This window comes from Sceloporus occidentalis, unplaced genomic scaffold (genome assembly GCF_023333645.1).
Source record: "Sceloporus occidentalis isolate IW3139 unplaced genomic scaffold, rSceOcc1.0.p SCAF_51, whole genome shotgun sequence".
Classification (NCBI taxonomy): Eukaryota; Metazoa; Chordata; class Lepidosauria; order Squamata; family Phrynosomatidae; genus Sceloporus; species Sceloporus occidentalis.
Genome location: NW_028317031.1, coordinates 6,193,900 through 6,338,078, shown reverse-complemented (window position 1 = coordinate 6,338,078; position 144,179 = coordinate 6,193,900). Strand labels below are relative to the sequence as shown.

Here is a 144,179-nt window from a genome sequence, read left to right as displayed (position 1 = left end):
GCATATGTGTCCTGCACACATCGCAGCCTACAGCCATAGCGTAATGTGGACAGAAAAATGAAAAGACATCGTTTAGCCAGATTAACAAGTAATTTGTGGTGTGTGAAAGAGAGTGACAAGCTTTCAATTGAGAATATTAATCACCCACATACATCAGTAAATAAAACTCATTAAGCCACAATCATCAATCACTATGTAGGAGTGACAGGCATCATCTTATAAGCCATCTGCCGTGAACTGCAATTCCCATCATGCTTTAAAAAAAGTCAACACCAAATTAGTTTGCGCAAGTGGAATCCATGCTCTGATATAAACAGACTCTGTCATTCCAACGCCCACTAATGATGAGCTTCAGTGCATGAATGGGTAGTGTTTAAAGGTGCAGTGCCATTGGAACAGATACTATAGCTCCTGTGCAAGGTTTACTAGCAAGCATTGGCTACTTAAAGCTGTGTTCTTTGGGAAGCAGGCACATATATATATATATATATATATATATATATATATATATATATATATATATATATATATATATATAGGCGTTTGTTCTGTTGTTTCATGTCAAAATTATAATCTTGACACATCTTCTTATGGCAAACGTGGAGGAATTCTCCTTTGCCTGGCTCTTGTATACTTCTCGAAATACCCACAGATCTCCCTGTCCCTTACATTTCGGGAAATAGATTGCAATCTGTCTCACTCTATGAGCACTCGTATGACACTCTATTAAGTGTGGTGTGAAGACTGAAGGCCATTTTACTTAACAGGAATAAATCATGCATTCATCGTTTCTACATGTTTTGATTTAAGACTTGCCATCCCTGGTAGGAATGAATAAAAAGCCCCCTGCCCCCCCATTATTTTTACTGGTGCAAAGGGAAAGAACCTGGCTGTGATATCGGCCATTGCTGGAAATAAGACTAGAAAGTGTATGTTCTTACCAACCTCTTTTAACTAAACTTTAAATTTAAATGATTTAAATGATTTTTATATAATCTGTCAACGATTGCCCCAAAGGACTGACACTTGCTTCTTCCAATTGTTGTAATTTTTACCCAAATGAATTGCATTAGCCTCAGTAACAGAACTTGAACTGATGCAAGACTCTCTCACCATGCCAAAAGTGTCTGTAATTTAGTTTGAAGAAAAAAGATGCATGCAGTCCAGCCCTGCTCAACATCCAGAAGAAGACAAAAAAGTGCAAATCTCAAAAAAAGCCCCCAAATTCCTGTTTTAGGTGGAAACACTCATTTCCTATTGTGTTAGTACTTTAATATACATTCTTCAACCTTTTAAAAAAAAAATACTAAAAAACACTGAAGTTGCTTCACTTTATTAGTCTTGTTTTTGCACCACTGATTGGCTGCTTAAAGCCCCACCCCAGGAAACGGGACTGTCCCAGGAAATCTAGGACTGTTGGCAGGTATGTGCGGGTGGGATTCTGCAGGATCCCTCCACATACTTGCAAAAGGAACCACATGAAAATGTAAAGGAAAAAGTCCATTTCATATGCATGACAGCATTACAGCGCTCCTGTTCCTTTAAGCCTAAAGAGATATTTCAAAAATCTATTAGACTTTTGCTTTAAATGCCATGCAAGTTGTTAAGTAAATTATATATATCTAGTTTATTTTATTGAACAATATAACAGTGATATTTCAACAGAGGAAAAATTGCAAAATAATTTATAATGCGCATTATACAGTATGGGGTGTAAAAAGCTCCAATGGGCATAAATATATATATATATATATATAGGCTTACAGACTTACGATCTAGGTGTATAAATCCCTTTGTAAAAAATATCTGGTCAGAATATTATAACCGTTACATGTGATCTTATTAATCTTATGTGAAAATGGCCTTACTCATCATCCGTGTCCCTTCGCTCTTTTGGTAAATAGAGCCTTTTTACACTATTAAAGCAGATATTCTGTATTAAACACAGTCTGCTAAAGTCGGGTTAAGATCCCCGTACATTATCTCAGCTTTACACAGCCCTCTAGCGATCACTTGCAGCATGTGGGTCGGCTTTCTGTCTGCTCCACATTGCTACACGGGGAGAGATCGACAGACAAAGAGAACAGCGACGAGCCCATCCTCCCGCTTTTCAGTCCCGCATCTTATTTTCTTTTGTACGGGAGATGAGCATATAAGCAAATGGATCTCGCGCAGGTGACTGCATTAGCCAGCTCTGAAACGGATGAATTCAATTAAATATAATGGGAAATAGCTGCTTAACGGAGACACAGTATTAGACGATGGGCTAATATTCTGCTTGTTCGGCTACTCATTCACAGATAATTATTGTGACTTCAGTGCACACAATCCGGGATAATCACGGCGGACAGAAATGTGATCTACCACTTGCATATCTCCCAAGTGTCCCTGTTTTCGTGGGGCAGTCTCAATTCTTTAGCGCTGCATTTCTGCCCTGAGTAGTTGCCCCCCCTGTCTTGTTTTGGCTGTTTGCAGGGGTCCTCTGATCTCCCCGACAAGCCCAGAGAGTTGTAAAATCAAAGGGCGCCCGTGCTATACTGTTCTGCTACAACAATGTAGTCTGGTCATGTAAGGTCATGTTTTTACAATAACTACTTTTAAATAGAGCTATAGAAATATAAATTATTATTTATAGGAATAGTTTAGTCCCCAAAAATGTATATTTTTTCTAATTACTTTAATGCATATTGGAGTCTATTTCGCATTGTACTTCACTGCCTTTTATTACATGCAAATCTGTGTCTGCTTCCTCCAATCAGGGAAGACGACTTGACCAACTTTTTTGGCGAAGTCCTCTTCCCCAATTGGACGATCAGGGAGGGAACGCCATTGCAAGCGCTGTCTTTTTGGCAGAAGTTCCACTGGGTTATGTCTGCCGAGAAGCAGGCGAAGAACAAAGATAGGAGATTGAAGACAGACGAGAGAGGAGAAGGGAGAGGATGAAGAAGAAAGTACAGAGGCGGAAGTGGTTGTCAAAAGCAGAAGTGGCCGGCAGAGAAACATTTAGAAAGCATGAGAGAGAGAGTGACGAGAATGCGAGTGTCAGAGAGTGAGTGAGGGTGCGACTGAATGTGGGCTTACGAATTTCAGATTAAAATTCCAATTATTTTACTTCATTTTTGTCCTATACATGATTAGTTTTAAAAGATCTTATACATGAACAAACCCTGCATTTTATAGCAAGCCTTTCCAGTTGAATATCGCGTTCTGCATGAAGAAAGATGTCCCTCTGCATTACAGTGGAAGTATGATGCCAAGACCAAGAATATATGCCAGGGTGTTTAATTACTGCACAGATTCATTGCTGTGTGTATCTCTTGTGTGTCCCTGTTATTACTAAGTGATGAGATGCAATTAGGAGCCAAACCAAATAGGGTACAGGGGATATGGTTGGGACTAGACGTGCATTATCAAAAAATTAAGAAATCCAGTGGGCTTTAGCCATGTGTTTTCCTAAAGCGGCTGCCTGCCAATCACATCTAGATACTATATCAATAGTTCATTTCACAGTTAAATAGCAGGTTCACCACTCCACTCAACTCCTAACACTCATGTTTGCAGGGGTCACAACTGCGACCGGGCCCTCCACTCTAGGGGGCTCCTTTAAAAACAGCCAGCTACAGTTAACACCTGCAGTTAGAGGCAAAGAGACAAAGGCAAGATGTTTGGAGGCTAAGATGGCTCAGGCAAGCAGTTTGGGGGGCTAAGATGGCACAGACAGGCTGTTTGGGGGCTAAAATGGGACACAAAAGCAGTTTGGGTACGAAATTGGCACAGACAGGCTGTTTTGGGACAACGTTGGCACTAACAAACTGTTTTGTGCAAAGCTGGCACTGTTGGATGTGTTGCTTGGCAAATTTGGGAGGGTGCATTTTTTGCACTGGGGCCTGTGGTTTCAGAGTGTGATTGTTAGAGTGAGTTTATAAGTGAGTATGTGCACGTGGTTTAGTTATGGAGGATGCCAAATAAATATTGCACCCAGGTGCTACTTACCCTAGGCTCACCCCTGTGGGAAAGAGGTAAGAAGGAGAATTAAGACATACAGTGTTCTCCTGGCAGATATAGCGGGGCAGGCATAGAACCTGTACAAGGTTTAGTAATAAAACAGTTTTATTCAGCTGAGTAGTTGGAACAGGACTTTTAAATCGGGAAAAAACAACCCTAGGAGAGTGGAAGCACCAGAGCGTGTGCACAGGGGGAATTGCAAGGATATTATTTTTACAAAGTAAGTTTTATCATCGCCTGAGTGCCACTTTAAAGTGATGCATTGCTTTTATCTGGAACTCTAGTGATATATTTAATAGGAACGCAGCTGGTCCTCTGTGTGCTTACTGACTGATTGCATTTCATAAAATCTTGTGTGAAGTATGTTTCCGTGCAGAGCCATAATCAGCTGAACGAGGGCTCCCAGGTACAGCCTGCGTTATGGCTTTGACCCTTGTACTGTTCGCAGAGGTGTGAGAAATATTGTTCTACAGCTGGAGGGAAAGCGTTCCTCGTGGGATTAATGAAGGGAACCAATTACCCACCCTGTGGGGGAAGAACTGAAGGTTTTAGTAACGGCTGGCAATCACCTTAGGCAAATAGTGCAATCTGAGACAGTGTCATTTGTTCAATGATGTGTGTCAGATTATCACACCTTTCCACTGTATATCTCAAATATTTATAGTACAGAGACAGGAGGCCTCTTGAACTTCTGCTGATATCTGAGGGCCATGGAAGTTGGTTTCCACAAGATAAGAAACAATTAAGGTTGTCTATTTGGTGAGTGCCCTGCGGAGTTGACCCATCGGGGATCATGGGCCGGTGAGGGAAATCCTATGACTATTTTTCAGACGTATTTGTCTTGCAACTGGCACAACTTTAAATATGAGGGGTTTTACTTCAAGTTTAATGAAATCTGACAATCTTAATTGCTGTTTTTTATTGCAAGATCGCAATTGAAAGTTAATATAGAATATCTTTACCTTCTAATTGTTTATGATTTTCATAAGGACTCATAAGTACTCTCCGCAACATCATAAACTATTGGCTGGTTAAAGGGACATTCTGCCCATCATACGCACGTCAACAATGAATTGCGGGTATGGTTAAGAAAGTGAAACATGCAGATAAAATATGTTTTTAACTATATATATATTCAAGAACATCTGTAATGGTGTGGAATGTCCAAATTTCTGTCAAAGTGAAATTTGTGCTGGCGACAAGTGGTAAGAATTCATTCTGACAGAATTAGCAGGTTAGCTAATGCACTTGATAACCACAGCGCTGCCGAGCTATACAAAATGTCAGAAAACTGTCAGAAAAAATATGCCAAAAAAATATGACCAATTCTCACCTGTCATGAAGGTAGGTGCCTTAGTGCATTTCAGTCTGACAGTAGCACTGATGTGCGGTACTGAGGGCAGTGTGTGACTGTCCTTGCTTTATTCATCAGTCCTAAAATGCCCTAATTTTTTTTTAAAAACCCTACATATTCTAATTACAGGGACTTATCTATACTGCTGATACCGGATACCTGTGCTCAAGGTGGTTGTTTGAAGTGCCTTCACCATGCGGTGTGATGGGCCAAACCCTGTGACCTTTTTCTGCCAGAAGACCTAGGTTGGGGGTTCATAATGCATAGTTATATTATGGTCCCTTTTTATAATTATGTAATCTGTAAATTGCAAATTTAATTGCAGGATTTTTTCCATACATCTAATGTGCATTCCGTCCCATTATTTTAGCTACAATGACATCCAGCTGAATTACTTCTGTACAGAAAAATGGTTGCGTAGAAAAATTAATTATTCGATTTACCGTCTGGTCACCCTAACACTTATTATAAAGGCAGACATTCTAATTACTTTGCTATGAAATACTTAGTATTCTCCTCAGCGATTCTGGTCTTTTAAAACAAAGCACAATACTGGTACTTGAAATAATAAATATATTTTAAAGTCTATAGGAATGTAAGTTCTGCTCCCTTGAATCAACAACCTCAAGCAATACGCTAGGTGCACCAAACCAAAAACATATTCTGGCCTAGGGTGACAGCCCCGCAACATAAAAGCGGAGGGCAAATTGCCCTCTTGGGGAAAGGAGATCTATGCGATGGCCAATACACGTACTGTATATAATGGTGACTACACAAGCTTTACACTGACCTCCATAGTCTAACTTGGGCAGCAACACACCAGGATTGCCCTGATCGCCAAACAAAATGATCTGCCCGTGGCAGAGGAATTTCCAACTCTTGGACCTTCTGCTCTAGACAGAAGATACCAAAACGTGCGAGGGCCAAGCTCATCAACTCAAACACAAGCCAAGTGGGAAATTCTTCCACCCAGAACAAAATACAGACGATGACTGTCCTGTTTTAGCTGGCTGTGTGCTGGCGTTCACTTCTCTTTTAAAGAACCAAGGCCAAGTCAGGTGTTGGGTTCAAGCCCAGTGTGACCTTAATGCAGACTCGCCAACCACAGAGCTGCTGTCATTTCAATAAAGGCATTAAAGATCAAAATCTGTAGCTAGGTATTAGCCTGTTCCTTTAAATTTCAATAAACAGCCACAATGCATTTGTTGATAATAAGCACTTTATTTCATCGGCTTAACGCTTGAATACATAATAATACAATCTGACGGAGAATTAAATGGAAGCAAATTTATGTAACTGAAAGGGGCTTTCTGTTATTATGTGTCTGCGCACAATGTACTTATCCATTGAAAGGAAAGTGAGAAGGGAGAGGATTTGTAATGTTACAGCAAAGCATTATACCAGAACACATGAGCGTATGCGAATACCACAGCTTAATATGTTCTAGCGTGTGTAAAAGAACAGTAGTAACATACGCTAGTTCAGGGTTAGGCACCCTACCGCTCTCCATTACACCATAAACTATTGGCCGGTTAAAGGGACACTTCAGCCATCATCCGCACGTTAATGCATATGATGGTCGAGCGGTCCTTTTTAACCTTTGTGGGGTCCCCCTTGAAAATGCGGAATCCCCCCCATAAGCATTTGCTCATTCCACTGCCCCTCCCACATTTTGCTGTGAAAGAGATGTATTCAGCCATATTCTGCCATGCAATATTCTTACAGTCAGCTCCAAAACTGGCTTGGCAAGCATTCCAGGGGGGGTGAAGGGGACCCCCTCCATAATGCACTCCCCTTAATTTCAAAGGGAGCACCTCCCTGCCACTGAGCTTTAATCAGACAAACCGTGGCACGAATATGTTAGGTCATGCAGGAGATGTGCTGCAGCTTCTCCCAAAGAAGTTTTTTTTGGGGGGGTAGGTTTAAAGAATGCATATCAAAGTATTTATGAAGAACATTATGAGCAAAATATACTGTTGGAAGGCAGTTTGAAAATAGGAGTGACATAGACAAAATAATCCCATTATCTGGTAAAAATCTATCAACTATCTATAGTCCCACCTTGATGCACCTAATACCATAAAAGTGCTGTTTAGGTGGAGCTGTCGCCGAAAAAGTATAATAAAAACCTCAACCTAATCAATAGTGCATAAAATTCCGCCTGTAGTTTACAATTTATTAAAGGCGTTCAGCAGTTTTTAAAAGACATTCTTGGTAATAAATCTTTCCCTACTTGCTATAAAACACGTCAAAACCGGGCAAAAAAAAATGTAAAACAGACGAAGGCCAAGAAAGAAACTCTTCAAAACGCGGTGTCAGATCTAAGGAATAAATCTTGTGGGTCCTGATTTGCATGTCCCAGAAAAGAGCCTTTAAATCAAATTGCAAAAGGCAGAATTTAGATTGTGCGAAGGGAAAAATGTTTGCACACCCCAAACATTTTAGGAGTCCAAATCGAGACATCTGTGTTGTTTTTGGGTGCTTAAAACTAATCGAGACATCTGTGTTGTTTTTGGGTACATAAAACCAATCAAGACATCTGTGTTATTTTTAGGTACATAAAACCGATAGAGACATCCGCGTTAGGGGCAGGATAATGGGGTGTGGAGAGTAATGTGAGACAGTCAAGCTGTCTAAAATGCCTTCTCCTCTTTGTTCTTTCCCCCCCCCAAGATCATCCATACGAGCATTTACAAGGACTTCCAATATGTGGCTGGCAAGTCACAGACAATTCACTCACCTCTGGAAAGGAAGGATCAGGCTAAATAATCTGAGAAGATTTTAAAAGTGTGTTTTATACTTAAATCCTCTAAGAGAAGAATTAAAAGAATCTACAGCTCTAATGAAAAAAAATTTTTTTAACGAAAGGGCCCATTTAAAGGGTCATTGAGGCCGCGTGGCCAATGAACCAAATAATCAATGTAATGTTGGTGAACAAATGCACTCTTATGCACAACTATTGAAATAAACAAAACCTTTGTAGAGAGGAAGGATCATGCAAATCTTAAGAACAGGAAGTTAAGATGGCGTACAAATAAGGTAAGTTTAAAAACATATATTGCTCATAAAAATGTACTAAGTGTCACATTTGGGAAAGTGGCAGAATAGGACCATGTAATTCTAGTGTGAAGTCATGTGAAAGAGTTCTGAAAAAGCCATTGTTTCCATGGCAACAAACGATCTTAAAAAGTGTGTTGGGCCACTGGGCCACACGGCAGCTCCGGGCGCCGGGCGGGTGTTTATCTTTTTCATTTAGCCCTTCTGCGGGCAAACAGCAGGGTGAGGATCCAGATCGGACCTGGATCCTCCTCTCCGGGAGCCGTGGATGTCTGTGTGATGCAGACAGCCCGGCTGCTGCCAGCACTTCCCCCGGGGCTTCTATGAAGGGGCGACAGTATTTCATTACCTTTCGGTGCTCCACCATAGAAGCCCCGGCAGCAGGGGAGGTTGTCTGAGCGCATCGCACAGACTTCCCCCGGCTGCCAGAGATGAGGATCCCCCTACAGGGGACCTGTATCCTCCTCTCTGGCACCCGGGGAAGGTCTGCACGATACGCACAGACAACTTCCGCTGCTGCCAGCACTTCCGCGGGGGTTTCTATGACGGAGCGCCGGCATAGAAGCCCCGGCGGATGTGACGAGCAGCAGCAAAGGTTGTCTACGGGCATCGCGCAGACGTACATCGGCTGCCTCACTAGGCACCAGGGAGTCTGGGGGTGCATTGGTAAGTCCGGAGGGGTCAGAGTGGCATATATAGTGGGGCATAAAGCATATCTAGGGGTGCAGAGTGGCATATCAGGAGGCAGAGTGGCATATCTAGGGGGTCATAAAGCATATCTAGGGGTGCAGAGTGGCATATCAGGTGCAAAGTGGCATATCTAGTGGAGCATAAAGCATATCAGGGGGGCAGAGTGGCATATCAGGGGTCAGAGTGGCATATCTAGGGCTGCAGAGTGGCATATTAGGGGGACAGAGTGGCATATCTGGGGGCAGAGTGACATATCTAGGGCTGCAGAGTTGCATATCAGGGGGATAGAGTGGCATATCAGGGGACAGAGTGGCATACCTAGGGGGATAGAGTGTCATATCTGGGGGGCATAAAGCATATCTAGGGGAGCAGAGTGTAATATCAGGGGAGCATGAAGCATATCTGGGGGGCCCTAAAGCATATCAGGAGGCAGAGTGTCATATCAGGAGGCAGAGTGTCATATCAGGGGAGCAGAGTGTCATATCTAGGGGGCATGAAGCATATCTAGGGGGCAGAGTGGCACAATTGTATGTGCTTTTTATGGATACAAAGACAACCAGAGAAGTTGCAAATATATTTCATTATATTTTACATTTAATAATAATAGAAGTAAAATGCACAATAAAATTAATGCACTTGAATCAAACCCAAAACACATCATGGAAATGAATGCATATGTTTCTGTTTTATGCGAGTTAGAAAATGAGTCTTGCATGTCCGGCAGTTTACATATATGTATTTTTTTTCACATGATAAATTGTTCCTATCTAAATTATGCACAATATTTTACACTATTTTAATGAAAATAATACATTTTGGATGACAATGTTCATCCTTTTTATTACATGTTAATTGTAGAAATCCATAATGTAACAATGTAACATGATCATGCCCAAAGAAGAGTTTGGACACATAACTTGAAATAAGTAACTTTTTAAAACTGTAGTTATTTTGTATGTGTCTTGCCATTGTACCATTTTCCCCAAAAAAATCTGTTGTCATGGGTTAATTTTGTTGCCTTAGAAACATCTCCATGGAGAACATACCTGCTTTCCCCAAATAACCTTATCATGGAATAAGAATATCTGCAGACCAGGCCGACTGCCACACAAATGATTGTAACTCCCATTTACCAAAAAAGATTAATATCACAAAATTATATAAATACAAGAGGTACAAGCATAATGGAAAACTTAACATCTTGTCGTTCTCAGGAAGTCAAGGCACAGATATTAATTATGCAGGTTATTCATAAAAAATATAGTTCTGGTGGAAAGTTGACCACCGTAGCATTCAATAGAATGTTCATGTTTTGGTAGACTGTATCGCCTGCTCCTTTATCAAAAACATAATGTTCTAATGACGTCTTATCAACAATATTGTAACAAGGGTGCAGACACAATATGTCCACCACATCTTAAAACAGGATCCAAGGTGAGTAATGAGATCTTTATCAAGCCTCTCTTGCAGGAATTGGTTATTTAAGAAGCACGGGATTTAATGATACATAGAAAAATAAAATGGAGATCTAGCTTCTCTGTAAAGGAAGGCTGGACGTGCCTCAAATATAAATAACAAGTAAAAAAAAAAACTCGAAAGCTGGAAACATCTTTCAGTATCCGAACAGAGGTTCCATGGGGTATTTAGCAGGTACCCTAAATAAGAAATTATTTCAATTATATACGTTTTCAATTATGTTATATTATTATATAATGTAAGGGTTTTTTTTGAGAATAATGAACTGTAAATTGTAGAATGGAGGTAAAGGTCTATTGTAATGGCCTAGCAGCCACACTTACGTGATTATTACTCAAGGTACACAGAAATTACTGGATAAACTTTTCAAAGACAAACATCTCGCCTTGAGACACAATTTAAAAATATTAATCTCTGTAAATCATTAGGCCATCAAGACCCATTTGGTCTCATACATCTTAAATACATATTGACATATGATTAAACGACAGTTTATTGAAACCCTAGTAATGCCCTTCAGTCAGGTATGGGGGAAAAGGGAACAGAAAGTAGGGTAACACTATCTTCCACTCAATGTACGCCATAGAGATCCCATGAAATGTTGACACGTGTGATGAATACGTTAATTTTATTGCGACTCAATAAAACAAAGGCAGCATTTACCCTTGCCTGCATGCACTCTCTGAAAGAGTTGTTATGGGTATGTTGCCTGCTACAGATTATACAGTTACATAATAAACATAAGAGTTAAAATATTACTGTACTCACCTCCTTCTTGGATTGAAGCCATCGGTGTAGGAGGTACTTGCCATGTTTTCGGCTTTGAATCCACCAGCACACATTGGACTGGTCCAACAAACTCCACGTAGCTGCTTGGAAAATTCCCCTTCTCCTTAGTTCGTTCATTTACTCCATTCAGCCATCCCTTGGGGCAGATTTCATCCCCTTCTTGGTAGTCTGGAGTGGACAGGAGCACCTTGCTCACCGTTAGAAGGTCCCCAGGTAACAAGGATATTTCATCCTCCTTGCCATTTTTATACCTATACAGAGCACGGTACTGGAGGCGATCAGAAGTCATTGCAAGCAAATGTCTAGGTGCAAAAATACTTAGCACTACTAGAAAAAAAACAGGTGGGAGAAGAAATGTAGCCCTTTGAATTTAGCCCTTAAACAGTGTCGATGTCTGGAAAAAACTTAAATAAATATTAAAAAAGTCCTGAAACAAGTTAGGTCGTGAAGGAGCATATCAGTGTATAGTGTACTGTATCAGATGAGACTGCAGATTTTTACAAAGGGCAACACCCTGTCTTAGGCCAGTGAGACAGTCCCCTCTATGGCCTATAGACAGTGTTTACAATATTTCTTCGAGGCTGGATGGCAACAATGCCCTTTTTTACCTGGAATATTTAAAATCTTTACGTGGACAAAGACATCTTCTGTGTTGTTGATATAAAGGTGGCGGTGACACTAAAGGTCCAGAAAGATGTGCAGCTCCCACTTTTACTTAAAAACTGAACTCTACTGTCGGACATTAACATATCTTATGTTTAAATGCCAATATTCTGTATTTATATGTCCTTTATCTACACTAGTTCAAAGGTGTCCTTTGTATCTTCATACTGATGTCATCAGAGTTTTGGTTTCTTCATCATATCCCTTTTGAAAACAAAAACCAAAATATTTGCAATGAAATATTTTATTATTTAATCTCACCAAAATAACTATTTTAACTCTTACATGTTACATAAAGGGTAGTTTCCTCCTGACAAGCTTGGAAGGAAATATAGGATCCATCACATGTATTCCTGCGCAGAGGCAAACCAGAGGCACATGAAAAAGTTCTAACATATATGTGTGAGCCAACCTGAAAATGACACGGCCAGACACATCAAGAAGTTTCCTGTAACTCCTTAATGCCGCGATTGCCATTTCTTAACAATACCCACCCATCCAGACAAAGAGAACGTAAGGGATTATCTTAAAATGCCAACCAGTTGTGGAAAATATCAAAAGTTTTATCACAAGGAAGCAAAGGGTTAAAATTAAGAGCTTCCTTGCTGCTCAAACTATGTATTTTGCAGATTATAATTTTAAGAAGGGGAAAATCTACCGAAACATAAGAAAAATACAGAAAAGAGAACATATCAGTGCCTTGGACATCTGGTTACATAGAGACGTCTGCCAAGGCTTGCAGCACTTAAACAGTGTAGATGGGTTAAACAAGAACGAAAGCATTCCTGTTTACAAGACAATTACAACAAAATTGATTTCTACGTCTGCAGTTAGCTTTTCTTCCTAGACATGCTTTCGTTATCTTCTTAAGCCACCAAATATATAACCCTCCAACAAGTTAATGCACACTTTGACCGCAAGGTCCACCTGTGCTGCGTGCATTCCCACCCAACATAAAGACGCAGACGTTTACTATAAACCGTCTGACTTCAGAGACAATCAAAATCAATAGAGCTGCCTCAATGATGAATTGTTCTAAGCAAGTTAGACTTATGCAGATAGAAACTTCTGACTTACCACTCCGCGCAGCGAGAGAGTAACTAGGGAGGGGTACCAGACCCTGGGGTCTTTTGTTCGTCCCACCAGGTGAAACACAAGAGCGAGGAGCATATGTATAATTTGGTGGCTTCCCCAATGCGAGCATCAAGATGCAGAGGACACGGAATATGGTCCAAAAAAAAAAAAAAAAGAAATAGGAGTGCAGCTTTTACCCAGCCCAAATTTCCTGCACTGCTGTCTGATATTTAGAGAATGATGTCAGAGCTGCAGACACACCTCCTCCTATGCCAATGATGTATGTCTCGTGAACAAACAGTGCTGCAGGAGTACTCGGGGAGAGGATCTTTTGAATAAGCGGCAGACAGATGAACCGAGATGAGTTCAGAGAGGGGAATAGGAAGGAGTTTAAACAACGCAGGGAGGCATGTGCCAGGGGAAGGCTATTTGCAAGCAAAAAGGATGAGCGGTACAGCCAATACTCTTTCAAAGTCTCAGGTTGATCAGAAGCAGAATACATGAGATGCTTTTTTTTTCTTATGTGTTTGCAGGGTGTCCCGCACCTGGGCAATGATAAAGCTCTAACATTAAGGAGCTATAACCAGTAACATTGTAACATATTCCATTATCGGTCCCAATAGTAATCAGCGCCAAAGGTCTCCCACAAATACTGATACAGTCCTATCCTGAGACCCCCCCCCTTTACCCAGAAAGAAGGAGAATTGACTCTTTTTGACCGGTCATGATCTATTATATATAAAGCCAAACTACAGTACGTTGTGACTCTAACAACATGCTTACTCAGACTTTAGATGAGATACAGCCTCCAGCGGTGTTATATTTCAACACAGCAAGATACTATATCTTTTGTAGGGGTTCATAAACCACAGAAAGTGTCCTAAATGGGACTATTTATTTAATTCCATAAAAACCTTATTTCTGTGTGGCTCTGATACAACGAATAAACTTGAAATGTATCATGAGAACATAGACAAGTTGTGTACAGTATATGTTTTTCACATGTGGGTGTTTTTTAAGATTTGCATCAAACGTTCCTGTCTCTCATGCTGAGATACTCTATCCCATCTTGCAGATTAGGTGTCAATGAAATATCTTTTTAGATATTTTTAGGTTGTTTTATACCTCTTGTAAAAGAAAAGGAAAAAAAACCCAAAAACCGAAGGAGGTATAAATAAGTGCCCACTGTAGCCAAAAGCTCACAACTGCTAGGCTGAAATCTATAATTACAAATACTTTAAAATTGCCTTATTGAGTATTAACAGGATCTTGTTGATTTTAGTCAAGCATTTATCGTTATAGACCCCCTGTTAAAACACCAAGTAACAGATATATTTGTCAATTTGCCCCTACCCTTCATGGCTCTTTTGCTAAGAGCGGCTGGCATACCGCAGCATGCAACTGACCGTTCTTTCCTGATTGACTTGAGTTGGGTGAGTGCCAAAAGTGTCCAAAGCCTCAGCCATAGCAGCATTACGTGTCGCAGATCTTTCCTCCAGCCTTCAGAAACCCACGACTTTGACAGTTTCCTATTTTGCTGATCGTAGGAGACGGTTGTGTCTGGCACCTGGGTTTACATTTGGCTTCAAATGTTTGAAGACCTACAAGGAGTCTGGAGACGTTGCAAGCAAACTGGAACAGATGTAAAGGAATGAAGCCAACCAACAAACAAAGCATTTGACAGAACGTCCTACTAGCTACAGAAGAACAACACAATCAAATTTAACCCCATAGGCAGAAAAAATAACTAGCAATTACATTAACTTTAGAACCAGTCAAGGTCAAAGTTAAACAGTCCCCAGAAGTTTTACGGAAACAGTAAGAGATTTGGGCTTTTAGAGTTTTTTAATTATGAAACATGTTGAGAAATGATAAGATTGCATTGGAAAAAAACACACTTAGAATTTTACTTATCGATAAAGGCAATATTATTATCCTTATTGTCTGTAGGGGGTACACCATATAAATATATATGTGGCTAAAGAGGGACTAATAAAAGGAGTTATTGGTGATGCAATCAAGAATTCATTCATTCTTGTTATCAATAAGCAAAACATCTTAGTTCTCGCATGTCCTTCTTTCATTCTTTCTCACATTCCGTTTGCTACCGTCATCTTTTCTGAGCTCCCCAGAAGAAACCAGACACAGAACAGTCATCAATCTAGGACATCTCCCCCTAACGGCTGGAGGTGTAACTATAATTCTCTGCAAGGCACATGTATACAATTTGGTACTTTACTCAAAGCAAGTATATGGTGTCACAAGTCAAACAGTTTTTCACAGTGCTAGGACTACAGGAAGGCAATTTAGTTAAAGTGAAACTGATTTTGAGCTTCCCTCATTGAAGCATCAACACTATATATACCTTATACCTGGTATTTTGTCTTGACGTTTGTATTATTTTTCAATTTCAGACTGTTTATGGAGGTTATAGGAGCTGCTGCGTCTTATACCAGTTTTTGACATTACCTACAGGGTGATAAATGGTGCCAGTTTGGTACCCACTGTGCTGTCAATCCGCTTTTTACAGGTGATTGAAGGACGATCTGCATGCAGTTCTCATGTAATACTTCATATTTTTGATGCATGGATACTGTGTAGCACAAAAGCCTAGACCCTTGAGTAGAGGGTGGAAAGCAAGCTGCCTGAGTGTGCAATATAGAGAAAACAGGTGCAAACATTACACTGTGAAGATACAAGTAGCAATACTGGCGGACACCAAATAAAAATATATATACTTAACCACTCATATTACAAAACGGATATCATCGTGTGATTCCAGAGAAAATAGTCTACAGAGGTTTACGCTGGTGTATAGTCAACTAATGTTTTTATATTAGGATGTAGAGTTCAATGATTTTTCATGACTTTCGAAGTCCCCTCTGTTTACATAAACATGTTACCTTGCTTTATAACTAAAGGAGACCATCCAAGCTTGGGTGACTCTCGATCTAACGCCATAACTTTTGGTTCACTTAAAGGTATCAGAGACTTCTTTAGACTAATCGTGTGTTTGTGGTAAAATGTAGTCCTATGAAATTATATAAATATATATATATAGATATATATACATATAGATATCCCTGTATATATATATATATATATATATATATATATATATATATATATATACATACAAGGTTACCTGGGTACTCTCCAGGTTTGGCTTGTAGTCTCCAAGTGAAGCCCTACTTTTCCGGATGTCTGGATCAGCATCTTCCCATCGCTTGCCCATGTTCCATCTACTCATTGGCCACTTTTCCCTGATCTCTGCCTACTTTTCCTCCCTCAAAAAGAACATTAAAATAAAACCTAGCCACACCCCTTGTGTAGCCCCCACATGTGGTTAGCCAGGCCCTCCAGGTAGCCTGCCCTGAGTTCCCAGGCTTATACAGGTATAGAATTGTACACATAACGTATACTTTTCTCCTTCCCTGGAGAATTTAGGTTCTCTTGAAAAAGGATTTTTGTGCTGTTTTCCCTTTGAATCTGATAGATGATGAGTGTGACACTTAACAAAAAGGGCATTTTGCAATTATATATCACACATCCTATGTGTGAACAATAAAACAGAAAAGATGAACTATGAGCCAGATGGATGGTAACGTTATTTGAAGACGTGCATTAAATAAATTAGACTTGACTTACATGTTATTGTTAATTTGTAGTATTTTGGATTTTGATGTTAGTTTTGAAGTCACATGTCATTGTAATTGAAGTACAGAATCTGCAAGGGTTCTATATAAAATATAATAACAATAATATTACTAACAAACTTACCCAGAATCCCTTGTGCTTACCCAGAATCCATTGTGGTCGTGGCAGCACCATGAGATTTCTGGCTTGTCTGGTGTCTGTAGATGAGTGGTTAATAATGCTTCTACTACCCCCTTCATTTTAAGTGCAAGGGTTTTCCCATCACCTTTACCCACCATAACTTATGTAATGGTATTTCTCGTACTACCCCAAGCCTCAAGTGTTAAGTCCGTATCATAGCCTCATGCTGACAAGACCCATTAAGGACCAAACAGCTGTCCATGAGCAGTGATCTGGCTATTGCATCTCTCACCCGAGTTTTGTCTAAAGGCTGTCCTGTACAGCGGGCAATTACTTTAAAGTGGATATGGAGGCAAAAGGTGATTGTTGTTGACTTTATTTGCATGTGCTTACCCAGAATCCCTTGTGGTTGTGCCAGAGATTTCTGTAGATGAGTGTTTAATAATGCTTCTACTACCACCTTAGTTTTAAGTGGAAGGGTTTTCCATCACCTTTACCCACCATAAATTATGTAATCGTATTTTTTGTGCTGCCTCAAATATTAAGCCAGTATTACAACCTCATGCTGATGAGTTCAATTAAGAACAAAACAGCTGTCCATGAGTGTTGATCTGGCTACTGCATCTCTTACCTGAGTTTAGTCTAAAGGAGCGGGCAATTACTTTCAAGGGATCCATGTGTAAAGTGGATATAGAGGCAAAAGGTGATCATTGTTGACCTTATTTGCATGTGCCTACCCAGAATCCCTTGTGATTGTGGCAGCACCATGAGATTTCTGAGATAAAAACAAGCCTTCTGGCTTGTCTGGCGTCTGTAGATGAGTGTTTAATAATACTTCTACTACCCCCTTAATTTTACGTGGAAGGGTTTTCCATCACCTTTACCTACGATAACTTATGTAATGGTATTCCTTTAACCTCAAAAATATTTGAATTGCAATACATGTTGAATGAATCAAGACATAAATTGGACAGTATTCAGTTTGTATTGACCTCTGCATATAGAAGCCACATAGTCGTTTTTGGGCGTATTTGAATACTACGTATGGTTCCGGGACACTCAGGGTCAGAATTGGGCAATACATCGTCAACAGAATGAAAGTCCACAAGGGTTCTAAACCAAGGTCCTGTCCTGCTTCTGATATCTAAAGCAATAAAGACCTCACCACTGAGTAGTAGTGGAACTGGGTTACACTTATTTTTACAAACAACTGTCATGGATCGTCCAAGTGTTTTTGAGTAAAACTGACTTCATTTGAAATTTTTTTTATATTGTTAGTGTCAGGGTCCTGCTTCCGGCAGGCAAATAGCAGCTAGCCGGAGTGTGGTTTCTGTTCCACCTACCCCACGGCTGCCAGGGCAGGCTGCTGAGCCGTCTGTGATGTGCAATAGGGGGTACGCTGGGGACGCAGCACCGGATTTAAAAACCTCCAACTGCTATTCTGCTTCATCCTAGCGTGGTCTGTTTTACCTATTTGGCAAATTGATTCCCGAATGTTATATTTAGACTCCTGGCTTGTCTGACCATTCTCTGCCTCGGGATTCTTGCTGACCTGATCTGTGTGCCATACTTGTCTTGTCTAACTACATGTTTAGTGTACCGAACCCAGCTGTGGCCGAAATCTGCATTTCTACCTCCCCTCTGTTGTTACCTACCCTGGGTATATACCTGCAGTTGTGCTGTAGGGGGCTTTTAGGTTTTAGCATGCCACAGGGTAAAGTATTTATGGGGCCTTTGTCCAACCCAAGTGTTGAATTTAATTATACACAAGCCCCAGAAAGCTGGTTCCTGAACTCATATGCATCCGTTTAACACAGTAACTATTTTGCCAGGGGTTATTTAACCTTTGTTGCCTTTTAGAATATAAAGTGTTATGTATAAAACATGATTCTGGTGCAATATGGTTATCTTAGCAACCAATAGAATTCCCCAATTAGTTGAATTAAATTGATTGCTAACGAATTTATAATACCACATTTTTTTGTATTATTTTTTTATTACCGTATTTGCTCGATTACAAGACGACCCCCCAAAATCTGAATATTAACTTAGGAAAAAAAAAAAAAAGCCTGAATATAAGACGACCCTAAAGGAAAAAAGTTTTACCAGTAAATGTTAATTCATATAAACTATTTTTTTAAATAAAAGCTATGATTGAGAAAAATATTTTTTTTGTTTTTATTTCCTTGTATTTTCCAACCTGTCCCCCAGTTACGCACATCTGCCCCCAGGCTTGCCACACCAATATGGCACTGTGGCCCATGATATGCCTTTTAAACCTCTATATGCCACTGTGCCCCATGGTATGCCTTTTGACCCCCTATGTGCCACTCTGCCTCCAGAAATGCCTTATACCCCTATATCCCATTCTGGCATTTAGGGGGTTAAAATGCATATTATGGGGCAGAGTGGCATATAGGGAGGTATAAGGCATTTCAGGAGGCAGAGTGCTCTATTAAATGCCCCCTTAACGCCAGAGTGGCATATAGGGGTATAAGGCATTCCAGAAATGCCCTATGCCCCCATTTAACACACACACGCGCACACACGCGCATACACACACGCACACACACACACTTACCGGTGCTTCCAATTTCCTGCTGTATTGCCGGGGCAGCGGGTTGACGTCTCCTTCCGCTGCAGCCGGAAGGAGATGGAGTTGGTAGTGGGGGTTTGTCTGCGTCCGTCGCTCATACCTTCCCCGGCTGTCAGAGATCAGAGTTCCCCGCACCGGTGCCGGAACTCTGATCTCTGACAGTCGGGGAAGGTATGCGCGACGGACGCAGACAGCCCCCGCTGCTAGCCACACCTCCTTCCGGCTGCAGCGGACGTTGTCTACGCGGATTGCGTAGACGTCAACCCGCTGCCCCGGCAATACAGCATGAAGCACCGGTAAGTGTGTGTGGGAGGGGGTGTTAAATGGGAGGGGGGGGGAGACAGGAGGATCCAGGTCCCCTGCAGCGGTGCGGGGGATCTGGATCTTAGTCTCCTAATCAGACTCTATTTGAGGTCTGATTAGAAGACGACCCCGATTAGAAGACGAGGGGTATTTTTCAGAGCATTTGCTCTGAAAAAACCTTGTCTTATAATCGAGCAAATACGGTATTATTATTTTTTACATTTTTTTACATTTATACACATTCTTGATATTTTTTTGTTTGGTCCTCATTCAGTTGCTCTTCCTCACAGTCCATAAACAGTCTGAGGTGTGAAATATTCACCTTTAACCAACATCAATATTATTAAAGACTAACTCACTGGACTAAGGTCTGAATTTATGCAGCTAAAATGTACTGGATTGTAGATTATCTCTTCCACGTGGATCTTATAACTAAACACAATGATTGTTTATCTGTATACCATAAAACATTAAAGCATGGGCATTATTAAGTTTCTTAAAAATATATAACTTGTTAAACATGACATGGCCATATCAGTGGTGCACAGCTGGTAGACACAAGCAGGCATGGAGGTCCATGAAGGTACGTATGGGATTTTTGGTTCCCTCCCAAGACAATTTGCCTTGTGTTTTGGTTCTAGGCTACCAGTGGAGATTTTGCCTCTGTAATGGCACAAGTGAGCTAACACCTGGGACACTCCTAAGCTAGTAAACATTATAGGGCAGGGCTGCCATCAGGGGGGTATGTCCAGTTCTGGTGTACCGGGCCCGGCTAGGCAGGAATGAGGGGAGAGAGCAGGGAGAGCAGGGATTCTGGGTAAGTGCATGCAAATAAGGTCAACAATGATCACCTTTTTCCTCTATATCCACTTTATACATGGATCCCTTGAAGGTAATTGCCCGCTGTACAAGACAGCCTTTGGACAAAACTCGGGTAATAGATGCAATAGCCAGATCACCACTCAGGGACAGCTTTTTCTTTTTATGTTTTTTGGAAGCCTGAGGTATCATGCTTCTCAGTGCGTGTGTCTGTGCATAAAAGCAGCAGAAGCCTGATACTTTTTCATGTCTTCATCTGGCATTCCAGATATGTCAGACCCAATTCACTACCTGGCCATAAGACCTGCAGGAGGACCACTGTACGGAAGACGTAGGGAGCCACAAGGCATCACACTACCTCTACCTGCCAGGACAAAAAGTCCAGTTCCACTGCAGGGGAGTGCTCATCCGAAGTGCTAAGTCCGTGATCAAAAAACAAAATCAAATCCTCGCCGTGTTCAAAAAGCCGAGATTCAGAAACCCAATTGATTGGCACACATGCACATATCAGTGCAAATCGTGACAATAAATAAATAAGGTGCTCAGCCATCCTTCCTTGGCCAAATTTAACGGTCAAGGAAAGGGAGGTGGTCCAGTAGCAAATCACCTTCACAGCGGGAGGTGCAGGCTGTGGAAAGTGAAAGCTGTGGCTCAAGAGCACACCTTGGGCTCCATGCTACCTCGGCCCTATGGCCAGAATATCAACACCCATTGCACAGCACCTAGACCAAGTACTGGGGACCTTAAAACAGCCTTGGGGCTTCATGCATTCCCACAGAGGACCAAGTATTCCCTTGACCTTGACCTTGAGGCTGAGATGCTATTTCATTCTTAATAGGACTCATCAGCATGAGGTTGTAATAAAGGCCTGATAATTGAGGCTTGGGGTAGCCAAGAAATACCATTACATAAGTTATGGTGGGTAAAGGTGATGGGAAAACCCTTCCACGTAAAATTAAGGGGTAGTAGAAGCATTATTAAACACTCATCTACAGACACCAGACAAGCCAGAAGGCTTGCTTTTCCCTCAGAAATCTCATGGTGCTGCCACAACCACAAGGGATTCTGGGTAGGCACATGCAAATAAGGTCAACAATTATCACCATTATCACCCAAAAGTTTGGTTTTTGAGTAAATGTCTTTAATGGCCCAGAAACCAATGTTTTTTTCTCCGCGGTCTAAATGATTTACGCTGTATACCGCTTTTCATATGGAGCTGTAAGGTCGCATTATTAAGGTGACCGTGCCATCACATTAAAAACCTCTTTTTTATCTAGGTATTGAATATAAAGATTATATTTATGGTCTAAACCGTGCATACTGTTTAGGTGCAGGTCATATATTGTTAACATAATGTAATACACAAAATGATGCATCACAAAAGTGTAGGATTTACAGGTGTCCCATAGAATGGGAAGATTTTTAGGTATGGCTCATGGAAAGCGATGTAATATATCATTCTTCACTCAAATCGGAAGCAGATGAAAGAATGAAGAGAATATATCAGAAAGGGCACTGATTGCATCCCACTGTCAAGTCACCCATTATTGCATTGGTGATAATGCATTGGACGATGATGGCTGATGTTGCAATACTTTCCATCGAGCGTTAATTTGATGGGATAAGAGGCATGGGTCAGCGTGCACCATTATGATGAGATAATGTGGTCACATTACTGGAAGCCAGGCAGACAGTTCTTGAAATATTTTAGATTTACGGCTGGATCAATGCGGTAAACACCAATCATCTTGAGTGCCAAATGACATTTACTCTGCATTAGCCTCTTATCCTGTTATGTCAAGTGATTCCTGCTTTTACTTAGGGCTGTACGGAATTCCAACATTCCCTCTACCAGAATGATGTGCTATTAGTCTGTCTGCAGCCGATACACAATAATGGGAATATGTTAAGTGATTCCGGTGAAAATTTCGAAATGTGTTTTTTTTTACCATAGCAACCAATGGAATGGTCCAATCACCAGGAAGCAGGGCCGATGACGAGGCCAAGCTGCAGATATGGCCCACGTGGAGCAATTTCTGTCAATGGCCGATCGGGAAATTGCCAGGTGTGCCCGACGGGCCTGACAGGAACATTCCATTCCATGTTATAGTTAAAAAACACTTGTTGAACTTTGAGACGGAATCCAGAACTGTGGCTGTGTCACCTAAAAGTGATGACTGTAGTGTTGAACTCCAAAGAATTGTCGTTAGTTTTGAGTGTTTTTGACAGATGGAGTGACCTGATGTTCCTACCTGCTGTGCTGAGACACCGGTTTGTACGCACGCAATGCGTTAGGTGAGAGCCGCTTATTCCGTGTGAACTTCCATCAAACCTGTAGATGCAATTGTGCATGTCAAAAAAAAATGTAAAAATATTACTTAACACATCACCCACGTAGCTCATTGCTTATTCTCATGAAATAGAGAGGAAAGTGTTGTTACTGTCTATTCTTTTGGGACCTTTCCTCCGCTTGCTGATCTGGAAATCACTAAGCCAGTAATAAGATGAGTCCTGACCCCAGCATCCTCCTCGTCCGTCACAAGCACTGGGATTTTGTATTTAGGGGACAACAAATTCTATCTGTAATATTAATTTCTGAATAGTAATAGCTGCGACAGGCATTAAGGTGAACCGAGTTTCTTAATTTCCAAATTCATTCTCTAAAGCTCTGTAAAGTTGTTCTGGTGCAAAGAATGAAAAGTGGCCTTATCACCATAGCAACCATTGGAATGATCCTGCTGCTAGGAAAATTACATTGGTTGCTATGGTGATAAATCACTTTTCCAAATGTGCACAAAAATCACTTTTTTATACTCTTTGAATACTTAAATATGAAGTCTTCTAAAACAAAAAAAATAAATAAATAGAAATTAGAGCCATTACAGGACACAGAAGACGCAGTCCTGCTGCAGCAGCTGCCCTCCGCCTCCATGGTCCGATATTGCTTGTCACCGATTGCCTGCTTGAAGCAGCCAATCACCAGCAGGAAAGTGTTCCTATTGAATTCAATGGCACAGACGCACAGAGGGGTCCCTAGGTCAGCGCTGGAGTTGAAGGTGAGTATCTGATGTGTAGAGAGATGTGTTCAGCCGAAGAACAGATCTTAATAACTAGAACAGAGAATGACATTGATTACATACCACAGTCTGCTCTGTGAGCTTGCAATCTAAGCTGGGGAAAGCATATAAACGTATTGCGGGCACATTAAATTCAAGGCAGGAAAGTAGATTTGCAGACGCAAAAAAATATTGTGTTTCTCATCGTTTCTTCGTGACAATATGACCCAGACACTTCATTATTATGCACGGCGAGGATCCAGCCAAAATAGCATGTCGTTTTGAGTCGAAAGCAAAGACATAAATAAGCAAGTAACTTGGGAAACGTGCAGCTGTGTATTAGGCAAGGGAACAGCATGCTCAAAGGAAAGAAATCTCTCACAGAGCCACTGGTGCGTTACAAGAAGCCCTGCCACTGCCACGGAATATGTCCTTTGCTGTCTTACAAAATCAAGTACAAACATGCATGACCGGGCTTTAAAGTGTACTCTCTGTATTAAATGGTCTTAGTCAAAGAGTTAACTTTCAAGACCAGTGTATCTATCATCAGGACTGGAAGCATCAAAACATATTTAGTAGACATTGTTACTGTCCCCATTTAATATACATATGTATATTTTACACTAAAATGCTAACATTCCAATTTTATGCATGCATTTGATACAGTTTTTGAATTTTCTATACTGTGATTTGCATACAGGGACATTTATTTGCATTCTGCTTACGCATCAACTACTGCAAACTGTGTTACATTCAATTATCTAACCAATTGACTTCTTGTTGAAAGAAAAGTATTTAAATATCTCTTAAAATCCAAATTTTATTGACTTCATCAAATTTACATTCTGCGACATGACATAGCTTCTCAAAATCAGACTCCAAAAGGATCAATTTCTTGCCACAACAATATGGCGGAAATTCATTACTACATTTTACATTCCATTTTATTTATAGAGCACCACTGGATTCCATAGCATTATAAATATTTGCCAACGTTTTGTCTGTATTATGAAACTATTTTTTTTTTGTTATAATATTTGCGTACATCGAAGACCTCAGCATTGCTTAGAAAGTTATTACCACAAAACACAAGTTAAGGGCTGTAAGTTCCATGGGGTAAGATGCGTGCCACAAGCAGGGGTCATGTCCAGCATTGCTCATGGTGGACATTTACTGTGGTCTGTGGTGGACAATTTAATGATGTTCTATGGACCTTTACAAACCTTGCCACAGTTTGCCTATCCCTGGCCACAACAAGGTAAGGGGCGTACTTGAGTTGCCCAGAAGATTTTATGATGTCAGCACATGACAGGACCTCGGACCCTGACCAAGGCACCAAGATCCTTGGTTATGGCTTTGTACGGGTTACCCGTATGCATTATGATAAAAGACAGGGTAGTTAAGGCAATCATTGAAACTTCTGCTTCTCTGTAAGTGGTGGTCTATTGAGATACCAGACAAATCCTTCTTCTGTTGCTCTAAGTCAGTCCACACCTTTATAGATAGTCAGGGCAACGAGGTCCAACGTCAAAACCATATGTAGGAACTCAACTGATCCAGGTATGGCAGCTGACCCAACAGATGAGTTCCATACCAAATCGTGTGCAGGCAAGCAGATGGCCATAGAGGTTTGTGAGAAATAAATGTAAGCGAGACTGCTCAATGAAAAATGGTCTTTTTTTTCAAATTTGCCTATTCTTTAGAAAATAACAAAAGTTGGGCAAATTCTTCACATAACAGAGATGGTGCACGTCTCCGTACCAACATGATTAGAAAAGAAGTCTTTCTTGTTATGAGGCTCTACTATCACTTTAAGAGTAAAGCAAAAAGTAATAAAAGTTTTGTGCAGTAAGTGCGAGGTCAGACGAGCTCGAGTTCCATGATCATTTCCTCCCATTAGAAAGTGTCATGAGCACAATATAGAACTGTCACCTTATCATCTATATCCGTGGAACAGGAGATAATAATAGAGTGATTATGGTATTTGTGCACCTGATGGCTGAATAGAACTGCTTGGCAGACATAGCCATTAAAATGATAGCAGGTCTATTTGAAGACTTCAAGTGCCACGGTTGTAACATCTTTCAACTTTTTCCAACATTTATCATTAAGAACAAGCCCGTGTTTCCAGCTTCTAGGGATGTTACACATTTTTCTGGCTATAAAATGTGTCTCCTACACAAAAATTATAGTTGCTCATGATTGACACTAATTGTTGAGGTCAATGTGTATTAGAAGTGCTGTGGGAATATCTGGAAGATTTATTTCTCTGTAAGATTTTTTTTTAAAAACAATGGCGGTTACAGCAACATAAGAGCTAAACCTATTGTACAGAGCTGCGGAATATTATGGTGCTATATAAATCAATAAATAATGTTATAAAGCCGGGGGGTACACAACTCCAGTCCGCGAGGGCCACAAACAGGCCACAACTTTTGTTTACAAAAGAATATTCCAAACCTTTTTTGGGACCGTATATTTTAGAGTTAGTATTTGTCCTCTGACCATGTACATTGTAGACACATGGACCCTTAAGATGCGATCTAAGTTTTATCAGCATGTGGCGAGATCTTAGAAAACTGTATAGTTACGTACTCTTAGGAAAGACATCTTTGGATGGAATCATCTTCAAATAGAAGGCCCTCTTTTTCCATTGTCAAGTCCTCCATTTAAATTTAAATTCCAAATTTAACAAACCATCAAAAATACCGGACGCTATTAATTAGAAAGCAGGTACTGGGTCAGATGTAAAATATCAAATTAAGTATATATCAGGGTTCAATTGATGTTTTTTTTTGTTCATTTATCTAGACTGGTTCCATGTCTCAGAACTGCTTGGATAAATGTTTCCCATTGCGTCCGAGTGTAACCTGCTTACACGGGCTATACATGACAGGCTAAAACAATTTATGTGTGATTTTGACCAGCTGCACGCAAAGCTTTCAGAATTACCTTATCCCGTCATGTTGCCAGGAGGTTATTTCAGCTGTTAAGCTGAGCATGCAACACCCATGACACATGTGAACTTAAGTGAATGTGACAGCAGTCCTTGTATCTGTCAGAGAGTTCCAATACAATGGGTTCAACAGAGGGAGGCTTCTTATAGTGAAAAGTGTGTGGAACAGTGACTACCAAATGTCAGTCTATCTTTCCAAATAGTGTTGGAAAAGAAATAGAGGGTTCACATGAACCTTTAAAAAAAGCAAAAGATTTATTCAGTCTGAAAAGAGACCAGAACCTTAAAAAAAAAACCCCCCAAAAAAAAAACAAAACAAAAAACTGCTAAATCTTGCACGCACACATGTGTGTTATACAGGCTTGGGGTAGCACAAGAAATACCATTACATAAGTTATGGTGGGTAAAGGTGATGGAAAACCCTTCCACTTAAAATTAAGGGGGTAGTAGAAGCATTATTACACACTCATCTACAGACACCAGACAAGCCAGAAGGATTGTTTTCCCTCAGATATCTCATGGCGCTGCCACAACCACAAGGGATTCTGGGTAGGCGCATGCAAATAATAAACTCAGGTAAGAGGTGCAGATTTTCCCACTGGAGCTGCAGATTGGGTAAACATGGATCACTGTATGCGAGCGGTCCACCGGGTATTTGCCCAGTGCGCCAAATGCCCAATCTGGGCCGGTTCCTCAATGGCCCCTGTGATTTATTCTGATGTCCTTTTTTTCAAATGATTTTTTTTTATTACTGGTTAATTTTAATATTAAGTTATAAAGATGTAATGTTTCCATATTTAATTAAAACTCATATATGTATGCCAAACATTTGTTAGATGCACATGATGATAATGTGTTTAACTGTTTATGTAAAGATAATATTTGTCTATTGTATGAGTGTAAGTTTGTATCAAGGGGATCTTGACCCTTTTTTTTACTAGTTTAGATTAATTTAGCCGAATCAGGGAACTGAATTTGCTGTCCAGAGTATATGCTTAGGCAAGTGATGATTGATTAATAGCATTCGTTGTGACTTCCGTTCACATGTTGTGTTTAACATGTAAGCAATGTTGAGTGATTAGTGCATGTTACTTGACTGTGCTCTGGGAGTTGATTCCTTTAATCTTATTACCACTTTTATTTTTAGGATTTTCTTTTGGTAATTTACGTTTAGCTGGGTTGTTAAAAGGAAATAAATGTGTTGCACATCCAACATACTAAAACTGCAGTTAATCTAGACTTATCATCATGTCAATAATTGGTGCAGCTTTATCTAGATCCCCTTTTAGTGTGTGTACTCCTTTTACTAATCTGCATACCTGGGAACTCCCCGGGTTTCAACCGGACATGCAAATAAGGTCAACAATGATCACCTTTTGCCTCTATATCTACTTCTTACATGGATCCCTTGAAAGTAATTGCCCCGCTGTACAAAACAGCCTTTAGACAAAACTCAGGTAAGAGGTGCAGTAGCCAGATCACCACTCATGGACAGCTGCTTCATCCTGTTTCAGCATGAGGTTGTGATACTGGCTTAATACTTGAGGCTTGGGGTAGCACGAGAAATACCATTACATAAGTTATGATGGGTAAAGGTGATAGAAAACCCAATGCAGAAGTATAATAATAGCTAACTTTGCTGAAATGGTGAAAACTTATGTTTTTAACTACAACCTATAAATGTAGGTGTGCATCTTCAATGGGCATATACTTTATGTAAACAGCCACATAATTATTTTCTGCTACAGAGTTCAGGTTAATAATTAACCAACACCTTTTAGCTGATTATTTCCTTCCCAATTGTAGAGAGAGATGAAGTTCCCAGAATCGCACGGATAAGAAGACCTCTTATACCATTAAGAATGTGAAAGCATCAAGCCAACAACAAAAATTATGGGGAAAATTGCTAAAATGCAATTTAGAGGCATGTGCCGCATTTTTAAACACTATTAAAAAGTGAGGTATAACTGACCAGTACGTGGCAAGCACCTGGTGTATCACAAGCAAATATATTCTCGTTTACAAAAGGTAAGATTATTTGCTGCCACTTAATTGCTCACCTGATCCATTATCTATACCGCAAAGCTTCTCAGGGACATTTTGTGTGCACAGTGAAAATGTAACCCTACAATGATGTGTTATTGTTCCTGAAGGTTCCAAATCTGATGTTACTGTATTCTGTTACAAATTGAATAAAAAGATGGAAAAATGTGTACCACATACTAATGATAGTTTACTTGATCTGGAGTTGGAGAACCATCTCTTTTTTTTTCTGCTTGCATCAACTCCACTCTCCGTCTGGTTTAAACACGTATTGAGAGTGATTTTTCTGTGTGTGCGGATGTTGACATGCGTGAATTTGCAAGCAGGACTTTTGTCCAATTTCTGCAAATTTTCTGCCAAAAATTGCCCTTTTTGCCAACTCACCAGACATTCACAGCTTAGCAAACAGATCACTCAGACACAAAGTGCCATAGTGCTTCTAACCCAGCTGCCCATGCTAAAGTTGAGGAAAGTGTGGTACACACGTGCTGCTTGTTCTGGGTATCCATATATTTGAGTGTGTTACCAGATGGTGTTAGCATGTAAGCATATGGTGCTAGTATGTGTGTTACCATATGGTGTTAGAGTATGTGCTGGTGTTGGTATGAGTGTGTTACTGTATCGGGTTAGCATGTGTTTGTCAGCGTATGGTGTTAACGTGTGTATGCATGTTATTGTGGTGTTAGTGAGCGTGTAAGCATGTGGTGTTAGCATGTGTGTCTGTTACTGTATAATGCTAGTGATTTTATTGTGTATGGTGTTAATATGAGTGTGTGTGATAGTATGTGGTGTTAGCATATGGTTGTGAGTGCTAGTGTTTTTAGCATGAGTGATTATGAGAATTTAGGAGTCTTGGTCAGGTCTAGAGCTATGATTTTGTTACTGTTCTGTTTGCAGCTTTCAAAGAAAACAATTGTAGCTATTAAATTAAATCATGAAACCTATAATTATATTTTCTTTTCCATTGAGAGAATGGAAAAGAAACTCAAGTGTGGGGTGGAATCGTCTGTTATGGAAGCTTTTTCTGAACTGTGTATTGCAGCTGACAGTTTGTTAAATTCACAGCTGGGAGCAAAATGATCTTTACCCTGGTGCAATCAAAATGTGGCAATTTCACTTACAGCGATTTAATCTCAAACTGATTTTGCTAACTTCAGACCAACATTCAATGCGAGAAAAGAAAAACCCTTGGAGAGAATGAGGACTCCAAGAATCCCAAAACTTATATTTTCTGAGGAAGTTTATAAAGTTCTCATTAGTAACATACTGTGTGATGAACACAACCTTTCTAACGGGGCTGATGCTGAAACGGGTACAAAAACCCTAAGAGTTCTCGAGTATTGTGATGATACAGACTAACTGAATAATTAAAGGATGATAATAATGAGAATCTAGGCACTCTTTTATGATTATTATTTAATGAACTTCTGGAACAACTAGTTATACAACAAGAAAATAAGAAAAAGAGAGATTAATTGTAGCAGAAAGAGAAGTCGTAACGACATCGTCATCCACAAAGTATCTGGCTCTAGATCAGTTTTAGGATTTAAGGTAAATTAAAATAAAGCTCGGGTTGTTAAAATAGTGCTATTCCACCCACTGCGTTGACCGTAACACTAAATAAAACTAACCCATATTACTTATGAACCCCCAAATATTGAATCCTACTATGCCAACCATACAATTCTATAAATACAGATCTTCAGATGTTATAAAAGTTCGAAAGTGACCGATATGCATATACAACATACACTGTGGTTCTAGATTATGGTCTCTTGTTCTAAGACTTCTCCTTCCTCCTGTACTTTGCTAAATCCCTTTGCACTTAAATGTTTCATATCTCCCCTTTCACTTCGTCCCTTCAAACTATAAATATTGAGATCCTTTAGATCCTATCTTAACGCTAATATGCGTATATTGCTTACAATGAATCAGTGATAACCCAACGAGACCACTGATTTAGCGCCACAATATGCATTGCAATATAAGTAATTTAGCATATCGTTACATTTTACCTGATTTTAGTGATAAAATATTTGGATGGGAGTTCACCTTTAAATAGGGGTCCCCAGGTACTTTTGCTCTCTGCCAAATTAAAGTTGGCCTGTTAAGAAAATTTATGGAATAATAAATACATCTGCAATATGTTTTTCTACCTGCAGCGCAGATTAGAATCTTAATTTTGTCACTTAAAGAATGAATATGTCAGCCGCTTCAGGTGGCAGATATTACAGAATATCCATAAAAAATGCTGCTTTTTTTCCAGCAGATGAAGGAAACTGAAGCAATTTCTAGAGTCCTTTGGATTATGTTATCAATCATTTCTGAGACATTTAATGAGTATCCACAAGAAACATTTTCCACTAATGCATCTCATGGTGTGATCGGAATGAGCAGAGAAGCGGAAGGCAGTCTAGAAAATAGGGGAAAATATACAAGGGGGGGGGGGACAGAAATGCTAATTTTAAAAGCATTTACCACGAAGATCTATGTTGGGTTTGAAAGACAACAAAAATAGATAATAACCATTATTTGAAGCATTGCCAGGTTACTATTTAATTAGTAATAAGATATATGGACCTTTGGAAATTAAAGGGGGGATGAGTGGGGGGATTTATTGCTAAAATACCCTGTATGTCTTCACGCAGAGAGCCTGTTAGTATGCATCAGACAGCATGGATAATAAAACTCAACAATTACATAGATCCAGGACAGCGCTCTATCACATCTCCCCTGCCTGAGTGAAGTCTTATTATCAGACACTCGAGTGGGCTCCGTTCTGCCCTATTGGGAGATGTAGAGAGGGGTGTGCTAGGCAAAAGCCATTAAGGGCATATTCTTTCTCATACCCACGGGTTTGATTCTAAGACGTGATGTACACCTGTATTCAAGAATGCAAAGAAGAAGAAAAAAACCAACATATTCAAATATCCTCCAATTCCAATAACCATTGCGTTTGTTTTATTTATTTTGATGATCAGTTTTCCGTCAGGCTGGTAGCAATCTGTCGGGTTGCCCTTTTACCCGTCAGCTTGCAATTTGCATGCAGTTGGGTGCTTTTGTGTTTTTTTTTTTATGAAATGTATTCAGTTTTAGGATCTCTCGTTTAAGGCCCAAAAACAATTGGGCTGCATTAACATTTAGAGATGAGTGTGGGATGTATAATTGAGTAACTGATTCCCATGAGTTTATACATTAGACATACAGCAGGGGGAATCACTTTACATACTAAGTAAGTACTGCATCAATATGGTTAAATATCTTTTAACACAACTCAAGGCTTCTTACTAGCCTTATTCTTAGCTAATGCTTCTTATCACTGTCCTTAGGAGGACCTGCTGCCCTCTCGTTGACGACACCTGAGTCTCCAGTCCTCCTCATTACAAAATAGAGGAGTTGGAGGACTTATATCCTGTACATAAAAAGACAGAAGGCTTTCTAGGCGCTCGCTCATTCAGAGAGGCACTTCTCTCCCTCCTTCACGATGGGACACAGTAGCCTCCGTCGTGTGCCTCTAGGAGAACGCAGCACGTGACGCTAGGTTGACCACTTACTTACTTACTTTCACAAGTGCATTACCATAAGACGAGAAAAACATTGTGGGAGCCTTTTCTCAGACCAAGAATGGAGAGTGCCCTATAGGACCTCTCCATTTGCCTATTGGACTCCAGTAGATCTGAGCTCAAGGCTTTGCCGATAGGAAGTGCTGGCCCTGTCTGCCACTCCAACGGCACGCATAGAAACATAGAGTAGAAACATAGAAACGTAGCGTACAATAGTTCATATCCTGCCGTCTGCCGCACTTACGTCATCAGGGGACCGCTGGCCTTAAAGTGCTCATATGCTGTGGTCTGGGAGAAACAAATGAGCTAAAAGTGGATGAACCTTGATTAGGTTATAGCCTTTATAATATGAAAAAAAGAAGAAAGTCACTAAGTCCACCTATTCTAACAGCCTAGTTCCTTTTTGTAATATCTAAAGGTTAATAACGTTTGTTAATTTGCAACTATTATATTCCCAAACTCCTCTTTAGTATATCAGTTTCAATTTTGGGAAATTTAGCAGAGCAGAACAGCTCCGTAGATTTATTATTTGTGAGACGTTGAATGTAATATTCAGTCCAAGTGGGAACACGTCCACATTAAGGTTTTCGTAGCCGGGAGGCTTTGATACATGCTGCTGAAATAAAAATGATGGGGTGTTCTACAAGATAGACAAAGAATTCTCATACCTACTCCCAGAGCATCAACCTCTTTTGCTACGATACAGGAAAAGACCTTTAAAATCCGCCTTATTTGCAGCTGAGCTTTGAGATATAAAGAAGCTGAGGTCTCTGGAGAAGATTATAATATATCTTGGCAAGAAGTTCTCATAAAGTCTGCACACATCTTGGCTTCTTTCCGCAGGACCAACAGAGACTTTTTCAATTGCGGCCTGCATAAAAAAGAGTTGGCTTGTTGTTTTTCCTGTATCTGGAGAGAGCGAAATGACATAGCCCATCCATAAAGAAAGGTTCGGATCCTCAACTAGGATCATTAGCCCTTGTCTTGAAGCTGAGACAACTGCTCATAGTTGGGGGCACTCCAAGAAACTGAGAAATGCATAGTAACAATTGATCCCCAAATTCTGTGGATTAAGGGTAAACATCATATCGGATCGCTCTTTTTTAAAAAAAAAAAAAATTGATATCATGTTTTGTGTTGATGGAACCTGAGTCTGACCCTAAAAGATAAGGCATGCATTTGAAAATTTTATTTTCTATAGAGGAGTAAAAAAATGAATTCTTGGTAAACAGAATATATATCTTTGGTGTGTACCTTGATATGGCTAGTGATATAAGAGACCCAAGACTCAGCAGTCAGGATTCAGGACCGAGGTAGGCACCAACATCGATCATGGTGGACATTTATGGGGGTCTATGGTGGACAATTTAATGATGTTCTTTGTACCTTCACAAACCTTTCCACAGATTGAGCATTTATCTTTTGCTTCGCACTCTCCCTGTTAAATAACATATTATCACATGACCTTTAAAAGGACATTCTACGCACTAATTCGTGCTGAACCTCAGTGTTCCAATAAAAGTGCAACTGAGCAGATGAAAGAAGTGTACTTAAGTATGCTTCCTGATTTCAGTATCACATTGCTTATAGAAGTCAAATTAGCTTTCTAGGCCTTAGTGGTATTTTTTCTCTGCCTTTTACCGTGTGCCGTATGATCATAATCAGAATAAGACTTGGTTCAGATTGATTTCTTTTTTTTTTTCTTTTTTTTTTTCAGGGGGAGCATTTTGTTGTTTTTTTTCTGCAGAATATAATTAGTTGTCTTGTTAGTGTGCATGTTTACAATGTCTGAATAAATTATAGACATGGTCCGTTAGCTCCAAGGAACACGGTTTTCAGATCTCCCTATGCATGTGTATGCTGCTTTATCACTAAATAGTTTTATTCAAAAATAGATTTATCTTTCAGGATTCAGCATTCATCTCGCATAATGTCTATGAAGATATCATTATACATTTATGAAACGATAACTTACTTATGTGCAGTTAAATTATGAAGCAGGACAAGACTGGGGAAGAAAATTGGCACTGGCACTTTAAGGCCAAAGGCCCCTAAATGACACACGCGGCCTCCTTCTGGATACATGTGCCGCACGCTATGGTGTTACACTTGTGTAGCATGCAGGCACTTACATGCAGCCCTCAGGACTCGCAGCAGCAAAGGCAAATGGCCCTGTCATCTGGCACCAGTCCACCGGGTATCTGCCCGGTTTGTGAGATGGGCAGTCTAGGCCTGTTACAAAGTAAACAACTGCAAGATGTCTAACTTGCACAATACCTAGGCCAGTGTGATAACACACACCCAGTAAATGCCTTATAAAATTATTCTAGAAGTCATTAGCAGTAGATACAATATCATTAGTGTTGGCTCAAAGAGCCCACTTGTGCACCAAGAAGCCTCGGGGTGCCCCTCAAACACAAACCCCCAAAAAGCAATCTGTAGGAATATTCTATACACACCAGCCTATACCATTGGTTCATATTTCTGGGACTATGTCCCCTGCCTAAGCAAAGAAACCCCCCAGTGGAGTAGTTTGGATAACAGATGAAATCCTTCCTAATCCCATTAGGTATTTGTGCTACCAAATAAACTCAATTGGTCTGTTGACCAGGTAGTTGTCTACAAAAAAGCCATTTGCAGTCTCCGCTTAGACAAAGGGTTAAAAGCCCAGCATCTAACATGATGTATGAATGTATGTCAGGGTGGAACGTTCACAATCCATATTTCAAATAAATGTTTTTCAGTATCCTGCATAAAAAAAAATCAATCACTTAGATTGGAACAGCTGTCTCTGAATTGTGACTTCTTCTCTGTGTAAATTTGGAACCACTTAGAAATGATGTATGGAGCTTAGTAACTGTATTTGTGCCATTTTTACATCTGCCAACTGTCCAGGAAATCCCAGGCACAGTCCTAAATTTACCTACAAAGAAATAAATGTGCCAAAAAGCAGATTATGGCCAATCCTGTTAAATATATAAGAAATGTTCACAGCTCATCACAGCAGAAACCACATCACAGAGTTGCAATCCCCAGCCAGCCGGGATATGATTATTATATAATCTATATCTTAATTTATTAAAAAATACATAACACCATACAACGTATATGGATGAAATCACTCCACGGGATGTGCAGAACTCTATGTGACCTTATGTCCACAGCTGGACCTTATCCAGAAGAAATTGCTAGGAATTAGGTTCAGACCAGTTTTGGGGGTTCACTGTAGTTCTGCTCTTTGTGCTATATAATGACCCAGCTATATAAATGAAAATTCCATTTGGTGGCATCAAATGTGTTGTTTTTATCTGCAAGTCATCGGCAAGACTACTAAAATCTAAGCATCGGACCTGCCTGGAGCAAGACAAATGCTTTCTCTTAAGGAACGGTGGCAAAACATTTCTGTGATGTGTCATTCTGGCATTTTGAACCCGTGCTGGGACTCAGTGCTTTCGAAGCACTAACTCATCATAAGTTTCTTTTGACGTTTCCCTGTGCAGAGATTTATTACTACTCGCTCCAAAACATAAAAAATACACTAGTTGTGTCTCCAGTTGTGTGGGGTAGAGCTGACAGACAACTAGGGCTTTCATTTTGGTTATTTTTTGCCATCTAATTCTTTCATGTTGCTGACCATCGCCTATAAAATATTTCCTTGCATTATGGGAAATGTATCAACCAGGTCAATAAATGAATTTCCTCCTTTTAGTTTATACATTCCATATGTTCAGGACTTCATAGGTGGGCGTCAGCAACTGTAAAAATTAGATGTGTCTATGTGTCTTCTACAACATGCTTCGAAATACTGCATGAAGCCTCCGGTGGCCATATGCGGAATTGCAAAAAAAAGAAAAGAAAAAAGGCTTTAAAAGCATTGCTCAGAAGCTTTAAATTATAGCAGCACAGGGGGCCCTTATACTCAGCTAATCAGAAGTTGTCAAAATTTGTCCCGTCGTACACTTTTTATTATTAAATAAAAATGCAACCTATTGATAACTAAGAACACACCCAAGCCTAGAGCGGATTGGGTGCTGCAAAATCAAACCCCGGAGAGTTCACAGCTATGGTTGGGGTTGATAAAAAGGGATAAAAGGGAAAAACCCTTCATGTGACCTGCTTGTCATTTTTTATTTATTGAATATTTTTTTTCTATTTGCATTAAGTTTTTGAGACAGTTCCAACTGTATTTTTTGTAAAAAAAAAACCTCTTACAATGTATTTTAAATCATCAATAATACTACATAATTGTATTAATAATTACTCCTGATCCTAATATATTGAAGTGTTTGTATGTTTTCCTTTAGGCTACCGTAATGTGCTCACATGTAAAAGATTTTTAATTGCATTTAAAAAATAACCTGTAAAATTTTAGTGATTTATGATAAAATCGCATGTATTTTTTCTGTTGTAAAATAGCCAAGTGTCTGCTTAACATGTTATGTTCTTGAATTATACTATTAATGCTGCCTATAGGTACTGATCTGTAGGGAAACAACCGAATCCAAGAATGATTTTCCATATAATAAATTTCGAAGGTACGTCAAGCATCAAACCTGCCATAGGCACTACGTAGATTCTACTCTTTCTTTAGTTTGGAGAGTTTGTGGCTATTTAGATTTATGGCATTTATGGAAATGTGACTATGAATAATAATAACACATTCCTTACCTATGCTATGATATTGAATAAAACCACAATTTGATCGTCGTATTGTGTAAAATGTGAATTGATTTTCAGTATCTGTTCAAGGTGCAGACATTGCTCCCAGATGCGAAGAAACCTTCCCGAAGCCACAGGAATTTAATAATTTACCATCCTTGATGTGATGGAAGTTGTGTTGTACTGATGATGTCTGATTTTAATATAAAGTATTATAACCCCCTATCATTTTCCAGAACACAGCAGAGAGTTTCCATTACCCTTCTGATATTAACATTCCATCCTTTCTTGCAGGGGTCCGGGTCAGTGGCATGGGATCGGCACCACAGCCTTCATTATTCCAACCCCTCTACATGCCCTTCAAGCAGTTCATTCATGTACACATCCACCGCACTACTCGCTGACTGTCAGGGCCACACCGGCACTTTAAGGCCAGTGGCCGCCAGGTAACATAGCTGCTGTTAGCGAGCAGTCCACTGGGCATTTGCCTGTGCCAGATGGGCAGTCTGGGCCTTCTGTCTGGTGCCAGTAGGGCAAAATACGGTACTGCTTTTTTGCAAGAGAAGCCCTCTGGTATTAGCTTTCCATAAAGCATAGTCTGTGAGTTTAAATGTTCTATTAAACTACGGTTTACTCGAAAAATATATATCCCAGACCATGAATGACTGCGTTCTCCTTTGATGGTAACTGGGACAGAGACCTTGGCAGTCTTTTTGTCCTTTTATTAATGCACCCACAAGTTTCTAGATAATATTTGTGCTACACAATTTCAATTGTTTTATGGCAGGTTAACTACAGAAATCCTAAATCTCGGTCAAGACTCCAACACCTCAAGGACAACTTTGGATGTCCCCGCTATACACTTCCAAGATAAAATACAGCTATGAAAACTAACAAGGACTCAACTCATATATCCAATTGGAAAGAAGGTTCCATTGAGCTGGGACAAATCAAAACTAAATCACATTACGAGATCCAGAGCCCATATATGAATTGTAGGAATGGGTAGACATGGATGGATGGATGAGACCTGGTGAACAAGTGGAAAGCCTAGGAAAAAAAATGTTGAATATAAATTTTTTTAGAGATACATAAGATTAATGAGAGGATACGGGGAATGGGATACAGGTGACAAAAGACGGATGCTTGGATTGGTAACAGATATTGTGTGAAGGAGGTCAGGAGGTAGCAAAATAAAATAAAGAGATGCACAAATGGGATAGAAAGCATGAGAGGGACGATGAATGAATGAGGTCAGGACAGGCATAGAAACACAATGAATGGGTTATCCCATAAGACAAGGAAAAAAGATAAAATACATTGGATGGATAGGCAGTGGTGTAAGAGAGCCATAAATCAGATAGTGATAGCTAAACTAATACACAGAAGGAAAAAACGCCAGGAAGGTTGATAGATGTATTTCAGGCCACACAGATACAAAGATCGAGACACTGAAGAATTAAGAAGCTTACATTATAGAATATGTAACAACCATTGTAATTGTGAAATGATGTTCTAATTATCTAGGTAGGGAATTTGCATCTAGAAACCAGAAAATATATTCAGCTTATACCGACTACAAACCCAAAACAATAACATTAATATAGAATTCAAATTGAATATACATAAACAAAGAATAGAGAAGTTCGTAGCTGGTGCCATGAATGTTTGAGGCAGTGGGTTTATTCTGTAAAAAGAAAAAAAAAGAAGTTTATAGGAGAGCTGAATTTTCGGAGCATTACGGAGGGTCTGTATAATGCATAGGCGCTGTATAATGCATAGTTCAATTATAGGTAAATTGTTCTTGCAAGAAAAGCTCACGGGGGCTGGTGCTAAATTATTATCAGAATCATTTCCAACATTTTGCCAAGAAAGATGTTGCTCATCACAAGACCATCAGGGCAACAAGGCAACCGGCTACAGTAGCTGGGGTACTGGTAGATTTTTCCTTAGCAGGCAGGGACCCCCAAAGCTCAGGGGGCCATAGACAAATATCTTGTGTGCCTAATGGATAATCTGCCACCGTCACTACACACATTGCCAATAATAAGTGAATATGTACAGTTCTTCTGTTTGGTTTAGGTCAAAGGGAAAAATCTGTTGCCTTCAAGAGAAAAAAAAACATTAATAATGCAATTTAAATTATCTCGCAGTGAGCTCCTTTTGGCAGAAGGGATTTTGGAATATTTTGGGTTAATCCATTCTCAGATTTCGTTATCCTACTGTAAGGCATTGTTTCAAATGCTTCCCATGATCAGCGCTTATTAATGATGCATGGCGAGACCTTTAAGGAATTAACTCTGTGTATCGATGTTTCAGAGAAAAATAGGTCTTCCCACCCTTGAACGCCCATGGGAGAACAGGTCACATTCTAAAATCCATCCGTACATAGCTTAACATTCACAGCATGGCTGAAACTACAAGAGCAGCTCGGCGCTTTCATGTTTCTGCAATTTCCTCGCTAATATTTATTCCACTAATTAGACATCTTTCTCTATCTTTCCATGTTCTTTGCCAGGAGGATGGGGTGCAGGGGCATGGGGAGAATGCAATTAAAACAAGTCTCAAGCAATGTCCTGGTTTAGATGTTGTTAATTAATATAATAACAAAATTTGGAAGAAATGTCCATTTCCTGAGGGATAAAACCTAGTCACAGTGTTGTGACTACCAAAAGTATATGCAAATTGTCTCATTTCCAATGCAAATTAGAGGGCCATTTGCCTATTAATAAGAATCGCATTATGCAAATGTGATTTAGACTTCTGGGAAAGTCAAGGATGTGCGTAGCCAACAGTAATCATCGCTATCAGCAATCTGTTATACCGCCAAACTTGTAAGCAAGTGGGATAGTAGAATTTTCAAATACATTGTGTCCATGAAAACATACTCATACATACACAAACTAATAAACTCTTACTCAATAGTAAATACAAACACAGCAAAGGAATGATAAAAATAACACAAATTAACCAGTTTAAACTCCCCCAGTATTGACCCTGGCAAGTCCCTCCAGTACGAAGGGCTGAGCTGGCCCAGTATGGTATATCATTCAAGATAAATATATTTTGGAAAAAAAAACGTAATTAATATAATTATGCTTTATACAGGACCAGCCAACCCATTCTTGGCACAGAAGCTCATTGGGGTCGCACTTTCATAATGCATAGTAAAGTCAAGATGCCACCACAACTCTCCCGTCCATTGTCCCTTTGGTTGATAGATCCCTAATGCTTACAATATAGAGAAGTAGAGGGCCCTGATCTTGCAAGCTTACAACCTATTAGACAAAATAGATATCGAAATAGATACCATATTGGCTCGAATATAGGCCGCACTTTTTCCCCCCAACTTTAAGTCTTTATATTCGTCAGGCAGCGGGGTTAGGATACAGATCCCCCGCAACGGGGCAGGGGACCTGCATCCTACTCTCCGATACAGTGGCAGCATATCTTGGGGGGGGGGGCAGTGGCAGCATATCTCGGGGGGGGGAGACAGAGTGGCAGCATGTTTTTTTGGTGCTTTTTTTAAAGAAAAAAACTTTTTCTTTAAAAAAGCACCAAGCTTTTAGGGTGCGGCCTATATACGGGGGCAGCCTATATCCGAGCCAATACGGTAATAGTTTTTACTTGCATTGTATTGGAAAATGTCTCCCCAAATGGTGTAATATATTATTCTGCATTCAGCAATCGTTAATAAGCAACACTATTCATTCTAAAATGTATCACGTGACGTCTTAACCTTAAAGGCTCATTCAGAGAGGCAGCACAGTGTCTTGGCGCTCGGAGAGATGCAGGAACATAGAAAGGGTCAGTAAAGTGGAGTCAATCTCATCGTTCAGCTCAACAGCAAGATAATAATTGGCCGGAGAGACCTCCTGTGGCGGAGACATGTATTTCATTTCAGTATCTACGCCACAGGAACACAAAACTAACAAGAATCTAGAACCGCGGCCACCTTCAGACGCCTGCTGGAAAATCTATTAAAACCTACTTGGCAAGACAGCAGGAGACTGAGAAAGGTGTTATCACAGTGTTTTCTACACAATACCGTTAACACTTCGATGCTGCGCTTTCGTTGTCTGTTTTAAGACTCTTACAGAACACAGTGGGATACTGCTTGTATGAAAAGGGGATCCATATCAGATAGAACCAATTCATGCCTACGAATTTTAACTTTTCACATACTTGCCTAAAATTTTATAACAAATAAAAAAACAGTTCCAGGGACCGCTGGGTAGAAACATCTGAACGTTAGTTTGTGTTAGTTTGTATTAATATGATAAACAATTTTGGGCGACAGATCAGAAATTCAGCTTGCCTGTAAACGTGATCATCACAAGTTCTTGAGTAACTTTAAGAAAAAGAATTCCTCACAATTTTTACACAAGGGTGTACCGAGGGGGTGAATGTTATTCGTCTCTCCTCGGATAGGGTCGTAGAAGACCCTCCCTTAGGCATATCCCCATGTGGAGAGTGCAGCCCCAGTGGAAGATTGGGGATCCGGTTTCCATGATGAGAAAGGGGAAGCATAAGATACATTGTGTGTCAAAGAAATTGAAAAAATCTCTCTTTTGATTAATGTCAACTGTAGTATCAGTGATAGAGGAAAAAAACACCTGGTCCACTGGCCTTAAAGCTAAGGTGGCTATGAAACCTGAGCTTTACTCAGAGACCCCGAGATTGAGTCACTGAAAATGCCACAGTAGACCCAGGTCCCAGGCTGTTGGTTTACCCTTGATGACAGCAATGGTGTCCCTCTTTGGAGGGGGGGTCTAGAAGATCCAGCCCTCCATTAGACTTTGGCTAGGGAGGGAAGAAAGTGGCTCAATACACCCATGTGCGAGAGTTCAGCCATAATAATGCTCCATAGCCATAGGATGGATTGTAATATCTCTATTTATCACTTTGAAACAATTTTTCTTAGAATATATTCCTCAAAAAAACTTTTAAATAACTCCTATTACAGCAGCATGAATCCTAATATCTCTACTTATAACTTTGGAAGACTTTTCCTTAACTATATTCCTTAAAAAATTTAAAATATTTCCTATTACAGTGGCATGCAGACATTTAGGAAAAATAAACACTTCTGTGTCATACCGAATTAACCATTTCTACCGTTTAAATGTAATTCACCATTTTCTGGAACCTTTGCTTTTTTCATCTTACTTGTTACTGCAGATGTGGGTTGAAATGCATTACGAACCAACGAGAAAAAAATCTTTTCTGAAAGGAAGCATTTAAAAAAAAAAAATTGATTTTCCTGTGAAAACCTACACAACCCACATTATTCCCCTAAATTGCATTTTCAATAACGTCTGTGTCACCTATGGCTATTATCAAGGAAATGTAAAGGCCACCAAACAAATAGGCTATATTTCATGCAGATTTACTTGACAAATAGCTCACTGTAATACCGTCGGATATCCCCTATTGTTTGCAGGAGGAGAAAGCCCTGCTGGTATCTGGTCCCACCACTGAAACATTCCATGCTCTCTATTGTCTACTAACCAGTGATTGACAGCTCTGTGCTAAATTAATCTTGAATACCTTAAGGACACAGACTAAGATTAACCTCGTTGAACTGAAATGCACAGTATTGACACCTTTTTTCACCACTGACTCGGAGACGCGGATGTTTTATTTATCTATAAAACCATTATTAGACCTCTCTTCATTGGGACTTAGCCACAATCAACTTGGATCATTCCATGCATAATAACAATGTATCCTTAGAGCTAACTTCACCGAAATCCGAAGGTATCGACAAAACCATTTAGTGTGCCATGACCATATTTCCCTGAAATAATGGCACGGGCCATGTATCTCATGAACAAATGCACTATAAAGATATTTTATAGAGATATAGGAGTTGTAGTTTAACAATAAGCAGAATTCCCACCAATGTGTTAAATTTGTTTTTGCATGCAAGACGTGTTTTCAATTCAAAGCAAGTCTGGCACTCAAATAGTTAAAGAGATTATTTTATGCATTCAGTTTAAGAGTGGTATTTAATATAAATAAAAAAATAAAGGCGTTTAAACCCAAGATTAATGTCATCCATTAATTGGCACAGTGCAATAATTCCATCATTACTGTGGATACAACTGCTCATTTCATTTTCTAAGTGACATCCTACATTATGTATGTCAATGGCGTGTTCGGATGCAAACACGGCAATTAGCAGCAGAGAGCATCAGCGTGTCACCTGTTAGCCCAACGTGCCATATTCACACAAAAGCCTTCAAATAGTCTTTGTGTTTGAACAGATAAAAAAAAATATATATACATTTTTTTTTTTAAATCTTTGTCAAAATAAAGAACTCAAAATTTAAAATTTAAACACCTGTTAATTTTTTATTTATTCCACTCTTAACGTCAAGTATCAAACAGCGATCTACAGTTATATGCATCAACAATAGGGGACGAATTGTGTTTTTTGGAATTACATTTACCTTTTTTCTGCATATTTTTATAAGATTAAAAATCGAGTATGTTAAAAATAAAATGACACAAAAATATAAAATGTTACATTTTTCATCTGTGAAACAGAACTAGAGGAATAAGCCCATCCTCCTGGCATATCAAAGGGTTAATCTACTATCTAGTTATCTCAGATGGAACATTTCTTATTTGCTGCCCATAATAACTTAAACTGAGTCAAGGCATTCAATGTACAAAGATGTCAAGGACAAAGGTCCGTGTACACGGCTGAAATCTTGTTAATAATTCTATATTTTCGCCGAACACCTCTCGGATGAGGCTCTTTTCTGTGATTTATCACTCAGAAGAGGCTGTGATATTACGGTGTAAAAGCTTATCGAGAAGAGGCTGCTGACTGCAGATTTGATTCATTAGCGCTGGAAGGTGATAAAGGGAGGATAAAGTCGAGAGTCTAAGAAAGTCTTCGGACAAAGCAGGCTGGCTTTTGTGAAGAACATTTTGGTAAGATGAGATTTACAACTCCATGTAGTATCCTTTTAATGACTTAAATAGGGCAAGTCTTAGATAAATCAGGACACCTGTCTTTGGATGGATATGACCGTACTCAAAAATGGTTCACAAATATAAAGTATGTTCTACCACTATTAGGGCTTCATTATGATCACCGGCTTCTGTGATCTCATGGCCACTCATTATGGAGTGACCATGAGATCACAGAAAGTTCTGAACAAAGTATAAAAAAAACAGGTTACCTGGCCTAATAGAGTGAAATACCAATCTAGATCAATAATACGATCTATTAGGAGTCAATACACTTATTAAAAGAGATTAGTGAACACCCTATCCAGTGTCATACTAGTGTCTAGATATTTGGTGTTGGTGCCAAGATATGGATCTTCTTTGATAGGTATAAGTTTCCATCAAGTTCCAGAAGGCTAAGGACAACACTTTGGGCAACACTTTGCTTTCTTGTATATGAATCTTTGATTGCCTTTTGAGAAACAAATCTTTTGCAAAATAAATTCTATTCCAGACACCAAAGGGCAATTACATGCCAAGGAGCCCACTTACCAGGATGGTATTCATTTCCAAAGGGCATTTGAAGACCATCTGGGTAAGGGGCTGGGAGGAACAAGGATGAGAATATGAAAATGCTTCTTAAAGAGGAGGCCTAATCATGATTATGATCCATCCCCTTTCTGTATTTAATTCATCTTTTAGAGTTGTTGCAGTGGAATAAGATCCTTTTTGTCCCGTAGAGAAAATATGTCCGTAGTTAAAATGGAAGGGACATTATCCTAAACTAATTAAACCAATTAATTATTGTTATTGTTGTTATTGTTCCAAGCACCCTTTTTTATGTTAATTCTGCATTTTAGTCTTCTGCTTCAAGGAGATTAAATTACTGAAACAAAAAAAATGAAATGTCGCGTTTTTTACGTAGCTGTGGCAGATGGAGCGGTATCAAGCCTTCTAACCCATACCAGCTGTTTCTACACATTTGCTTCATTTGACTATACATCACATAGAGTCGGAGACAACGTGATTCATTAACACTATGCAGATTTGCGTACTCGCTGTTATTGCAATTGTTTGTATCGTAATGATGCAGGTTAATTGGAGTTTGCAACTCCAGCATAATTCCACCACAAATCAACATATTTGAGACCATCGCTCCCCATTTATTATCCTTTAAAAAATGCCTAGAACACTCTGTTTTTTAAAGTAATTATGGTTTGGATATGTGTATCGTCTGCCGAGTTAGCTGCATTGTCAAGTTGGAGATATCCACCTTAAAGGACCACCCCAGCCCGGCATGGATCCCAATGAACTTACTGCATGCACATTGACCCAATCCTTCTTTAGTTAGAAAATGAGAATTCTGTCTTATTTTCCTCTTCCCTTCTACTGAAAGCAAGAAGGTTGCTTGAGTATACTTTTCACACAAGTGGGAAAGTATACATAAAGCAAATTTACACTATGGATGTGTACCAGAATTCTGTACTGTAGTTCTCCACGTCACACATTTTATGAGATGTCATTAAAGTGGTTATTTAAAGCAGAGGTCATTGTGTTTCTGAGTAGAAACTAATTAGAAAAAATGGATATTGCCTATTAGCTCAAAACAAAAATGGAGTCCTTAGCTGAAGTTCATAATTTGTATTGGGCCAACAAACCATACCAACCATACTGAAGTTGTCATCTTGAGTGGGAGGTACAATTCTTCCATGCATCAAAACACTAATTCTATTTCTATTGTTCCATTTTATAATTTATGTGTAAAGTGGAAATCCCATTTAAACAGAAAATGGGTCAATGGCCCTAAAATATGACACAATCATCAGGCTTGGACTGACCATTGGGCACAATGGGCACATGCCAGATGGGTTGGTAACTTGGTACCCTTCATGCCTCCTATGCACTACTCACACTGTGATTAATTGCCTGCTTGCCTTAAAGTGTCTATTACAATATTTATCTTCAGACCATTCCTGACAAGAAGCCAACTGATACATCTTGAAGTCACTTCAGCGTTTCTTCATGAAAAACCTACTTTGAAAGGAGATTTAAGTAGCATGCCTGACACATCAGTTTAGCCTGAAAAAAACATAGCATTGTTTTACCCATTTTCAGTAAAATAAATGTGAACCCAGAAGCGATACAATTTACCCTTTTCAAACAATCGCCAACCCGAAATGCAAGTTCATTACTTGAAGCTGTCAGAGTTTCCACCAGAACAATGAGATCTCAAATGACTAATTTAATGACCGCTTTAACCTCTTCCTAGATTCTTTGCAAACGTATTAGCGGAATATGCAAATTGCTTTATTTACATATTTAAATCAATCATAGTTTTCCGGCTTGGCTATGTTTCATTGACTCCTAGCGCTCTATTAATGTACGTCTAACCAAGAGCTTCAGGCTTGCGCTTCATATATGTGCTGTGTGATTTCAATGGAATCCCCATGACACAGGTCATTACCAAGGCTTACCAGTGTATCCATCAGTGTCTGAGAATCTCAGCCAATAACCTGCTTGAATTTTTCATTCATTAGCCCGACAAATGATTGTGAACGAATTGTCAGTTAATAGTAATGCATATGTTCTAGAAACTTGACACTAATCATAACTTTCCTGAGCACCCAAGGTCACTTTCCCCTTTAAAACTAACAAAAGTCCGGCTCTATGTATTCATGTTTTGTGTAGAACCACATGTTTCAATAGCAATAACTTTGAATTCCTATTTGCTGACATTATAACTATTATAACTATAAAAAAAACTGAGCAAAAAACATTGCTTTCTCTGCGCAAGTTTTCATTTTCCTCCTTTTCTAGAATATGGGTGGAAAGTTCTACATACTGCACTGGGGATCACTTTTTGATATGTCTTATGTGGGCTTTCCTGGGATTTAGCCCAACTTCTTACTTGACCAAGCTTATATATCACGGAGCAGCGCAAGCCAGAACTGAGCCGACTCGAAATTATCCTATTATTCAGTTTTTTGGCTCTTATGTGAACCTTTGGGGACACCCATGAGGACCTTCTTTATGTAGGGGATGAGTCCAGGTGACACACGGCTTGTGGATCATCTACTATTTACATATGGTTCTCTGAAAGATCATCAATGGGTTTAAATAACACAATTGCAATTCAATTTTTTTTTTTTTTTTAATCTACAAACCCTTACACCCCTAGGAAGGAAATGCTATGTTAAGGAGAAAAAAAAACCTATACAAATAATTTCAAGCAGAAGCATTTTTTTTTACAATTTTTAATACGTTCTACACATTTATTACATTAAATGTTTTATAGACTGGATTCCTACAAAATGTGTTGTTCCATTAAGCAAAGATAAAGGCTTAAACGAATTAAACCTAATAACAAAGGAACATTATCAATGTGTGTTCCTAAATATTGTGTAGCCTGAAGTAGTATAGTGTTGTTTATTTAACACACACATATATATATAATTATATATATATGTGTATATATATATAGATAGATATACTTGCCTATATATACTTGCCTAATCATGTGCTTTGTGTCTGCTCTTCTTTGCTAAGATTACAGCTTGATGATAGTTTACGGCTCCATTTCTGCAGAGGTCAGTAAGCGGGTAGATAAATAACCGCAGAGATACCGCCGGTTACAGCCCGGCTTTCTGTTGTTTATGTAGCAGGACTAGAAGTGATAAAGATATCTAAACATAAGCAATTGGTAGGGAAAGCAGCATTTAGCAAGCAAGATGGAATCAACGGTTAACTCTATATCATTACAGGACTATATGACTATAATTTAAGATGTGCTTATTTTCATGATTACAGTCCTTTTGGATTAAAATGCACTGACTCTCCCTTAAAAGTGGATCTTCCATTTCCCCAAGTCCTACATTTCACAATTCTGTACACTAAAACATCGTAAGTAACACCATTTACAGCTTGAAATATATACGTTTTTGCTAATTTGTATTGCGCCTTAACAGCCGTTTTAACTTAGTGCTTTCCGATTTTTTGGGTTCCCCAATAATTTGTCTTTACTGTTTATTCCCCCCTTCCCATCCTCTTTGGTGGAAGGCTTTAAAAGCACGAATAGAAATGAGAGGGGTTTGTACAAAAAAATAATAATAGCCAATATGCTAGTTTTTCCACCTTTTGCCACGAGATTGGCGGCCTTGCACAGGCCCTTATGTTTAAACGTAATATCTGATATAACACAAATAGCACAAGCGTTAAGCAGCTGTAATATATTTAGCATTAAGCGATGGTAAAAGCTGTTAAGTAGACGGTCCCCCTTTTGGCCAGATGCCAAGCAGAGTCATTAGGAAAATCTGGTGCTCCCAAGGTTGGCAAACTCTGAATTTCCGAAGGTGACGGGTTCTAATATGTTACATGTACGCATGTCGGTTTTATATTGATTCACATGAACTATGTTGTCCCGTTTCGTTTACGAGACTTGTACATATTCATTTTTATCTGTTATGTTACCCTGTCAGATAGAATTTTCGGTGTCTATGGAGTCTATAGAAGTTAGGCTGACATTTTGCCAAAGACACACAATAACCTTTCACCAGCTCCAACTGTATTATCTCTGAAGGAAAAGTCCCATAGGGGAAAGACTTTTTCTCGTGCCTTAGTTATTATATAGTAACATTGAAGAATATTTTTCTCTTATCGCTACGTTATATATACTATAATACTTTTTGTTCCTGATGTAAGGACACAAACCCCAATCAGTCCATGGTATGGTCGCATAGTCAGGATAGCTTTAGGCCTACCCATGGCATGTTTAAATTGAGTCACTGTATAAGCCTTCCCCAATTCTGCTGGGAGACTGTTCCATTTATCTACCACTCTCTCAGTAAAGAAGAACTTCTCACATTACATCTCAGCCCCTGACCCGCTAGTTTTAGACTATGACCTCTTGTTCTAACATTTCTCCTTCATTCAAATAAGCTTTACACCTGTACTTTGTTGAATCCCTTTAAGTATTTAAATGTTTCTATTGCATCCCCCGTTGCTCTCTTATTTTTTTTTTGATGAGAGAGCTTATTCGGTACTCTCCATGTGCAGCATTGTTTGACCTCTGGTGCGCGTAACCTCTGGGGTACTCCTGATCTGCTATGAGGGTATTTCATATATAAATAGGAGTACTTAAAGAAAGGTTTCATATCATGGTAATTTGGTAGCAAGACAAACACTTCTCTGAATCCACCTCTAGAATTCTAGAATTACTAACAGCGATGTGGTAAAGAGGAATGTCTAGTCCAAGACAATGAAGGTGGCAACCCAGACAGAGTTTTAGAGATCTCTATTTATCAGTAATTATCAAGCAACATTCTATCAAGGTATCCTTCTGACCATCTGCTGTGGCTGTACTTCCCTAAAACCTGTAATTGGACATCTCTGTGTTATGTGTTTTATTAACCAAGTTCAGATAGGATTAGGATTTATTTTATTTGCTGGTTTACATATACACGGAATTTTCATTTGGTACTTGTCGATGAGCATCGTGGTAGAAAATAAAATAAACTGAAAATATAGCGGAACCTTTTGTTTCATTGGTATGGGAAAGAGCCAGAACCTGCTCAGAAACATTATCTAAGGCTGAAGATCACCAGGGACCGTTTCCTATTCTAGCTAATAAAACAAAATGTCAAAAAGTGACATGAAAAATATATTGACGGCGAGGCAATTATACTAATGGCAGCTCGCAGTATTTCACAAATGCCTAATTGAGCCAGCGAGATATATTCTAGAAATCTGATTCTGATCCTGCAAAGATCTATTTCTCATGTTGAATTAACGGGTAATTAGATGATTGGGTTAGACTTATGACTGGCAACTTCGAAACCATGAAGGCTTCTCCGCTTGCTATCAATCTCCTCTTGACCTTGTTGCTGGGACTAATGGGATCTGAACAAGAATTGAATATGTTTGTATTTATGTTCACCCCCCCCCCCCCATTAAAGATTTAGTTTAACAGCGGTGACACGTGCTCCTCACTTTCGGCTTCCCAATTACTCATTAATAATATGATTAGAGAAATAATAACCCAATTCATTTAGTCATTTAGTGCTGTAGTAGTTAGGCGATGCAATCATAAATAATTAAATTATTAGGCTGTGAGAGGAGAGCGTCTGATCTCCCTGATGAGATAAGATGAGGATTTGTTTTTATAATCCTTAATACCTTTAATCAGCCTGAAACTTTGTGATACATATTTCTGAAAAAATAAATAAATATATATATATATATATATATATATATATGCATACCTTTATCTGATGATACATTGTACCTACAGGGATACCCCACAGGTCTCCTTTGCCCTGGGAAACCAGTCTCTTGCTGTGTGTGCTGGGGCGCAGTCATGCTGAAACAAGGGGTGCCCTCGAACTGGTGCCATGTATGCCATGTTGTAAGCATACAATTGTCTAAAATGTCTTTGTACGTTGTAGCATTAACATTACCCTTCACTGGAAGTAAGCAGCCCAAAATCTGAAAACCAGGCCCAGACCATGAAGCCTTCAGCACTCAGCAGCTCTGCTCTGTGAGTTTGCGTGGTCTACCGCTCAGCGGCGGAGTTATTACTTCTCGATGCTTCATGATAATAGCACTTACAGCGGGCAGGGGCAGGTCTGGCAGGGCAGAAATTTCACAAACTGACTTGTGGTAAAGGTGGCATCCTATGACAGTGCCATGTCAATACGTTCTTCTGTATGACCCATTCTACTGCCAATGTTTGTCTATGGCGATAGCTGGCCATATACTTATGACCATATAGTATATTTTGTTTTTGTGTTTTTTATTAAAAAAATATATATACATATATTCATATATATATAATAAAAGGCACATTTTATATAGTGAGCCACAATATCTTGTCATGCAGTTGACGTCTGCACAGCTTCTTCCCCATCTTCCACTCTTTTGCGGAAGTAATCCAAGAATTGGATTGAGATTGGCGGAGAAAGGGAGGTGCAGAAACGCTTCTCTTTCTCTGTGAATTCAGAAAGAGAAGGGGACGAAGAAAGAAGACAGAAGAACAAGAACAGAAGAAGTGGAGCTTCAGAAAAGAAGACAGGGACACTGAGAAAGTAGGAAGACATTAACAGAGAGTAATTAAGAGTGTGAGAGTGAGTGAGCGGGAGTTTCCCTCCTCGGTTTCAGATGTTCGTGTGAATTTACAAAATTTTTAGGTTTTGTTAAAATTAAAATTCCTACAAATCTGGATGTACAAGTCTATTGAACTTCACTAGACCTGATGCCAAACCATGTTCCACTCGAAATGCACCTTGTGTAACCATGATGAATATATTTGTACGTAATTGTTGAAACCTGTTCTCAAGAATAAACAAATCAATCAGAAATGTCTCTTGTCATACATAGGACTCTTTCATCCCTTTCAATACATTAAATATTCCAACACAAAGAAGGAATCTTCTCCCCAAACCACTTGGACTTGGAGGTCTGTTTTAGTTATTGCAATATTTTCGATTCCATTATTAAGTTTTCAAGTTATATTAAAACAATACAAATATGTAGAATCACTCTCAGAAACAATAACATGAATGAAGCACAGTGAACTTGGAGCTTAGATTTTGTAATTCATCTACTTGTACAAGTAGAAGCACTTGTCCCTAAACCACCAACAGTCCGTGTAAAATTGAATTCATAATAAGCACATTTTGTAATTTATAGCACGCATGGAGGAACATACGGTATTAATGCAGTAATTTAGTTGCATTCCCACTCTGCAATTAATATCATGTATCATCTTTATTTAATTTTTGGGTCATAATTAGATTACAAACCATATGACGATATGATGGAAGAGACATATCACCATACTGAAGTGTCAGAAGTAACGTCAGACAGGTTGACCATTGATACACCAAAAATTAGACTAAAGAGCTTGCAATCTATTTTAATGTTGGGTTCTCCAACAGAGGATCACCGAAAACCCTTTTATCTTTGGAGATTTTCTTACGCAGTCCTTTTTTTTGGCTTATGCCACTGACTCGCAAGGGTATTAAGTGGAAAAATGAAAATCATACCCTTTAAATTTTCCAGACATTCTGCTTTCACGTAAGCAGGAATAAATAACAGAACATCTGGAAGAATTATGAAGGCAAATTATATTTGCTTAACCCATTAAAGACAGGACGCGTGTGAGGGTCTGAAACAAAGCCAGCAGGGAGATGCGTGGAATACTTGTACACTCCTCTAGTTCTGATATATAAATTTAATGTTATGGGACTACAAGTATTAACCGAATACATTTTTCATGCACCAAGGCTTTAAATATACCATTCCCCACGGTGTGCTGATTTATATCCTATCCTAATATATTCACAATTGCCTTACAGGGGCTCTGCTAATTCACTTTGACTGGCAGGTGAAATAAGGTAATATATTAAGTGCCTGCTCCGTCAAGCAGTGAAAACTGGAGTGTAAAGTAGATGAGACAAGTTGGTTTCATTCTTTCAAACAAAGAGAAAAAAACATTCCAGGTATAAAGAGAATATAAGAGAGAGAAAGGAAGAAAGGAAAAATAAAAAGACAAGTTGACATGGATTCTACGGTGTGCAAAAAAGATTTGCACCTACGAAGCAAGGTTGCTTTGAAGCCATTTCCAACTTCCTGAGATTCTGAGATGTCATTCACATATCTGCAACCTGAAACAAAACTTCTTGTAAAAAAACCTATCATTCTGTCTAAATCTAATAATGGTGGAGTTTGACAATAGCTCGAGCAAGTGTATAATGTGGATACAAATATTTTCTTCATTCTTAAACAGTTTGTTATGTTCATCATCAACGGCCAGAGACAAGTGATACATAACTATGAATTGGCTAATTTCACGTAGAATTATGTCCATTAAGGACTGATTTTGGGGTCAGGTGACCTCTTTCACCACCTTAATGTCAATAACATGTCAATGAAATATTTTAATTCATTTAATTTTTACAATAAATATTTTATTTCAATAAAATATTTTTCTTTATATTGTGGGGATTCAACCCTCTTTGATGGCCCTTAAATATTACTTGCTTCTATTGGATCATAGGCTTTCCTTTCTTGTCAATTTAAATTACACATTATTATTACTATTATTATTATTATTTATTACTATTATTACAGACAAAGTGACCACTGTGCATTTTCTGTTTCCCCAAATTCCAACCTTAAAGGTTGTACCAGGTAAAAGATCAATAAAAGGAACCACCTAGGACCCAAATTAAAGAGATCTATTGACCGAAGGCAGAGTTTGCTGGAGAGTTCTGGTTTTAGCTCTCTCACTACATAATTCATCATGAAGGACTAACATCAGCAGGTTTCTCCAGCTAGAATGGCTGTGCTTGCCCTGCATAGTGTATAATGGGTGAGGAGACCTAGGAAAACTCTCAGTGATTTGACTTTTACATTGTACAGGGCAAGCCAAGTTTTTCTGCAGCAGAAGCTCAGAGGGATAGGCCTTCATAACATATAGGAGCTGAAACAATAGACCTCGTTGTCATCTCTCAGAACAACATGGCTATCATTTTTCCCTATGTAGAAATAATCTCCTATCTATACATTCTTTGCATGCATTGAGGGAGCTGCAATTGTTCTACGTGGCCACTAGTGGCCGTGCTAAGAACGTATCTGTGAAACGTGGTACTTCACTGCCACCTTGAGGTTCAAACAGAAGCCCTAACTTACAGCAGTGGTGTAATTACAAAGCATTGATGAAAAATAACATTTACTTGAAAAATCTGATTTATTGTATGTTTTACATTGAAAGGTAGCAGACAGCATGAGGCGTCTGATATTTGTGTGGACCTGCAGGTGATTGTTCTTGTTCCCGTGTCTACTTGTCTGTGGACATACTCAGTTTGTAGAGACCTGAACTTTTAAGCCGATCTGATTTGCTTTTGTTCACCTCTGCTGAGGACACAAAATGAACTGCATATAAAGATATAATTTTAATATAATACATATTAAATATAAGAAAGATATAAACTATATATAAAGATAACATTTAAGCATGGATTGGTTTATGAGCTATTAATTAACCAATTTTAGTTCAGTGCTTTCAGATATGAACATGTATGGCATTAAATGTGGAGGTAAATAAAGTCATTTCACCTATCTAGTCTGCCGATTGTGTCTACCATATATAAATCCTGAAGCTTTATTTGGTCCGTGTCCCATCAGGGTAGCCTGATGACCATTCCACGCAGTCTTATATTCTTGTATTGTATTTACCTATACAGCTTTTGTTAAAAGGCTGTTCCACTTATCCACTACCCTTTAAGTAGGGGTGGCTGCACGTTACACCACCCGATCTGCATATCTGGGAACTTCTGGGCTCCGGCTACCCGGAGCCTTCTCTTGCGGGACCCGGCCAGGACTGCCCACTGATGTCAGCGGGCGGTCCTGTGATGTCGGTGGGAGTTCCCGCTGACGTCAGGGGCGTTCACGGTGACGGCAGTGGGAAACACCCCCATTTAAAGGGAAAATGAGACGGGCGGGTCAAGACCCCAAGACCCAGAGAATTTGGGTCTTGACCCAGAGAACCCAGGTATGCCGATCTGCCTCTGGAGCAGTGGCTCACTGGGAATTCCTGGGGGCCAGATGGCCACTGCAGGTCTGCTCTTGCCCATTCTCCTAAAACTGTATATCTAAGTCATTTGATATTTGGTTGATTCCCTCAACACTATCTACCCATTTCTGCGGATCAGATGATATCATATTCCACCCAGGGATAAGGTCTCCCTTCTATTAGATCTTCTGGAACTCTGGTGCCCAGACATAGACCTCTGCTCATGTAAAGGTGTGTAGCAGAATGATATATGTGGTGGCAGGAATTCCGGTAAAAACAAAAGCATGGGGAACTCGTTGGCCTCTTCCACTAATGTATAAAAATCCATTGAAAAAGACAAATTTACAAAACTGTTAATTGCTGATAGCACCTGCTGTCTCCCCCAAACCAAAGCACCTTTAACAATTATTGCACTACCTAATGGTAACTACTTCCTTAATATAGAGGCATGCGACCTGACAGGAAGCATGCGTATTTAAACACCAACAGAAAGGCTATGAGGTCATCTCATTCAGAATCCAGTGATGTCACTGAGAAATCCAGTGCCACACCCTGATAGAATACTTGTGTACTTTCCATTTTATTGCACACTTGCTGCAAAAGGCAAATAACGTAACTTTATTACTCTTTTCTTTTCTGTGTATCCTATTTAGTACTAAAAAACGTCATTGCATAAATCTTATCCACCACCCAGTGAACTACTGACTATAGCTAAATAGAAATAAATAAAGTAAAAAATACAGTAAACAACTTTAATCTTAAAATATACTTTGCAAATGTACTTTGTTTAACCCCGTATATATATATATATATATATCTATATATAGATATAGATATAGATAGATAGATATATATATATATATATATATAAATACAGCATCAGGCTTGAGCCTTATCATTATCCCTGATACTTTAAGGCTAGCAGTTGACAAATTGTAGTTTTTAGCAACCAATGGTGTAGCTGCTTAAATGTTCTGGACATGTTCTGCTTTTTAATAACCCATTTAGATTAGCTTTATAGACTTAATATATTATTTTGTTTGTTTGAACCTGAAAAATAAGTGCTGAAAACATCAAGCAAGCTTCGCCAATTTGGATAGCGTCTCATTTTGTGACTTTTTAGGCAAATTTGGAAATGGCTTCCATATAGTTGAAGTCGTACCATAATATAAGAGGATTAAGCCCCTAACCTAAGGGACCTCATATTTGTCTAAAGGGCCCCATCAGAAGCATAGCGTGTCTTAAAAAGTATTCCATTCTTTAGTTTACAAAAGGGGCAGGGGGTTAGATTATTTTTGCTTTTTTAACCTAAGCTGGGAGGAAAGTCGTTGTAATTACAGTTTACGTCACCCCTAATTTTCTGGATACTTAACCCTTTCTGTTTTTTGGGTTTTTTTTAAAGGAAAGTCACATAGAAAACTAATCTCCTTAAACCCCAGTGCTGTATACAGTAATATAGGTCGGTATTGCCAACAGGGCCGGCCCGACAATGGAGCCGAGTGGGGCAACCGCTCCAGGCGGCACTTTTGAAGGGGCGGCACTTTGCCGCCCCAAGCCCTTTTTTTTTTTTTTTTAAAAGCGAAAGAGAGAGAAAGGGGTTTTTCGCTTACCAAGCTGTCAGTACCCGCTCGGCGCCCCTCTCTTCCTCCTCTGCGGCGAGTCTTCCTGTTCGGTCTCGGTGCCGGCTTGTAATGCTGAGTACCGGAAGATTTCCGGCGCTCAGCATTACAAGCCGGCACCGAGACCGAACAGGGAGACTCGCCGCAGGACTGCTGAAAGGTAAGTACAAGGGGGGGGGGCGGCAGGGACGGAGGGAGAGGAAGGGTAGATAAGGGGGGGGGGCGGCATTTTAAAATTCGCCCCAGGCGGCATTTTGCCTTGGGCCGGCCCTGATTGCCAAAAACCTGATTTTATCTGTTTTTTGTTTTCCAATAAACTTCCTTTATCTAGAGACCTGGAGGACGCCATTGCATGCTTTTTCGAGCTTGTTTTGTGCACATGTGATGTTCACTTCTATATACTGATTTTGTTTTCATACCACGGTGGAGTCAGGTCCCTCAAGACTCCGTTTTTGGCCACCACCACCTCCTTGAAGACCACCTCCTTCAGTGGGTAACCTTCTCAGGGGGCTTTAGAAGAACCGGCTTCAGAATAATAAAAAAACCTGGAGGCCATTGTTGTCATTCATGTGAAATTCTGGGTGACTTTGTTTGTTCAAACACCACACTGAGCTGATTCTTTATGGCAACGCTTATGAAGTTTGATCCTCTATAGATCTTCATTAGTCAAAGTGTCCAGCTGGTTGATTAAGACATATCCATTGTATTGTTTACCAGGTATAGTCAAGGTTTGTCTAGTAGATAACACAAGACAGCAGAGCTAGAACACATAAAAATGACTAACATGTAGATTGCTTACATTCATTAATGCTGGTCATTTGACAAATTGACCTATATCGGGTATTGCAACCCCTGAAGCAGCAATACCAGCGGACGCTAGTGGTAAATTTGTGTCCCAACTGGTCATGTGCTCAAAGATTGATCACATGCTCTAAGATCCTTAGTAAGTTGAGTAACTGGCTCTAATTTCGTTTTACCTTCAGAGCCCCAAACCATATCATGCTACTCCCTGAAAGTGTTCCCGAATTGCAAAATATGTGGTTGGGAATGGCTACGCATGAAACTCACAGAAACTGCAGTGTAGAGATCATTAAATGGTTCTATCACCAAATAATAAGGACATAAATAATGTCCTACAAAATTGGACAAAAGAATAGAGTCTTCTGTGAATGCTCCTCTGGGTTGTTTACAGATATATTTGTAGCTTCAGCTGTGCACCCCCTTTTAAAAGCCAGTTGGGCATCTCGCCACTATATTAACGTGCACCCAAAAGTACGCTGGTACTGTGAAGATGTTGCTCCAACAAACTGTTGTGCCCCTTTATAGTTAGAAGCTCTAAACAATGGCTGCTGCAGTTCTCTGCATGCCAGCGGCACGGGCGTGCGTTAATGTTCACTTCTCTGGCAATCAAGGATTTTATTCCCTTTTGAGCATTTTTGTGGCCGGAACAAAAGCTCATTGAAACTTGTAATGGGTTGTATTGAATAACTTCTAAATAATAAAAAAACAAAACAAAAAACAAACAAACAAAAATACATTGTTGTAACAACTCATTATAACAATGAATGGGAAGCTGGCCCTGGGGACTGTCTCCAGACTGTAGTTAGCTATGCTTTATTGCCATGAAAACTTTGGGGGCTTCTCTGATTGTGGTTCCCTTCATGTAAATGTGGCTACTACATGATTGTGTCTTGTGACTAGATTCCCCCCCCCAGGTCGGAATTTAGGGAGTATTTTTGGAAGGGCCAGCCATGCCCTGTGGACTTTAGCCTAAGACTTATAAGCGGCTGTTTGGCCACTTTGTTAAGTTATAAACATGGGACAATAAAACTTGGACATAAAATAAAACAAATAAAATTTGGACATATCATGCTCTCGTTTTACGTGACTCCAAATAGAAAAGTCACTTTCTGTGTTACATTGTGTGGGTAGAAGGCAAGGTGTAGCTGGTTATTGTGGATATATATATAGTTTTCAGGTTACGCAACTACGTACAGCCGATCTGTTCACATCACATGTTTATGCTCATGTGATGTTTAAAGCAAGAATGAAAAATTATGTGAGATACTGAAAACACAACCGGGCAATTCCCATGTTATAGTCAGCAGATCCAGCTCTGCCAATTCACTGTTTAATAGTAAGTTGAATTACAGCGAACCTCAATAAAATTCAGTTCGTAGTTCTTCAAAGACTTAACATATTTCCTACAAAGTCCAGTCCAAGGGGATTATCAGATTTTCATAGGAAAGTTACCTCCTAAGTGTCTCTTTTTAGGTTAGGCAGTCCCTCAGGGACTCAGGGAATTTGGGTAAACACTTTAAAAATGATAGTCAACCCCCTAGAATTCTCTGGAATAAACCTACAAAAACGCACACACATTTCAGTACAAGAAACATATCCTATTATATATAGGTGTAAATGATGAATTAATGTCGCGATTTGGTCAGGGTGAACAAAAAAATACAACCCTCCCTTGTTTGACCTCCTCTGTCTCCTGTACATAGAGCTGTGACATCAGGGAGAAGTTGTGTGTAAATGCTGAGTCAACGTCACGAGATGTGGATGAGATAAACGGCCGACCAATTATGTTGCCTATCCTTATCTGTGAACTTTTCTGGAACTACTAAAACCTCCGCTGCAAAAATAGTACAATGGCGGCTCGGTGCGTTAACTAAACTACATCGTCTCAAACGCAACAAAAAAAATTCCGTCTTGAGTTATATCAGGAAGACAAATCTATTTATTTATTTATTATATTTTGAGTTCTTTTTAATGACTAGTTTTGTAACATAAAGTATTATTTATGAAGAATAGCGCTGAGGTCCAAACTATACTTCTGAATTTTCCCCAAGGATCTGACCAAAGGACATGAAATTATACGGCTGTAACAAACACAGTAAAACCTTGATACTTACGATGTAGGCTCACATCTTGGAAGCAAAACTTACCCTAACCTGGTTTATAACTAGCTTTTATTCAGATGCAGGCCCGGACTGGCCACCTGGCACAATTTGCACGGTGGACCGCTGGCCAACAGCACTCCTTATTCACCCAAATTGTTGCTTCAGCCGCAGATCAGGTGCTGTCGTGTGCGGCCAACGGCTGGATATGCCGGCCACATGCTACCTAGCGTGTATGTGCAACCTGTCATATCCTAAAGTCGGCAGAACTTATGTCAGCAGGGGGCCGCTGGCCTTTAAGTGCCAGGGTAGCCCCAATATTGCCCCATCCGACCGTGTCTTAAAAATCCCTTTAATAATCAGGTGTCCCGATACTTTTGTCCATATAGTGTACATGACAATTACGATTCACTTCGAAACTCCTACCTCGCTTGCAAAACGGTGTTGAAATACATTAGGAGTGGTTAATTTACATTGTGTTAAAAAACGCTTCCTTGTTACCAGGAAAGTGTTTGATAGCAACTGAAGAGCGATTGGTCCAATTTATTTACCTGTTTTAACCTTTCGCAAAACATGCAGAGGTTATTCATGATATGCATTTGGCTAAACTTGCTAGTCTGGTTTGGAATACTGGGAAATTTCACGTAGTACTGAAATATTTATTGATAGGAAAAACATAAAAGTATTAGTCAATGACAAATGACTAAGTACAATGACAAACTTTTTTTTGTATCTGTCTTTTTAAAATAATTTATCAATTTAATGGCATGTGGAGGGTTAGACAGTGTCCCAGATATTAGTGACAGCCGTGATCTGAATTATGCTCACCTGGATGTTATTTGCTGTACCCAAGGTCAGACACCTGTCAGGGGAGCAATGGATGCCTTTGGTAAATGTGATGGAGAGATGTAGAGTCCTTAAATCTAATGCGACTACATCTTTTTTATGTTGGTCCAGTAAAAAGGACCACTCTCAGTTATGAAGACTCTCTTCTTCTTCTTTTGGTCCGATACAGTTATATCCAATTTCCTTATAAAGATGGGATGTAAAAGAGGTATTATGTTAAAAGTTCCAGATCTATAGTTATTAGGAAATAGGGAAAAATGAGAAACAAAATATTTTCAATCTTTTGACATGAAATAGGTTATAAAAGACACAACTTCAAGTTTAACCTTGATGTTCTACTTCCTTGGGTCTTACCCTCAACTTTCTCCAGGCTCGTTTGCACTCCACTCGCTAGGGGGGCTAGCTCTACTTCCACGCCGCTCCACACGTGGTTAGCCCCATTCCTTCGTAAAGTGACTCCTCCAGAAGAGGGAGAGCTTCAAGCAGCCTTCCTTGTGAAGTTCCCAGGCATTCTGATCCATAGGGTGATCTACTCCTATTAAGGTGACCCACGGGTTGCTGCCCTCTTGGACCTGTCGCTTCAGGCCTAGCCAGCATAGTCCAAAATGTGAGACTGTTGAACACTTATTTAAGTAAAACAGAGCCTAAAAGCTTTTGTAAAAACATATGATTCTTGTTGGTTTTTTGATTATACAGCCTGAAAAAATGAACCCAGTAGTTTTAGTTGGGAATGGGAAAAATACCTAAAACAATAGAAATAAACATTTAAGGGTATTATACGTTCTCCTCACAGGCATCTTGAAAATCTGTGGGATGGATTTTTTTCTGGATTTCAGTAGTTTTTAAAAATATATTTTTATTAATAAAATCAGTCTGGAATTTTGATTGTCTCTTTAGGCACTTTTTTTTTCATTTGAAAAACTATGTAATGGTTACCTTCACATCTATCACTTGAGTCTCTTATAAAGGTAGTGTGCTATGTCACTAAACAAACAAAAAAAATCCGTACTGTCTAAAGCTTTGAATTTACTTGTAAAAAACAGACAAAAAAGGTGAGCTATTTTTGGAACCTCAGCATTTTTTCCCTGAGGTGTGTTCAGCTGTGATCACCAGGAAGTATGTTGGGTAGTTTAACACTTATTATTATTTTAGTTTCTATAAAACTCATAGATGGTTTTCCACTGAGGAATGGAAATTTTGGAGTAAGATGCCATTAAATATTTCATCCTGTGACTGGGCTCCTAACTGTACCTTTTAGTATACTCTACATGGCTAACAGAGCCTTGGCTATAAGGCATGGACCGCTGGGTAACATAAGTTACTGGCTATTGTTTTGAAAAGTTGAGGGCTGCCGCTGGACGTAGTAACCCATTAATAGCTGTGCTCATCTTCACTGGGAATGCGGTGTGTGGACCCCTAATTTGATTCCTGCCTGAAATTTAATACCACAACAATATAGTGGGTGGCATTTCACTCCTTGGCGCTTACTCATAAGCATACCTGGGAACTCTCCGGGCTTTCCCCAGAGAACTCAGGGAGAAGCGCTGCTTCTCCGAGTCATTACCATAATTCTCCAGGTCACAGGAACGGGAAAATAGCGTATCCCCTTACAAAATTAAAAAAAATAAAAATAAAAATTTGGAAATAAATAAAATGTAAATGAAATAAAAAAAAAAATAAAGTCAAAATAATTAAATTGTATATATATTTTTTTTTAACAATTGCCACTTTAAGTAAAAAAAAATCACTACACCTAAAATATGTTAACAAAGTATTAAAAATAAATATTTAATATGGGGTAATATTTAAAGCATGGATGTGGCCCTCATGGAACAAATATGTATGTGGGGTACGGCTGTAATCAGGAGATGTTGCTGAAGATAAATTGGGTCATTGTTCAGCCTTGGCACCTACAGTAAAGTAGAAAATTCAAGCAATTTTTTTATTTTAGTATAGTTTTTTATCTATTATTATAAATTATTATCTAAATTATTATGTTTTATGTATTTCAACTTTTTTCTTAAAGTAGACCCTACTTCTCCTGAACAAAATCATGTATAATCTGTGTGGGTTCGTCAAATATGGAAAAGAGGAAGCATGGTTTAACAAACATATGGTAAAAAAAACGACAAAAAAAATTCTTGGTCCTTTGGTTATGAAAAGCCTCGCGACTGAAAGGGTTAAAAGCGTGAAAGAATCTTAGTTTCACCAATTCCAAGCAATCATTGAATAAATAAATAATAATGCAATGACCCAGTTAATTAAAGCCAACAACCTTAGTATGATACATTATTGTAGCTGCTGGCATTCTTCTAGCTTTTGCTTACACCCTGTGTGTTTAACCAGAAGAGGGGGTAGGGTGGGGATTTTTCCAGGTACAGAGACAACCTGTAACAAATTGCTGCTACCTGATTGGCTGAATCCCTATTGGGACTACCTGCTGGGCGCATCACCTATTAAAAGCTCTGAGTTTCTGTAGGTGCAGCATATAGAATCCGGATTGCTTTGGGTTTTTCTTTTTTGGATTTTCCTTTTGGAGATCAGGTTTTAAAGTAAGTCTATAGGTTATTTAAAGTTTGGTTAAAACGTATGGTAGCAACATTTAAGTGGGTTTTACATGGTATAATTGTGCTTTCTGTATATGTTCGCATTGTGTTAACCCCTTTGTGTGTCAAAGGTGAGTTTGCCGATAGTTAATCCTAAAGGGCTTGAGGTTTTTGGGGTTTTTTGAATTTGTTTATATATATATTTATAATATAATGGATTAAAACAACATTGTAAAGTAACAAGCATAAGAGTGGTGAAACTGATCTCTTGGGAATTAACTGTTTGGATGCCAGAGAGGGGCTGAATTGTGTTGCTTGTTAACATTTGGTGTGAAATCCATTGTGATTTAAATAAATATTTTATTAGTGACTCCCTAGGGTCACATCCCTATAATGCCTAACTGTAGAAGTTTGTCTGAAGGTGCTGTATAACCTGGAACAGCCCTTAAGTCAGAATGTGGAAGTTTATTACTCCTAATAACCTTAAGCTTCTTAGGATTTGGTGTATGGTTTTTTTTTTGTTCTTTTTCGACAGGAAAAGGGTTATAGGTAAATAGACTTAATTTAAGCTTTGTGACTCTTGTCAATAGATCAGGATGTGATCTTTGAAGCCTGTGTAATAAGTAGCCATAAAAACTTTTTGCTACTCGGCACCCACATTGCTCTTTATCCATATGTTGCCTAAAAATCTAAATCATTGGTTGTTGAGGTGTGTGTGTGCTTCTGTCTTTTTTATGAAAACCATTTAATACTTTATTTCATTAACTGATATAAACTATTTCAACATTAGTGGGGTTTTAATCTCTGATGTTTGGTTGTTTTTAAGGCATTCTATTAAAAAAAAATAATCAAAAAAAACATTTCACTTGGCATTTACAGGGTTAACTGCAGAATATTTTTTTAAAATGGTACCAAGGCTGGGTTTTTTCCCCCCATTTTGTAATTCCTCTACAGTTGTATATATGTGAGCCCCCAGCCATTTAGCAGGTGTGTGTAAAGTCTTATGGAATGTTCAAATAATATTTAGAGGGTTCTCTACCCACCCAAAAGAGCGAGCCTATGGTGGTGTAATTTAGACTGGTGTCGTAAAGTCTGTTTTTAATATCCTATTCCTGTGTTGCACACAAACAAGAATTCTTGTCTAAAATTTAACTTCACCAGCTGGTCATGTGCTGCTTGCCACCTATTCTCCACCTTGTTGTAGTATAAATTCAACTGGCGGGACCTTCAACTCCCATCACATTCTTGTAGCTAGTTTAAATTCCTGCTAATCTTTGGAGCACTACATCTCTGGGCACTAATTAATTCACTCATTTGTGTGTGTTTTTATTAAAGCTGGTTTACACCCTGTGTAAAATCGCACAGGTGGATTTTCAGCGTATATCATGATCTGAGGATTGAGAAATATTTACCAACAAATGTGTTTAAAAATAAAAAAAAAATAAAAAAAAAAAATTTAATGAAATAAACTTGTGTGTGTGTTTTTTGGTTTGGCTACGATAGGTTCTTGCTTTAGAATGCAGGAGGAAAAAATTCTGAAGTATGTTTGTATATGAGTAGACCTTTAGTGAGAACACAATGAAAGATCTGTTAAGGTTTATTTACTTTACATTTTACAACAATATTAATGTGTTGTCAAATTGGAACAGCACTTTGCTTTCTTTACAATTGACTTATTCCTGTGAGATATGTTTAAGTTCTATGTAGTTAAAGCAATGAGATTAAACCCACTTTTCTGCAGCTGGTGGGTATGATAAGCATGTTGGGGAGACTGCTGTTGGGTTGCCCACTCACACCAAAAGACGGGCAAGTTGGCACAGCCTCCATGTTTTATGTAAAGGGTAGAGAAATTGTCCTGTCTTGCTGCTCAGTGGTGAGCAATATGGCATGGTGGAGACTGCTGGTGGCACCGTTCTGTATTAGGCCTAATGCCGCAAAAGATAAATATGCCCCTCACTACACCTGTGCCCCCTCAACAGTGCTTTCCTAGTTTGGATACATGACCGTTTGACACGAGACGTCTGAAGGTGTGCCGTAGTATCTGCACCAAGACATTAGCAGCAGATCCTTTAAGTTGAGAGATGTGGCCTCCATGGATGCATCCTGGTGCCATGTGTTCTCCAGTTAAGCGACGCACACTGGCCATCCACGTGATGTTGCATTACACATCAGACCAGGCCATCTTCCATTAGTCCGTAGTCCGGTTCCTATGCTCATGTGCCTATTGTAGGCGCTTTTGGCAGTAGACGGAGGTTGGCATGGGCACCCTGACTTGCTTGTGGCTACACCCCATACACAACAAGATGCGAAGTACTGTGTTCTGAAGTCTTTCTATCAGAACCAGCATTAACTTTTCAGCAATTTAAGCTACGGGAGCCTGTCTATTGGATTTGACCACACGGACCAGCCTTCACCCCCATGTACATCAATGAGCCTCTGCCGCCCATGACCCTGTCGCCTCTTTTCTTGGATCCACGACAGACTGGGAACACCCCACAGGAGCTGCAGTTTTGGAGATGCTCTGGCCAACTTGATCATCTTGCCATCAGTTTGGCCTCTGTCAGTCGCCCGGATCCTTACACTTGGCCATTTTTGGGGACACATGAACTTTGGGGACAAAATGTTCACTTGCTGCCTAATATATCCCACCCACTGACACATGCCACCATAACAAGATTATCTGTGTTTGACCAACGTCAGACAAGGTGAATGTTTGTGTTGCTTGTGGATCATACCATTAAAGAAGTTGCTATTTGTGATTTTGTGGAATATGTTTCATACATATTCCTTACAACCCTAGGACAATAACAAGAGGGTATAAAAGGTGGAAATGCCCCTTTAAGGACCTAGTATTTGAATGAGGGTTTCCGGTTGACTACCCCGAGTTTGGAAATAAAACCTTTTTTATAGAGTACTATAAAAGGATGCATTCAATAAAGTGAAAACATCTGAAACTGGTTTGTTATGTTAATACTGCTAACTTTTTTTTATCGGCTGCTGAAATCTGTATTGAAATATCCATTAACCGTGTCTCTTCTCTGTCCAATTTTCATTGTAGACAAAACAATGGGGTGCTTCACGTTTCTGAAAGTAATGATGATTCTATTCAACCTGGCCATATTTGTAAGTAAATGAGGAGTTTTTTTGTTTTATTATATTCCTAGTGAAAAGCCATTTTATTGAAATGGTTATTACATGTTACAGCCAAATATACTCTGCTTCCTAAACGCATTACGTTAATATTTTAAGTGGAATTGTATATCTGCATGGCAGCGTGGCAAGAATGGATGTATTGCATCTATCTTTTGGATGCCGATCTGCCTCTGGGTGGGTGTATTCTTGGTGGGATGAGAGGCTGATCTGTCTCCTTCCACATTCTTGCTTTATACCAAACCCTTCCCCGAGGACTGAGCTTAGTGTTTTGGGGGCATCCATTATCTATAGCCAGCTCCCAATCGGTGATACAATTCAGGTCTTGACTTAGAAAAACAACGTGTAGATGCTACAATAAAAATCCCCTTTTTATTCGAACAAGTGGCGATCATATAATATATAGATCATTGTGAGCAGGCGCACGGTTTAGTTCATTTTAGCATTTGTTTGCTACAGTTCAAGGTCTTTACACAATAGAAATAGGTGTGGTGCTGTCTGAAATGACTGGTATCTGTATCGATGAAAATGGTATCGTATTTCTTCCATATAAATTATTATACCATGCAATTTAGGGACTTTAGGGCTACAGTGCAGGAGATTTGTTTGGCCAAATTCATCTCTTACATCCCTGGGGTAGAGAAAGTGATAAAAGCATGGAGAGGGATTTTTGTGGATGTGAGTTTGCGAGTGGGGGGGGGGGATACTCTGCTGTCATGTCTTATAGTTATGGAAGCTATAAACTACCAACATGCAGTATGGCCATTTACACTTTTTACCGTATCTGGTAACTTTGTTTGAAGAGCAAATTGTACACCTTTTTTTACTATCTTATATTCCCCCCCCCCCCCCTTAGCTTGGAGGAGGAACGCTGTTGGGTGTTGGAATCTGGGTGAGCGTGGACAGTAATTCCTTTCTAAAGATATTTGGATCAATCTCAACAAGTACAGCTCTACAGTTTGTAAATGTTGGGTACTTCCTCATCGCCATTGGTGCCATACTGGTTCTACTTGGCTTCCTGGGATGCTGTGGAGCTCAGAAAGAGAGCAAGTGCCTCCTTATTACAGTAAGTGCTGTGAACCTCGTTTGTTGAGTCCATTGTGTGACTGTTAATGGGGACCAACTAAATCACTGTCGCTTTTAGTGCATATGGCACAATTTACTGACAAGGAAGTTAAAAACTTACTGTAGCTAATGTGCTCAGAACTTGGCCATGAGTTCATCCATCCTGCTTTGGTGGGAACCGAGCTCTGAATCTAAGACGGGTTCCTTCATTTTCAGCCACCTCAGGATTTCCCTAAAAGACCAAATTTTATACTTAACCCTTTAATTTCAGTATGTTGATTTACTGCCTAGCCCGGCCTCTGCCAAGTTTTCCAGAGTCTCTACTTGCAGGTTAATAGCGTTTTGGCAGTTTGAGATATACGTGGAATATAGAATAGCTTTAGTTGTTTGCGTAGATGTACAACTTCACATATAGAAGACTTGAAGTAAACACTCAAGTAATGGACAACCCGCGGATAAGACTGGTGGAACGATAATTGCCCCCTTAAGTACACATGAATAAGTCATTCATGTTCTATAAGATTCTGTTTCAAACTGGATGTTTTTCTTTTAGTTCTTCTCCATTATCCTGATTATCTTCATCGCGGAGGTAGCTGGAGCTGTGGTTGCCTTGGTGTATTCCTCTGTGGTAAGTTTTGGTTTGGTTTTGTTTTGTTTTTTTAATTTGTATAAACGGTGGTATTTCCTTCAGGATTTTAATTTTCTCCTTAATAGGAAAGGAGTCTATGTTCTGACTGTAAACGGGTCATGTAACTACCAGTTCTCTGGTATTCTGAAGAAAAGAATGAAATATTCTAACCACCTTTTTGTAGAAATGTATGAGCATGCCTTGGGGAAACATTTTGTTCTTGTGATTCAATGAACACCTACTTGCCAAACCAGTTTGGCTCTTATATTTAGTTTTGTCGTCCTGTTTTTAATGGCACCTTTTGTTTGGCATTGTGTGTGTGTGTGTGTGTCTATAAGATAGAGATACACATACATATTTATATTATATTACACACAATCTCTCTCCAATCACCAAATGCCAGTTTTACACTTTGGAATAGTGTGGTTTTTTTTTTTGTTTGTTTTTTTTTTTTTCTCTGAATCTATATAGTTTTATTTGGTAAACAACTTGATTGACGAATGTAAAAAAAACAAAACAAAATGCACTTTTTTGTGGCTGGATGGATTTACCCTAAAGCCAAACATGGCTTACAGCATTTTAATGTTTACTTCTTCTAATCATTAGGCAGAAAGCTTTTTGCAGTCTGTACTGACTCCTGTTTTACAAAAGGATTATGGCAAAAACCAGGAAGTGACAAAAGTTTGGAATACAACCATGTCTGATGTAAGTGGACCGCAGTCTCTATTTCCACTGGACACTGCCTTACCTCTGTTATGCTGTCTAAATATACATACTATTTTTAATCCTAAAGCCATTAATATATCATAAATACACCCGAGGTGCAGCCATCTCATCGCTTGATCTCAGGGCCTGTGTGGTTATTCTCCCTGCTTTTTGACATTGATCGGTTTCCTTGTGTTAAAAATTGTTCTGTTTGGCTAAAGTAAACTATCCCCAGAATGACGGTGCTTGAAGCATATACAATGAATTGTTTTATTTTACAATCTGTGACGAGTTACCCTTCTTAATTTGATCCCAATTTTATCTTTTCAGTTAAAGTGCTGTGGTGTCACTGGCTATGAAAACTTTCATAATTCTACCTTTGTGAAAGACAACAATGTCTATCCTTCCTACTGCTGCAACACCACCACAGCGTCCTGTAACGAGAATGATGCAAAAATCTCCAACATAGAGGTAAATCTAGAATTTTGCTTCTAGTATTTGCTTGCTGTATTTGGCTTAAAGAGCAATAACTTCCGGTATTCATCTCTTATTGACAATGTGTGTGATTTTATTTAAAACTGCTATGTCCATGTAAAGTGGCACAAAAAAAAACCAAAAAACTAAGTGAACCCTTTGGAATTACTAACATTTATGTAGAAATTTTGTCCTAAAATATGATCTTAATCTAAGTCACCACAATGAACGAACACAATCGGTTAACTAATAAAACACACACAACTGTGTTCTTGTCTATATTGAATTCAAAAAAGAAGCTTAACACTCCACAATGCTACTGGGAAAATGTTCTGTAGACTAATGAAACTGAGGCTGAATTGTTCGGGAAGATCGATGAGGGGGACAATTAATTCTCTCAAGGCCATCGTACAGGATGTCAAGATGGCTGTCGGCCAGTTTGGTGACGCAGCGGAACAGTGGCCATCAAACTAAATCTACCATAGAATGGCTTCAAAACAATCTGCCTTTTGGGGCGGAACAGATCTTGACCCATTTGAGATGATGTGGAATGAGCCATTCACGCCAGACATCCTAAGAATTTGGATATCTTTAGCAATTTTGTAAGGAAAGATGGTCTAAAATTCTTCCTGAGTTTTGTGCAGTTTGGATCCGCAGCTATAGGAAGCGCTTGTTTGAAGTTATTGCTGCCCAAGAAGCTTCAACCAGTTATTAAAGGGTTCACTTGCTTTTTTTTTTTTTTTTTTTTTTTTTTTTTTTTTTTTTTTTTTTTTTTTTTTTGCAAAAGCACTGTGAATGGTTAATGGGTGTGTTCCATAAAGACATGAAAGCTCATTCTTGTAACTTGTAAAGTTCAGGCCCTATTTTGAGAATTTTACAGAAATGCTGGTAATTCCAAAGGGATCACTCGTATGTGGCCAGAGGCTTCTGTGACGTTGGCCATTGTAAAAGTTAAGCTTTTAGTTCCATGCCTTATGTACAACATTATCTTACACTTCTTATCTTTCTAGGGTTGTTTTGGGCAGATCCTGAACTTGATTAAAAAGAACGCGGCAATTGTTGGTGGTGTAGCTGCTGGTATCTGTGCATTGGAGGTAAGGGGATTTATAGCTGAACAGTAAATTTTATTTTTTTTTATTTTTTTTTCTGTTGTATGTAAATCTTCTTTTTCCTCCTTTTCAGCTTGCTGCAATGGTGGTATCCATGTACCTCTACTGTCATCTAGACAAAGGTGGAAGCATTCACTGATTGGAAGGAGCCTCGACAAATTAATTTCTATGTATATTCTAAGATGCACTTACGTTTTGTGCCGACATTTCAAGACATGCACTATGAATACAGCCTGGCTCTGCTCTTTACTGTGTGATGGCACTTTATGGTGGGCCTCCACCAGACCTGGTCACCATTCCTCTCAAACACTTCACGTTTTAAAATGCAGCTTTGGTTACAGTATAGATGGCATAGAATACTAGGAAATGTCATTAGTCCTTTTGGTAACAAAGTGGCCAGTTGCACACCCCAGAACATAATGTCTTAATGGATCATATATTCATGACTATCCATAAAAATTGTATAGAAAGCCATAAAAATGCTGTATATTATGGGCACTTGGTAGTTATTTGCTGAAGCCGTTGTATGACTGCATGTTTCTTTTTGTCTCTTGTCTGTGATATATGTGCCAAAACCATTAATATCTAATGAAGTAAGCAATTTTTTTTTTTTCCCCCTTAATTCATGTTTGCGTGGTATGTACAGCAGCCAGATGTTACAAGCATTATCTGATATAGAATGGAAGTCTTTTGTTTTCTTTAGCATTTGTGCAAATTTATCCTTTCCTACCCTTTTCTGGTATTCTGTACCTGCTTCACAATGTTAAGAAAACACCTGATATTACATGTCCCCTATATCGAGGATATTGTGTTTTGTTTTTTTTTTAACTCCCATCACTATAAGCACTGACTGGATGGCTGTGGTGGGGAAATGCAATAAAATAATTTGAGAACCTCGTTTTGTTTGCCTGCCTTAGTTATTCTCATCACTACTCTTCCGCTGAGATGGCTCCTTCAGTTCTCTCGGCCCTTTGGACAGGTTTTCCTTTGTGTAGTGAGTCACTTCATTGTGAAAGCAGGCTTGCCTTTTAGCTACTGAAACATTCACTGCTGTCTATAAATCTGGGTCTGGTCCTGTAAAATGTATAATCTGTTAACATTGTGTTTTCTTTTTTTGTTTGTTTTTTTTTTGTCTGTGTGTTTGATTCCCTTGTTTAAATTATTTTTTACAGTTATGAAAAATCTATTTTCATAGTTTGACAAAAAAAAATAAAATGGAAAATATTTACCCTTTCTGGTATTTTATTTTCTTATGAAGACTGCGTTCTAAACTTCTGTAAGACAGTAGGCGGCTGTTGGCTGCATGCTACAGGAGCATAACGATTTAATGCGCTGCTGTGTACATCCGTTGGCTGCCTTTGCATCATTCGGGAGCTTCTGACCTTAAAGTGCCAGGGATGCCACGTCCGAGAGTCTAGTCCTGGTCATGAAGACTCTGACTCACTAAATGTGCTTCACTAACAGTGGTCCTCAAGGAGTTCTTGACTTCATTTAGCTAAAGATCAAATGAATCTGGTATATCCAAGCGGGGATCTCAACCGTGACATACTGGGGGCGAGAGCACCAAATGGGAGTCATAAATATGGTGTCTCCAGCCGGTGTGACCCTAAGAATCTGCCACATCCAGCTGAGGTTGTGGAGAGGGGGGAGGTACATTGAGACTCGAGGCCATACCTTGAAGGTCCCAAGTATGGCCATCTAACACAGCAGGTCTATACTCGCAGAGTCTGTTACTCCGGCAGCACAGTGGGTGCTGCAGTGTGCGTAAAAGCGTGGCGCATCTTCTCCAGCAGTCAGCCACGCTTTCTTCAGGCCCTGGCACCAAACATCCGGTGTTGTTAAATAATGCTTTTGTTGTAGGTTCTCAAATTAGTCCAAATGACATAAATGGCTATATTATCCTAGCCTCCTAAATCTATAAAATAACTCCTTAACTCAACCACACTACCTTCAGTGAAGGCTTTTCTTATGTCATGACCTAGCTTTTGGTACAGTGTCCAAAACCAAATGGGTGAATGCTTAACAGGATGGTTAGCCAGTTTGTCTCGCACCCCCCCCCCCCAACACACTATATTTTTATTATTGTACTTTTCAGACATCAAGTATATGATAACTATGTGAATTTCAACATGCCTGGCCAAGATAGGAAATCTAGTAAACATAGCATCGCCTTTAGCCTAAATGATAGTTTAAGATTCCAGAAGACACAAAGTTTGACTCTTCTTTAAATAAGGCACTTAATACGCGGCTGTTCTATTCTTCAGGTAGCAAGAAGTTTAAAGCGCTTATCGGTTTACATCATCTTGGGTCTTCAAACTTGAGAACTTAATTGAATAATATCACCCATAAGGACTAAATACGAGCCATTTGTAATGCCAAAAACCTGACCTGCAATCAAAACAACCAAAGTGTATAATTTTCCCTATCCAGGAGCTAAACTGGGAGCCTGTTGGTAATCGGAATAATCTCTGTTAACTTGTAATAATGGGCAGGATGAGTTGATCAGTCGAATTCTCAGTAGCAGAAGGGCGTATAACCGGTTATCTATCTGATATACGATTGCAGATAATTCTCCAAACTAATGGCTTCTAATCTCTTACAATAGCCGGCTTTAAACCCATCACATTGCGATAAAGTTATAGATTATATTAAGTAATATGCTCACTGATAACCTTCTTTTATTGCGCTTTCGACTGGTGAAGGTATGCAGACTCCCTGACCTTTACTAACGGAGAAACACCCTGCCCTCCGCGTCATTAAGTTAGTGTTGTGGACCGACTACTTCCAAGGTGATGCTTATTAACGGATCTCTTGTTCGAGAACATGGGAAACTTACTGGAAGAGCCCAACCTGCCAAGTTCAGGGCTGAAGGAACACTATCATTTAAAAAGGCTATTGTCTTCAGGCTAATCACATGCCTTGGCTGGAATTCACGTTTATTAAGAACTAGACTACCACCCCTTTTGTGGTGCTACTTACTCATAGTTTCACACGGAGCTAAGTCATTTAACGCTTTAGTGGCCAGGTTTTTTTGATGTTTCACTGCAGAACCCACATAACCCACATGAGGAAGGTTTATGTTTTATAAGAGAGCACAATGACATGTTCCGCGTAGGGTTACCAAAATTTAATAGAGCATATTAGTAATAGCGCCCCTGCTCCACGTCCAGGAGCCCTGGAAATAATTGACTAACAGCCTATATTGCACTCCTGCATTGAGTAGTGTTAGTTTATCTACGACAATAACATTGGAATCCAAACATCCTGAGTAAGAAGATACTTCCTTGACTCTACCTTCATCCCCCCCCCCCCAGAGACCCAAGGTGCTTCCCTTCATTGATGAGAAGGTGATCTTGTGCCAGTTCTGTAAGACCACAGTGGGAACCAGATGCCCATTATTTCTCCCCTGGGGCTGCATTCCCACATAATGGGGATATATCTTCTACCTTTCCTTCCCTGGCCATAGCCTAAGGGTGGGCTGGACGTCTAGGTCCTCTTCCGAAGAGGGTAGCCACAGAAGTCATGAAGGAGAAATGGTAACCAAAAGTCACAGCCTACCCCCCCCCAAAAAAAACCTGGCTCTACTATGGCATTTTTAGTGAACAAAACAAAGTGAGTGTGTTGTGCACCCCCCAAAGTCACACACCACTGTGTTGAGCTCCATGGTAGACCCAATCAAGGCCATCTATGCATACTTCGGGCCCGAGAACCAAGTGTTTCCCACTGTCACAGGTACTACACGTGACCTTAGGCAAATTTGCAAATGAGCTGGGAAAAACCAAATTGCACATGAGCTGGAAATTCAAGAGAATATTTAGCACCATGCAGGTCTCTGTAAAGCTCTATATATATCTTTACAAGATAACCAATGCTTGTGAGGCAATTCAGGATTCATAAGAACTTGACATTGTATTTGGTTTTGCTTCCTTATTCCCGTGTAGCAAAATTTCTATTATTTCTTTATAAAATCTGCTGAATTTAGTGGTAAAAAAAAGAATCATCCACATCTGGTACCTGATATACCCGTCTGGGCCAGAGAAAACACCATCAATTGGCTTTCTAAAGTCCCTGACAATAGGGCCGTGGGGAATTGAATTGAACAGACTGGTCTGGGCTTGTCCCTGTGATAGCGGTTTTTGGTTTCCCATACATTGTTTTGTGCGGGTGATATTAAATACTTTTCTCATGTGTGTTGTCTCTGGGAAACCTAAGCCTTTAGCAGGATTCTGTGATTCTCGAAGCGATGCTTTCACATGGAAGCCTGGGGAGAGAGCCAGTCCTGGTTCTGGTCGGTAATGGACATGGTCACTCGGCAGCTCTCGGCTATTGAGGTGGTCCCGTGCAAGAGGTGTGGATTCTGTGGCTTGCCCTGATTTTGTAGCTAATAATTGGAATGGTGAATGAAATTAAATCAAATTAAACATACTAATTTGTCAAAACATACTCATTTGTTAGTTTAAACTTTGCAAAGTATTTAGGTCCAGACTGGCCCAGTGGGCCACTGGCCATTGGCACCCCATATTCACCGTGGGGCCAGTTACGTTAGCATAAAAACTTAGCATGCGAGCGCGCATACACAGCTGTCAGCTACACCTACATCATCGTGCGCCCGCTGGTCTTAAAGTGCCAGGACCGCCTCATGACCGGCAGACTGACTCTGAATGTACTATTGTAGGTAATATATGTCGGTTTCTGATTTTGCCTTTTCTAATTAAAATACATCACTATCTTTTTCTCAGGACCTCTCTAATTTTGGCTTCTTTCATACACATGCAAAGGAGTTTAAATCCCAAATATTACATCATCATTTTCTTTTTTTAATTAGACGTGTTGTTCTGCCATTGCCTCTACTGTTGAATGCCCAGACTAACAATTTAATATAATTATTTAATTGTCTAAAATGTTGCCTTATTCCTATCTTCTGTTGGCAAATCATCATGTGACACAAAGAGGAGGCACTGATAGGCCATTGCCATGGAAACTGAAAAGCCTTCTTAAATGTTTTTGTGTTGTTTTACATGATTAAACCTTCACGCAAAGACTAAAATGACAGATCTGCTAGGCAAAAGCTTTGTCTGGCCCTGACAATACAGCATATCTTTGGTGGATTTGATAAGATTTAACGTTCCCAGTGACTGTACCCATTATTTTTTTATCTATGGTAACATCATTTGCTGCTTCATCAGCTGATATGTTCTCACAGCGAGAATTTCTTTCCCACTGCAGTTCCACCTTCCCTTTACAAAACATTGTCTGCTCCCTGAATATGAATATCACATTGCAGGATCCGGAACACAAAGCATTTAGCTGTTTTTTATGATAGATGATCCATGCGCAATGATCCGTAGACTTTTTGTTTGATATTTTATTCAGAAAAAAAAAACAAAAGGCCGCTCTCTTAAGTAGGTCACAGAATTACTGTACTCGATTATTTCAAGTATCGCTGGAACATGCTCTCATAGAAACCTATCAGAAATATTTCATTCCTCTATGTGCCATCATTTTTTTTAACTACTAGCTTCAGATTCAAAATTATGAGGCTATTTGGATGTGTTCTGGGTCTGTTATCTTTGACCGATCTACTAGACAAGCACTAGGACCCCATTTCATACTGTTGTATAGTAAATAATAAAATGGCTCAGTCTTAATCACCAGTTCGGACTAATGAAATTCTATGGGAGAACAGACTTCATTAGGCTCAGTGTGATTTAATCTAGAAGAATTGTTGCTGTTTGCTGAGCTATAGTAATGCTTAGAAGAATACCAGGTTCCCAGAGTTTGCTTTTCTAAGGCCACACTCCCCAAAAGGGATATGTAGCTTCTTCCTTCCATGGTTAAAAACCCCAACATGGGCTAGGAAAGGACACCTCTGGCCACTTTGCATTCTTAGCCCTAAGGTCAGAGGATCAAGCCTCCCCTGTCACAGGTTTTCACTTAGCCAAACATAATATTGTGCCCTGTATTAGCCTCCCAAACTGAAACGCTATCAGAATAATGCATATGGATTAGCGGAGAAAAAGAGGTGCAGAAACGTCTCTCTTTTTCTGCAAATCAGTCTGCAATATTCTGGCTACTCATAGCACCTCCGCAAAAGGGCAGAGCCATGGCATGCACCACATGAATGACCCCTCTCCATTCCCCCAAATGGGGGGAGATGGTGGGCACGAAGGCTCTGCCCTTTTGTGGTCTGATCAGCGAAGCTGATACCCTGGAGAGGCGGATGAAGAAAGAAAGCAGAAGAAAGAAGAAGAAGAAGAAGAAGAGGCAAGACAAGAATCAGAGCTGCGGGAAAGGAGACAGGGAATCGAAAGCAGTTGGCGTAGAAAGTAGGAAGACATTCAGAGAGAGAAATTAAGAGGGAAAGCGTGAGATAGTGTGAGTAAGTGAGTGAGTGTGAGAGAGGGTGAGTAAGACTCCATGATGGCTGGCCAGCCAAAAGCGTTTTGTGATGGAATTTACACTGTACTACCTTCAGTGTCTGGCTTTCTATTTAATGATGCGAGTAATGCTGTACCATTGTCATTGTCTTGCTCAATATACAATGATGGAAGTTATGTAGTGCAACCATCAGTGTCTGGCTCAATATGTACATTACATTACATTTATTTATAAAGCGCCGGATTTATGCTGTATAACACATGTCAGACTCAGCATGTGCTTATGCTCACTATGAGCTACAGTGTATAATATCTATGTCTGGCTACCTGTATACTGATGGGGGTTATGCTATAACAACTGCATGCGCATAATAAGGATTATAGTACACAACCTCTAGAGTGCCAAAGGTCCCATTGTGCGTAATATCCTGCTAGGCTCCTGGAAAACACTTGCTCAGGCCTCAACCGGCACAAAATGTGAATCACTAGGTTTGGGGAAATTTGTTTGTGTGTATGTATATAGTGTTTTATAATTGCCCCTTACTTATGTCCCTGTTTCTCCATATAAAATATGATTGCTGGAGACGCCACCTCTGATAAAGCGGTGATGAGAACAAAATAAGGTTTAAACTGTATGCAACACTGTTTCATGCGCAAGGAGATATTTTTTTCTTTTTAATGGCACTCTTTAATGTTCAATTAATGACAGATTGACTTAAATATTCAATCTTAATCCGACTGCTTGACGCTTTTTGAATGCTCTTAATCGTACTGGAATAGGAGAATGCTGAATGTTTTGGAAGGACTAAGCGTGACACAACCTAGGCAGCAGAAAGTACTTAAAATATGTTTGTATTCTAAACACACACCGCCATTAAATCTGTATACAGTACTGTGAAGTTATTAGATATGATTTCGAGAGGTCGATAGGTGAATATAAATAAGTTTCACTGGAGTTAATATAGCCAGTTAATCAATACTTACATTATGTTCTTTGCTACAGACCTTTGACCCAATGTATACACAAATATAGTCACTCAAACAGGAGAGAATACCAGTAATTATTTGCTCTGCCTATTCAGCCTCCTGTATTATCTGCTGCAGGCAATGGACATGATTTAGAAAGGCATCGCAAACGCATGATATGTGCAATTCGGTGAAAAAGTTTTCACTTGGCCATAATAATATGTATAAAATGGGATCACTGATCTTTTAATGTATGTAGTACGCGCAATACCATTATTTCTACTTCGTTTTATCCAGATATTTACTTTTTGGAGTGACTGTCCTGAATATTATTGTGGCAAACTTTATGCTGTATGCTTTATGTAATGAGTAGCGACCTGCATATTGTGATGTATACACAAAAGTGTATCTCTCACACTATATATGAGAGGAGGTGAGTTTTTTAATATATTTTTTTAATATATTCTAATCAAGTAAACCTACCCCTATGTTGGGACTAATGCTAATCATCAGGGCTAATACATAGACTCATTTTCGTTCATAACATAATCATTTTCCATAAATGCTGTCCCTGGTCACCTTTGCTATTTCATAACCATAAAGAAGTCTGCACAATAAAGAAAGACCTGCAGACATTGCGCCAATATTTAACAACTCAAATAAAAATAAAGCCTAGTGAGAAGCTATCATTTAGAAAGCAGCTTCGGGTTAATAGGTAACTTGCAGGTCATTAAAGAATGGGAGAGGTATCATTAAATATCATAAAACAAGACCCTGGCCAAAGAGACTGGGTGTAAAGTCATTGTATTCCTCTAGACATGTAAAATCAGTGAAGAAACACAAAACCTAACATTTTAACCCATTAATTAACGTTTTTCATTCTAGCGGGTCAAATTTGTCCTCACCCTTTAGATGAAATATCATTTTGTTATCCTTCCATAATCCTATTCCATAAGGTTGTCTATTACTGGTGCCTCTAATAACTATGAAAAGTTCCTTTTGCCAGAAATGCCAGTATAGGCCATTAACCACCCAAATGGTCTTGGAAACTCTGTATTAAAAGGGAATTGTTTCTATGGAAGTTCCCAATGGGTGGAAAATGCCACTTCCAACTTATCAGAAGTCTTTCTAGCAAGCTGGTTGGCAAGAAACTGAATATAACAGGGTGAAAAGGGGACTAAAATAAGTCCTAATGTTTAGGTGACTAGTATCATCAGATCAGCGTAGCCCTCTTTCTTCTCTAGTCTTCTCTAGTCTCCCATCTTTGAACTTTCCACAGAATATCTTCATCTTCCTGAAGATGGGGTCTAAAATCAAGTAGAATTTGAGTTGTCCTTCACTATACTTAACATAAGGTTAAGTTAACCTAACTTGCCCATGTTAACCTACTCTTAGGTGCATATATATTGTAGTCAAGTTTCATTTTTTGTGCTATTCTTAATGAAGATGAGATGACAATCATGGCTTTAGTTGAGATTTTGCGTTAGAACAAGAAGGAAGTAACAACATTCATACTCCAATCATGCAGGATTGCCCCAGTTCCTGAAAGAATACAGAATGGTTGCTGTTCCTGTGAGTAATTTGTGAGATAAACCAGTTTAGCGTTGACTTGAAGGCTTCTGTGACCTCTGAAAAGATGTGGAGTAAATTATCTTAATGGACAGGATAGCACTTGCTTCAAACTGGTGACGAAAGTAATTTATGCCATGATCAACTGAATGAGATATTCTGTAATAAAGTCATATGAGATGCCCCCAAAAGCCCCATTTTAAACCTAAAGGTATATTATATTTCAACATCTTTTGTTTTTTGCATATAATAATAATAATAATAATAATAATAATATATATTATTTGTTTTGTTATTTGTATTACCATAATATATGTCATTGATCATAATAAGTTATTATTAGTTAACACCTAACATATAAAAAGTTTTATTGACTAAAAGTGAGGATTATATATATAAAATACTGTTACTTACATATCTCAGAACAAACATCTTAATTCATGCTCATTTATACATGAATAATGATACTGTTGGCATTGTGCCCAAAACAATATACAGTTCTTATTTCTTTGGAATCACAGAAAAAAAAATACTTTCTTAAATGCCGTTGGATTTTATTTTAACAACCCCCCCTTGTGGCTGGATTCAGAACTTGACCCTGCTGTGACCCATCATTGCCACGGGCACACAAGCAGGCTAAACGGCATGCCGGATCATGAAGCAGCTCAAACACAACATGGTTTACTCAGCGCCCATAGCATGAGGAAGCTCAATAGATTTTAATATTTTTTTAGCTATGGCAAAGGAACATTTTTGACATGATTGTTTTTTTTACTATACTGTTCCTGGGACCTACAGAATAAACTCTCCAGAGAGTTACGTAGTGTGTAGTGTATGCCCGTCTGTGTATATACGCATGAAAGACACACAATATATTTTAGAGCATTAATATGTATTTGATACATTTAACCAATAGTTTACCTATTATGAAGACTGTAAGTAACACTACTGCCCGTAAGAAAGAAGAAATAAACGGTGATCAATGCCTTTATTCATTGTTATCAGAGCTTGTTGGGAACAGATTGTGAGTACGGGTGGCCAAGAAGATAACAGCACTCAAATATTTACAGTAATATTCAGAGACACCTTGCAGTGCAAGATCAAAAGAACCTTCATTTAACATTAACCAAGAATAACACATGAGCAGGCAGTTTATTGGTCCAGCTTCCCTGTAATCTGTACACGGAGGTGAGAAAGATTAGATTATGATGTCACTAAGCAGGAAAGTGCAAGGATGTCTTTTATATAGAAACATAGAGTTATATAGAGTTGACGATGAGGTACGTATTTCCAAAGCATGTTTTGCAGTATTACCTGTGAGTAGCCCTTTCTGTGCCATAGGGGTATATACATACCTGGGAACCTCAATTTCAGGCTCTCAGAGTTAACAGGCAGATTCTTAGGGCCATACAGTCTGGGCTGACTCCTTCCTATTGTACACTTCTGTGATCATACAAAAGACTCCCAACTGGTGGTTTTGCTGCCAGTATGTTAAGTTTGAGATCCCTGCTTCATACCTGCCAACAGTCCTGAATTTCTGGGGACGCTCCCTTTTTTGAGGGTCCTTCCCCGGCATATAAAATACTGCCTATGTACAGTGCATTCCACTGTGTACAGGCAGCATTGTGTTTAAATTGTGTATGTCTAAAACACACACAGCCAAAATGCTTGTAAATGAGCTTCAAACTCTGCGGGGTCACCCAGAGTCTGTGGCTCCGCCTCCTTTTGTCCCTGGAACGAGGAAAGAAACGTTGTTGAGAATGCTGCTTGAATGCAGGCGACTCGATTGAGCTTATCTTTAAATAATGACAAGTCAAGGTTTTCGTAAGGATCGGTATTAGAGCCATTTGTGTGAAACATCTGACAAATAAAACACAGAGGGTAGATTAGGCATTGTTATTTCCAGGGCCATCCTTATTGTTAATGGGGCCATGGGCAAACCTTGTGGGCCAGCACCAAACCTCATCTAAGGACATCTTAAGGACATGCTATCCTTCTCCCCCATCTCCATCCTCCCTGTTTTTTCTCTCATGCCTCCTAACATTGTATACATAAAAAGAAGAACTCATCCTGGCAAACATGCAGTGGCTCTTGGCAGGAATGGTCCTACAATATAGGCAAAGTAGTCACTATCAGCTGGCCATGGATCTCACCCGATAGAGCTATTTAAATCAATAAATAATAGCGATAAAAATGATGTCACTCTTTTCTAGGAGCTCAAAATGCCTTAGTAGACCCTGCTCACTAGCCAAATACCCTAAAACTGGTACTTTGGCACTTCAATATGTTGGAGGGCTTGGTAGAAGATGTGGTGAAAGGAGTTGGACCCTACATCATGCCTTGAGAGTAAAACAAGATCCCTCAATAATATTCGGCTGAATTCTGACCCTGGGGGGAATATTTTCTGTGCATCATACCTTCTTACCCCTTTCTCAAACATCGTATGCGGATACGTTGGAGATGCCACCGCTCTACCGCGGATCCATCCAACCTTTCAGTGCGGCAGCGCAGGAAGTTTTCATGTAAAGTTTTCAGCTGCAAAAAAATTCAGACATGTCGGCATTTCCAAATATTCTAGGGTTAAGGTTAAATATTTGTTAGGCAGGGCTGTATGGTGTGCAATGGGCTTATTCTGTATGAGCTTCTCTTTTACATTGCCTTGTATGATGTGGGACACCCCCCTAGAAAAATGACCATTCCTTGAGAAAAAAAACAATTTATTTTTATTTTTTTCCATGGGAAAAATATTTACAAAGGGATCAGTGTTAATTCTTCATCCTGACTACAGCATGTTGAACAAAATATATAAATGTACTTGAGATGAGTGTTGTCTCGGTTCAGGAGTAAGCCTCTGAAGGATATTTATGTTCCAGTAGAAGGAAGTGCACCAGAAACTGCCGCCACACCTTCTGAATAAGATACGTATGACTTTATTTGTGTGAAAAGGACTAAAGGGCGACAACAATCAGGCTGGTAAACATACAAACGGATGGCGTGCTCACACTTCCCTTTGCTTCCACTTGACTTAAAAGTCGACACGATAAATAGAGCATAAAAGCCATATGAAAATTAACATTTAGCAACCCGTGCCTGATTTAATAGGAAACATGAGTTCAAGAAACAGTACATAGGCATGTTACGTATTAGACGTAATGAAGATTGTAAGCATGCGAGCAGAGTCCTCTCTACCTAATGTATCGGTTTGCATTAGTCTGTTATTCTGGTTTTGTCATATCCCTTGAATATATGTATTGTAAGAAAAGCTGTGTAAATTGTTGGTGCTATATAAATAAAAATATGATAATGATAATAATAAACTCTAACCTCAGTAGCATCATGAATTTAAAATGTGATTAGAGAAGAACACTCATTTCCAGAAGTCATTGGTGGACATCACATGGAGTGTCATTACCATGGGTGTAGAAACTGGAGGACGGATCCCTCTCCTAGCCTAAAATGTTCTCGCACAATGGGTTTTTTTCAAACAAGAATCCAAACGAAGAGTCATCATCAACAATTCAGGTGATGGAGCAAAGTGTTAGGACACTGTGTACATGCGCATTTGACCAACATCTTTTCACCGGTGTGCTGCCTTCACCCTCCCTAGACCATAAAGCCACAAAAACGACTATTTGAACATTATCTAATGATAGGCAACTCATTCTGTAGATTAATGGTTCTAGTGTTTGGAGAATGGGCTGGTAATACTGCCGTTTTTGTCCAAGGAGCCAGGCTCTCTGTAGGTCTTCTCAAGTTTCCAACTGTTGAGGCTATTTTGAAATTATTGCATTAGTGTTAAACTCCAACTGGCTTAACATAAATTTCTAATGACATTATAATCTCACAAATCGCTAGCATATTTTGTTTTGGATTTAAGGTAATCAACGGTTTTTTTAATAAGTAACTAGTTCCTCAGCCTCTGGCAATAAAAATTAAATAAACGCCTCCATCTGACGTTTAGGTTTATGGATTGTGGATTATTGTAGCTCTCGTTTCCAGTTGGTTAAGCCCATGGAGGCTCAAGCAGTGTTTGCCGGGACCTTAAAATAATTGACTACGTGGCAGTGGTGAATATTCAGAGAATACTTTTACTAGTGGGGTACCTCAGAGATATGCAATATGACTGGTTCTTTTTAATATTTTCCTATTTACATAGGATTTCAAAGAAATTATTTTGTAGAAGATACAGAGTTCTACATTCCAGGTTGAATAAACTAAATAATAAGGGTGTGTCAGTGCAGTTCAATGTTGATAAATGTAAGATAATGCACTTGGAAAGTAAAAATCCAAAGGCAGAACCTAGTGTTATGGGTAGTGAGTACTGTGCTGCCAGCAACACTACAACAAAAGGCAGAAAGCCAAAAAAAACTAATCCAAAAAAAAATAATCCCAAAAAACTAAAGGATCTCAGCATTTATAGCTTGGAAAAAAGGCTAGAAAGGGTGTTTTATGAAACAAAGTACAAAAAGGCAGTACATTTTAAAGTTTCTTGTAAAGTCATAAATATCCGGAGGATAAGTTGGCTTGTGAATCAATATGGTGAAAGGGTCAGTGGTCCGGCTCTGTGCCGGCACCATGGCTGGCCGTCCACCTCCCATGGTCTTTGTACCCTCTTTCCTTTCCAACCCCCCCACCCAGAAAATGTCTAAAGGTTAATACTTCAACATTCCATACATGTAAATATAAGAAAATCTCGTATATCTCTCAAACTGTTTCATATACAAACACATTTCATGCTGGCTGTGACACAGGTTACGTATGGAGGGGAACTCCCCACAGCACTGTATTATATTTCCGCCCCATGGTTCTCTTAAAAGCGAATCCTGTGTCCTGTGCTATGAAAGTTGTAATCTTTGGCTCGCGCCCATCCCACGTCTCAGGTTTCTGGCTTTGCAAACGTGAAACATTCTGTGTACCTTACTTATTACAGAAGTATTGATCAATAGCCTTCATGGGGCAATATTTTGCGTAGCCAACTGCCGCAAGCCAAACGCTGTTGTAGTTTTGACAACGCATTTGGGGCTGTATATAAAGTGCGTGTTGTCCGTATCACAAACCGGCCTGCTGCGACTTGTCCTTTTATAAAATACCCGCGGTCCTCTTGAGAGAGAAAAAAAAGAATTTGGCTAACTGGTCTTAAAGGGCCAATGTAGCCACTACCTCCGTAAGTGCCTCTATGTAATGTACAAGTCATACGGTACCAGACATTAGGGATAACAGGTATATTTAACCCCTTCATGACAAAGGCCGTACATGTACGGGCTCACAATGCATTGTTTTTAATGAGTGTAAGGACAACTCATTGTCCATAAGGGGTTAAGACATAATACTTGACAGATCCAGGACCCTCCTAACTGAAGACATGTTCAAGTGTCAATACGAAACCTTAATGAGATGCACTTAAGCACCTTCCATTTGGGGAATAGAAAGTATTTGTATTCTTCCTGCTTGTCCCCAGGTGTGTCATTTGGATCGGCTTCTATTTATTGTATTAAGCAATATAAATAATCATACTGATTGCGATCGATACAAGTACTCTAGTATACAGGGAGATACAGAGATCTGTGCGGGGGTAGCCGGTATGTTTACTCCATTGTTAATATTAAACTTTGTTGCCTTGTCAATGACGGCATGGATGAGCTTGGATAATTACTCGTTAGAGCATTGTAGGGCATACAATGCAGTGGAGCTAGTTTGTCCCTATCTTTAAAGTATTTTACATTACCTTTCACGGGACAAAGACTTTTAATGTATCCAAGCAAAAGATCAAGTGGACCCAGTTTACCAAACATGTTCTATTACCATTATAATCGGCACAGCTTAAGTTTAAAAGCTCTACTGTTGAGAACCGGCTATGATAGTAACTCAATCTAAGCTTTACATTTCCCTTAATAGACAAGAAGTCAACGCCATAACGTTGAAGATCATAATATTGAATATTCTAAACACAGCCAAGAGGGAAGACTTCTTTTAGAGGTTGATGTTAGAGACACGGGCTTCATCAGGCCTTTTTATGTATATCTGTGATCTATTGGTAAACAACTAAGAACGGAATTTATAAAATAATCATATTTCATATTCATAATATAACCTGTAAGCCAGTTGTCCACTGTTTATATATACACATTATTTTGACATTTACTGGGTGTGATAAAGAAAACCTGTCCATCACATCAACATTTTGTCTACCAGCCTACCCAATCTGCACTGGTCAGTAGCAAGAGGTAATGAAAGCCTGCCTCTGATTCTACATCTTAGCAATAAACACAGGCAGTGGGAATTATGCAAATGCATCTTTAAAAAGTCTTTAACTTAAATGGAAAGAATCCCCTTCACCCCCTGCCAGGTACTGAAATGAACGGTGGATAACTAGTTGACCAGGATCACCACATAGTGACAAAAGTAAATCTGACTCGAATCACTGTTTTATTTTACATTGTATAAATATACTGAAAAATGACTATTTCATTGAATGGTCTGCAGTGTTGCTGCCCCCTAGTGGTAAGATGTAAACTCTGCAGTAATTAACTGCATTGCAAGTGAAATTCAGTATGGTTTCTATCTATGCCATTCTAATGCATGATATGCATCAGGCCATTTAAGCCAGTTCTAGCTGATAATACACACACTTCGAAAAGGGAAGGGTACTTTTTTATATTAATCCAAACACCATAAATGATATGATATATACTGTAATGAACAGACTTTCAATTCCTTTAATTCAAGGTGCATTGCGAGCCATTGCAATATAAAACAAATATATCAAGTGTTTAAAATTAAACACCCTCCTAAACTGGCAACAAATCTAAAAATACAGTAGCCTTTATTCTTGTGAATTACACAGTAGTATGTATCAAGTAACCCGCTGTATGTTACTATGCCCTGTCAGTGTTATACGTCACAATATGTGGCAGAAATGTAAAATGTAAAAAACAAAGCAGTATCAATTTGAGCAGAGCAGAAGCAAAACTGCCATAGGGGAACTACAATGTGGCTTTCCACAGTTTTTTAATTGTTTAGAAAAAAAATAGTGGTAAATTAGAATTTTAAATAAAGTGTAGAAATCACCTTATTCTATAGAGCTAGGTGCTAATGTTCTATAGGTTAATAGTGGTATTTTTGTTTTGCTATTTTTTTAATATATATATATATATATATATATATATATATATATATATATACTCAGTTAGTAAACCTTAACAAACAGAAAAAAACATCCATTGTGAAGCATCATCGAGAAAAACATTGACTTCAATGGTAAATCTGATCACATATCGAGTTGAGGTCTAAAGGAGAAGCTTTCAGTTTTTGCCAAGACTTAGTAGTGCTTCGTATTAATAGGCAAAGCATCACACCAAGTTATTCATGTTAGCAGCTCTCTATATGTTGAGGATAATGCACGATAGTGATGATTCAATGCATGATGCACGTGGTGATATAGAAAGTGTGAGGGGCTATTTTGGACCGGATAACTCTTTCAGATGGAATATCTCAGACAGACAAATTAACTTGAAAGCGCACATGGTATCAATGGGATAATTCAAAAGCTTAAAGGGGAAATACTGACATATACAACATGCGAGCTAAGTAACACACAGTAATAAGGCACTGCATGAGCGTGGCGACTGTCAATAGTCAGCAGGCCAAACTCAGCGAAGAGACATCACTACAAATACTGGCAGACATGGGTCCTGTTCATTCAGTCCGGAGCAAGGGCTCAGAACTAGACACCCACTTAGCGATTTTCCATTAAGGGAAATAAGGGATTTTCGGCTCGGGCTCACACACTAAAATCTTAAAACGAGAAGAAGGAAGTACGTTTCTCTCTCAATAATAAATACAATGCATCTCCAGAAAAAAAAAACAAGTCTTCCCGGCAGTGAACATAGTAGGAAAAAAACATCTTTCGCTTTATGTCTGATGAAGACTTGATAGAACTAGCCTTGAACCGAAGCAAGGAATAGCATTAGTGCTTGCCCTCTCAAATAGCGTCTTCCAGAATCTTCTGGAACCAACTAGTTTTTTGTTTTTTTTGTAGACAGTTGAGTCTTTACTCAACAAGAAGTCTGTGAAATGTCAGTGGATCATCCCATCAACAAAATAAAAGTTTTGAATTTACAAAAAAAAAAAAAAATGCTACAGGACGGTGCAGTCCCATGTCCAGCACGATCCAAGGGACATTTTGGCCAGGCCCAACATGGCCCTGCTGGAAGATGCGCCTCTGCTTATTGGACGGCAGTTATTCGACGGTTCACATTGAAGTGTCAGGATTGGTCGACACCAGCAGCTGCTGCTTCCTCTTTGGGAGGAGGTTCCAGGTAAATAGGCGTCACAGACGGTGGTTTCTTACCCCTGTGTACAGATTTAGAAAGATCTGAGAACACAACTTCAAGAGATACGTCAGTTTTAAATCGTAGGACCATATAGCCACGTAATTGTGAATACTATCTTTTTTTCCCCCCAAAAGATAGGATCGTTACCTAGAAGTGGTGTATCCTAGGTAACTATTCTATCTTTTGGAACCCAAAAGAATCGCATTCCCGTTCGCCTTAGCCATGTAACGGCAATCACAAGCAGCATCTTTCGCTATACATAATACATATTACCCAGTATTACATTTTAGTAAGTACCGTTTCAGTTTATTTTCTTTCTTCTGTTTATATTTACCACACCGGATTTACATTTTAGCCCCACTTCTCCCTCTAGAGACATAATTATATCAATTTGTATCTCACAATCACATACAACACTCCCACTTTTGAATAGATACAACGCATTATATACTTACAGCTCAACACACACAGGAATGGATATGATATATTATATGATATATTATAAATGGCATATATATCAATGCAAAGAATAAAGGATATATTAATCTCAAAGTATAATTATGTAACAAAAAATCTTAGTTGCATGTCATGGTTTGTTTTTATTCTACTCTCCCACTTTTCCATCTCCCCACTAACTATAATATTAATGGATCGGACATATTATGGTTGCGTGACTTACGAATATGGCGAGAAAGGAAACCCAACCACCAAGAAATGGTTTTTCTTTCGAAAGAGACGCCAGAGTCCCTTGTGGTTCCCTCTGACATCTAGGTCCCATATATGCAGGCACTGCAACAAAGGGAAAACCCCGTAGGGTTACATCAGAAATTCAGCTTTTCTCACGGGAAATAAGATAGCAAGAGAATTCCTTAATCCTACAGAACAAACATGACAGACTGAGATTTGAGATGGAAATGTTCCTAGCACTCGTTTCTTGCAGGGTTCTAATGCATTTAAAGTCACAATGTAGCGCGCATACATCGGCAAACGCTTCATTCATAAATTCTTACCAAGATGGCTTACAATATATATTGATCAAAATGATACTGTGCTGAGAGCCGTCACCTTTGGATAAAAGGTTTTCTAGACAGAAGATGATTAGAAGTACCTTTGCAAGCTGAGTCCAGGTAGTAAAGTCGGCTTCTTGCTCCATCCTAACGTATATCACGTACGTCTTTCCCTCGGTGTCAGGAACAAAGGAATCTTCACAGGGGTTTTTGCTGTGATCTAACATCTCAGCCTCACTGAAAGAAGTAGCAATATGTATCAGACCAAGTATGCCTCCCAGAGCAATCTAACATTTACAAAGGCAGGTAAATACCTGAGTATTCTGTGGACTTCAATCTCATAGGCATCCTTTTTCAAGCTAAAGAAGCACAAAATAGCAATATTAGCCAATTAACCACAAAACGTTAACAATCTTGAAAATGGTCTGCTAAAGGAGGACTCTAACTGCTCTCTCTTCAAACAGGTTTTCCATTCAATAAACACAACACACAATATAATAAGATCTATAACGAGACGTACCTGTCCACGTTCGTTAGTTGCACATTAGGAACGGTGTTAAACTTGTGCTTTTTAAAATATGCTTCCTGTTCGGAACAAAAGAACATGACGGATACATAACTAACATACACAAGTAAGACTTTTTTTTGTCTGTGACCTCAGAAACACGTTGGGTAGAAAAAGCAGCAGTTTGGGGTTACAGCAAATACAGCACAAGAACTGGTCATTTTTAGCTGAAACTACATTAAGAGAGTTCACCCATGTGTTAGAGATAAGGCTATATTCATGCATCTAGCTTGTCCCCTTTGAGTATGCTATGAAGGCAGTCACACGAACTTGTTCCTCACTTTCTATTATGTTATTGCTGCGCTTTTGTGGATGCCTGTGACCTCCAGCAGTCTTTGTAAGGGTGGGTGAGGAGAAGGGAGAACATTCAAGGTCAAGAAGCAGCAAATTGTTAAGCAAATTTTGTCCCTGATCTCAGTTTCCTCATCCAAGATCTATGAAAGCACAATTAATCTCTCGAAAGGTACGGTAATAGGAAACAGACTTACATGGAAATATCCATTCATGTTGAGACCTACAATGCCAAAATGATATGACCTTGAAACATCCGGGATAAGGCATTCCCGACCCTTTCTCTGCTCAGGCATCCTCATCCACATGTCCCAGTCCCACAACTACCAGACACGGGAAGAAGAATGGGAAATTAAGATACACGAGACATTACGTGCCATTGAGTAACGTAGATAAAAGGATAAGCACTTGCTTTTTCAGGTGTTGGCCACTTCGGTTCCAGTTCGTCCTTGTAAAGGTTTTTTCTTAAAACCCAGCCTAAACCTGGCATTGTTTCCACTCTATACAGAATGGATGGATCTTCTGCAGTGTGTTCATATCCCTTAAAACAGAAAACAAAATAACTGATGACATCAAAAAAGGAACTCTAATTTTTACAGCCAATAATTTATAATGGTTTAGTAGATGCCCACCTGGTCATTCCACGCAGAGATGCAATACAGACTATCATCCTCTCCCAGCAAATCAATTGTTTGACTAAGGAAACTGCAACAGAGATGGGAAATTAAATTTTTTTAAATGAAATTATGTGCATTTCTGTATGTCCGAACATGTTATTCTTGGCCTATAATTTTCAGGGGTGTACAAACGGTGATGCAGAGCTTCACGCAGATGTAATACATAAACTGCCATTGAAGAGTGTGGTCTCATGAAAGCCACATGGGTTTACAGAGCTATGTCCAAATTATCTTTACCGGCCAAAATGCAAAATACCCATCAGCCACATCAGAATAAATATTTTATTCCCAGGAGAATTTAGTACTTTTAGCTTGGCTGTTTGCTCTACAAAAGAATAAATGATGTTTAGCTAAGACAGATGAAACACAGAAACACATTTAGGCGTCTTACAGAGAAACACGGGTAAGGAGGTTTCACAAGAAAGAAAGAAAAAAAAAAAAAAAAAAAAAAAAAAAAGGTCTGTTATAATATATACAGCGGATTACCTGAAAAAATCTACTGAGATATCCAGATCTTCTTCAAGGACAATAACAAACTTGGCGTCCTGCGGAGTGTAGATGGCATTAACTTAGTGGAACATATAAACCAAGCAACACACACGTTAAGAAGCAATAGCAGGTGCGGGCAACAAGTAAATCCCCAGCTGTTTATCAGCTAATTTTTACACATTGCCAGACAGAATCCCAAAGGAAATAGTCAAGAACTGCGGGCTGGAAAGCTACCGACGTACTTTACCCATACCTTAGAAATTGTCTCATTTTCATCTCTCTATTCAATATGAGGATAGAACAAGTGGCTCTTTTTGCTGCTCAGCCTGAATAGCTGAGACACTTTACAGGTGACTCCCTGGCAACTTAACAGAATCTGTTTCACCAAGCGTATTGTTTGCTTACAATGGCTATTGTACGGGAATATGCAGTTACTCACCGGGTGAAGGTTAAACGTGGCCGTCAGGCTTGCTTTGTAATGCTGTACGGTGAGAGAGACACCAGAATGAGATCTTTAGATGAGTCATTACGGGTTGCTGTGGAATTGCACACTTACACAAAAGTAACCTATTAATATGACATTTTCCCCAATTAGAGTCAGCAGTTGTTGCCCCCCCAAATGTTTAACCATGAAACAACCATAACATGGATTTGTAGTGTCAGGTTTATCGGCTGTGTAGCTTTTGCATTGTTCGCACCAGTATGTTATTAGGTATGCTGTTTTCCTTTCACATAATCCATATCTTTACCTGGGACACACGTGCATTTTTAATGCTTATAGGGGTGTGCTGGATGCCTTTCAAACCATATAACTCCACTACGTCCATTGGTTCCTTAAAAAAAAGGAAGCAGATACGTTACAGAGATGACTAAGTGCTCTCCCTGAATTCAGTGCTCAGCCTATTGATTAAAAATGACGATGTATGATATGCTTGTGAAAATGACATTGCTTGTGCCTTGAGGTAAGGAATACAAGTTGTGTCAGCCTAACCAATTATGAGATCTCAGTGCTGAGCACCTGAATAAACAGCAATGATTGAATGTATTACATAGAACAATACCCATCCGACTCAGAACAGCAGCTGTTTTTGTGAACGTTGGATTACAGCAGCGGAAGTTAATTAAACACTAAACAGTTACAGGATTTATCAGCCTTGCAAAGATTTGCTTAAATGAATAATAATTGTTTTGAGAGAACTTTTCCTCGCTCTACTCCACAGGCTCCATAGAGTGTTGCCCTGCTGCGTGAACGAACATGCGCAGCATCATGTAACAGGTATGTTCAACGCCATTTATTTTAAGGAAAGATAGGTACCGGCTAGACAAAAATGGCATTACTGCTTCAGTAAGTCTAGCTTACCTCATAATATCCATCTATAAAGACTGTTATCATCTGCGGGTTCACACCCTGGGCAGAGAGAAGAGAACGCAGCATCCTATATATATATATATAAAAAAATATATATATATTAAAATAAAATCATCACGCCACAAACCTATTGAAACTTTATGAATGTTTGTCCATTATAGTCAAGAAAAACAAAGACATAGAACAAGGGTTTGTCTGTGCCGTGTATTTTAAGGACATTTTACCTGTACAGGTAGTTTGGCCTGTTCCCAGCAATAACAGCCACGGGCACATTGGATACTTTGTTTTCTTTTAGCTAAGCGAAAGAAACATTAACAGAGTTAATAACTTAACAATTACATTTCTTGTGCACTAAAAGATCCAGCTAAACGCCACAGTTACACAAACCACGACTACCGATATCATGGCTTTTATATACATAAATGTATTCTTCATTTCACTTACGTGTAATAACAGATATTATAATCAGTGATGTTTACGCACAAAAAAGGAATAGATTAATATTAAAACGAACTTCAAGATAATAAAACAAATACCTATGTTTGTTGGCAGTGGGAAGCTGCAAGTTTTTTTCCACAATCACAGAATGTGAATATGTGTGTGGGACCTGTGCAAGCAAACGGGGGCCGGTCTCCCTAATCCTCATCAGACCCCGTGGCCCGCTACCTGGGACTGGGTCCTTGAAAGAATGGTGGATCCATTGCAAGCATGAAGTGATTAAATTTAAGGGTTATGGGGGCCCTGTATTTAGCTTTGCACTAGATCCCAAGATTTCAGTCCTGGTGGAAATTACCGGCTAACATTAATAAATTTCCAATAAATTATCATTAAAACTTTAGTCTACGACTCATCGAGTGTGCGAGTGTGGAGGGTAAGAACTGGCGTCCAATTGCTAGTTCCCATCAAACAAAGAACCAAGAAGAGGAGCAGGACTCCCTAACTGCAAGTGCGCCTTCATACAGACATACAAAGCAGTATTTGACATAGTTGATTATCGGCGGTACCGTGTCTCTGTTTCTGTGTATTGCTTATGTTCCATCCACAACATCTAGGCTCTATAAAGATTTATTTATTTTTTAAAGAAAACCATTCTATGCCGTATACATCAGTACTACTATAGACGACTTAGGTTCTCCTAAACCGTATTACAGCTTCATATTTTCAGCCAAGCAGATAAATGTTAAAACATGTTAGAATATTGATACTCACAGGGACTGGGTTGAATTCAATTGGGGTTGGGTCCTTGCAGCTACAGACACTGCCATAGCCCTCCACCTTACTACAGAATCTCTTCCGCCTTCTGTTTAGCTCTGTATCGGGCCAGTGACATTCTGCTTCTGTAATAAAGAGACGCTCCAATATTAGTAAGCATTGTTTGATGCACTTATCCATTGAGTTGCCATTAGTTAAAATGCATCAGACAAGCAAAGTCAACTGCAGTTATTAAATATATTATGATGGTTGTCCAATACCAACAACATCTTGAAGGGGATCATGCGAGCTTAATTCAGTAATCACTGATGGAAACAAGTGTTTTTTTCCCCCCAGATGAATATGTAGCTTTTCAGTTCCAAAATAAAATAGTTTTGTAAATTGTCAGTCTTGCTCAAAAAAATGTAGTGTAAAAAAATAAAATGTTAAAAAATGGGTAGTGGGCACCTTGGTAATGAGGTGTAATATAAAGTGAACATGATTTTGCATAGACCAGGCGAAGCATTTTGGCTATGGAAAAAGCGAACGAAGCGTCCTCTGCAAATGTATACATACATTTCCAAGCAATATATTTTCTGCCTTTGCGATATACATTTTAGGCTATACCTTCAGGAGGGACAAGCTGGATATCCGTTTTGAGCAGTACTGGATCACCCCAAGTAGATAAGGCAGGGGATTTGGAGTGTTTCTCACCATAAATCTGCCCTAGAATGAGACATCAGATATATAAGCATATACAGGCAGAGGCTTATAAATACCAGAAAAAAATTGTATCCTTTAATTGAATTCATTCTGCAATCATTCTAAACTGAGAATACACCTAAGCATGCTTTTACAACCATTCTACTAAGCGGAAGCTGTCATTTGTTGCAGACTATATAATACATACTGACCGAAAAACGTACGATTACAAGCAAACAAAGTGAAAAAGACGATAGCAAGCCACGCTTTTATATATATATATATATATATATATATATATATATATATATATATATATATAATATATAAAACATGTCCTGATGAAAGTCTAATAAATAGACTGAAACGTTGATTAGAAAACTGCAGTTTCTTGAGTGATTATTTAAAGAAGTCCCTGGAGTGCCGGTAACTATTTTTGGATGTTTTATGATTTGCTGTTGCAGCTACTTGGCACCGGGCTAAAAAGGTGGTGATTGGTGTGCAATTGTTAATTTTGGACATATATATATATATATATATATATATATATATATATATACACACACACACAAGAAATGCATTACAATCTTTAGAAAGTATCTCCCTTCCATTAGAGAAAGTTGTTTAGCCCTACAGGACTTTAGCAAATAAATAACTGACTCTCTGCTTTGGAGCTGAAGCGGCACTAATGTTAAAATCTAAATGTAAAAAAAGGTCAGATGGGACTCATTCTACTTGATGGACTCCTATAAACATCTCCTTTGCTTTACTATATAAAAGAAATGACTCGGTAGCCATCATGACCCACTGTACCATGCAAACAGCAGGAACGAGGACGGAGAAGGGAGAGGGAAATTGCAGGTTTCACATTGTGCCGGCAATATTATTACTCTGCCGCCGCTAATCTTCCCTCCTTAATGTAAGCATTTCCCGCGAGGGAGCTACAGATTGGGGAGTCATAGGCATTTGTTGTAGTAAGTGCTCTTCTACCATCATACAACAGTCGCTTGCATCCAAAACATTCCACTTACTAAATATTTCATGCAGGCTTAAGCTTTATGCGTTTAGGCATTTTTAGTGGAATTACAACTAATTTTAATGTTAATTTTATTTAGATTTTAGCTTTTAAAAGCCAATGTAGTCTAGCTCTCTGCCATACACTATTTTTTAATGGAAAAAGTGCCAAAACCTAGGGTTTTAAAAGTAGGAAAAAACATTGTTCTTTTACAGTTTGCAACAATTAAATCTAGTCTCAAAAACAAACAAACCAACATCTACTGTATATTCACACCCTGAAACAGGGAAACAATACTACTAGACTGCATCTAGATACAATGGGTAACCAAATGCTAACAGAGCAGATGTAAACGGTTCCCGTTATAAAAGCAATAATAGATTTAGCAAAAGAAATAATGTGCAATCTTATATCTCCAAGAACTCGGAAAATACCTCCTTTCTTTACCACAAAGGTCCACATGTCCCTCCAACCAAGAGATGGAGCTATTTGGCTACCCAGACTCTTCAGAAGGTTTTTAGCGGTGTCCTTCAGATGGAACGAACCTTCATCCTGGAAACATAGGACACAAACAACAGTGTATTTGTGAAATGGAGTCTTTTCTGAAGTTGAGACAATTTTCTTTGTTGGCCCAATAAACAGAATCAACTACAGACTCATTTTCCTCTTGGGTGAATACTTGGGGGGGGGGGGGGAATGTACCTGTGATTGCCGTTTACTAGAGATGCCCCCTTATTGATTCTTAAGATGGATATATTGGTTTGGCTTGTCTTGTGTCACACAAATGCATAGAGACGCAAGCTCTCACCCACATACTTGTTTTATATTCAGCACCCGCTCATCACAACTCAAGAACATTTCTTGACATTGAGAGTCCAATTATAAGCAGCTATTTTTGGTAATGAGAAAATTCTACTCCCGTTTCCCTAGAAACGTAAAATTCAGTCCTTTAAACCTTGGTTGCCCTATAACAATGTTATTCTATGAAAACAACGCCATTTTGCACGAAAATATCTATTCATGCGCCAGGCTTAAAATTAAGGAGCCAGAATCCTTGAAAATGAAACTAATCTGTTAAATATAACACATCATGGGAGCGAACGGGTAAATATCTTACTGTTCTAGCGAATGTAAAGAATCATTCTATTCAAATGACCATAAAGCAGGCAGCATAATAGCATAGCTTCCTGTGAGATTAAACCAATAAAGCATAAGTGGTGTTTTCTCATCTGTTGGTGAATTACATAAAACCAAACACTGAAACCCTAAAAAAAAATTTTTTGGTTTCTTTTTAGATTACAACATTTGCATTGATTCATCCTGCTACTTTCAGGTGGATACCATACCTTAAACTGCAAAAGGAATCATTTTAAAGGACATTTTGCTGAATCGCAACATTGCATTTAGATCAGAGAGTGCGCTTACCTTCACGGTGAAGATCAAAACGCGTCCACGGGCCACCATGTTCAGAAAAAGCACCATTGCTTCGTCTTCATGGGGGGAATAGGTGTCAAAGACTCTCTTTGCCATTACATGGCCCTGTGCAGGAATAAATGTAGCTTTTATTAACAAGCTACTCCAATTTTTATTAGAAACAGGTAAATTAATATTTTTGTGAATTTGGCCTTATGGCCTTATGTTGTATATTTAAATGTAGCAGCGCTTCAGAATCATAGTAAATGTTGTGCAATACCGTTGCTTGATTCAACACAATCACATGGATTCCTCTTCCTTGCTCTCTTGTTTCATCTTCAAGCACCTGCCATGCACAAAAGCAAGAAACGTCATGAACAAAAATCATTAGTTGCAGCCTGGATTTGCAACCGGGCTTTGGTCGCGAGCAGGGTCTCTGCTACTAGCAGCAGGAGAACAGGAAGCTAGCACAGTGCTCACATAACTCTGCCTCCTTCCTCTGGGGGCGGGGCCAGAGAAGTTGCTCGCACAGCCGGGCCCCTGCAGAAGTCTGCGAGTGAGAGATCTGCAGTTCAGGTAAGGGGGTGGGGGAGGGTTTTTGAGCAAGTATGTGTGATTAATGGAATGAATGAGTATTTAAATGTTTGTGAATGAGTGGATGTGTGAGGTGGGTGGTGGTGGTAGCATGGCATAGGGAGGCTGTAATCACACTACTATCATCCCCAGGTTCCAGCATGTACTGGCTGCCTTGGCTTGATAGGAGTGTGACTGCTGTTAGCAGATATATATATATATATATTATATATAAGGCATATCATGGGGCTGAGTGGCATATAGGAGGGTATAAGACATTTCTGGAGGTATTATATATATATTATATACCTCCAGAAATGTCTTATACCCTCCTATATGCCACTCAGCCCCATGATATGCCTTTTAACCCCCTATATGCCAGTGACATATAGAGGTATAAGGCATATCATGGGGCAGAGGGGCATATAGGAGGGTATAAGGCATTTCTGGAGGCAGAGTGGCATATAGAGGGTTAAAAGACACATCATGGGGCAGAGTGGCAAATAGGGGGGTATAAGGCATTTCTGGGGGCAGAGTGGCAAGCCTGGGGGCAGATGTGCATAACTGGGGGGGGCAGGTTGGCAATTAAATGGAAATTTAAAAATATATATTTTTCTCAATCATAGCTTTTATTAAATATGAAAAAATAGTTTACATGAATTAATATTTACTAGTAAAACTTTTTTCCTATGGGTTAGTCTTATATTCAGGCTTTTTGTTTTTTTCCTAAATTAATATTTTGATTTTGGGGGGTCTTCTTATAATCGAGCAAATACGGTACTATAGATTTTTTTTTTTAATTAATGTTATGTTTAAAGCTGGATATGAAAAAGGTAAATTAATTATCGGATGGTTAATTGTTTGCATGGTAGACACCCTTGGATCCACAGTGTCCTGAACGTGCACTAAAAATTGAAGTAATTTAGCAGATCCATTGGCAGCCGATTAGTTTTTTTGTTCCCAGAAGAGTTTTTGTTGGAAACAATGCATTGTGCAGTTGTACTTTACTGTTAACAGGATGGCCACTTTATTTTTGTCAAACTTTTTTGTAGATATCTTTATTGCCCTCAGTCTGACAGCCCGATATTTAATATCAATAGAAAAAGGGCAAGACTCACCGTTGTCCCATCCACAGCTATATACACCTTTGATCGACTAGAGTAGACTTCAACATCCAGGACTTTTTTACCACCAGCTGGTCGATGAGGGGATTCTACATTCTCCACAACATCTGTGAAAAGTAAGAAGTCTTAAGTAAAACATGTAGTGTTTCTAGGCGTTTACCATTTCTAGAAGCTCCTGAAAACTGAGAAATGTAGACAACTATATGAGATAAATAAAAATTAAAAAACTTTGATGCTGGTAAACAAGTGTGCTCATTCATAGGGAGTTAGCTGTGTTGCATGATCAAAGAAGTTGCCTTTATCCTTGCAACATTTATACGACACCCCCTAGAACACTATCACAAATGCCCTATAAAAGATTTGCTTTCTACTATAGATATTATTTATTGTTTTATCTAGTGCCATCAAGTTCCGTTGTATAGTCCCTCTGAAGTGCCCAAAAAAATCATTTTGCATTGCGAACAGCACAGATCTGTGTGTGATGAGGTCAGCAGAGATTTCGAAACACGTTGATAACAATGGGATCCGTTTCCACGGTTCCGAACCAAACGTGGATGAGTTATACAGCTCACCTCATAGACTGATGTCCCTCATACTAATATCCCCACGGGGTATTTTCTTCATACTGAACGCATCCCCACTAAAGTCTGCCATACTACAGCAGATGACAGTTAGCAGATATGATTAATTCCAACATACCGTACTCTTGATCCATCTCTTCTTCATTGACTGCCCGCCTTGTGTCCAAGATCAGCTTGATGTTTACAATAACTGTTACAAGCAGAAACAGCACCCCCACGGTCTAAAAGGACAAAGACGTTATAATCTAAATCTTTTCAAAATATTGTGGAACCATCTTTAAAAAAAAAAAAAAAAGGAAAATGATATATTGTCAGATTAAACAAATGACACCTAATTGAAACCCTGGTTAATGGTCTGATTACGTTTTTTTCTCTTTATTTAAAAGAAAAAATTTATTTATGAGGTTTAACGTTACGTATTCATATTCACTTTCCTTTTGCGATAAGAGTGTAAGCTTGCGAGCCGGGCTCTCTTCACCTAATGTATCGGTTTTAGTCCGTCAATTCTCGTCTTGTCAGACCCCTTGAATATATGTTTTGTATTAAGCGCTGCGTAAATTGTTGGCGCCATATAAATAAAAGATAATAGCAATAATACACTTGACTATGGATACGAGGCATTTGCTTCAACAATTAGTTCTAGAGCCAAAAGCATATAGCTCCAACGGGGCCGTGTCTGTCTTATGACACTTCAAAACTTACTACAAATGACTACATTCGTGAGTTTTTTAACCCCTTTACTGCACGCTGTGGCCCCAAATATCAGCTGTAAATATTAAAACATGTATAACACAAATCTCAAAATAAGCCCAGCAAGAAACCATAGGCTTTAATTCGGACCTGAATCCATCAATAAAAAAATAAATAACAAAAGGAGCATTTTAAGAACAAGATATTAAAAAAATAGATTTTCAATATAATTTCTAGAAATGATGAGGAATGGATCTACAATTTCATGAATAGTTTATTGGAAAACAGCACTGAGCGTGTGCATCCAATTACAACATAAACCCATTTCACTGAAAATTACAATTCAATCTCTTCGGATGGCCGCGTTCCCAAACTCCATCTCTTTGCACAAAACCAAATTATAAAAGGAAATCTGATAACTATTTTTGTAATTGGTTCATTTATAGAACTCTGCTTTAACTACATTCAGGCTTGTGCTAATGAAGTAACCATAAAGTGCAGTGTTAAACTATGTAACACTAATACTTTTTCGATGGTACGACTGTGGCACAGAGAGAAAATACATACAGCCAAGTGAAAAACCTAAACTTATACTATATATACTATATACTTTTATATATATATAAAAAATACGCATATTAACAAAATACATAAAAAAAACAACCGGCCAAACATATTCAGCGCAGTTCTTCCAATGATCTATCATAGTTACTATGACAACACAACAATTATAGATGTATTTCCCTAGAATTCTTCAATGTAACATGTAATTATTGTACAAACAGCACACATTTCTGGTGAGAGGTTTCGTAAATAATGGTATGACTTTATGATAAGCATAAAAGATGGTAAATTATTACTGTCACTGAGAATTGCATGTATTTGAGAACTTAAAACATAAAATCTATTTAATTTCTTCAGGGGTTTAACATCCCATGAACATACACATGGAAATATGTTATGTTGTAGGTACCTCTTTATTATTATTTCTGACATTCCTCCTTTTTCCAGGTAAAGCTGTGTTCCAAAGCTCATATAATGCAAACTATATACAAAACTTAGGGATATTGATAAATTGAAAATTGGTTTTAATTGTCACTTATTAAACCAATCACAGCGCAGATACAGCGCAGATACAGCGCAGATACAGCGCAGATACAGCGCAGATACAGCGCAGATACAGCGCAGATACAGCGCAGATACAGCGCAGATACAGCGCAGATACAGCGCAGATACAGCGCATTCTTCCACCCTGCTTTTAACATATGGCTTTTTGTAATGAAGAGTCATCATCCCTTTAAGTAACACTGAAGATAAAGACATCAAACTATGAAAGAGGGCTTTATGAATAGAAGGATGTACTGTAAACATATCTTGCTCATCGTATAACATTCATTACAGACCTGGCACATTCGCCGCACTGCCCGTTGGTTACTGAGTTTGTACTTCCATGCCAGATACCAGCTCCGCTTCTTTTGTGGGAGTGGTGGCTTTGCGAGGCAGTTAGGGTCCCACTTTTCCATGGCCTCCATTCTAGGCTGGGCGCCTTGCTGATTCGGCTGCATCACTCGGTTTCCTCTTGTCATGGGCATCGCCAGTGCCCTGGGTTCCTAAATGGCAGCATAAATCCTACAGGAAATAACATACAAACATCCGGTTAGTAACACTTCAGCTGGAAACATCATGGAGATTTATCTGTCAGTGGATAAAATAAAGTTAATTTTACTCCCATAACACTCATTGCAGACACCACTTATACTCCGGCATCATATTTAGCACTCTGCAAAACAAACGCCTACCAGGCACACTTCCAATCCCACAAAGTGCATTCTTAACCTCTCACTTTATCTCCAGAAATAAGTATCCCACACATGGTGCTGCTATATAATTAGTTGCAGAATGTTCCATGAGAAGATGTTGGGGGGGGTCTGTGTAAATGCTGGGGTAGAAAAACACAGCCCCCCCCCTTGCAGGAGAAACTCATTCTTTGCCTCATAATGGATGTTGGCATCAGAGAAGTGTAATCTTTAACTCTTGCAGTTTAGTGAACACACAACATAATCATATCAGCATATCCATCCAACCATAGTGAGAGAATTTCCTAGTTAAACCCATGACCTGGAGCTACTCCTTGAGCCATGTTACAAAAGGCATCATACAGAATATTTCCTGGGACAGGTACCTGCATACGATAACCTGAAGGCATAATGTAAAATAAGGCTAAACCCAAGTAAATCAGATAGTTACTAGACATTCATTCTTACACCCTATATTAAAATGAACCGTATCACTAAACAGCAGCTCTAGTTCTCTACAGCATAACATAGTATCTACCATAAATCTTCATAACACACATTATTTATACAGGGGTCGGCACTGCTCATGGTGGACGTTTACTGGGGTCTGTAGTGGACAATCTAATGATGTTTTCCGTGTGTGTGTGTGTGTGTGTGTGTGTGTGTGTGTATGTATATATATATATATATATATGGAAATGGCCTGTGAAAATTTGCATTGATGATAAATAATGAGAAACCAACGCACAAGTAGCAGTCACAGTAACTCTACTCAAGGACAATCCATTCATTGTCACCGTAAGAAGAGGAAGCTGACGCAGCCCATCCAGGCTAGAACATAAGCTCCTGATTTACTTGATAAGTGAAAGGTTAAATAATTACAGCATCTCCTCTTCTACAGACAGCTAGGGGAGCATAAAGATTCAGACACTACTTGCAATGATAAGAAAATGAACTGTAAAAAGCAGTTTTAAGGCATCTTAGGGAATTTTACAAGGGGTGGTAATATAGCCGTATCTTTTGCGCAAAATGAACACATCTGGGAATAAGAAATACAATTAAGTGTCCCTATAGCTCGAAAAAAAGTTCTAATTTCTGTTGAGGAATTTATTACAATACACGTGTAGATGATCATGCTTCATACGGCATTGGCTTCATAAAGTCATTAATTATAGCAGCGTTTAGAAGATCAGGTCCCATGAGGCCATGGCTATGGTGACAGTTCTATAAACAGTTCTGCATAAGCAGACTATTCCATTTCCCAAATAGTGACTCCCAGGAGTAGATACCAGTCCCCCCCCCTCCCCAGACAGAAGAAAGGCCACCTAACAGGCTTAGCCACCGAGCTGGTCTTGGGCTTCCAACTCCTATCACTTTCGGCCAGCTTCATTTGCCTGTAGTGTAGTGCCCCCCCTCTAGGTGGCAAATGTTTATGAGGGACGGGGGTAGAGAGGAAAAGCCGCAGGCAGGTGCTACATGACATTATACCCCTCTATCTCCCCATTTATACGGCTAACCTCCAGCTTCCTCCCCACCACTGTCTTCCTCCCCTCGATTTTACCCTCCAGTCCCCTGCCGCTCGCTGCCCGGAGGATATTTGGAACCAGTCCCTTCACTCCAGCCGGCGCTACCACTCAACATCGCTCTCAGAGACGGAAAGCGGCACTGAGAACGCGCACGTAGGCGTAACCCTAACGCGAACCACCCCCATTACCCTTAGTGAACGCATGCGCAGAGTGTTGCGCGCTCTCTCACCCAAGCCTTGCGGTAATCAGAAACTCTACGGTTCCTCAGTGGAGCCAAAATCCTCGCGTCGCCCTTTGCTCCCCCCCCGGCGTCCCTCATTTCTAGGAGCTCAGAATGTTTGCTGAGGATGAGTGTGTTACTGGGTTCTACTGCTGTAAAAGTCACAGTACTGTGTGTGCAAACAGAAGAACGCCTCAACCCCCTAACCACATCTGTTCCCAAATAACCATGTTCCAGCATTTCAAATGGTATGGTGACCAGATGTTCACAGGGCCTGGTTACAGTTTGTCACCCTGCTAAGTGTAAAAGTCAAGATTTTTGTAATATATAAAACTTTAGATTCGCCCATATTGATTTAAATGTATTATTTATTTATAGCTTTACTTACTTATAATTCATTTTGTAATTTGTGTATTTTGGTATGTCAGGTTAACACACATTTTCCCTGTTTCGCTGTAAATATCAAATAATTTAGAACCTTAAAATATTCACAGAAAAAAAAACAAGTAAAAAATATTTAGTTGGTTAGCACTTGAATAATATATGCCAGCTAATGTGGTTAATGTTTAGGGCCCCTATACACAAAACATGCTCTTATTGGTTGCACGCAGCCAATCAGTGGCAAGAATCATTAAAACCTGGAGGAGAAGGGAGCTCCAGCTGCGAGGCTGCAGCTTCTAACTCAGGTAAGAGTATTTTTTTCTGTTTCATTCTTAAAATAAAAAATAAAAATATGCTACCCCAAAAAATGAAGGAGGTCCAGAGAGAGAGAGAGAGAGAGAGGGTGTGATAGTGTGGGATAGTACTAACAATTCACTATTACACCCTAAAAAAATAACGACTGGAGTATATATATTTTTCATCGTTACATTGCAGTCAGGCACTTCATTCTGTCTGGGTCACCTATATTATAGAAGAAATGCTAAGCAAAATTCCAGCAAAAAACATAGGTGGTTTTTTTTCCATTTTTATATTTTAATTCTCTTAAGTACTGTGGTATAAATATACAATTCCTTTCACACCAGCCCTAAAAGTCTTAAAAGTACTAAAGGTGAAAAAGAGGAATCATGCAAACCCATGCGACACAAATGGCAAGAAAAATCCCTTTTCTTTAAGGGTACAAAATACTGGTCATTAAAGGGTTAAAGCACATGCATAAATGTATAGAGTAACTTTTTCTTTTTTTTCTCTCCCATTTTTTGCAAGAGCATCACTGTCTCTGGTCTTTCGTGGATTTTGTGTGTCTATATTGTAGGGGGGAAAAAACAACGTTATTATTATTATTATAACTTTTTTTTTTTTTTTTACAGGACTAGGGATAAAATACCAGCCAGATGGCAACTCTTGAAAATTTTTGAGCTCTTTAAGGGTTTATTTTTGGGGGTTTGTTTAATTTATTGTTCATCATTATCGTAGATATCATGGTTTAAAGTAGGTTTTATTGCAAAAATGTGGCTGAATTAGTCAAAATATTATTTTCCTTTTTTTTTTTTTCCCAGTGGCTTCTGCAGAGTTATTCCGCTCTTCTGACCAGTTGGCCGTGAAATCTTTTGTGCTTTATTCTGAAAACTATGGTCTTTTCTCTGAAACTTAATACACATCTGCAGAAACGAACAAATAATAAGAGGCACCCCAAGGTGTACAGGTGGAGGTAATCTCTATAAAAAAAAAAAAAAAAAAAAGATTTTGTTTTTTTTACATGAAATTAAACACCCCAGAGGGATTAAGAACAACACCTTTAAAAATATTTGCTGGCACGTCTCTTTTTGTTCTTTTAAAACCAGATAAAATAGAATTTGATTGTGATTCCTGAAGAAATTTACAAGATGAAGAATGTGTTGTTTTTGCTGCATACATGTGGGCCAAGTTCTTGAAGGTAATCTGTGAAACCTAAGTACGTTCCAGGAGTCCTACGGTCGTCCTTGTGCCTGATTCTCTAATAGTGAATGGAGTTGGAGTCGGTCCTGCTTCCTAGTGAAAAAGCATCGTAGTTTTACTTAACCCCTTAAGGACAATGGGTTGTCCTTAAACCAATGCATTGGTCATGAAGAGGTTAAATGTGGTGCAAGTGTTTCTTTATCATGGGTACAGTGCATCTTTGATATGTCTAATGTATAGTTAATTTCACTGTACATGGTATATTTTCTATTATTTTATTACAGTTTATGCGTCAGGTTATGGCAGGGCCAATCTAGATCACCGTGGAATTCCCTAGAGTTTCTACCATTCTCAGTATCTATCAAAAGGAGGCACACATTGCAGTCAAGCACCAAAAGGAAGGGGAAAAATTATTTCCTTCTTATTCACACATTAGTCAGAGTGTCCGGCTGGGTGATTAACACTGAGCTATTCTATTGTTTACCGCAGGGCGATATCATAAAGAATGCACATACAAATGGCTAATATGCAGCATTCCAAATTTATTGTATAATCTGAAAAATAAAAACATTTTAATTTTTGAAAACGTATTTTAATGTGATATTTGTAACGTTTTTTTATGGGAGTACCCTGTGGTGAATTGTGTAGGGATGGTAACAGTGCTGTTCTTATCAGTAGCTATTATATTATCTATTGATAATTGCTGGGCATGAATTCTAAACACATTTTAGCTATACTGTTTCCTATGCTCTCTCCATATATTGACCTGCGCACTTGTTCATATTTGCTGCCCCTATTATAAAAGTATTTGTCTCTTGGTAATAAATATTTAGTCCAAATAGATTTTATTTTACTTTATCTCTACCTTTTTATAGTGGAAAGCAAAAAAAAAAAAATTCATGCTGGGTGTGATTACAGTTATTTACCACCAGAGGGCAGTGATTTGCCAACTCGCAGAATGAGGGCTCTCTTTATATACCGGTATATTGGCCTTTTTTCCATATAAGTTTCTTTTATTAACATTCCAAGTGTCAAAGAGTTGTGCAGTGGGATTACTAAAGTTAAAAGGACAGTCAGGTTCCATAACAAATAAACCTTATATTAAACATTTTAAAAATCCTTTTAACCATGTATGTGCTACTAATATTGCACCAAAAAGAAAAAGTACATTTAGTGAGAAAAAGTATAAAAACAAAAATAAAGTTCTTACGGCTGGTATTATTAAAAAAAATCTTCACCTACCAGCCAACAGTTTGGACAGTTTGGACCCCCCTTGGGGGTCCTCGGGAAGCATCTCATGGCCTCTAGGCCAGAGGGTTAAGTGTTTCCCTCTTTCGCAGGTACTAAAACGCTTGGACCTATTGATGTGATTTGTACATTTTCCATTCAGGGTGATGAAAAACCTTCTGTTGGACAAACGGGAGTTGAGTTCATGTGATAATGAACCTTTGCCTTTAAAATGCTGTAATGTAAAAAGAACAATTGCAAATCATACCTAAAAGACTAAGAATCCTGGCTGCTTTTCAGAAAAACAGAATAATTAGAAAAATGTAAATGTCGGTAGGTATGATGTAGATGTAAAGCCAAAAGGACTACTGTACTTGTTGTGTGATTGTGTTAAGTAACTGATGGTATCCAAAATTAAAAATCATAGAAGTATTTGACTCAAACACCCAAACAAGTTAAACCTTTAAAGCGCAACTATTCTAATAGATTTTTACGGCGTCCTGTCAGAGGCACTCCAATGAGTGTTGCACTATGACTGAGGATTGTGGGATTTGTAGTCTGGATTCTTGATACCTAGCATTAATCTAGAACCTCAAAAACTAAATTTTATTTCTCAAAAAATGGTAGCGGTGACAGAATGATGCCGCGGTTGCCAAGGAAACTCAAGCATAACAAACAGTGATAAAAAAGATGCATAATAGATATTATAGATTCAACTCAATAGCACCATCCACCCCCAATCTTGTTGCTAGGAGAATTTTTCCTTGGAAGATTTATCTTTAGAAGTAGCTTCTCACAGTGTTAGTGTCCTTCTGGCACAATTCATATTAACCCCTTCAAACCAATGAAAAGTGCATATGAAATGGATATAGCGGCAGTATTCTGTATCTTCAGATCGATTGCGTGACGTGTGTAGACGTTAGTTGGATTTAACACGGGTGAAAATCACATGGGGAGCCATTCGATGCCCTGTCTAAACTCAGGTTACCAGGTTAAAAAAAAAAGCTGGCTACATAAAGACCAATTTAAAACAACATAACCTATGTTATTCAATGAGAGTTGCTACATTTTAGCACATCTTACATTGATACTTTTTACTCAAGTTTTGTAGGTGGAGAAGAAGGCAGATGTAGACAGGTCTAAACTAATTGTATCCAGTGAAAAAAGGTAGAACTAACAAAAAAATTAACCCTTTCAATATGTGCCAACATTGCAGTGGAATGCAGAGTAGTATTTGGCATCATTCCTCATTGTCAACAACCTGCTACAATTTATCAATGAAAAGTAAGATTGTTTTGCCAATGAAGATTGAGAGAGTTCTGGCAAGAAACCCTGACAAGTGAACATTGCTTATTGGTAAAAGTTCTCTATTGTAACATAATAAAATGGTTTGAAAAATAACCCTTTCCATACTGGCACTTATTTAATGTGTTGTGCCTTAATGCCCTTTTTTTATCAAGGGGATCTGGACTCATTTTTATGGCTAATTTTAACCAGATCAAAATAATTGAACAATTAGGTTTCATTTGGTTGCCCAGAGATTTGCTTGGACCTGCTTATAAAAGCAGTAATTTGAAAAGGAAACAACCATATTTTTATTACTAGAATCAGATGAAAAATATGTTTTTAAAAGTATAGTGTTGTTTTCTTTAAAAAAAAAAAGTTCTAGTTTTTGCATAATATAATGTTTTATTATGTCTGCATATTAGTCATTTGTATGCTTTGTATCTTGGCATAATCTGCCCCCTTATCGTTCTGCTTTGTGGTTGAAAAATAGAATGACTTGGTCTAAAAGACCATTGAAAGACTATGAAAAAAAAAAGGCTGTATTATATTGTACAGACAGGAACATTTTCTTTGTTAGTCTGTATGTTAGACAGCTCATCAAGCTCCTTGTTCTGTATATATATATATATATATATATATATATATATATATATATAATTGTAACATTGCATTATCTGCTATCCATCACAGACTTAACTTGTGTGATTTGGCAAGCTATTTGTAGCCAGTGGGTGACAGATTCTGTGGTTTCCCTGTCTTTTACTTGAATACACTGACATGCATATTCAGACTATTCCAATTGTATTTATATTAGTGATAGTTAACCAACCTCTAAGGTTTCAGGAAATAATTTTATATTGGAAAACATCATAAGACCTCTGAAAATGTAGCGAACACTAACTAACTAACTAAAACACCATTTATATTTTTACTTTCAATGGCCTTGTTTGTCAATGAGACCCAGACAGTAGCTTGAGTCTGGCACCAGTAATGGACAACAGGCCCAGACTGACCGATGGGTCCCACCTGCGTTTAGAATATTTATCCTCCACCGGCCTTAAAGCATCGGCACCATGGCTGACTTTACGTCTCCAGTCCGGTACTGATGAACAATGGTGGGTATAGGAAGAAACAAGTATTTTGCATATATAGCGTTTTTTAGATAGATTCTATAGAAGGTTTGTAAGCGTTGTGTCTGTCACACAAAGTTAGGCGGCATGGGTGGTGTGATCGCAGTTACATATAGTCTCTGTTCTATATAAAGAAACTCGTGTTCTATAAATCAGAAGGCTGTATTCCACATAGAGAAAGATGACCTACTTATATCAGTGCCTGTTGTGGGTATTTGCCAGTTTAGGGAACTGGGCCCCAGAGAGAAAGCTCTTCATTTGCAATGCAAATCACAGGCAGACCGATCTATGCAATTTCTCCCTCGCATCAGTGAACCTAAAAGGTCATAGCTGCCCTCCAGACAGGGCAACTCCTGCATCCCCAGGGATCTCATTGTCTTGTTGTCTTTCGTAATGCATTGCACACCGAAAGCCTTAACGTACATCAGCTTTACATCATATTGCCAAACTGGATCCGCAGCACCCAATGCAATACAGCCCTACTAATAAAATGCTAATGCATCCAGCAGCTGTAAAGATAGCATTATTATATAGGCATAATATTGCGAGAACGGAGATATAGACACTGCGGATATATATATATATATATGAGCAATCCTGGGGCAAAGTAGTGAAATCACCATAGCAACTAGCACAGTGTTCCCTCTGGCTACTCTGCTCTTACCAGTTTGTATCGGAATTGCTCTGTATAGATCACCACCATGGGATGAACCGCATTGATGTTTCTGACAAAGCAAATACATGTCAGTGTACTCATTCAGAAACATGCCTGTGCAGCTGTAACGTCTGGCAACGCATGTAATACCCATATAAATTTTTTTTTGATATATTGAAACAGACCCATGTCAGAGCGGGGACGCAAACCCCCCAACAGGTCAAAGGCATGGCTAGAAGGCAGAGCTTTACCAAGTCTTTTCATTTGAGTTTATGACCCATTGATAACTGCTTAATGAAAACAATTTTATTTCTAAGTGACTTTTTATATACATTATAATATAACATGATGTATGTTATTGTGACTAGTATACACCCAGCAAATATTGTAAGCCACTAGAAAGGAACACGTGGGAGGGATGGGTATGTCTGAAAATAATCCTGTCCTAAATTCAGGACATGCAAAGCTTCCAAAGCACTTTAAAAATTCTAGGCAGAGACATGCAAATAAGAGATGTCATCTTTCCATTCCTAACCTGCCGTCACGTGGGCTTCTATGTTTCTATGCGCCCGTCGCCTACTTCTTATACATTGCACAAGGTAGAATTACATTGGGCAAAGAATTCCATCTAGCTATCCTTGCCTTGCTGGTTCGCATTACCACAAGAGAAGAACCCTTCTGACCCGCACTTCTACAAATGCCCTTAGTAGCAATCCAGATCACGCGTAAGCGCACCACAACCCGTTCAACATACAATATAATTCTGTCGGAGGCAGGCTCGTGGTTACAATATTTCAAGGGCCACTTAAGTGTCCTAGGTAGCCTTCTCAATGAAGAATGCATATTAAAGTCCTTAATAAGAACATTAATATTAGTTAATTAAAACAGCCGCAGTGCAATGTTCCCTCTGTGGGATCTGTCTCTGCAGAGTATCCTCATGTATATATTTGCCTGTCTCTATCACTGACGTGTGTGTTTGCCTCCCTGCCTTTGTGTTTGAGTTTGATTTGACAGATTACATTTGGGGAAAAAGGTCTGAAGGTTGCAAAAGATTACACAACTCTCCATCTTATTCTGTATCGCATCACCTTGTACAGGTCATCCTAGTTACATAGAAACATAGAATTTGATGGCAGATCAGACTCATGTGGACTCTACTCTGCCCGTTCTTCCTGATGTAAAGATTTGGTCATTGGTCAGTCATTGGGTTTTGTCTTAGATTCAGACACCATATGCCTATCCTCACTCTATTACCCTCTACCACTTCTGCTGGGGGGCTGTTTCATTTATGTACCACCGTCTCAGTAAAGTAAAACTGCCTTACTTTACATCTAAGCCTCTGACCCTCTAGTTTTGGATTGTGACCCCGCTTTCTAACATTTCTCCTTCTATCAAATCAGCTTCCCTCCTGTACTTTGTTAAATCCTTTTAAGCACTTCAATGTTTCTATCACATCTCCCTTCTTTTTTTTTCTAAGCTATCCCTTGGTCTTTTCTGATATTTTTATTCTTAAATGTTTAATGTTAGTTTTATGGATACGGGAAATGCTTTGTTTTTCTATACATTATTATTTATTGTTTTATATATCTTCATCGTATTGCGTAGCGCTCTACAATGGGTAGACCTGTGAGGAGCTTATAAGCTTACAATCTAGAGATTATTATTATTGCCTGCATCTCATATTATATGTCTTTAACTTTCTATTTCTGTGTGCTTCCTTTTCTTACTTTCTCTGTAGGCAGAAAACGTTTGTTTTATTCATTAATTGTGTTGTGATTAGTCTGTAGACGTTCCATATGGCTTGATGCCAGATCAGGCACTGGAGGCTCCATTAAAAATGTAAGTTGGGTTGAGAAACCAGACTTTCTCGGTTCATTTAGTGCAGTACAGGAAAGCCGGAAATAGCACAGGGATCTCTCCACATACAATCATTAAACCCTACCCTCTTTTCATAGAGATAATAGTAATTTATTGCGGTTACATCACAGCCTTTTTATCAAAATCATCTGGTTTTATAGGTAATCATTAACTTACCATTTTGTTACAAAGCAAGCAAAATGAGGAGTTTTCTCAGCAATTCTATTGATCTCAAGGGCTCGGTTTCTAGTGTCTACAATCAAGTAATACAAATAATACAATCTTGTAGAAACAATACTGATCAGCCAAGCATATCTTGCATTTGAGGGTTCCTTGCACTGACAGCGTTTAGGCTCATGAGCCGGCTTTGGGTAATCTTTTATATTGTAGTGTATACATGGCAGCGATACCAACATGGGAACTGGAACCTGTCAATGTGCTAAGCCAACAGCGCATAGGTGTTCGGAGCTCTGCTCATCGATGCAATAATGCCCAAGCAGGTATATGTATGTTAGAAATGCATACTTAATGCTTCATTGTAAACCCTTTTTAGGTCTTACTTTCATTAACCATTATGTTTAACATGAGTACTCACCTACCTATGGTCTTCTCACCCTCCGCCACCCCTGCTTTTGTAACGTGTTGCCCTCCTGGATCTTGAAACCATACCGCATAATAAAATTGTGTAAATACAGAGGCCACAAATGGCGTCCGATGTCCCACAGGGAAGCCTTACATTGCACGAAATATATGCCTTTTGTGCAAAGGGCCATCTGACATCGTCGGAAGAGAGTACACCCCATTTAGTCCAAAGTCCAGCTGAAAGAGGCAACACAAAAATGGGAAAGTCACCCTTTAATGGTATGGTATAACATGTCTAGAGGGCAAATAACAATAAAGGAGCAGATCAGCAACATTCATTCCTTCTCCTGTGTCAGAAGTTAATTCACTCGGAAGCGAAAGTTTACCGACTATTCGCTGCTTGGACAGAATTCCTTAAAACTAAGTGTGAGAGAGCACTCGGTGACCCCAGACATGAACACCACTTCTAATGGCTGCAGGTATGTGATCCCACTCTGTATTTAGGAGGCAGATTCATTGGGGTGTAAAGAAACACTTTCTTTTGGTTTTCATTGAACCTCTAGGAGGTTATTATGTTACAAAATAAAATGCAAAATCTAAAAGGTGGTCTTATCATCATGACAACCAGTAGGTTTCTCCAATCAGAAGACCCCTGAAAATGTGGACTTAAACTAAAACCCCTATAATTATAATAATTGCCCTTTCATGTTACTTTTTCTGCTAATCTCTGCAAAAAAAGACACCTTTTTAAGTTATTAAAACACAGGCTTAATATTTGTATGTCCAAAAATAGCCACCGTTATTAAATCCATGTTTTGCATAGTCAACCCTTAATCTATTTAATCTTTTTTTTTCCCCAGCCATACACACTGTCCCCCATTCTCCGCAGCTTTATTTGATTACATTTACATATTATCCACATTATTCTTCAACGGAGCAGATTTCCCATCCCTAATGGAAGTTAAAAAATCCAAGTCAAGGCCACAAGCTCATATAATTAAAAGTTTAATCACCCCAAGGGAAATGCAGCACCAGCTGGGAGAGAGATCAAAGTCGGGGCTTGCGCGTTTATGCCGTGGAATACGGTAGCCTGCTGTAGGCTCTAGCTATTTGTCCTTCCGCAGTGTTTTCATTCATGCAGGTGGAAGGCGACAGCTGAGCCAGGCAGGGGGTGGTGGAGGGGACCGTGAGGACACGGTAACACCCCCTGAGTTTGGGTTATTCGCAGATCCAGTGTGGGCAGAGGGACCACGCTGCAGCCTGATCACCACCCTGGGGGATTTAAACTTGAAATCTGCAACCTGGCACAGCAGAGAACCAAGAAAACCATATGATCTATAGTAGCCTCTGTCACATGGCTCAGGGCTAATTAAGTGTAAATAACCCCAAATCAGCAGTATACTGACAAGGGGGGAGCTGCAGAAGGTGACAGTGTGCAGTGAAATGCCCTGGAGGAGCTGCCAGTGAGATGGAAGCTACAAGGGATCTGCCTTCTGGTGGGTTGATGAGTTGATACTGTATACTCTGAGTTGCCCCTGCTATGGATCAGTCTGCAGCTGGGAGGCTGGAAGGAAGCTTCATGGAGGCCACTCCAGATCTGAGAGACCTAGAGTCCAAGGTGGGAAGAAAGACTCCAGAGGGGTTACTCAGATGGATGAGAGAGGATCCTGTGCTGCACCATGGAGAAGCTGGACAAGTCATGGACAGCAGAGACCAGGGTCTTGGAGACAAGATCAAGGCTTTAAAAGTGGAATTGGTGAGTGTGCTTTCGTTATCTATGTGTGTGCTGTGTGATATACTTCCAGGGCCACTATACATACATACATACATGCATTCATACATACTGTACATGCATTCATACATACTGCACATACATACTATACATACATAAGGAAACTGATCTAAGGGAAGCTTATTTTCTTTCCCTACATAATTTATGAACTCCATCGATGTTGTTGAATGTGCTATAACATATATATATTTTCTTACTTTGCCTCTTGGTAACTATGATTTATAGAATTTCAAGACAGTAGCCTTTCTAAAGCAAAGTGCTGCAGTCACCAAAAACATTTCCCTAGTTGCTATGGCGATTGCTCCAAATTTAGCTATGTTCCCAGAATTGCTGCGGGCTCCGGTTTAGTGGTTTCAGGTGCATTTGTTTTGCTTATTGTTTGAAAATATTTCTGGTCTCTGTAACAGTTAATGTAACGCTGCATATTTGGCCTCATGACCTCATAATTCTGAAACAGACCCCCGAAACCAGTTTGAGTTTTGCTTAAGGTTTGGGAACAGGTTTGTTCCTGAAGAGGAACTGGGTTAATCTGCCATTCCAGGGCCGAGAAGGGCCAGGGAGAAGTGTGTGTGTTTAGGGGGTGGGAGTTTGCATCCTGCAATTTTAATCATTGTGTGCGGCTTTTAACCCTTTTGGTAACAAATGCCTGTACAATGCATTATTCACTCATCAGACACAAACCCTCTGATGCTGGAAATGTTACCATGTGACCGGCATATATAGGGGGATCCAAATGGCCGAAACGCAGTCCTTTGGTGTCTCTTGGCTTAGCATCGGCTACTTTTGCTATACACAGTCCTAAAACTGAAATAATTCTTTGTTATGCGTGATTTGTGTTGTGTTTTTTTTGTGTTACTGTCTGCGCTGAATGACAATGTCTTGATGTTGTTGTAAAGCATTTTTATTTTGTTCCTGGTGACCATGGTATCCAAAGTAAATTAGCATTTCTAAATGTCTCACACAAACCGTAATGCACTTCTCATTTCAATATGTTTGCAAATGGGAACAGTGCTGCAAAAATCTTCCCACGCTGTGACACCCCACACAGCGCTACATCTCTCCGGGGGGAGTCACTTGGCGTTCCTTGGGAAACAGTCATAGAATTTGATGGCACTTAAAGAACCATTGGGTCCCATCTAGTCTGCCCGTTTTCTTAATCAGCCGTTGGTCTCGTCTTAGATTCAGACTCCATATGCCTATACCATACATTTCCCGTCTGATTGCTTCCCCCGCGTGATACATTCTTATAAGCAGTCTAAGGAGAATCATGCCTGTGTTTTTCCTCTTCCGGGGTACTTTGAAGCTAACTGAGTAATAATGTGTTAATGCCAACCAATTTTTTTTTCTCCATCTGGACCTGCTGCCCTAAACCAAAGCCTAAGTGGGCTTAGGCTAGAATATGTTTCTGGCCAAATGAAATGCTTGTTCCTTTATAATGGGATAGCACCGGCTTGGACCATCGGCCTATGTTGTTAGAGCTCTGTCTTGGCAGCAATCAAGTATGTGGAATCAGATCAGTTGTTCTTCCAGAAATTCTGCTGTGGGTTATTTGGCATGGAGATAGATCTCACTAGAAAGTAGCAGCAGGGTTTATGTGTAGATAGCAGTATTTACTAAATATTGCATGCCGCGTTGTTACGTGACCCCCTTGTTTTCACAGAGAAAGCAGCGAGAGACAAGGAGGGAGCATGTATGTATGTATGTATGTATGTGTGAGAGTGTACGTATAAGGGTTGGTGTGTGAGCATGAATGTGTAAGTATGAACAGGCTTTCATTAAGAATCTGGTGTAAAAAGTCATAAAATAGTAAAAAACCATCTTGTATGTATAGGGACATATACCGTATTTGTTATTGCTAACAGGTATACTTACAATAAATGAGAGGTATAGTAAGTGCAGTAGTAACACAGACATTATAATCAAGGTAAAACAGGTATAAAAGGAAAGGGGGTCCCTGCCCCAGAGAGTTTACAATCTAAGTTGATTTAACACAGTTAATCTTAAGACTAGCCTAGATTCCTTGAAAACTTGGAAGTATAGTGCCATCATCCTGGCTGTATTCACGTGTGATAGTTAAACACTGACCTTTGTTGCTACCAAGAAACAGGAATAACTCCTTGAAATGTTTTTTTGACCCTGTATCTCAGTATCTGCCCATTAAATGCTTATTTTTTATCTTAATGCTGATATGATCCTTCATGTTGCTTTTGTGGCTTGTATGTTAAGCAACCATTAATTCCAGTCTACTGGTTTCCAGTTTTAATCATTATTATTTTTACTGGGGATTTAAAGAGATAGTATTAATAGATAGTGATGTTCCATATTCTTTACTGACCATGTTGGAGAAGGTTGCGCAAGGCTTTTTGTATTGAAGGGTTACGCCTCGGTTTGTTTTAGCCTTTATATTAACATTAGCTTTGCGTTTTAACCACAATCTGTTTGCATCAGGCCGAGGGAGGAGCGTGCGTTCCACCAGAGCATGTCCACAGCTATCAGATTATTCTTCTCCTTTGTAATCATGGAAGTATACGGCCGGAAAGGTCAATGCACTCAGCCGGTCCTACCTGAGTCTTGTAGGTGAATAAGCCTGCCTGATGTATTTGCAGCAAGTCAATGTAACGTTACAGGCTGTGTAGAAGCCTTCTTTTTCTGGTTTAACGCCTATTAACCATACATCCCAAGTATTTAATGCCCATTTTTTTAGGGGCTCAGCCCTAAAATAACAATAAAATGTTAATATAAACCAAAGAAAACATGTTTAGAAATTGTCAATAAGTTTTTGGAAACAAGTGTATCAATTATGTACTTCTTCTAATTTCTAATTGCCTTACTAAGTACATAAATGATTACTCGTTTATATTAATTTACTCAAAAGGCACATAAAAAGTGTCTGTAAAGGCCTGTCCCTAGCCATGCCTTTGGCCACGCCTCTAAAATAAAAATGTCCTTATTTGGCCATTTGAAATGTTGGAAGGTATGTTAAAGAGTACCGTATATGTTGATTTAGGAATTTACTTTGCAACTTTATATACTATATTTATGCCATTTATCTAACCAGACCATTTAGCAGCAGCACACTGGGGGGGGCACGATCACCCAAGAGGGCAATCTGCCTCCTGGCTTTGCGTCACGGGGACTGCCCCACCCTGTACCTCCTGCCCTATGTCTACTAGAATGCATAGCAATTATTATGGGTTCCAAGAAGAGAGGACCTCATGGAGGTAAGAGAGGCATAGGGTTTGTGTCCCAAAGGTGGACTGTCTCTTCCAAGGAGGTCTGTCTGCTTATCTGTCTATTGATCTATCTACCTATTGTTACACCATGGCCCAAATGATTGTATTTGTCATCCCTGAGTAGCGCTATTCTTATTTAACCTTCAGCAGGAGCGGAGGTCAGGGGCCGGGTGGGATGGATTCATACCCTCGAAGAATCATTCTAGACAGGAGCTTACTGACACCCAGGTGTATCCATTAATTGACTGTAGTCCTAGGTGGGCAAAATACTTCATTAATATATTAACCCTATAGTGAAAAAACAATGGGGACCCCTGCAAGTTTTTATATAGCACTCATTTTCCAATTCCTGTTTCAATAGTTATTCCCACAACTTACTTTTTTTATATGTGGAGCTTTAGAAATCAATGACGGTGTTAATATATTAATATTTTTTTATTTAATTTTTTTTAGAACTTTTAGAGAGAGAGGGATACATACTATAATAAAGTTTTCTTGACAATTTAGTTCTAACGTAAGTGTGTGTAATATCCCAAGATTAGACAGGCAGACACTGTTAGAAAAATGCTTATGTTATTGTAAATATTATTGTTGACAAAGACATAAGAAAGTAGAAAATGTCTAGTCTATGATATATGCACAAATTCGCACCAACACATCTACTCTGTTATTCTATATATGTGTATATATATGTATGTATGTGTGTATATATATGTATGTATGTGTGTATATATATATATATATATATATATATATATATATATATATATATATAATGTGTGTGTATATGTATGTATGTATATGTGCAAAGGGTCAAGTCTAGGCCATTCTTAATTATGCAGTTTAGAAGGTGTAACCTGCTTGAAAAGTAACCAATCAGAATGATGCATGCTATTAGAAGCAGATAAGGGGTTATATAAACCATGTAATCCAAACGTAATTAGACAACGCTTCAACTTTTGTGTGTTGTGTGCCTTGTCTCGATTATGGACACTCTTTCTGAGGAGAATTCGACCATTAATTCAACCAACAGACACATATACTATACTCAAGTGTGGGTGTATATAATGCTGCAGAGTATTGTACACAGATCTGAGAAAGGGCGTCCCGATGACGCCGCATTGATCCAGCTCCAAGATGGGGAATTTCTCAGCAGAGCTTTCAGAGGATGCACTCTTCACTTTCCCAGGCAATTTATATCATTCCAGCGCTGTGAGAATGAGCTTCTGGGTCACAGGACATGCATTTCACATGTAATCCTCCATGTGTTATGTTTTTTTTTTAATATTCAATAATACAATGGGTTTTTTTTCCTTTATTTTTTTTAAAGGTCTTCCTATCAGCGTAGCGTTCTTGGACTATTTCAGTAGTCTATAGATGCACTGGATTCTTAAAAAATATTTGTATGTGTTAATATTTTGTTTGTTTTCCAAACCTTTTTCTTGCCACATACAGCCTGTGACTGAATATTTAAGTCAGATTGATTTTTAAGCATAGCCCAGGAAATAAATCCTTTAAAACCTATTTATGGCATGGAACCAGCTTCAAAAATGGTATTTATTCTCACAGTAATACACTGTTATTCCGTTGGGTTAATTTAAAGACACAGTTTCTGATGTTCCCTTTCTTACATAACATGCGTTCCAGATTCTGTATATTACTGGACCTCGGATCCTATACCCTCAGACGCTGAATCTTTAGATGCATGCTATTGCCCATCTCGGGTGTATTTGGATTTTGCTTTGCTCTGTGCAGAACAGTTCAAGAAACTAGCTTTTCTACAGCCCATCCTGTAATCCCAGTGAAATGAGGTTGCGGGAACCAAATCCCCTTACTTAAAAATAAATTGTTGTTTCTCTGCTGGAGAGGGGGTGGGGTGGAAAACAGTTATTTTAAACCATTTCTAAAAACTAAAGGTTCTAAAACTGAAGGTTTAGTATCTCTTTAAGAGCAACTGAAACAGAATTCCTCACTGCCAATGTCAAAAAGCCTGTGAAAATAGGCCTGAGCAGAGGAGGTAGAGAGATTTTAGTACTTAATGTCATCACGTGATTTTATTTATTTATTTATTTTGGTCAAAACACCAAAGTTGGGTATCCATGCCCTGTAGTAAACTTTGTTTGTGAGCCAAACTGTAAAATATGGTTGGTATAGTTATTAAGTGATCTGTGTTTTTCACTTTGTAGGCCTGCTTGAGAGCCATCGATGTGAAGATACTTCATCAGTTACTGGCTGTTAACGAAGGGATCGAAGCCGTGAAATGGATCCTCGAGGAGAAGGGAAACCTAACCAGCCGTTGCAGTAGTTTGACCAGCAGCCAGTATAGTTTAGCGGAAAGCCAGGAAACTTCCCGTCGCGGAAGTTGGAATAGCCTTCAGGACCCCACAGACAAACTGGACAGCATCTCCATCGGTAGTTATCTGGACACTCTTGCCGACGACCTGGATGAATACAGTCTGAGCACCAGTGAGCCAATTGTCTCTTCCACCCCTCATCGCCACGGACTTCCTTTAAACACCCCTGACCAAGGTGTTGGAGAAGGGTTATCGGGTACTCTTCACTCGAGAGCAGAACAAGAGAAAGCCAAACTCGACAGGGAGGGCATCCAAGATGATTATATGTCTACAACGGGCAATGGGCAATTTTTAGGAGACAAATCTAGAATGCCTAAGCAGATGGGACTTTTGCAAGCTGCTCATGTGACCCAAACCTCAAACAGATCCTTGGCCAAACACGGTGTAACCGTCGAGCACCAAATGGAAGCAAAGCGTTCTACAGAGACAAGTCCTAAAATGAAATTGAGTCAGAATGGGAAGGTGGATTTGGACAAGTTAAACAGTAAACTTCACTTGGAATATGATGCTCACTGGCAGTGGGTTCAGTCTCAGGACGATGTGACATTCTTGTAATTTGACCACGATTCTGTGTTATGTGGAATTTTTGTGTTTCTATTCTTGAACTGAAATGCTTGGTTTGTTACCCAGGAATTTGTAGTGATTAAGTTTGTCTAGAAAGCTCTAAAATGAAACCTTGACAGCCAACGCCATTTAAATCCTAGTGTGGTGTTGCTTTGAAAGCCATCAGATTCTGATGTCAGAAGTATCTTTTTTTTTTTTTTTGTATAAAGATTCCTCCTCAAAAACATTTTTTTTGGGAGGTTATCTGATAAATATTGATATTCTATGAATGTTGATGTTTTAAACGGACAGGCCACTACAGAAAGGATTATGTGAATCGGTGCAAAAGAGACATTTTCTATATGTTGTGATTACAACAAAAAATTGGTGGCTTTTAGATTTTTTTAAATTTTTTTTTAAGTATAGATGCTGATTATTATTTTGCCTGATTTACTTGGAGTTACCCCCTCCCCCCACACACTTTTTAGAACCAGATTGAGAATTAAACTCGACCCTGGCACCAGCGGCCGGTTAGTTCTTACGGCTGCATGTTGTAAACTTTTATAGCAGGCGGCCGTATGTCTCTGGGATAGGATCTGCCATGAGTGGCAATAATAGGTACATGGGAGGCGCCATTGGGTACTAATGCACCATGGATTTGCCCAAGTTGCCCAAAGGCCAGTCTGGGGCTGCCCCATTCTCGCTTACATATAAACAGTCAATTTTGAATAGATTCCAAAGCATTTTACTGCATATAAATTTCTACATGCATGATTTTGTGACTTCTGTCTTATTTTCCTCGTCCCATGGCGGACACCCTACTCAAATCAAGAAGTGCTTCCCATACATGCGATTGGATTCTGCTTACGTGAGTAGAAGTCCCATTCATTTCCGTAGGAGAGCTATAGCACACGTGTGTTAAAATACTTAAGTATGCTTCCTGCTTTCAGTAAAGGCAGCCAGGGAAGGAGGAACATGAGACAGGAGTCTTTGTCAAGAAATTAGAATCCATGTAAAATCCACATTAAAATTTCTTTATTTACAATCGTTTATTGTCGCATGAAAGCAGGCACCAGTAGGCACTTAGAAAAGCTTTCTAATAGTTTTTTGTTTGTGTTTATATATGATAAACCATTTAGAAAAAACAATACAGGAACATGTTTACCAAAATGTACTTACGTGCTAGCTAGAGGGCTCAATTAACGATGTGTCAAAGTGGAACAGCACCTTCAATGTAAAGCCTTTTGGTGGGTGGGTGGGGGAAGCTCAATTTAAGTGCCAGGTATATAGATAGACATATATATATTCAAGCTGTATGATTGTGTATAGGAAAGTATAGATATTCACATTATAACCTGCATGTAAAGTTTCCTGTTAGGGAATGCTATGACGCTTGGAGGTTGATTTACCTTGAGACGGTGCGCAGAGATTTATTCATAAATCATGAATCCTTGCTACAGTGTTTAATACATAATAGTTGGCAACGCAACAAATGAATTGTTGGTCAGTTTGTTTAATGCGCTCCAATTTTGGTTATATTGGGGACATGGTTCTGCATGATCTTGTTGAGAAAGCTGAGCTTCTTCTGAGTGCCCCAGTCTTTAAATATTAGATTTTTTATAGAAATATGTTACATATTTTATATCAAATATCTTAAATTACAATTCTACAATTGCAAAGTTATTATGGCAAGTAGAAGTATTCAAGGTGCAAGTGTCCTATTGCATTGTGGCTACGTTGGATCAGTCGATATGTCCGATAGATCCCTATCCAAGCGTCTCTCTTTAGAAAGGACAGTCCCTCTTTCCTCCCCTTATGTCCCTTTTTTTTTTTTTCTATAATCTCAAATTGTTTGAGTGCATCCCGGTGTTCTACAGTCCCAAACGGTGTAATGAAATGTATAGAAAAAATGCAGAAAATGTGTTAAATTTTGTAAATAAAATACATTCTATTGTATGTTCTAAATGGCTTGCTCGGCTACATAAATAACGATCACCAAGTCATAGAATCTTTGGCCAATTGAAATTTTGAGAGGTACACAAATACTATCCTGGCACCACCATATCCCCCATATTAATGTATATAGTATGCCTAGGAAAATATTACACGCGTAATGTAATGACATCTCCCCAGCCATGTTTATTTGATTTGCTAGTGAATGATGCCATTTCAGGTTGGCACGGGATCTTCAAGTGGAGGCTCGGCAGATAATGGCGTTTCTTTTAGCACCAGATACAGTGTAATACAGAATTAGCTATTTTTAATGTAGTATTAAGAAACAAGCCCTGTTTTACATTTATATGCTTATCTAATCTTATCTTTGTCTTTTTGTGACCCCATATCTCTTTGTTCGTAATGATTCATTATCTCTGCCAAGGGCCAAAGTCCTTTTCCAGGAGATTATCGCTGTAGCTGAGCAAAAAGCCGAGATGTGTTCAATGTGTTCCTGCGTGAGTTACTGTGGAAGCCTTGTGATCGTCGCCGCTTCTGTGGAAGTGGGTGACGTGTAGCAGTCTTGCAGAAGCTCAGACATGGGAACACAAATCTTTCCACGGGGCAAATGTTACTTTGCACCCATTTTTGAAGGCGGGCCTCTAATTATTACTAATAAAATTATTTTCCAATGGCTTAATGATTTTATTTTTTTCCCCGTAATGTAGTAAAACAGATTTCTTATTGCAAATATTTTAAAAGCCACTGTATGTTTTGTTAAAAGAAGTTACTTGGCTGGTTTATCAATACCCTCTCAAGGGGCCTTGAGAATCTAGATGTCTCAGTCACCAAAACTCAAAGCCCCGTAACTCGCCCGTGTGCTTCCTAAAATCCACATCTATCTCCTTTTTTATTTTAAGATTGAGGAGTCACACTACTTTATTCATTTCTTTGTTGCTATGTTGTGCATTTCATTGTGTTGGCTGTATTGTACTTCTGTATGTGGAACCAAAGCTTCATCGGTGGCTTAGACCGACCGGGATTGTCCAGCTGGCGGAACATGGTGAATAGAAAATAATGTAAACTTTATTGACTTTGCCTCCTTATTTAAATAGTGTTTACATAGAATTCAAGATTAGCATCATATGTGAACATATAATTCTATGTTATACCGGTAGATAAATTGTTTCTCTTGATCTTTTCATTTCCAGTTTCTCCAGCACCGTGTTTAGATCAGTATGAAGCTGACAGAGACCATTTAATGATCTACCCAGCCTTTGGGAAAAAATAATGGACAATCTTGATGTAGGCTCATGAACCATACATATGAAACACTCTATCTTTTCAGATTACTGCTTCTTCCATTGTCCTAACCATTGTTGTTATCTCTCCTGTTAGCAATAATATTTGCTGTCACTATGCAGTTTCACAATAAAATTCTCCTATCCCCTGGCGCAGCGTGCTGTTGCCATTAGTCCGTCACTAAAGCTGCTTGATTAAATCTGTTTGCACAAGTATAATTGCGGAAAATTTACAGTGGTCCATCTGACGGCTTACCAAATGTTCCATTAATGGGTGAATTCAATATATATATATTTTTTTATTTAAAACTATAATCGCTAAGCTTGTCTGTTTTTCAACATGTTGAATGCAACATTTATAGTGTCATGTTATCACCAAGACCTGTAAACTTTGAATGGAAGTTAATTAGACCTGGGTACGTTCCCTGATCGCTGGCTTAGTGGATCCTGGGGTCTTACATATTTGGGTCTTGATGAGAGCCGTTTATCTTTAAGCACCGGGAGAAGGCCCCTATAATGACTATTATTTTAAGAAATAGGTCATTTTTCTTAGTGTTAAGTGGAAGAGGGATTATAAATCTAATAAATATTATGGTGAAATCTTAAGGTCATGTGAAAAGAGCTCCCGTTCATATTAATTACTTCCAATTATACATTGCATTTTGATTGATGACTCTGTTTCGGGTGTAACATTAAATTTGACAACAAGTGTTTCCCAACTGGTTCTACGTGATTACATCATAGGTGGGGTTTTGAAAAATGTAACATAAAATCCGTGAACTCCTTGATGGAAAACTTCAGGTTAGCATATAAAGTATCATTTTTAATACAGGATAATTGCATAATGGAAAGAAGCAACACAAATTTAGTTGGATTTCAAATTTTTAAAGCAGGCCATTTTAGGATGTCTAGGTTCAAGTTAATTACTGTAAAAAAAAAATGCCCCTTTTCTGCCTCATTTTTTTTGATTGATATTGTTTTATGAATGATTGGTGAATATACATATTATATACATATGTAGGGGTATTTGCATACCTGGGAACTGTCTTAACGAGCTGACCCTGAGACTCTTGAAGGTTATGCCGGCTCAGCTCAGCCTCCATAGACTTAATTAAAAGGTGATTTGTACCTTGAAGATACGCCGCATCAGAATATGATGTCATATCGAAGCACTACGTTTCTTTTTAACGGAGGTGCTGACCTCTGAGCCAATGTTTGTGTACCTGGAATCATTTTTAGTCCCCCCCCCCACAGTTATTTGCCAAGCAGTGGTGACGTGTCATATACTATGGATGAGCTTGTGCGCTGCATCTCTGGAGCTGCAGCTTCTAGTAGTTATTTTTATGTTTTTTATTAACGTGAATTCGTTGTTTCAAAGGTTGCCTGGGACACCGGAGTCCCTTTTAAAAACAACTGATTTTCTTGATATTTTATATATATTTATATCATTGCCCGTATCTTATGCATATTTTCTATCATACGCTTGGGCTTCTTGTCTGTGTTTTTGTACAAAAGTTTGTATATTCTAAATCCCTAAAAATTGAAATAATTGATGCAAAGAAGTAAAAAAAACAAAAAAAACCCCCACAAATCCATAAGCGCCTAAGCAGCTTTGTTGCGAGCTACCAAATTGTTCTAAAGGTTGAATACACCGTATAGACGGTTTTATGTGCTATTCACCACCCATTAAAGTATCCACAAAACCAGTGGCCTGTCCTTAAAAATTAGTAAATTAAAATTAAACTTGGGGGGGGGGGAGTATGAGCGTATCACTCGTTTAACAAGCACAATGAGGGTTCTGTGTGTAGTTAATTGAATGAGTTGGGCTTTGAATGCCCTTATTGACCAGTATGAAGTAGGAGGAAATGGTATCCTGACATAGGACGACTGGTCAAGCTCCTGAAAATGCCCAGCAGAATTCTTGGCGTTGTTCCGTTGGTTCTTTTTGATGCTAATATCTGAATATTTCTTAGCTGCGCAGATACCGGTATGGCGGATAATTAATCAGCCGCATGAAAAGTAGGTTATGCTTCATAGCTGATCTGCCCACATGAACATTTAAACTATTCCACCCCTCGCGACCAGGAAGGGAAGTCCACTTAATATGTTCCAGTAACGTAATTAACGTCAGAAAATAAGTGGGTATAAATTTGAAGCGGATCAGCGTTCCAGGAATTGTTTGCATATTCGTTTGGAAGCAAACCATTCGTTTAATGCTATGAATATGGAATTGATCCAGCCCAACCATTAACCTGCTTTATCAGCCAATCAGAGGTAGTTTTATAAACTTACACACATACATGTCATATGCGTCCACGCCTGTGTTCCACGGGGACTTGCTATTGACACTCTCATGACTGTGTTGTTGCTTTGCCCAAAATAAGTGAAACTATATTTTTTTTTTGGCTGCTGGCTTATTTCGTTCATTTTTTCAATGTTAAAATGTAAACACTTAAATAACTTTTTTTTAGTATTCCAAAATATATAATATATATATATTCCAAAATTTCTATAAATACATAGAAATTCATTAATTTAGCCCATTAGATTCTGTTACATTCTCAGAATTAATATTTCTGGACCTGGATAATGGCATACTTGTTATGTAAATCAAATCCCCCAAAACACAGCAGTAGAAGACAACTCCAGTACTATGTACACGTTAAAGACGTCCATTAATTAGCAATGACTGAATAACACATTTATTGTAACAGCGGCAAATTGTTTTCTTATTGTATAAAATCACATTTATTCATGGCAGATTCCCCCCCCCTTCCTTCTGGTTGTGCGAGTGTAAATGAAGACTGCAAGGACTGTCTGGATGAAGGAGGCCGGTTGAGGAATCTTGGCCAGCTTCCTTGATAGCTGCAGATGGGGAAAAAAGATTAAATGGCGAATTTGCAAAAGTATGACGTCACTTGGATGGCATCATACACTAAGGTAACGTGAAATAAGCTTTACTTCAGAGCTGTGATGTCACATCTGCATATCGCTCCTCTAGGTCACTAAGGGAAAACTCCAGGTCAATGGGACCTCCTACCCGCATGTTGCAAGGGGGGCTCCCAGTAGCCGGAGTCAGAAGTCCCTAGGTGTGCACATCTGGCTTGAAATATGTGGTTGTATGAGGTCACATCATTCCCCACCCATATCTCAAGCCCTGGCCCAGAGTCTACATACAGCTTTTATATACAACCAACTGCACCTCTCGTGGTTATGCTATTGTATCTGAGGCTACAAAGATCACTGTATGAAGAACTTCAGGCTTCTTACCTCCTCAACTCTTAAGGCCAGAGGATCATGATTATTCCTTCACATAGATACTCACTTGATTTTAGCCAAAAGGCTGAGAAGCTCTTGTGCCCCACTTTTTTTTTAATTCAATTAATTTATTACGACATCACAACAATGATACCATAAAAACCATCTTGAGTTGACCCTTAAAGGATAGTTCTAAACCCTGGAATGCCTTATGGAAAATTGCATGAATTATTTTCTCACCGTGCATTTCACTAAGGTAGACAGAATGTCATTCTGCCCAATTCACTAAACTTCTATCCACCTCCCTGAAGGCCAGTAAACTGTCTGGCCAACAAAATCCTCATTGAGAGCCAAAAGCCTTACAGGTCCCTCTGGATTTCGAGTTCTGAAAAACCAGTTAATGGAAGGAGCTTCTTTAAGGTGAATGTGTTTGAAGGACTTCTCTGAGTGCCAATATAAGTCAAATTAAAGGCCTCCAGTATCTTATTAATACTGAACTTTATACCTGCTGAATGTATTTCTGTATGGTTGCAGAACTAACGGGGTGTAAGAAAGACATTAAACAAGAGGGGAGCCAGGAATTCAATTCTTAAATAATTCCTTCTTTCTACTACAGAGAATGTATAACAGAACTTGATATGACAGCCCTTAAACCATGATTTATTTTCCAAAATTTCAAGGAATCAAACTGTTACCCGATACCAATAGTCTACTTTTTGTTCCATTTTGTGTGTTCCTTAACTATGCACAGAAAAGTATACTTTATGGACTGAGGATCTGAAATCTCTTGAGTAGTTTTGGGGTTTCTTCTCACTTGCAACAGCAATGAAAACAGCAATGAAGAGTTGAATCATTGTTTGCCAGCTTGACTTATGCCCCATTCTTTTATATATGTCAGAACAGTGTTATAGAGGTTCCTCTTTTAATTACATGTCCGTCATGAGCTACAGGATTTCAAGAGGTTTACAATCGGACGAGTGACCTGACTCCACTGCAGAGTTAACCAGTATATATATTCTTTCACTGGGCAATGATTAGGCAAAAGGAATTAATCTTAACAATATCCTGGGAGGGTTGTTGATTGGGTAAAGTACATACATTGATTCTCCGGGTCAACACCCGAATCCTCCGGGGCAAGGGAGCAGGGTCTTGAAAGGCCCTGCCCCCGCCCATTTTCCCCTTTAAATAGGGGTATCAGCGGGAATGGCTCCTGAATCAGCAGGAATGCCTCCTGAATCAGCGGGAATGCCCCGACGTCGGCGGGACTGCCCACCAAGAGACTCCTTAATCAACCCTTGGTCTTGTCTTAGATTGAAGACACAACGTGTCAGCTTCTTTTTATTCCCATTCTACTGCCAAGAGCTGCAGTGCTTCATAAATATTAATACTTCTGTGTAGGAGAATCTCACGACTTAAATATTCACATATAATTATAATTACAAATCATGGTGAATCAAATTATTTTTGCCTGGTATTTAAATATTCAAAAACACCTTGAACATGTTTGTCAGGAACATCTACTATAGGAAAAGCAGGTTTCAGGCAGTACCACAATGGAGCGCAGGCAGATACCATAAAGAAAGTGAATAATTCCAGCTGTAAACTGTATTTTTTTTCTAATGATTTTATCTCTGCTTAACAAAACCGGACCTACAGGATGGAAGACGCACGATGATGTCATAAAGCTAAAGGCACCTTTTGTTTTCTTCCTAGGTACTTCCTTGAAGTGACTAACATTTTATCAATATATAAATAGCATGTACTGAGTCATATTCTACATTAAACCCGTTCAATCCTGAAGGAGACGCGGACTCTGTCCTTGTGAACTTATAGTTTATTAGGATGATAAGGGGGGAATGAAACAAAAGGTGAGATAATGTATCGGTGGTCCCTTGGTTGTTTGCGATTTAGTATTTCCTTCTGTCTGGGGAACCAAAGACCAATGAAGAATATTTAGTATGATTTGCTGAATCTTTAAAACCAAATCAATACTACATACTGTATATAGAGACACATTTGTGCCAAGATCCTCAGAAGGACTGTAATGCGGAGTATTGATCTGACCTCTCTGAAATTACTTTTCATCTCCCGTTTGTGTGATCAATAACCACAGAGCTGCCAGCAGCCTCGAGAACCAACAATTTTTTCTTATCCTCGCTATATAAGGATATAAAACAAAATGTTACAAGTGTTGCTGTGACGCAGTTAATAGTCCTGCGTGCAATATTTTAAATATTTTATATTATGATTATTATTATTATTATTTATTTTAGAACAATATCATTAAGTATTGTTAATGCAACCTTCATAACCCAGTCCAACCCAGCAGCTAAATCACTTTGACTTAAAAATTGAAACATAAGTTATGGCTTAAGAATCCCATGGTTCTTTTTCGCCTTCTACTTTTAAATCAATTAAAACTCTAGTCTTAACCCCTTAATGACAAAGCCTGTACATGTACGGGCTCAAAATGCATTGTTAAGTGCATGTATGGGGGGAATCACCAAAACATGTGTCGTATGAATATTTAGAGAAGTATTGTATTGATTTATTCTATATACATATCATATCTACTTCTGAAAAATATTTTTTCTTGTTTTAAGAGCTCTTCCTCTCCTCAAATCTCAAATGTCATTGTTAAGGAAGTGGAACAGCCACCCAGAAGAAGTGGTAGCGGTCAAACAGTAAGGAGATATAAACAGGTCAATAGGAATATGGCGATCCTGAATACAGGAGAATGGACCAAAAAAAACAAAACTTTTTTTTAAAATATAATATGGAAAGCCGATCCGGCTTGGCATATTAAATTTTAAAAAAAAAAGTATCAAAGTAGCTCCGGCCGGCGGCATCAGCACGCATCTGCCGTTTAGATCAGTTTTCCAGCAATCTGATGGCCGCGTAGTGATGGGAGGAGCGTGAGGGGTGAAAGCTCCGCCCCCTCGCACTCAGACTGCTGGAGCACCGGATGTCGTGTCACTGGCATCCTGTTCACGTAGAAAACGGTCTGCTGCTATCAGAGGACGGAGGCCTAGACGAAACCCCCCCCCCCCAAGTAGAAGAAGTAGAAGCTTAGTAAACTAATTTTTTTTACAAACTATATATTTTTTTGTATTCGTTAAAAACAAAAAAAATAGGTATGTGCGTTTACGTATGTGTGTCCGTGGGGGACAAACAACATAGTTCAGCTCCCCAGTGTCAACTCTGTCCCCAATCAGCCCCTCCCAGTGTCACCTCTGTTCCCCTTCAGCCCACTTTAGGGTATGAGCCTGGTAGGGTACTAATATTAGCCTTTACAATTTTCCTGCTGCTGTGTACTATACTTCCCATAATCCTCAGCCAGTATCATGGGGGACATTTAACTGGCTGAGCATCAGGGGGACATTAGGTTTTGATTTATTTTTTTTTTGCTATTACATTTACTTATGTTGAATCATCTTTGTATTTTTATAATCAATATGCGTTAGAAAATTAGGAAAAGATGGGCATGTATTGTGGGCTTATTCGGTGGCACAATGGGCCATTTGACTTGACTTGCCCCCCAGGCCTTAGGCTGCCAGCCCTCCACTGCTTACTTATTATAGATGCGTTCGAAATTCCATCCTAACGACAACTTCATTCTTGACATCTTCATTCCTGGGTGACATCTCACAGATTTTCTATGCATTATGCAGGACCAACACATTTCCTCCAAAGGTAGGTAGATAGAAAACAGGTGAGCATGTTCTATAATATAATTAATTAATATAGTAACTGATTTATGTCCCAAACCTGTGAGGCTCCACCATCTAAATCTAGATGACTTATAAATAAGTCACAGTCTTCTTCAGAGCATTGAAGACGCTTGAATTTGAATGCCATCACTCCAATGTCTGGCTTTACCCTTTTCTGTCACCTGGGTTCATTGCGGGGGAAAAAAATCCAATTACCAGAGTTCCGGAAAAAGACTAAGACAAGGTCATAACGTAAACATTGATAAATAGCCTCATCAAGCAGGATGTAACTTTGAAATGATCTTCACGGAAGAGTAAATCCAGATATCACTGAGGATTTCACCTGAAATATACTGAATAGAGAAGACACTAGCTGACCAAGACCTTCAGGGAAGTTGAATTAATCTTAAGGGGTTTTTTTTAAATCTTTTTTTATAGAAATATAGAAGTCCCACTACTTCTATAGTTTTTTTTTATGAGGTGGGGGGCTGTGGTGCCACCATGTATGAGATATGGTTCCTGAAGTCACTTTGCCTACTGTGCCTCTCATAAACGGTTGGCCTTCTAAAGGTTAATGAGCAACTTTTTAAACGTACTTATTTGCTTTTTAACATGATCAAAATAAACGCAATAGCCGATGGCTACTCGGGGCCTGTTACCCCCTGGTTAGCTTTGCTCCCTGGGCGAGGAGAGGTTAAATGAAACACGCTGTAGGTTTGGATTAGGAGAACCTCCTGCTTTTATTCCTTTTTTATAAGCAGCTTACCAGAGGAGGAAAGCCAAGTTTTCTGCGTTTTGAAGTTGCGATAAGGAGGTTATTAAGTGCAAGGCACGCAGAGAGAAGGGGCGAGGTTTGTGTGTCTGAAATGGAATAGCGATGATGGGGAGCCTGGTAGCTGCCCAAAATCTCCTTTTTTCCATGGATGACTTTATCCCCTTCTATATCAGTCAAAAGTCCATAGAAAACCCTTGCAGACACATTTAAAGGTGTAGTGCCATCATAACTAATTTCATTTATCTGAGGTTTAGATTCTGTAATGAGTTAAAGTGAATAGCTTATTTTGAAAGTAATTTTACCTAAAGAAACCTGAAATCTGGGCTCAAATTGGGAACCCCTGCCGCAGGCTCTAGTTGGATCTCTAAATAGCAATTACTGGTTAATTAAATATGATAGCATTCCATTTATCATCTATGTGGCCTTGGTAGAAGACAGTACTAAAGTACTAATAACACGCAGGGAAATGTTGGTAACTTATTTGGCAGACATTGTTGGCAGTAATTAGATTATTTAGCAGAAGCAAAACATCACACTGGAAAATGAATTCCTTTTTAATATTAAAAGCTGAAATTACCTGGAATTTATTACGGTTTAAGTTCAAACTTTAAATGTAAATTGGGGCAGTGGTGGTGGCAGAAAGGGATGTAGCATGGGATCTCTGCCCATCCAAAGGGGATTTTATTTATTTATAACCCCCTTCATCCCAATGGACAGGGGATGGGGCTTTGTGGCTCCTACAGGGGATTTCTTTTAATTATTATTTTAACCCCCTGGTTTCTTTAACCTACTCCAACATGCATGAGGTGGGAGAAGATGGTGGGCAATAATGTTTTTATTATTTAATAATAAAATAACAAAGAAATAATGATTGTAACAGTGGTTGCAAGTTTCAGGCGAGGACATGAAAACTCGCATTTTAACCCCCATAACTCTCAAAATTTTCAAGTCGCATGCCCTCGCAAACAACTCCAGCTGGAGTTGAGTTTGACCATTTCACTCATCTGATCACTCACCTTCTTAGTGAATAGACTCAAAGGTCTTGCTCAGGGTAAAATTAGCAAATTCATGTATATTTATCTCTTTTGTCATAAGGAAACAGAAAATATGGCACTGATAAAATTATTTATATCATTGCTATCTTTACTTTAGTAACTTTACTGCTATATGTATCTCATACTTAACCTATGCAGGTGCTACTAGCCACGTGAAGGAGACAGAGGCCACTGGCTACAGGGTTTTCTGCACCAAGAAAAGAGAGAGTGATTTTTTTGGCCTAAAAAATCTGTTAAAGAATGATTTATCCCTTATCTTCTGGCTAGATTATTTTTAAGAACAATGTTCCATACATTGTTCTAATAATATCATTAACTGAATTAGCAACAATGAAGCAAGATTTTAGCAAGTATAAATCAGGCTCAATCCTAACCCGACCAACGTGGAGTGTGAGTGAAGTAGCTCTCCAGCTAAATTCTGTTTTGACATCGTTCTCGCAAGGGACGTAGAAGCCACCAGGTCCACTTGGGACATCAGGCCCCAATATCACGGCACCCCCTGCTGTGCTCACTCTTCGTGGAAGCTGTAGTCCACGTCACTCTGTTTATTGTCTGTAGAATGTCACACTGTATAAATTGTCTGTAGAATTCTCATGAGTCCAAAATGCCTTCTAGCTGTGGATTGGCATTTGGCAGGGAGTGAATTAATGCTGGCGAGAGCACTCGATCGGCATGATTGAATATCTGGCACACACTCAGAGTTGTTCATTGTTAACCAGTTCAGCCGTGGAACGATACTATGACCACAGTGACCCTACCAGTTCACAATTCCTATCCTCTACCGATCAGTAACAGGCATAGGGGGTAGGAGTGGCATAATCTCCAGAGAAGTACATTTTTGAAAATGCTTTAGAATATACATTTATATATATATATATATATATTTATTTATTTTTTTTATTATTTTTATTTATTTTTTTTCTTTCTAGTTTAGTATTGGGAGATCTAATTGAACATCTATGTATAGCATGTTAAATGTAATTTGTGATTGCGCAATATCCCCTTTTTTCTTTTTACTTTCTGTATCCTTTCTAACTTTGGAAAAAACAAAATAAATAAATATTTGAAATATATATATATATATTTTATTTTTTTTCACAGAAAAAGCCATGGGTATGTTTTTTTTATTATTATTTCAATACTAAATGGGTTATAAAGAGAGCCTTGAGAGACACTTAACATTCTTTGTCTGTATTATAATTGTCTAAAATTGCTCAGGAACAGGAATGTTATCAGATTAGCTTCCAGAAAGCTGGTCAGAAACTCTATAACAGAACTTTTCTTTTTTTTACAGCTTGAAAACTAGATTGGCCAGATTTCACTTTATTATACATTTTCAGCCATATGATTTCAATGTGACTCTGGAATACACAATACATACATATTAATTCAGGCTGATAAAAGGCACATGCCCATCAAGTTCGCCCTTGCTGTGTTTTGCCTATATATTCTCATCTAGCCACCTAGATATTCCTTTTATTACGAGTGGCTAAACCCTTAACACAGGCTCTAAATAAAAATTACTGGTTCATTAAAGATTACAAAAATTATAGAGTTTGTCTTGGTAGACAGTTGTTCTAAGGTAGATAACACCACTCGGGGAAATGTTGGTACTGATTTGGCAAACATGGTCAGCAGTAATGAGTAGACAATCCACCAGCTTTACTTAGCAAAAACAAAACAAAATCCTTTTTTATATTCAAAGCTGAAATTTGTTACGGTTTAGGTTCAAAGTTGACCACTTTCAATACATAAGTTCTATAGCTCTATGCTTCTAGGATATGACCTTTTCTATATGGAGCACCATAACCATGAGTTATGTATGTAGAAGGGTTGTACTTGTTAAACTAGTACTAGTAAAGTGTGAGTGTTTGGAAGTCGGCTTGCAAATTGACTAAAGCCAACTCATATTAACAATCACAAAATGACAATCAGTTCCCATGCAGGAGAGGTCAGTGTATGTAAGTGTTTAAAAGTTTAAAAAACAGTCAACTCGCAAATTCATCCAAGGGGGATTTTATAGGTCATAGGTCAACCAAAAGTAGAAAGGCACATTATGATTTGCAACTCACATATTTGTCCTCTGAACTGCATGCTAGCAAAAGGCCTCTTTGGACATGAATACCAATAAAAGGATTTTTCACCATAAGATGAGTTGTAGGTGAGACAACGTGGGACACATTTTTCCTTCCCAGGTTAACTAAGCATCTTGGCGCACATCCAAAGCCTTTCTTGTAGGGCAAACTCTTTAGGGTTGACCATGTATAAAGTACCTCATGATCAATTCAATAATTAGTACATTAAACCCAATTTGGTTAGTCTCTATTCTATACTCTGAGTCTGCAGTTTATAAAATGGACACTAGAGGGCAATCACGAACCATCCTCATTTTAAATACCCTTTGACTGCTGGGGATTTTTATTCTTAATAACAGCTTGAATTGCATTTGGCTCTGTTTGCTATATGAGGAGTCATTGGCTTTGAATTTATGTTGAGTTTCCTTCATAATTGTCTATTCAATTAGAACTATGTGCAGTCGCAAACATCTCTTTTGATAAAGTGCAAATGGAAAGCATTGATGCCTTAGCATGTATATTTGATTACTGTAATTGGGCTTTTTTGCCCTCTCCCTCAATGCAAATTGGCTTGAAAACTCCTCACAACGAATAAACATTTACTTAAGCCTGCTTTTTGGGGTTACATTTCCACAAAGCTAAATGGCGCAGGTTTAAATTATATTCCAGCACCTATAAGGATTACTGGATCAGTTATATCAATTATACCACCTGGTAATGTCCTTAAATGTATGTTAAACTCCGCTGGATTTCATTTCCATGTGGCCCAGTGGTGCAGCTACTATATAAATAGATTAAGAAGCTGCCGCTAATGGATGTGTAGCGCCTCCAACACTACTAAAACTTACAGTCTACTATAACATTAAGAAGGGGGTCCAAGTCTGGATTACCCTTCTTCTGTACTGGTATTTCTGTACACAGCATTTTCATTATTTATTATTACCCATTGGCAGCATTGTACAGTATAGTACTATGGGTCTTTACAATGGGTCTAATCCTTAACAATCTAATGTGTCTGTATGGACGCGTTAGCTATCCCTGGACAAGCTGTTCCCTGTTATGCGGGACCTAGGACAACACGGATTATGCACCCACAATGCAGAGACGGTAGCGTAGCACAGCACAACGGGTATTGGAAGTTCCACAGTCGAGGCAGGCAGCACAGGAGCAAGGTCAATATACAAGCCAAAGTCGGGGCAGGCAGCACAGGATCAAGGTTAATATACAAGCCAAAGTCGGGGCAGGCAGCACAGGATCAAGGTTAATATACAAGCCAAAGTCGGGGCAGGCAGCACAGAATCGAAGTCAGAAAACAAAGCCAAGGTCAGGAACACGTAGATCAATCAGAATAACTCACGATAACCCAGAGATACACAACAGTGACTCTTTGAACGGGCAATGAACTAATGGGACAGGGGGTTTAAATAGGAAGAATGGCGGGAAACACCATAGCAACCAAAAGGAAACAACAAAGGAAGACGTCATCGCGACTGGCGCACATTAATGGCGTCGGCGCGAAAAATAAATAAACAAACCGGCATCTGCGTGTGCTACACCCGCGAGCGCCGCGGGTGTGCCACATCGGCAGATGCCGCCGAAGTCGAGCCCCGCGAACGAGTCGCGGCAACCCGCTCATAACCCTGCGAGTGCCGCCGACTCGTCACGGCGGCTCGCTCATGACCACTGGCATTTTGTCCAGGTACACTATATGGACAAAAGTATTGGGACACACTTCTTAATTATTGAATGCAGGTGTTTCAATCAGACCCATTAAAACAGGTGTTAAAAATCCAGCACCTAGCCATGCAGTCTGCATTTACAAACATTTGTGAAGAAAATGGGTTGTTCTGAGGATCTCAGTGAATCCAGGCGTGGTACTGTGATAGGACGCGTAAAAGTTGCCAACGCTCTGCAGATTCCATAGCTGAAGAGTTCCAAACTGTGCAGGGGGAGATTCGTGGAATGGGTTTTCATAGCCGAGCTGCTGCATGCAAGCCTCACGTCACCAAGTACAATACCAAGCGTTGAGTGGTGTAAAGCACGCTGCCCCTGGACTCTGGAGCAGTGGACACGTGTTCTGTGGAGTGATGAATCTTGCTTCTCTTTTGGGTGAGTCTGGGTTTGGCGGATGCCAGAAGAACGTTACCTGCTGAACTGCATTGTCCCAACTGTATAGTTTGGTGGAGGAGGGATAATGGTCTGGGGCTGTTTTTCAGGATTTGGGCCCCTTACTTCTATAGAAGGGAAATCTTAATGCTTCAGCATACCAAGACATTTTGGGCAATGCTATGCTTCCAACTTTGTGGGAATGTTTTGGTGAAGGTCCTTTTCTATTCCAGCATCACTGTGCCCCTGCGCACAAAGCAAGGTCCAGAAAGACATGGTTGGATGAGTTTGGTGGAGAAGAACTTGACCGGCAGCACAGAGCTCTGATCCCATTGAGCACTTTTGGGATGATCTAGAACAGAGATTGTGAGCCGGGCCTTCTCGTCCAACATCAGTGCCTGACCTCACAGACGCTCTACTGGATGAATTGTGGAAAGTCTTCCCAGATGGGTGGAAACCGTTATAACTGCAAAGGGGGAACCAACTACATATCAATGTCTGTGTATTTAGATTGTGATGTCATCAAAGTCCATTTTGGTGTAATGGTCAGATGCCCAATAATTTCGTCCATATACTGTATGTGTGTTGGATCCAGAGTTTGCCAAAAAAAACACTTGGGTAAGTCCTCTTTTTGATCTTCCTCCTCACATATCTGTTTGTACTTTCAACATTCAGCCATGGGGTCAATCCCCTTAAGGGGCTCCATACTACAATGTAAAATGTGATCATTAAAATTAGATTTCCTGGAAACCACTTGCAAATGTAATTTCATTTTTTTTCCCTTCTTTTAGATATACAATCTAGAATAAACAGGCGGATAAATATGTGTTGGTTCAAATGTATGTACACTATAGTATTTCAATTATTTCAGTGTTCTGCTTGCAATGAGATGTGTGCCTAACACTGACTCCAGTGACTCCGTTTATTGGGTCTCAGGAAAGCTCTCCTCGTACAAGGATTTCCTTCCTCTGTCCCTGCCAGTTATATTTTGGCTCGCATCACTGGAGGAGAATTGATTTTGCAGGGAAGCCTCTGGCAATGTGTGTTCAAGATCTGGCAGGAGGCCGGGGAGGCGCACACCTCTGCGGTGAGCTCAGCTGGAACGGGGACATAGCCGGCCACTGATCTGTATTAACATGTGAAGGGATGCTCCACATCAGCGGAGTGGAGGAGGTTGTAAGGTTGTAGGGGTAGCTCTTCTCCTGTTTTTACTTTGAACCCTCTTGGTCTGCAGAATACCTGTCACGGATCTCCCTTTAGGACCCCAATCCCACTATATTTAATTCCTCCCCTGAAGTCCCTCTTTTCTAGGAGCTCAGAATGTTTTCCATGGATGAGTGTATCACAGTGTGCTACAGCCATAAAAGTTTCCTTCTTTGATATTTTACCAGGATATCAATGGAATAAAGCTCTAAGTCCTGGGTCCCCATGCTGGGCTGGGGGCCATGTCTTTCCAGATTCTGTCGGGGATTGGGCACAAGTTAAAGAAGCTCATTTCTGCACTTAGTGAAGAGCTGGATGAAGTTCAGTGTGAATAGGGGAGAGAGTAGACATGCCGCGCATCCTCTCGCTGATATATGGGAGGAAAGTTGATCTATAGTATTTATGTATACATACGCTAGAGATTTGTAGAGGGTGGATATGACCCACAGTCCAATTGGTGCCAAAAGAAAACGGTAACTGACACTGTCTGTAGGTTTTGTGTCTTTTTTTAAGAGAAATAGTCATAATTTCAGCTTTTGTGATTCAGCTGCTGAAGTTCCAAATGTCATCACTTGTGGCTAGTTATCCGCTCTTTTGCTCTTATTCTTTCTCTGCTATCTCTGTTCTCTCTCTTTCTTCTCTTTTCTCAGCTTTCTTTTTTCACTTATCCGTTTTATCTCTCCTTCTCTTTTCTCCATTCACTTTTTCTGTGGTTTCCCTTTTTATTCTCTCTCTCTCTCTCTTTTTCCTTTTCCTCCTGTCTATATTATTATTATTACAGTTCATACAACTAATACAATTCATATCTGTGAGCAAGGAAATTGAACAAGTCAGTTTTTTATGATCAGTGTTGATAATTAAGCCATGTTGATAACACATAAGTACAGTCTTCTTAAGGCCTGAACTATATGAGTTAAAATGCTGGGAATTGTAGTCTACCAAATGATGGACTAAAATTCTAGCTCTGCGTAGTAGCTTCAGGTTGAGTTTGAAGAAAGCAGTCTGCTGTACAATCTCTGCCCAGCTGTTAGGTGATGACATGGTGCTTACTCTTTAGGACTGGCAGCTGCTCTACATTAAACATTGAGTTGATTCCACTTTAGATTTCTTCTTCTAGGAGCTAGTTAACCTTACTTTCCATATTGTTTTCTGCGATGATTTCTGTAAAGGAGTGAAGACTGTCACATTTCCCGCTATCTCAAACCTATAGACAACATATCAATATTTTTTTGTATTTATGTTTAAGTATTAATATAAACCGGAGGGGTATTGGAAGATGTCCTGAGTTGTATCGTGAACCCTTCCACTTATCTTCACAAAGGGCATATTGATGCGCTCTACACTGTAAGCGGCTTTCTTAATTTTTAGAATATTTTTAGGTATATGGCAATACCATATTTTGGAACATACTACACTATATTGGTTTTATTATGTTTTTCATATATTATTGTGAGTACTCCTGGATACCTACCTGATTGTTCTGAACCATCATACAACCATCATATTAGTTTATTTTTATCTTTATTTATTACTTTATATCAAGTGTGTGGACAATATTGTTTATTGTAAATATTAACTTCCATGTTATTATTTTAAACAGGTGCATCAGTCTAAGTTATGTATATATAATCCCTATTTCTGCCTTTAATGGCATATTTATCCTTTGCTAGTGTGTTTGATGTGTAGTTTATTTCATTCTTTCTTTTTCTCTTCCTCCTCTATCTACTTATTCTCTTTCCTCTCTGCACCCAACACTATCCGGCAGCCTCTCATCCCACACACCCTATCTAGCAGCCACTTAGACCCCTCTATCTTAGAGGTAACCATGGAGGAATATAGTGACTTGGTCAAGTGCTGTCCGTAGGTGGTTATGAGATTTGTTATTAAGGTTTGGCTTTTTGATGGAGTAGGTAGTTGACATTTGGCCTCTGCTCTCTCCTTGAAGACATCATTGGTTCCCTTGGGTAGGGATCAAGAAGATGTATGTCCCCTGGTTGATTGAGTTTATTTAAAGATAGAACACACATATTGTATACAAGGGATGCTGTAACACGGTGTAAACAAGCATAACATCACCAACCATTTATACACTGACTTAAAATATAGTAGAAAGAAGCAACAGTAATCATGACAACAGCAGAAACAAAACGCAGTTCCAGGGATGCAAAAAATAAAAAGTGCTTTTGTGGTAGGAACGACACTTGAAACAAATGTTCTAAAGTGTCTTCTACCATGATGCATTATGGGCAATGTCTGCAACTGCGCAGCCTCTTAGCATCCATAAATGCCATTGGAAGGCTTCTACCCTTAATGGCCATCCATGCCATGCCTTTATGTCTATTGGTCAGCCTGCTTGATGTCACATTAGTCTGCTGTGGAATCAGGGAGCCTTGGAATCTATTCCATTGTTTCCTTGGTTCTGGGCTTACATATCTCTACCAGTAGTCCAGTTTAACTCCCTCTATTTCTATAAAAAGACAGAACTTATCCCCAAGGTGCAATTGTTAACCTCATAGATTCAATAAGGTAGGAGGACCTTATCTGGACCATATATTTGGCTCTGTAAGAATGCAAATCAGCAAAAGACCAGCTTAGCTGAGTACATTTGATGCAAAATAAAAGAAATGTGCCTTGCATCTCGGGTTTAGACTCCCCGAATGAGTAGAAATTTGAAACGCTTGCTAGCAGGAACATACCCCATGAGTAAGAAATAGAATTGTCCAAACATAGAGCTTTCTATGAAGACATCTTTCCCTGCCCATTCATTGCCCGGTGCCCACATTCATTCTCACTCATGCTCTTGCTCACTCTCTCACACTCTAAATGTTTTCCTACCTTCTCTGCCGACCGCTTCTGGATCTTCTTCATCTTCTATATTCTATTTTCTCTTCTCTCTTTCGTCAGCATCTCTGCGGACATAGCCCAGCAATGCTTGCACTGACATCCACTCATCAATCCTTCAACTCATTTTGCCCTAACGTGAACTGAGGACAATATGCCGGTGCCTCCGGTGACATCTTCTCCCTGATCCTCCATCCATGTCTATGTTCTGTGTCATGTTGCAGTATGCCTTGTACATGGTATGTCTTGGAATAAGTTCAATCAAGTTGAATGCTATGCCTCTGTTTGTTTTTGTTTTTTTTCTTGCCACGTGATTTTTGTGTGTGTTGAGGTTAGTGGATATGCCACAAATGTTTCTTCTGCATTGGGACAAACAAGCAATATTATAAAACACTCCTTGGTGGGGATCACCATAGCTTAAGTTGCCTTGTCTTGCCTGTTCTTGAGTTAGACTCATACTAATTTGTATTGCTATGGTAGTCATGTCACTTATGTATTCTGCATAATACAAGATGAAATTATTCACAATTATAGCAGATTAACCATAATAGATGCATCCCAAAAAATAACAATACTTGAAAAGAAATAGTTATCACTTCAGACCATGCATGCCCAGAATAAAGAGATATGACAGAGCTTTACATTTGTCTACGGCTTAAAACAAATCAAACAGCAGGTTATGATAAGACTTTCGGCTTTATGCATAGATATATTGCCAGGGGATCAGGTCCGTATTAGTGCTTGTGGGGAGACGGCTTAACCTATCCCAGACTTATTGAAAAAGGCATGTTGTTTCCTCTCTACCCCTGGCCAGCTAATTTAAGACAAAAAAGCTCCTTATGTGGATTTGAGACTTCAAAAAAAGGTTACATCCCTTGAATATGTCTTATTGCTGGCGTGTCTGAAATTAAAGTCTCTGTTTGTAGCCATTAGAATTTGTTAACCATTTGCGATGAGCAATAGCTGTTGCCCAAGACACAGGAACGTTCCTTAAAGCATGCTTGTAGAATTATTTTTTAACTCCATGTTCCTCTATGTGTCTTTAAGAGATAGTTTGTATCTGGAAATCCTAATAAAATAAGTGGAGCAAAGTAAACTCCTGCAAATGAGGTACACATATCATCGATCCCCCAACTGTGTATTCGCTCAAATGTAGGTAAAATATGGGGGCTGATATTCATGTATGTTACACCAGGGGGACCTTCTGCCTCCAGACATGCATGTTCCATTATTATAAAATTAATAAAAATAATAATTTTTGAAAAAAATTGGAATCTATTCACTAAGAAGTTTAGAGGACCAAATACAACTGAAGTCACATGTCCTTGCCTATCAAGACTCACAAAAAAACTTGCACTAAAATGTGAATTGTTTGTGAGAACATGAGAGTTTATTAGTTCAATGAGAACTTGCATGTCCTCACATGAAACTCGTTTTTAAAAAAATGAGCAAGTCCTCAGGATTCCCTATTAAGCAAGGTGGGGTTGATTGCAGGCAAGGGGTGATGAAATTATCCAAGGGGTATAGTCCATCAATATACCACCTTCGCCCCTATTCCCTCCTCAGAGGGATGGGGGGGGTAAAAATCACAAAATTACCTTCGGGAGGGGGGCATTTTATTTACTTTAGTTTCTCCATAACACAGGGAAGGGGTGGAAGTAGGAGAAGAGGCACAGGCTGGTAAATAGGGGGCTATGTGACCAACTTTTTTTATTTTACATTTTTTAACGTCAACACATCTGAAAGTTGCAGTTTTTTATTTTGACAATGAAGTAGGTACAGCAGGATTTTTGTGCAGATCCTGCCAAGTTTGATGTTTCCTGGTATTCCCATGTTCATTTAGCAAGGACACACCAAATAAATTAGCATTTTGTAGATTAATTGACTAATTTATTGACCATCTGCCTTTACACGCCTGTCACTTTGTCCTGTCAAGCACAGCTTCTGAAGGACATGATGGGCAGAGGAGAAGAATGTCTCTACATATTAATTCATGAAAGGCTTCCGATCAAAAGTTAAACTTGCTTGTGCATTTGTCTTGACGTTTTGCAAAGCAAAATATAAGTTTCAGTTCTTTGTACATGAAGAAAATATCGAAAAGAAAACTTAGCTAAGCAGAAGTTTGAGACCAACTTATGGGAGCTTGGTTGGGAGATTCCCTTAAAAGAAGACTCTCTTGGTGCTGGGAACCAGGCAATTCAACATACATGGAACATTGTGTTTAAATAAGTTTACTGTAGCACGGCAGAAGCCTTTTTATTGTTGCTGTCCAAGAGCGTGAATAAAGTGTTTTTTTTTTATGTTACTATATCGACTATTGCATATATTTCCGCTTTACCGAGACATGCACCCACTTGTTTGCCTATTTGACTCTCAAGATTGCACATGAAGTGAGTCCTACCGCGTTGTGGCACCTGGTGGAGCGCTGCACTAGCATTTGGGACGGCTGGAGCGTGGCCAGGAATAGTGTGAGTCCTGAGCATGGATGTGCATATTTACGTGTGTGTGTGTGAGAGGCAGTGTGTGTAAGAATAAGTGTGTGTGAGAGGGAGTATGTGTTAACATGAGTGTGTTAGCTTGAGGTTGTGCAAATGTGAGTATGTGTAAATGTGTGCTAGTGAGTTACCGGAGGGGCAAAGGGGTCGATGGGCCACAAGGTGGAAGCCATCCCCTGGGTGCAGCTAGACTTGAAACCGGTGCAATCATACATCCTACTCTTGGTTTCTGCTATGGTTTCTATTTCATGAGAGATCTGTGCAAAAAAAATTCCTTACCCTGCTTCCTTATCAGCCATAGTTGCTGTGACTCATGTAATATGTCATATATTGTTGCCCTCTACCACTAAAACCACAAGCTGTCTTTCTGTGCTTTAGCGGTCCCTGAGGTGAGTCCTAGATCAAAGCACCAGGTAAACCCAAGGTTTTTAAACTGTAGAGGGTCTATTAAATAAAGAGGGGGTTTGAAGGAGACCAAAAGGATGTCTGACCCATTCCTTCCCTCCCTGGGCAGAAGCCCCCAAAAAGGCGAACCACTGAAGTATTTACGGGGAGGTTTGAGTACACCTGGGCACTTTATGGCTCTGGCTACCAGGAGCCCTCGCTTAAGGGATGCGGGCAGGAACTGCTTCAACGCTAAGCCAGGTAATCAAATTGCCCCCCTCCCCACATACCTGATCTTAGCCAAAATGTCAAGGAGCAGTTGAGTAAATGTGTTAATCTTGGATAGTAGCCTCTTTCACCATTAAGTGCATTTAAAATGACATGTAGCTTGTATAAAGTCAAATATACAATAGGCATTTGTATATAAAAAAACATTTTTTAATTGCTTGTACCGTACATACATTTTTAGAGAAAAGTTAACAATTTTTGAATAGAACAATAATTTCCAGAATACCATAAACAGAAAGTAAAACAACATATAATTCTTTCTATGTTTAAACAGGGGTCACAAGCCCTTTTCAATATTAAAGATCGGGATACAAACTAGGACAGGATTTTGTATACAAAGAGGAGAAGGTTATGTATCATTCCTTTTTACCGGGAATACGTAATATAACATATTTAAGTAAAGATTTCAGGTCAAGGTATTGACAAGATTGTTTATTAACTCTTTAAACCCAGGTGTGGGTAATATATCAAGCACTACATCACCAAACCCCGGGCAAATAGTTAAAATTCTGATTTAATGAAAACGTAACGGCTAACGAACTTTAAATACTTCTAACACAAGGGAACAGCTAACAGGTAATCAGAAACTTCTATAGGTGCCATGTACACAGTTGTATCCACTGCCAGTCACCACAAGGCAGATAAGGGATATTCCTATATTTTTGGTTGCATTGGAGGATGATACAGTGTGACTTAACGGCAATGCCATCCGCAACCATCCACACTTCTCCTACTTACTTTGGCCAACCTTGAAAGCCCTTAAATTTATTTCCATCTTAGGGCAAGTGGGCCCTCCAAAGCCTTTGTATCTCATAAATTCTTGTTAGAGGCATGGAAGGTAAGTCTGCTATATGTCATGCATATTGGCCAACTAGTTGTTGATTGTAGTTGTAGCATCTGCCAAAACAGGACACTGCAAGGGACTATTCACAAAGCCACAAACTCAACCCCGACCTTGGAATTCTTAGATAGCATCCCAATAACCTTGGCTTCCATCTTAACTAAGATGCATGAGGATGGCAAGGTGTCCAAGACAAAGATCGTAACGAGCTCCTCAACCTCTCATCAAGAATCCACAATGAAAGTGGCCTGGATGGTGGATCAAGCTGTTCTTTGTCATGAAAGGTCCAATCCTTCTAAGATGAACTAAAATCCAAACCTGGGCAGAATGGCTTGCCAGTTCCGCCACGGAAGTCTGTGGATATCATTTTGACAGATATCACATAACACTAAATGTGCTCACCGGACCACACTGCCATTTGTTTTTAAAAGAAAAAGCATAACAGAAGCTGCCATAAAAGAAGGTAACGTTTTGGACACCAGCTTATGAGATATGTGTTGCAGTCCAACAGAAGATGAAGTGATATTGGTTGCCAAAGTGGCAATCACAGTTTTAATACATTAATATTAGTAAATGGCTCTTACTGTTCCGTTTAACCAGATTTGAGACCAGTATCTAAAATATTAATATACTTCATTTAACAAAATAGTTTAGCAAAGAAATCCATCAACTCTTACCAAATATTCCAAACGCCTACATAGTTTTAGCAATATACAAAAACACAAAACTATTGTGTTCTTCTGACAATTCATGACCCGTGGATATGGTTCAATGCTTTATATGTGTGTAGGTCGATGAGAATGCACCTTCATGGCTTCACTGCTTTACCCCAAAGGAATGAGATCAGGAATTAAATTATACCGGCCACATACAAGCCTTTGTTACACAACAAATATATAAACCTAACAAAATAATGGTTTTCTTAATTTCTATGTTAAAAAAACTGGTCCAATGTGTATCTCTTGCCAATTGCTCAGTATTTTACTCATTCTGTACCAAGAAATGCATGCAATCAAAGATATTAGAGTAGTGCAAAATTATTCTTACTGGTATTTAAAGACGGAAGCACTTTTCTTTTTATGACTTGGACAGCAAACAAGAAGATCTCAAAACTTGGTACAGTTAGAAAAGTATGTCAGGGTTTTTATAATAACTACTCGGGAAACCTAAGAACATTATTATTATATAAATGCATATGAACCATGAGCTTTTTTTGAAATAAAATGTTTTTTTTGGTGTCCTCACTCCTCAACACCTCTGTGTGCTCATTAATATGTCCAATAAATATTTACGTCCCAAAATATTTAGAGATGTCCACCAAGTGGCTTTCCGTCATCCACTCAATGGGGATCTGCTTCATGTTTGTTGAGGCAAGTATGATATCTCCTCCATAGAAATACAGACATCCCCGATTTGGCTGGGCAGTTGTTCTCGATGTAAGGATGGCA

General features: G+C 39.1%; 4 protein-coding genes across 4 annotated transcripts in view; 2 read left to right on the top strand and 2 right to left on the bottom strand.

Moving 5' to 3' along the window:
• Positions 1-65,390: 65,390 nt before the first annotated feature.
• LOC149288540 (tetraspanin-1-like) lies at positions 65,391-69,594 on the top strand. Its single transcript, XM_089491695.1, has 7 exons — positions 65,391-65,447; positions 66,331-66,540; positions 67,093-67,167; positions 67,774-67,872; positions 68,203-68,343; positions 69,357-69,440; positions 69,529-69,594. The coding sequence occupies exons 1-7, from the start codon at positions 65,391-65,393 to the stop codon at positions 69,592-69,594; spliced, it is 732 nt and encodes a 243-aa protein (XP_089347821.1).
• A 17,037-nt stretch (positions 69,595-86,631) lies between these two features.
• Positions 86,632-99,910, bottom strand: LOC149288539 (protein O-linked-mannose beta-1,2-N-acetylglucosaminyltransferase 1-like). Its single transcript, XM_089491725.1, has 21 exons — positions 99,791-99,910; positions 97,816-97,918; positions 97,111-97,223; positions 95,700-95,765; positions 95,432-95,545; positions 94,441-94,558; positions 92,917-93,015; positions 92,308-92,435; positions 91,323-91,393; positions 91,090-91,165; positions 90,479-90,562; positions 90,169-90,210; positions 89,727-89,785; positions 89,196-89,268; positions 88,976-89,104; positions 88,761-88,886; positions 88,228-88,292; positions 88,022-88,066; positions 87,809-87,944; positions 87,380-87,489; positions 86,632-86,719 (listed from the first exon to the last, which is right to left on the bottom strand). Exons 1-21 carry the CDS (start codon positions 99,908-99,910, stop codon positions 86,632-86,634), a joined length of 1,965 nt encoding a protein of 654 aa, XP_089347851.1.
• A 12,205-nt stretch (positions 99,911-112,115) lies between these two features.
• Positions 112,116-118,479, top strand: LOC149288538 (uncharacterized). Its single transcript, XM_089491694.1, has 2 exons — positions 112,116-112,301; positions 117,757-118,479. Exons 1-2 carry the CDS (start codon positions 112,125-112,127, stop codon positions 118,477-118,479), a joined length of 900 nt encoding a protein of 299 aa, XP_089347820.1. The 5' UTR covers positions 112,116-112,124.
• Positions 118,480-144,087: 25,608 nt separating this feature from the next.
• Positions 144,088-144,179, bottom strand: part of LOC149288537 (uncharacterized) — a 7,734-nt gene continuing 7,642 nt past the window's right edge. The window contains exon 2 of the mRNA XM_089491693.1: positions 144,088-144,179. This exon is cut by the window's right edge and continues 102 nt beyond it. Coding sequence (XP_089347819.1) covers positions 144,088-144,179 — 92 coding nt within the window.

Coding starts and splice junctions, on each gene's coding strand:
- LOC149288540 (XM_089491695.1), top strand. CDS start 65,391: ATGGGGTGCTTCACGTTTCTGAAAGTAATGATGATTCTATTCAACCTG. Junction 66,541..67,092: donor GCAAGTGCCTCCTTATTACA/GTAAGTGCTGTG, acceptor TTTTTCTTTTAG/TTCTTCTCCATTATCCTGAT. Junction 67,168..67,773: donor CCTTGGTGTATTCCTCTGTG/GTAAGTTTTGGT, acceptor TCTAATCATTAG/GCAGAAAGCTTTTTGCAGTC.
- LOC149288539 (XM_089491725.1), bottom strand. CDS start 99,910: ATGGAAAAGTGGGACCCTAACTGCCTCGCAAAGCCACCACTCCCACAA. Junction 91,394..92,307: donor TTGAATTCAACCCAGTCCCT/GTGAGTATCAAT, acceptor TCTTTCGCTTAG/CTAAAAGAAAACAAAGTATC. Junction 89,269..89,726: donor ATCTCAGTAGATTTTTTCAG/GTAATCCGCTGT, acceptor TCTCTGTTGCAG/TTTCCTTAGTCAAACAATTG.
- LOC149288538 (XM_089491694.1), top strand. CDS start 112,125: ATGGAGGCCACTCCAGATCTGAGAGACCTAGAGTCCAAGGTGGGAAGA. Junction 112,302..117,756: donor AGGCTTTAAAAGTGGAATTG/GTGAGTGTGCTT, acceptor TTCACTTTGTAG/GCCTGCTTGAGAGCCATCGA.